Source organism: Lepidochelys olivacea (genome assembly GCF_965140295.1).
Source record: "Lepidochelys olivacea isolate rLepOli2 genome assembly, chromosome: 1".
Lineage (NCBI taxonomy): Eukaryota > Metazoa > Chordata > Testudines > Cheloniidae > Lepidochelys > Lepidochelys olivacea.
In genome coordinates, this window is record NC_140411.1 from 61,537,262 (window position 1) to 61,681,440 (window position 144,179).

Genomic DNA, 144,179 nt, shown 5'->3' on the forward strand with positions numbered 1-144,179 from the left:
CAAGGTAGCCTGGGTGGGGTGTGGGAGGAGGGTAGGAGGGAAGGAAAAGGCCACTTTAAAACTTGTTGAATGACAGCCTTCATCAGCCACTGTCCTGTACTCTGCTATTGTGTCCCTCCACACAGCTCTGGCAGTGCCGGACGACTGCATGAGCTCAGAGAACATTTCACCGCACTTGTGGTTTTTTTTTTCACCGCCCTATCTGAGAAAGCCTTTGGGACAGAGGAGGGAGGCTTGAAATATTTGCAGCTGCTGGAGGGAAAAAAAGAGAGTGAAGTATTTAAAAAGATACATTTTACAGAACAATGGCTATAATCTTTCATGATGAACAACACTATTCACATTACATAGCACATGTGATTTGGTACAAGGTCGCATTTTGCATCTTATATTGAGTGCCTGCGGCTTTGGTGTTAGAGATCACACATGCAGTGCCGGGCAACAGAATTCGACTTGCAGGCAACCATGGTAAGCCATAGTCCTTTGGCTTCTGCAACCTGCATAACAGCAGCGCCCTTCTTTCCCATACCAAGCAAAGCCCATTGAGTTAGCCATTTAGTGCTGCGGTTTTCCTGTTAATATGCAGCAGCAGAAAGCAAACTAACCCCCTCCCCCCATCCAATTCTCTGGGATGATCACTTTTCCCATCCCCCCCCACTGCCTGGCTGGTATCAGGGAAGATACCTGCTAGTCAAATGCAAACAGCTCAGCACCAATGCCCCCACCACCACGTGGCTAACTGCGGGGAGGATTTCTTTTCAGCCACAGGCAAACAGCCCAGTAGGAACGGGCACCTCTGAATGTCCGCTTAATTAAATTCCCCTATTTAAACCAGGTTACCATGAATGATATCACTCTCCTGAGGATAACACAGAGATAAAGAACAGATGTTACTTTAATGCCAGCAAACACCGGGACCATACGCTGCCAGGTTTTGTCATGCAATGATACCAGATTACTTGCTACTAGCATGGCGTGGTAAAGTGTCCTACCATGGAGGACGGAATAAGGTTGCTCTCCCCAGAAACCTTCTGCAAAGGCTTTTAGAGTACCTCCAGGAAAGCTTCATGGAGATGTCACTGGAGGATTTCTGCTCCATCCCCAGATATGTTAACAGACTTTTCCAGTAGCAGTACTGGCCATGAATGCATCCCAAGTCCTCAGGGCTACTTAATCATTAAACACTTGCTTTTATAACATGTATTATATTTAAGAACGTACCCTCACCAGAGGTCCCTTCTCTGGCTTTGTTGGGTTGGGAGGGTATTTCAGTCAGGGTGATAAAAAGATCCTGGCTGCTGGTGAGAACAGTGTGCTGTGTGCTCTCCCCAAGCTCGTCCTCCTCCCACTCATCTTTCCCATCCTTGGCAAAATCCTCAGGCATGGCGGATAGTACCCCATCATCGGAGTCCACAGACAGTGGGGTAGTGGTGGCAGCTCCCCTAGAATTGTATGCAGCTCAGCGTAGAAGCAGCATGTCTGGGGCTCTGTCCCAGAGCGTCCGTTTGATTCTTTGGTTTTCTGGTATGCGTGTCTGAGCTCCTTAAGTTTCACGCGGCACTGTGTTGCGTCCCTGATGTAGCCTCTGTCCCTCACGGTCTCTGAGATTTTTTGAAATGTTTTGGCATTTCGTCTTTTGGATCATAGTTCTGATAGCACAGATTCCTCTCCCCATACAGCGATCAGATCCAGTACCTCCCATTCGGTCCATGCTGGAGCTCTTTTTTGATTCTGGGACTGCATGGTTACCTGTGCCGATGAGCTCGCCTGGCCAAACAGGAAATGAGATTCAAAAGTTCCTGGGGCTTTTCTTGTATACATAGGCCAGTGCATCCAAGTTCAGAGTGCTGTCCAGAGCAGTCACAAAGGTGCACTGTGGGACAGCTCCTGGAGGCCAATACCTTCAAATTGCGTCCACACTAACCCTAATTTGAAATGGCGATGTCGATTTCAGTGCTAATCCCCTCGTTGGGGAGGAATACAGAAATCGATTTTAAGAGCCCTTTATGTCGAAAAAATGGCTTCATTGTGTGGACAGGTGCAGGGTTAATTCAGATTTAATACTGCTAAATCTGACATACACTCGTAGTGTAGACCAGGCCTCAGTGTGTGTAAAGTTCATTGAGATCCTTAGACAAAAAGCTGCTATGTAAATATCCCATTAGTATTATTAGATTGAAACTGGGGTAAGAGAGATTTATTTGCATTCGTTAGGATGTCACTTTCCAGGTGGAAACAGAGTATAGCCATAAATCATCTTATTATTTAGCTAACAAAATGGAAAATGCTGGCAATTAATGGGTTACGAGAGTAAGGGGGACTAAGTATTTATAAATTGATGTGGTACCCTGAGGGCACCACTATTTGTAATAAAGTGTGTCTCATAAACAGATCTGTGCTACAGTCCTGCAAAGCAAAGTGGAGTTGATCTTTCCCAAATTAACCGTAAATGAGACTGACACCCTCTAACACAAATAGAGAGACCCTCAGGGCTGCACTTATATTAATGATAGAGCATTGGGAAGTGATGTGGAAATGCAAGAATAAAGGATGCTTTCTGATCCACAGTGTATTTTAAAGAGGGACCTGCAGATTGAGGGAAACTTTCTTGTACAGGAGAGGAAAACCATAAAACTCTCATTTGCTAATTAGCAATCAATTTGTGTGGAAAGAAGGTTTGCTCCATCCCAGCTCTCTTCCTTTCCTGCAGCAAATTCAAAAGTCTGATTTTTCCTGACATGCATAGCTTCCAGCGGGAGCCATCATGAAGCGCAGCATTACAACGTCATGTCAGGACCCAGAAAAAAATGAAACTGGGCTGGAAGTGGAAAAAGGGTTTTATCAAAACACATAGTGCCTGTGTTGTATCTAGTGTCTCCTACAGGAGAGCAGGTGCTTGGATCCTCTTGAGATGACTGCATGTTGGTGTTTTGGGGATAGTGGGAAGCCACCAAAGAAAGGCAGAGGATGGTGGAGAGGCAGCAGAAGAAAGTCTTTGGAAGCATAGAGTCACATGATGGAAATGGTGACAGAGAACTGGGATTGTTTAGTATGCGAAGAGAAGAATGAGGGGGGATTTGATAGCTGCTTTCAACTACCCGAGAGGTGGTTCCAAAGAGGATGGATCTAGACTGTTTTCAGTGGTAGCTGATGACAGAACAGGGAGTAATGGTCTCAAGTTGCAGTGTGGGAGCTCTAGGTTGGATATTAGGAAAAACTTTTTCACTAGAAGGGTAGTGAAACACTGGAATGAGTTACCTAGGGAGGTGGTGGAATCTCCTTCCTTACAAGTTTTTAAGGTCAGGCTTGACAAAGCCCTGGCTGGGATGATTTAGTTGGGAATTGGTCCTGCTTTGAGCAGGGGGTTGGACTAGATGACCTCCTGAGGTCCCTTCCAACCCTGATCATAGAATAACAGAGTTGGAAGGGACCTCTGGAGGCCATCTAGTCCAACCCCCTGCCCAGAGCAGGACCAATCCCAACTAAATCATCCCAGCCAGGGCTTTGTCAAGCCTGACCTTAAAAACTTGTAAGGAAGGAGATTCCACCACCTCCCTAGGTAATGCATTCCAGTGTTTCACTACCCTCCTAGTGGAAAAAGTTTTTCCTAATATCCAACCTAAACCTCCCCCACTGCAACTTGAGACCATTACTCCTTGTCCTGTCCTCTTCCACCACTGAGAATAGTCTAGATCCATCCTCTTTGGATCCACCTTTCAGGTAGTTAAAAGCAGCTATCAAATCCCCCCTCATTCTTCTCTTCTGTAGACTAAACAATCCCAGTTCCCTCAGCCTCTCCTCATAAGTCATGTGTTCCAGTCCCCTAATCATTTTTGTTGCCCTTCGCTGGACTCTCTCCAATTTCTCCACATCCTTCTTGTAATGTGGGGCCCAAAACTGGACACAGTACTCCAGATGAGGCCTCACCAATGTTGAATAGAGGGGAACGATCACGTCCCTTGATCTGCTGGCAATGCCCCTACTTATACACCCCAAAATGCCATTGGCCTTCTTGGCAAAAATGGCACACTTTTGACTCATATCCAGCTTCTCGTCCACTGTCACCCCTAGGTCCTTCTCTGAAGAACTGCTGCCTAGCCATTTGGTCCCTAGTCTGTAGCGGTGCATTGGATTCTTCCGTCCTAAGTGCAGGACTCTGCACTTGTCCTTGTTGAACCTCATCAGATTTCTTTTGGCCCAATCCTCCAATTTGTCTAGGTCCCTCTGTATCCTATCCCTACCCTCCAGCATATCTACCACTCCTCCCAGTTTAGTGTCATCCGCAAACTTGCTGAGAGTGCAATCCACACCATCCTCCAGATCATTTATGAAGATATTGAACAAAACTGGCCCCAGGACCGACCCCTGGGGCACTCCACTTGATACCGGCTGCCAACTAGACATGGAGCCATTGATCACTACCCTTTGAGCCTGACAATCTAGCCAACTTTCTACCCACCTTGTAGTGCATCCATCCAGCCCATACTTCTTTAACTTGCTGACAAGAATACTGTGGGAGACCATGTCAAAAGCTTTGCTAAAGTCGAGGAATAACACATCCACTGCTTTCCCTTCATCCACAGAACCAGTTATCTCATCATAGAAGGCAATTAGATTAGTCAGGCATGACTTTCCTTTGTTGAATCCATGCTGACTGTTCCTGATCACTTTCTTCTCCTCTAAGTGCTTCAGAATTGATTCCTTGAGGACATGCTCCATGATTTTTCCGGGTACTGAGGTGAGGCTGACCAGCCTGTAGTTCTCATGATCATCCTTCTTCCCTTTTTTAAAGATGGGCACTACATTAGCCTTTTTCCAATCTTCCAGGACTTCCCCCGATTGCCATGAGTTTTCAATGCTAATGGCCAATTTCTCTGCAATCACATCTGCCAATTCCTGTAGCACTCTCAGATGCAAGCATCCGGCCCCATGGACTTGTGCATGTCCAGTTTTTCTAAATAGTCCCGAACCACTTCTTCCTTCACAGAGGGCTGGCCACTTCCTTCCCATGCTGTGCTGCCCAGTGCAGTAGTCTGGGAGCTGACCTTGTTCGTGAAGACAGAGGCAAAAAAAGCATTGAGTACATTAGCTTTTTCCACATCCTCTGTCACTAGGTTGCCTCCCTCATTTAGTAAGGGGCCCACACTTTCCTTGGCTTTCTTCTTATTGCCAACATACCTGAAGAAACCCTTCTTGTTACTCTTAACATCCCTCGCTAGCTGCAACTCCAGGTGTGATTTAGCCTTCCTGATTCCATTCCGACATGCCCAAGCAATATTTATATACTCATCCCTGGTCATTTGTCCAATCTTCCACTTCTTGTAAGCATCTTTTTTGTGTTTTAAGATCAGCAAGGATTTCACTGTTAAGATTTCACTGATATTCTATGATTCTACAATTCTGTGATTCAACCTTCCAAACTTGATGCCTCCTCCCCATCCTGGAATCTCAGAACTGCTTCCCACCAGTAAGGCATGGAAAGAGACAAGAACTGTCACCTCCCTGTGACCCATCAGCTGCAAGGAAACAGCAGAGCTGACATTTAAATGCCACTCTTGTTCCAGCTTGCACAGCCCCAAAAGTGTTTTGCATGATTGTTTTCCTCATAAAAATCCTGTTCTGTGATCACATGTGCCTGCATAAAAAGCCCAGGAACAGAGTTCAATACATGCTTCATTTTATGACATACAGCCATGAATGCCAGACGTCAAGTGCTGGGGCTCACAGTGAGTTGAGGAAAAAGCCCAGCCTCAGCATCCCATATGTTCTCCCAACTTTCCCGAACAACAGGGAGCACAAGGCAAGCAGCCATGACTGTAGGGATATACTCCAAGTCTGTGCCATTTCGCTTCAGTAGGAATTGCCATTTCCCCTTCAGTCTCCCAAACACTTGCTGCCTGTGTCACATCACCAAAGTGGTACTAATGACTCTTTGTTGACATCCTGCTGATGTGACTATGGCTGCATTAGCCAGAGTAGGCTGGTTTGCCAAGAATCACAGCTGGAGCAGATGTGTTGGGGGAACAGAATCCCTGGTTGTCTTTTCCTTCACAGGATGGAATTTTTTAATGTCCTGGCATTATGAACCCTGCCAGGTCAGCCAACGTTTGCATCCGTAGAGCACCATCTGTGATCCACCAGAGCAGAGTAAGAATTTTGGTTGTAGAGCTCCATGGCCTAATTGTGAGGGCAAAGAATTGGGAAGGGTGTTCTGCCAATAGCCCCTGCACAATTTGGGAAATCCCAGCATTGTTCAGAACCCTCCATTATTTCAGGAACATGGCTCACAAGGGTCAGGAGCATTTGCTTCATGTTATGCCCACAGCCAATACATCTCTGGATGCTGCTACAATCTCCGCTTTGTTTTTAGACATCACCATCCAGAAAATGGAAGATGCAGCCACCTGAAGGCCCAGTAACGTCTCAGTGATGCAAAATGGCCACTATGGCCCTTAATCATTGTTATTATTTATTTGACATTCATATTGTGGTAACACCTAGAGACTTCATCCGGGGGAGGAAGGGGGTGGGAGAGGTTGTACAAGTACACAGCAAATGACCGATTTTGCAGGCAGAAGATTATAAATTTTGCCAGAGAAATCCCACTTGAGGAGGGAGATGCAAAAATACCCATAGTCCTTTTGTAACACCAACACTAACAGTTTTGTAACCGGTCATCAGTAGACGGGATTGAACCTGGGAACCTCTGGAGCTAAATGCATGAGCCTCTACTGCATGAGCTAAAAGCCACATGGCCCTTAGCTAAGACTGTAGCAGGCTCATTAATCTCTCTCTCTAAGTGGCCTCGGTGACACTAGGGAAGACAGAACACCACACCCAGGAGGTATGTGGGTTTCACTTGCATTGGCAGCTGCTGCTGGGCCACAATCGGATATCTGCCCAGCATGTATTCTTAAAAAGGTGATTAGCCAAAGAGCCAGGTGTGGATGCAAAAACACATTTATGATGGCATAGAAGCTGGTGTGTTGACACAAATGGAACCCTGTAACTTGTGGCTGTAAAACTGGCCATATTCCTAACTGGTTATAAAAACTTGGCTCTTTCTGTCATATGACTTGGGATTTATGCCCATATTATAATCACACAAAATCAAAAGGCCTGGCTATGTTTAAAAACCCATGAACAGGATTACCCCGAACTAGCCATTGAACCCTCAGGGGTAAGTCTAGAGACTATTTTCATTTAATTTTGCTTTTGTTCCATGCCGTGGTGTGTGTCTATTTAAGGCTCTTAAACTGCAAACTCAAGCACTGCTGGAAGAATCAATCAGTAGGGCTTTTACAGAGTCTGAAGCAGGCTGCTGGAGTTCTGCTAATAAAACATTCTTGCACTTGTGCCTTTGTGTAGGTGTTTGTGTGTGGATTTACTTCCCACAAGACTATACATTATGTAACTATTCAGCAAAGGAACGCCAGCTGGATGTTTTAATTTACACACAGTACCAACTGTGTTGCCAAATAATATCACCACGTGACCATGACTCTAATAATACTGAGTGCTTTACTCATTCACTCCCTGTACCAATATTAATTTATCTTCATCTCACCTCTGCTGGGTACTAAACTATTACTATCCTTGTTTTACATTTGGCTACACTAAAGCACCGAGAGGTGCTGCATAACAAGTCAGGGGCAAAACTTGGATTAGAACCGAAAAACTCCTAACTCCAGACCTTGTGCTTTTTCCTCTAAAGCCTGCTGCCTGACATTTCAGATATGCACATATTGTTTGAATTTGTTCCTCTCTTTAAATCAAAGAGGGCCTTTATTTTAATGCTTTACTAACCAGCCCATTAAGTTTTTTATTGTTCCTATAACCTACTTTGTATTTTTTCATTACCAACAGTAATGCACTGAATACATCAAATGAAAAACAGCGTCTAGTTATTTGGTTTGTTTTTAGTTAAAATCGAATGTGCCATATATATCCTAGGTGTACAGAGTCAAGTATGTATACTACATTTATAAAAGCAATGAAAGGAATAATTAAACTAAATACATCATAGCCACCTTTTCAAACCACTTGAACTGGGATGTTATGCACATAAAATGCTGATAGTCCTTCTGGCAAACTTTTAATACAATCATTTGGTTTGCACTTTAAATGCCTGGCATATTTCAACCCTGGAGGTAAATTAATCTCAGTGGGATTGCTGAGTAATTAAGAAAAAAGTGTCTCTAATGGCCTTGCTTCATGGAGGGGGTGAAATAACACCAGGTTATTCAGCTGATGATTCAACATCCTTGCATTTTTAAAAAAAAATGGTAACCCCCGCCAAGGCATGTCATTGTTATACTACATGGCATGCACTGCATTTCAAATAACTCAGTATTTCAGTGTTACCTGTATCATGATTTTTACATTTTAAATGGAATTTTATAAATAGTATAAATTCTCAGATTGACTTTCTTGCTATCCACAGAGCCCAAGTATGATGGCTACAGAATGTAGGTCAAATCTCATCTGTTTGATTCGGTTTTTGTGAATTGAGGTCAATAGCTTAATGGGGATATCTCCATGGCAGTGGGTAACAGTGATGAGCTGTTTGTCCTGTAGCCGGTTGCTTCCAATAGATACTGATGGCTTTAATTTTTTTAACATGGGCCCAGATATTATCATGATGGGCTTGATATAAATTATTGAAGTATTTTATAAAACTGTCTATAAATTCTGGTTTACTGGATACAGGGCGCTCAAATACTCTGGAGATAAGTATGGTATAAAAACCTAGATAGATAACCAGGAAAAAACAAACAATCCCATATGAATTACTGTATAACTATGTGATGTGGTAATGCTAGTTTCTATGCAGTGTTAAACCTAGTGCTATCTCTTACAAAGGACATTGTAGACTGTGGCTAAGGGCAGGTCTACATTGCAATTAGAGGGTGGAACAGCAGTTCAAGCTGACATCCTCAAGCTAGCTTTAATCTAGCTAACTTGTGGCCCTGATCAGTGAAGCCATGGCAGTGTGAGCTTCACTGCATGTCCACCTGGAACCCTGGGTAACTACTCACAGGACAAGTCTGTATTGAAGCATGCACGGATGTGGCTTCACTGCTCCGGGACGGGACCCAAACTAGTGAGATTAAAGCTAGCTTGGGTTTGTCATCTGAAGATGCAGTCACACCCTGTGACTGAGGTATAGGCATACACCTCTTTTAGCAGTGAAGATTAGGGTATTTGTACACCAAGATAGCTATCTCAAGTTGACTCTCTTGATTTAAAACCCTAGTGAAGACAAGGTAATTTTTACCTCATAGTAGCTAGTGGAGATAAATCCCACATAGAGGGCATAGCATTGACCTTGACTAGCTACATCAAGACCAAAACTACTGTACCTTGTCTCCTTTAGGATTTCAATTCAAGATAGCTATCTTGATGTAAAAATATACCTCTTTTAGCAGTGACGATATCACCTGTAGCAATGTAATGCCACAGCATTGAATAAAGGTCTGAATATTCCAGGACCAACATGGTCATATCACAGAGACAAAATTGGTTACACTTTCAAGAGCAGTCAGTCAGTTTCTGGGACACAGACCTTTGATTAAGAGATTCACAGCAAATTAGAACTATCTTCCCTTTAAATGACTATTTTAAACTACTCCAACTATTGTTGGGTAAGGGATGATTGAAGGAGTGGTTCATTTTTGTATTTAAAAAATTGTAGAGAGCTAGAGACAGAAGCTCCTTCTTACTGGTGATGTATCTCAAAGTAAATGAGTTGTATGTCAAAAGAGAGAAGGAAAAGCAATAGGGTGTTTCCAATAGCCCTTCTCCAAATAAAGGCTGTATCATGTCATCCACATTAAACTGACCTCTTCACTGAAATCCAGGCCATAATATGGCCTTTAGTGATTATTCTTGTGATATCACCTGGAACACACTATATTTTTAATGTATTAGGGCTAGCTTGAGCAAGCCTTATATTGGTGAGCAGATACCTGCATGAATAGTTCCAGTGAGGTACATGCTCAACAAGGTGAGTAAAGATTGTACAGTCTAGCCTTTAGGAAGTAATGCGTGAGTGAAAATGTAAACCCAGGTTTGTAACCCAGGCTTGCAGCATTGAATATACTCTTTGCTACCAATCAAAGAACTGAAAGTATTTGCAGACAGGGCAGGATGGGATCTGTTGTATTAATGCAGATGGGATAAATGGGCCGAAGGTGCTAACATTAAACAGTTACACAAGGTCTAGGGTTGGTATACAGAGACCTCAGCCTGCTTACCACTGCAAACACACTGTTAAAAATCCTTTTAACCTTTTATTAAAGAGTCAGAAAAGAAAAAAACAAAACTGGCTAAGGCGTTTGAAATGTGAAGTATTAAGTAAGGCTTTCGTTTTAACAACATCCATCGTTCCCTTTCCCTGTGGCTGGAAAGAGTTTTAGAAGGAAAAACCTTCTTGTTTGACAGTCTCTTAGATGGTATCAAAGATGACGCTGACCGTCCTGTTGTTGTTGCTGCTGATGTTAAAGGTCCAATCACATTTCATCTCAGGTGGTGGTTGGGATTCAGCTGGAGCTGGTGGGATGTAGTCATCATCTGGATCCCTCTTTCGGCTTGATCTGGTCAGGACATCTGCCAATATTAAAAGACCTATTGTCCCAGGAGATGGTCGGGGTGGCAACCATGACGGTGAAGCTCACTTCAGTAGCCTCCATCTGCTCTTCTGTATTTTCCCCCCAAAGTTTCTTTCTTTAAGGACCCACAAAGGGACTGGTGAGTGGCATAGCCCATCCCCTCATTATTTTGTGCACCAATTAGGCCAAACATCCAACTCATCAATTTTGGTTCATTAATTTCCAGTTCCACTGCTTCTGTTTTTAACTACCATGATTTTAACATAGTCCTTGAGTTACACCAGGAGGCTTTTTTGTTTAGATAATTCAGTTTTTCTGTCTCCCTTTCCTACCTTTTCCCATCAATATTTGTTATTATAGATTACTGTGACATTTTATGAATTTTTATATGCATTTTACAGTTGAGCTCACAGTGAGGGTACGTTTGTAGGCCCAGTTTTTACAACAGATCTTATGGATGCCACAGAGAACTGATGAGATGACCTTTGCAGAAATCTTTGATTTCGCTCTCTCCCTTACTTCATACATCCAGACCATAGCCTCACACTTTCTCCTCTATAGCATATCTGAAAGCCAGTCTTTTCCGTCTGCCCACACAGCTAATACTCTCAGTCAGACCCTCCTCATCTCCTCTGTTGATTACTACATCCTCCTTCTCCTCTCTGGCATCCCTATTACCTACATCATTCCCACCATTCAAGTCCATACAACACTCAGCTGCTAAGATCAGCTGCTGCTATGATCATATCTTAAGCATTATTTTTCCACTTAAAATGCAAAGACACCATAAACAGATTGGAACAGCAATGCTACTAAGATAACTTTCTGTAGATTGTCCAACCTTGACATTTGTGCAGTAAGTCGGTTGTGGCAAAATATCTAAAAGTGCATCCTAAACATCATGACCTATTTCTAGGACATGAGGAACCTGCTGTTGAGAGACTAGTTTTCATGTGTAGTTAAGAAAGCAGGGTAGCTGCAGGGCATAACCCTGCATAAGCTAGATATCCTTCACTAAAATTGGCTGGCCTATGAGTGCAGTATCAATCAGTTTCCTCCACTAACATCAACATAATTGAAAAAAGAAAAGGAGGACTTGTGGCACCTTAGAGACTAACCAATTTATTTATTAGTAAATGCTCAAATAAATGTGTTAGTCTCTAAGGTGCCACAAGTCCTCCTTTTCTTTTTGTGAATACAGACAAACACGGCTGCTACTCTGAAACCTGTCATAATTGAAAAAGTAGATTAGACTAAAGCATAGCTCATGAATTCATTTCACAATGTACTAGTCATCTCTCGTCTCCTTTCATGACCCTGAACAGGTGAAATAAGTGCATTAGTGTCAAACTCTGGCACCAGAAACCTGCGTTCAAATTCTGCTGACTTAAAGGGACACTGCACATGTGTGTCTGAGAGAACAATCTGGCCCTTTGAGCAATGGGGTCTATTCTGTTTTCTGTGTGGAAAAAAGGGCCAGGCCACATGGGTAAGGCAGAAATGCAGCTAGCATCATTACAAATGAGAAGAGATGAGGAAAAAGTAATTGAGAAATTTGGGGTAATAATAATACCACCTTGCGCTTAATTAGCCTCAGTCTGATTTAATCTACACCATGTTTATGCCAGTGTAACTCCATTGACTTCAGTGGATTGAGTCCTGATTCTTACTGTATAACTGAGATCAGAATCAGGCTCTGTGTGTTCAAAGTGCCGTGGGAACATAAGCTGAGACAGAGGAGCATGAATTTCTTGGAGGAGGAAGGGGATTAGATAGTAAAGTGTGGTTTGATTACAAGTGATCTTTCCTTCTGGACAAGAACCACTTTTGTGTTGTCTCCGGCATAGCTGTGTTTAACCTGAACTTGCTGGAGGATTCATTATCTGAAAAATACCATTGGCAGCCAGTCTGCATTTGGTGCATGTGGATGGGAAGGAGCACAATGCTAGCAAGCAGTCACCTGGTGCAGCTCTGGCAGGCTGGAGGCCTCCGGTAATACAATAAGACATAGTAATTATGATAGCAACACTTGGCACATCAATAATGCCTCCCATCCAAGAGTCTGAGAGCCTAACGGACATTTATTAATTAAGCTTCAACAACACCCCCATGAAGTAGGTATTATTATGTCCATTTTGCTAATGGGTAAACTGAGACACAGCAAGGTTAAATGATTAAGTCAAGGTCAGTGGCAGAGATTAGAACCTAGGAGTCCTGATTGTAATATAACCTGGAGAGTTCTTCATATGCAGAATAAATGCAGAGGGGTGCAAATTTCACCCTCCAGCACTAGTGGGGCAGCTGGAGTCACATGGGGGATTCACCACCAGGACAGGTCAGGCAGTGTTTGCATCAGTGCCCTTTCCCAGGGATTCAGCCAGGGGAGAATAGCTCCCAAGAAGCCTTTCTGGCAGAGGTTCCCTGGGGTTTGTGTTGCATCCGTGCAAGGGCCACTCTAGCTATCCATGGCCACAGCAGTGCATTCGGCAGCTGTGCTAGCTGGTTGCGGGCTCATTGGCAGAACAGGGGTTGCAGGCACCTCGCAGTGCTGGAATCCCCCAACCACCTGGAATTTCTGCCATGCACTGGGATTCACCCACAGAAACAGGTGTAACTCAGGGGTTAGGGTGGGTCAGGGGTTTTGACCCAAGTAAGCTAAGAACAAGGAGGAATGCAGCTGCAGAACTGTGCCATCTTTGCTCAGCAATGTCATTGCGTGCACCCTATACAGCATAAAGCTCCTGGGAGGTATTCCTGTCCGATGGGTACTCCCTTCCTACAGCGACTGGGGACATATAATGACCTTCTAACTACTGTCCTCATGTTTGCTTTAATTTTTCTCAGAGAGGTTCAGGCCCCTCGCACACTAGGGAATTTATAGTTCGCACCAGTGGGATAGACGCAGACCAATTAATGCTCAGCACATCAGTGTGCTTTAGAAATCACACCCCCGGAATGTGCACTGCGGCTCCCTGTAGACAAGCCCTAACTGGGTGTCTCGTCTTTGTGCTGGAGAAAGGAATGACATGGTCGGGTATAGTCCGTGCTTAATTTGTAATGAAAGAGGTGCTGGGGCTCAAGCAATTTTTTTACATTCATAACTGATGCAGCAAGCCCAGAGGTGCCGGGGCTCAGCCCTGGCATAAATTAAGCACTGGGAATAGTGCTGATTTTCTGAAGCTGCTTATGCTTTGCTATCATAGTGAACATTTTCCCTTTCTAGGACTCTCTTTCTTCTTAACGTCATGCATTGACCCTCAAGGGGTTATGGTTCCCTGCCCCTGCATAAACTTGGTAACAAAAACCCTACAGTCAATTTGGAATGGTCTTAATGCTCAGTGAGAGAACCAAAATTCTGACTACAAGTCAGCTCTGGGGATAAGAGCATAGTAACAAAATGATATGGTGACACCAGTGCTGTCTCCAATCTGCGATGCTGGCTGCTGTTTGCTCAGGTTAAGTATAGCACTCAGTACCAAATGCCAGAGCATGAACAAAAGGAGAGGCAGTCTTTCAAAATGAGGCATGCTGTCAATTGAAATAACTCAGCCCCTAAAACCTGTTAAAAATTAGAGGGACGCCTCGTTGCACGAGCTACAGCTCATGCAGAAACTACCTGTTTCTGGGCACTTTCTTTTCCTCTGACACCAGGTGATATGTGCTATTAGGTTACTTTAGCTTTCTGAGCTGATGTAGCCCAATGCAGCATGACTCTCATGTAGGCACTATATTATACTGACAATTTAACCAGGCAGTTACCACAAAGAGGAAATCATGGCAGTTACTTTACCTAATAACAGCACGAAAGTCTGATGTGTCTTTATTAAGTTGTCGTGTTGCTCCTGTGCATTAAAGGAGACTCTCACTCTCTCTGGTGTAACATTCACAGATAGAAGTGGCATGAGATATTGCCATAAACTGTCCTGTTAATAAACCAGCAGAGGGTCATAAAAATGTAGCAGTTTGATGGGAACAAATTAAGAAGATGGAGGCAACCTCTTTCCCTGGGCACCAGACATCCCTCAAGGAGAAATGCAGAATTCCCCTCTTGACCCAGTGGCTAGAATACTTCTTACTAATAATAATCACATTGGAGAGGTGTCTTTTTTAATCCCTCATAGCATTAATGTCCTTCTGTGCCAGAGGGAGATGTAAGGCTGAATGAAGGTTAACAAGAAAAGTCCTGCTCAGCAGGTCTGTACTGAGTCAATTGTGCAGGCAGCCCCTTTGACTTTCCCCATGTGGCTGAGGAGAAAGCCATGGGCCAAGTTAATAGATGGTATATAAGGAGGGGTTAGTCACACGTTGAATGGTTTAGAGGACAGTGAAGAAAGCCTGCACTGGTACAAACTGCCTACAATGAAGGTAACTAAGCAGACTTACATAGCCAATCAGGGGAGGAGGCATTCTTTATTATTTGTCTGATCATAGTGCCTAGGAACCCACGCCTGCACCAGGACCCCATTGTGCTAAGTGCTGTCCAAGTACACTGGGTATTTGGCCCAAACCATCACCCTCACCCCAAAGAGCTCACAATCTAAGTACAAGACAAGACACAACGGATACAGATAGACCGATTGAGGAGTACAAGGAAACAACTGTACAATATGGTCAGCACGGTAGACTGTGGTCTTAGCACACTGGCAGCCTGGCCGTTGTCAATGTTTGTTTCGGTGTCTGAGCAAAGGAAAGTTCTAAAGAGGGTTTTGAAGGAGTAGATGACAGTGGGGGTGGTTGGGGAGCATCGCCTAGTGGTCAGGGGCTTTGGCCCTGTGAATGGCAGGCAGATTGTTGGTACAGGAGCCTGGGCCCTCCCACTCTACTGGGCTCCAATCCTGTTGAGGGATATCAGTGATCTGACAACCAGGGGCGCTTAAGGCTGTCCTCCCTTGGCCACTTCCTGCCACCTCCCTGCAATTGTCCCAAAGTTACCATCTGGGTTAAGTCAGCGTGAAGGGTGTCCATTCACCACGAGGCACCTCCTGGTGGTGGTGGATAGTGTGGTTGCTCCCTTTCTCTTGGGGTAGCAACTTCCCCCTGCTGTGGCATGGCCCTGCCCCAGACCAGGTCAGTGCTAAGCACAGGTGCCAACTTTCTTCTTTCCAAGTGGGTGCTCCACCCCCGCTCTGCCCCGAGGCTATACCCTCACTCCACCCCTTTCTCCAAGGCCCCACCCTCGCTCCACCTCTTCCCAACCCTGCTCCACTCCTAACTCTCAGCACCTCCTGCAGGCTGCTAAAAAGCTGATTGGCAGGGCCCACCGAGCTGACTGGTGGGTAGCTGGTGGGTGCTGAGCATCCACTATTTTTTCCATGGGTGCTCCGGGGCTGGAGCACCCATGAAGTCATCACGTATGGTACTAAGACTTTTCCCTGCTGGGGTAGTTGAAACAAAACAAAGGGGATTAACAAAACCCAACGTTCATATGAGAGGGAGAGAGGAATGCTTCCCTCTCAGGCTATGTGTGTGGCAGGTCCTCCCTTCCCCCAGGGAGGGACCTTTGGGCAATGTTTTAGGGAAAGATTCTGCCTTTCCTTCAGTTCTTCTTCGCTGGAGCTGCAGGATTCAGGTCTGCTCTCTTCCCTGGTCTGCCAGCAAGTCAGCTGCTCCCCTGCCTTTTAACGCCTCCTCCAGTTGGTGCATTTACTGCAGGTGGTAGCAAGGCAGGGCTAGCTTAACCCCTGGTTGTCCAGTATGGGGTTTGTACACCCCATCACAGAGGAGAATGAGCTAGTTTTGCAGATGTTTACAGGGAGCTTTCTACCAACACAAGAGGCAGCACGGGAGAAAGCATGAAGGTCTTGTTTGAAAATTTAATAAGTGGGTGATGGAGGCTGGCATGATGGGTTGACTGGAGGTAGGAGTCAACCTTTTGATAGCGAATAAGAGAGAGGCTGTGAAGAGCCTTGAAAATGAAAGCAAGTAGCTTATATTTGATATGCTAAAGAAGAGAGACCCAGTGGAGGGATGCAAAGAGAGGAGTGACATGGTTAAAGTCACAGGCTAGGAAAAAGATCTTTGCGGCAGCATTCTGAACGGATGTGAGTGGGACAAGACTGCATTTGTCAAGGCCAGAGAAAAGGATGATACAATAATTGAGATGCAAGATGAGAACCTGGATGAGAGTTTTAGCTGTGTGGAGGGATAGGAAAGGACGTATCTTACAGTTATGCAGAAAGAATTAGCAAGACTTAGACATAGCCTTGACGTGAGGAGAAACAACTGAGTAGAATATGACATCTAGTGGCAGGTAGACTGGTCCAGTCCTGTGTAGGTGCTGTTACAGGAATTGGCCACTAGACTGCTCTAGGTTGCAACCAGAAGCCTCATCAAGACAGGAGCAAACAGAGCGCAGTTGGCAAAGACAATAGGTAGATCCAAGAAGAGAATGGAATATTTCATTAAAATGACATCACCATGGTAGCTTAATTCATGTTTGTTGTGGGGGGGCTCAGGGATGGTCCTCTATGAATGCTCATTTGATTACACAATCCCTGAGAAACAGGAGCCAGGGACCAAGAAAATATTTGCTGAGTCTGGTATGGCCATACCATACCATAGAAAGCCAGGAAGGAGATGTCCAGAGGCCCAGCTAAGCTGTTACCCCACAAGATGAATGACAAGAAGACAAGCGCAGAGACGCACACAGAATATGGACTATCACACAGCCACAGCAGTTTTGAATTCCCATCAACACAAGCACAGCTAGTTCGAAGCCTGTCAGCCAGCAACATTGCAGTCTCCCATTGGCAGCCCACGACTCCAGTTCTCTAAGAACCCACTTCATACAGTAGAAACAGTGACATCAGCGGAGTTACCTGGGCATAAAACTGGAGTAAGAGAGTGGGGAACCAGGCCCCATGTTTTCAGAGATCGACAGCGAAAGCCGATTTTAACAGCAGATCGTACTCTGGTACAATATTGTTCCTTCCAAAGCGCTCTTCAAACTCTCCAATGCAGCATCACTGAAATGCAGCCACCTCGGGCACTCGGGCAGACCCCAGGGGTTTACTTCTGTTTCCATGAAGTCAGGGGACTCATTCTTCTCTCCCTTTCACAGGTACATAGTTAAACTGTCAGGTGTTTGACTTAGCAACTGCACAATATTCTAATTGCAACATTAGCATGATAGAAATTTAATAGGGCACATACTGAATGGATGTACACTGGCTAACTGATAGCTCTCCAAATGTAATTATTAATGGGGAATAATCAAGTGGAGATGGTTCTCAGCAACTGGCTCTCAGCACAGTGCTTTTCAGTATCATCATCAATGAGCCGAAAGAAAATATAAAACCACTGCTGGTAAAGTTTGAAGAGATAAATATTGGAATGGTAAATAATGGTGCGGACAGGTCACTGATACAGAGCGATCTGAATTACTTGATAAACTGGGTCAATCAAACAACACATATTTGAATACAACCAACAAGCGCATACAGATGGGAACAAAGCATTTAGATCATATTTAAAGGCTGGAGGACTATATCGTGGAAAGCAGTGACTCTGAAAAGAGCTTGGGTCAAGGCTGCACCCAGCTGAAAAATGGATAAACAACTGCATGGAAAATTTCAGAATTTTTCCCCATTTCAGAGTTAAAATTTTTCCCATGTTTCTAAAATTTTCCATGACATTTTCACTTGATACTTTTACTGACCTTTTTAGCTAAATCATTTTCCAAATTTTTACTGACATTTTTTTTGTTTGCTGAAAACTGGGTATTTTGGAAATGAAAAATCCTGAGTTATTTAACAAAATTTGGATAAACATTTCAGTAAATGTTCAATAAAATATGGGTTGAAATGTGGAGAATTTAATGAAATAATGGAACATTTTGAAAACATTAATTTTTCACAATAAGTATAATTTTTTGAAAACCCCATTTTTGGAGAAAAATAGGTTCTGTGTGGAAAAATGTTGACTAGCTCTTGTTATGATAGACAGTCAAATGAATATGATCTCCCAGTGTGATGCTATGGCCAAAACAGGTAACCTGCTGTGTGTACATACATAATCGGGGAAATGTCAGCTAGTAGGCAGATGATATTATCTCTGCATGCAGCACTGGTGAGACCACTACTGCAGTCTTGTATCCCTTTCTGGTGTCCACATTTTAAAAAAAATGTTGGAGAACTGAAGAGGGTACACAGAGGAGCTACTAGTATATTTTCAAGGTCTGAAAATATGCTTCACAATGAGTTTCTAAAGGAGTTCCGTGTATTTAGTTCATTGAACAGAATGGTAGTATATGACTCAACCACGGTCTATAACTACCTACATGAGAAGAAACTATCTGATACTACAGGGTTCTTTAATCTAGTTGACAAAAGCATAATGAGATCTACTGGCTGGAAGCTGAAGCTAGGCAAGTACCTGGAAACTAGAAATAAGGTGCACATTTTTACCAGTGAGAGTAAATAACCATTGGGACAATTTAGCAAGAGATGTGGTAGATGGTCTATCATTTCAAGTCTTTAAGCCAAGATTTTCTAAAAATATATGCTCTAATTCAGTGGTTCTCAACCAGAGGTATGTGTACCCCTAGAGGTACACAGAAGTCTTTCAGGGGGTACATCAATTTACCTAGGTATTTGCCTAGTTTTACAATAGGCTACATAAAAAGCACTAGCGAAGTCAGTATAAACTACATTTCATAAGACAATGACTTGTTTATTTTGCTCTGTATACTAGACACTGAAATGTAAGTACAATATTCATATTCCAATTGATGTATTTTATAATGATGTAGTAAAGATGAAAGTCAGCAATTTTCAGTAATAGTGGGCTGTGACACTTTTGTATTTTTATGTCTGATTTTATAAGCAAGTAGTTTTTAAGTGAGGTGAAACTTGGGGGTACACAAGAGAAATCAGACTCCTGCAAGGGGTACAGTCATCTGGAAAGGTTGAGAGCCACTGCTCTAATTGGGCCATAAATTATTGGGACTGAGGCAGTAATTACTGAGTGCTAATAAATTACTATGTTATGCAGGAGATCAGAATATATGGCCATAATAGTCCATCTGGATTTTATATCTATGGGCCTGATTCTCCTCTTCCTTACGCTACTTTTACACTTCATTGACTTCAGTGGCATTACTTCTGATTTACTGCTGAAAGTGAGCGGAAAGATCCGGCCTTGTGGATGCTTTGCCCGGACATCAATGAGAACAGAAACAGGTTCCAGGTGTACAGTCTGATGCACCATAAATGGGGAGAGGGAAATTTTTGACTAAGGGCATAGGTACAAACCCGCCTACTCATAAAAACTGCCAGGAAATCTTTAAACTCCAGAGACAACAGACAGGGCTACAGTTTTTAAGGTTGCATTCCAAAGACACAGGAATGAAATCTATCCTTGGGAAGAGCTAGGGCTGAGTAAAACCTGCCAGGTTTAGGCATTTGAAACCTGCCTTCTCCTCCCTTTCTAGTTTATTGTTACTTTTTGCAGGCTGTACTGCTTGAAAAGTGACCATTCCTGTAGCAGGTATCTTCCAAATGACCTAGTGAATGGACACATGAAGTCTCTTGCCAGGTACAAAATGGATGTGCAGGTTGCTCAGGTAGTGATGTTGCAATGCATTAGAACTAGTGTCAGGTTAGAGAACAAGTTAGTAGCTCTAAAGATCAGTATAGAACAGAGGTAGGCAACCTATGGCATGCGTGCCAAAGGCGGCAGGCGAGCTGATTTTCAGCAGCACTCACACTGCCCGGGCCCTGGACAGCGGTCCGGGGGGGCTCTGCATTTTAATTTAATTTTAAATGAAGCTTCTTAAACATTTTGAAAACTTTGTTTACTTTACGTCCAACAATAGTTTAGTTGTATATTATGGACTTACAGAAAGAGACCTTCTAAAAACGTGAACATGTATTACTGGCAGGCAAAACCTTAAATTAGAGTGGATAAATGAAGACTTGGCACACCACTTCTGAAAGGTTGCCGACCCCTGGTATAGAATATGTACAAGGGGTCATTCACCAAAGCAGAAGGCAGTATACTCTAATCTAGGCTGTACTTGCAAGAGGGCATCAGTATAGCTGCTTGACCTGTGTGGTCCAAGGCACTATAAATCTATAATACCTGGGCCATATGTATATGGGGATGTCCTGTGTCAGACAGCCTTGCCTGAAGTCTTACAGGGAGTCAGTAATGGGGTCATGCAAACAAGCTAATAACCTGCCTGAGTAGATACTCATAAAGCACTGCATCCTGCAGGCAGTGTCTGCCTCATCCTTCCTTGGAATCCAGGCTCTCACAAATGCTGTCTGAAAAACATTACATTTCCTTCTGCTGGAGCATAATGGGACAGATTCCAATATCAGTTATACAGGAGTAAATCTAGAGTAGTTTATTTGATTTCAATGGAGTTAATGCAGATTTACACAGGTGTAAGTGAGAACAGAATTTAGTCCAATATACTGACAGCCTGTCACTTGTCAGAAGTGACCCAGAGAGAGTAAGGATGTTGAAAGGAGGAAGAGAAGGCAGAATTTTAAAAGATCACCCCAAAAGGTGTCTAGTAAAAAAAAAAATCAGACTGAAACCTTTCAATTTAGCATTTTGCAATCTTTTTTCCTCATGCCTGGACACCTGCAGTTCCTAACTAGAGTCTCAATTTCACTTCAGCAACTCCCGCTAAAAACAAAGCAGGCAAAATGGATATCTAGCCTCAGGAGCTCAGCCACCACAGTGAGGAGTGTGTCAGTAGTAACTAGATAGTTCCAGGGTCCTAGTCTCCTTGCAGCCTCACCTCATGGTTGGCAAAAGCTCTGACTTCTCACCCACTTTGTTCTTTGCCTCGTTTATACATAATTTATATGGACACTTTGCCTCCGCAAAAATGTGGTACCTGGGGGAGAGTTTAAAAATATTAATGCAGCAATAGTCTCTCTAGGAACTTAGGTCTCATGCTGGTACAAGCAAGTCTAGGAAGTTATATGACTGTGGCTCCCTGCTGGAAGGTCCAACGTTCAGAGTGTGACCTCACAAATATCCTGAAACTTCTATGCCATACGAATTGGGGATGGTGTGGAATTCCCTGGGGAAACAAGTCTTGGACTTGACTCACCTCTGCCTTGCACCTTGCACAGTTAAACGTGCACAGTGATGGCATTTGGCACCACCCGCATTCACTGTGCACAGGTGTAAGTGACTACAGCGTGGACTACAGCAGTGGAGAAACAGGTCTCCTAACTCCCCAGGAGGCTCAATCTCTCCACAGAGCTCTCAGTCAGCATGTACCCCACACTACTCAACACTGGAACACGAGCAGCAAAACCTCACAATAGCGTTTCCATCTGTCTTCGACGGCATCAGACTTCGAGACTTGGGGGACCCCTGCAGCTGCAGCATCTGAACCATCCCAGTCAAGTTCTACAGTGTAGCCACTTGTTTTCTTCTTCAGACAATGGGTAGGGAATGTTGACAAATTAACAAGTGTTTTCAGCTTGCATGTGAATTTTAGAAGGAGCAAATCACAGGGGGAAATAAAGGTCCTATGAACGCACCAGAAACATTTTAACCCTTACATTACAGATCCGCTGTGCTTTTTTTGTACGGTTGACCCTATAATCACATTAGGACCAAGCAGTAACAGCATCATGTGAAGTATTATGCAATTATAATGTCTGATGTCACTGGAGCTGTGCTCGTTTATCAGATCCAGATTCTACTGAGGATCTAGCCCACTGTCAGATTATGTGGAATTAAATTACCTTTGGATATAGTAGTAGTGAGCTATAGAAATGAGGGATTCTTAATTAAATTGTATTCATCAAGTAAATCCAGTGTCTGGGCTGGATTCTCCTCTCACTCACACTGGTGTGAATTGAATGAATGGAGTTACACCAGTGTAAAACTCATGTCAGTGAGAGGAGAATTAGGCCCTATATTCTTAAAATAGAAATAGAGAGTATCTAGGTCTAATTCTGAAAAAGACTATTGATGAACATGAATACAAATAATGACCACAAGATACATTCAGTTGTATTCACACTCTTGCAAGTCATTTTCTGCAAACAACACATAGCAGCGAATAGCTATTTGGAAGATTACTTGTGGAATGTGAAAGACTCATGAAAATGTCAGTATATTGCCCTTTTGAAATACAGTATCTTTGATAGACCATTTAGAGCCAAAGTTAGTCACCAAGGCACTTTTGAAAATCCCACTATGCACCTATCTGCAACTTTAGGCACCTAAATACATTTAAAAATCTGGTCCTTACCGTTTATAAACGCTTCAGCCATCCAATCACGATAACAGAAATAATTCCATGTCATTTAAGTGATAAATCACACATCATAAGTAATGAACAACATTCATTAGTGCAAGACATTATTTGCAAAATATCTGCTTCGACAACTTCTAGGTTGAAATATGTTCACATAAAGTGTGTGAACAATTTCAAATAACAAATAAATTTTAAAAACTGATAGTCTGTAGATAAGTCATGAAGAGAAAAAGGCTAAATTTAATCAAATAAATTCATTATAATGTTTGCTCAGTTCTTCTTCAAATATTCTCAGTACATACTCCCAGAACTGCAAGGAATATCTTATGTTCTAATTTTGAAGCAAATTTTTCTGTTCCCCATTTTTTCTCTATTCATCACCTACTGTACCAGAATTTCACAATATCCCACACATTTATCTATTCAAGGTTTTTGCAAAGATCCTCGGCAGTCTGGCAGAGACAGTATTGATTTAGGAACTAGCAGTTGTGACAATTCAGTCACAGATTGGAGCTGGCTCGGTATGTGGGCTTGTCTGTCATGAGCAGAATTCTGATCCAAGCTGGTCTCATGTTTAAAAAAACAACAACAAAGAGCTACTTTTATCTGTTATGCTCTGAAGGGAAAAGGATTACAGAGGCTGAATAAGCCATCTGAGTACTTAGCTAGCAATCCTAAATAGCACCCTGATAGGAAGTACAGGCAGAGAGCTAATTAAATTAGCCCTCTTTGATTTATTAACAAGCAGAGCAACAGATCACACAGAATTCTCCCACAAAATGAATAAGCATTTTGAGCCACACGTTTGCTATGGAACTTCCACCCCAGTAAAGCCCCGTCATGGGACTCAAGTTTAACAAGTCGTGATGGTTTAGGGCAATGTCCCTTACTCACCAAAGCAGAGATATATTAGTAATAATATAGCAAAGCATATTATTTTGCATGCATGATCTTAATCCCATTTTTAATGTCTAGGACAATCTAGTGGTTAATTAGCAATTTGCTGCCCACCTCTATGCAAATGAATGACAAGTAAAAGCCTTCTGCATCTGTCATTATTCCATTGATTTACAAGCCACTTTTCCTTCAGTGTTAGTTTCTCTGTGTGGGTGCATTCATGCATCATGTATTTCATTATTTTTAGAAGCATGCTCTGTGCCTTTTTGTGCTCTCCTAGTTCCAGCATCCAGCAATTACTACTTTTTGGATACCATGGACCTGATCCTCAGCTAGTGTAAATCAGAATAGCTCCACTGACTTTAATGGAACAATGCCAATTTACGCCAGCTGAAGAGCTGGTCTTATCTTGTTAAGAAAGCTGTATTAGGGCACTTGGAATTTCTTTGCTGAAAAATAATAGAGAATAAGGTTCAGAAAACATCAGAGTGCTATAAATCCTAATTGCAGCTTGCAAACACACATACACACACATATAGATTTATTTATATATACAGATCTGCTTCTGCTTAATCCCTAGAAGAAATTGTAATACTCTCCTAGTATTTGATTTTTCTCCTGAGCTGCTTTTGTAAGTAAAACAGAGTATACTTAATCCATTTGGCTACTTTCTCACAGTTTTACTGGTGGGTTTTTTTTAATGTTTTATATTTAGCCTTGGTATTAGAGAGCTCTTATGTTAAATTAAGTCAATTAATAAATGGAGACATTAAACAATCAATTTTGTCTGCATATCTCCACAGCATTATGTATGGCTGGCTGTAATCACAAGATAAATGCAATGTGCTGATGTATGGTAATGTTCAATAATGCATTCTCCACCAGGCTCAATTCATCAGGGAGTTTTTGTAGGGGGGTGCAGCATTTGTTATTGGCTGTCTCTGGACCTCAAGGATAACATTCCGGTCCTTTTGATTGGCTGACCCACTGCTGCAAGATTCTAACCGTCTTATTTTGACGATGAATATGAAGGCACACTAAGCTATGCAGGAGTGTAGTTCTCACAGGCTGCACTCCTTCCCCAGTCTCAAGGACTGACAGTCTCCTTCATTGCTTTCCTCACCAAACAACAACAACAAAAGTTGTGATGCTTTTCTTCACCCAGTGCTTTGGGGCTGTATTAGATCTTATTCACCTTAGGTTTCAACATTACAAGGCTAAGAGGGTTTTTTCAGCGGCTGGGCAACTTGTCTGTGTTGTAAACCCAACACACAGCCTAAAGGTGAGTTAAAAATATGTTTCTATTCCAGTGTTTTTTGCTACTCATTTGTTTCTCCATAGGGAGTGAAATGATGTTCTAGCACAATAGGCAGATTGTTGTGAACACATTACTAGCAAAGAGACTGTTTCATATGGTCTTTCTGTTTGGTTTACTTTAGAGCTAAAGGCAAGCAATCAGTGGCTACAGGGAATACTGTGAAGTTGGTGCTTCTCCCGCTAGTAGCCCATCCCTCCTCCCCCTTCGTCTGTGTATCAAATATTCAAGAGGCAAATGTTTGGAAAAAATTATTGGAAAAGTTAGTTTATTGAAAATGTGTTTCCTTTTGTGAAACATTGCGAACACAGATCCTGGAAATCCTTCTGAACTGTCTGATACCAAAGGGTAAAGTGCTGCTGACTAGCAAGCTGGAGAGGGGGAGAGAAAGGTTTTCTTTGAGTGTTTGTCTATTTCTTCTAAAGGGAATTTGAACAATTTTAACTGGCATATAAAGTGCCCCTAGTCGTTTGCAAGGTGAACATATTTTAGTCATGAGTTTAAATTAGCCTTAATAAAGCAAAACCATTTATAGTCCCCATACAATAACCCTCTTGCTATATGCTCTTAGTAAGTTTCTAGATTTCCATTGACATAGCTGAGCCTATGCCCAAACCCAATGATTGTGATCTCATCTAGAGAGGAACCAAGCAACTAGTGAGGCAAACAGACTACTGGGAGTCTTTAATGTGTTTATTATGGTAACAAATTAGCAGTTTTATCAATGCCCATCTTGGCTTGCTGGAGGTCCTCACTGACCTCTCTTGAACAGAAAGTCCTGTCCTGCCATGCACTAGCCTCATCTAAAACCACAGATGGATTCTTTAGGCAGACTCTTCTTTGGCTGTCCCAAAGTCCTTGTCAGGACCTCAAAGGGAACCTCTTCCCAGCATAGGGTGTTAAGGGATCCTTTGAGAGAACAGGTCTCGCCTCAGAACTCGGGGCCAATGGCAGGTAGGCACCTAAATGTCTTTAAAATGCCATTGGTTATTGCCACCACAATCTTGTTTTTCATTATTCCAGAAAGTAGCTCTCACAAAATGCAGGCTGCTAGGAATGCTATTTACAGTATCGGACAACACTAACTTGGGGAGTCACACTGTTGAGATGAGGTCATTTCTAGAAGTACAGCCACTCCTGGAGGGTATGTTTCTAAGCATGCTAAGAGCACGTTGGGAGCCCCCAGCAGTGTGGATGAGGTAGGGCAGGCATTGCAGGGCTGCAAAGGGAACATATAGAGACTAGCTCACTTCTCGTCTCATCTCTTCCAAAGTGGTTCCCTCCCTCCCCCACCAATACAACCTATTTAAAAAAACTGTTATCTTAAGGTATAATGTGTCTGTTCAGAATAGGTAGGAACTATGTAGAAAGAAATATACAGACTCTGTATGTGGAGGGAAGATATTTTAACAAAATGGATAATTCTATTTTAACCCCTTTGATATATCACGGTAGCAGGAGACCATCAAATCATTCTGCTTAAAACAACAACAACAAGCAGGAAACGAGTGTCCTAGGTTATTGCCAGTTGAGATACAGTGGAGCCGAGACAGGTGCCAGTCCAGCCGGATGTAGAGTGCCCATGGAAGGCAGTGGAAGTTTAGGGTGCTCAGCACTTTGGCAGATTGGGCTTGCAGTTAATCAGAGCATTCTTAATTTCTCTCAAGTTGGAGCTGCAGTCTGTACATTCCAAGGTTTTGAAACAATTTGGTGCTTCTCTTCTTTATCCCCAGAAATAAATAGTGTCTCACTATCTGAGTTCATAATGGCTGAGCCCTTCAGGGGCCTGATCCAGAGCCCACTGCCGTCAGGAGTCTTTCCATTGACTTCACTGGGCTTTGCCTCAGGCATTACATGCAGAAGTCCCACTGAAGCAAATGGGAGTTTCAGATGTGGTGGAATGGCAGGATTGAACCCACAACAAAAACGCCCCTTTCCTTCAATGGGAGTGGCTCATGAGGTGGGTTTGCAGGATCAGGGTCCAGCGAGCATGTTTCACTGCATACGTTATAACACTAGGGGACATGAGTGTGGTGAAGAAATCATTTCAATATGAAAAAAAACAATGACTTCTAAAGTGAAGTGTGCTGCAAAGTTATTAATGTATAAATGATCTATTACTTGAAACTTGTCATAGAACACTATAATAGTGAAATAGTTTCAAAGATTTCTATATTTGGTCATTAGAAAAATGATAACTGTTATTTAACTGTCATAGCATTAGCATCTAAAGACTACAAACAGGTTGGGCCTCATAGTGCTAGGCACTGTACAAATATGTAATAAATTACATACATTATGAACTTTAGAAATAAAATACAAGTGATGTATTACTTTAAAATAAAAAGGCAAATATACTCCTTAGGTGACTTATAGTATTATGACAAACTTTGATGTCCCATATTTTATTATCCATGATTTGGTCATTTTAACCATAATTTTTTATTTATTTATTTATTTTTGGACAATCCTAAAATGTAAAACAAGTAAAAACAGCGATTAACTCTCCAAGCTGTAACAAATCTGACCGAGAACAAGGGCCATGAGCGCAAGTACTTTCCTCACCCAAAATGATGAGCATTTGTGCTCACACTAAAATTATCATCTCTTTGGGCAGGGATTGCTCTTACGGTAGCAACCAGATCTGTGGTACGCCTAGCACAATGGAGCACTGATGTGATTGCTACTGTATTACGAATAATAAATGAAAGGCTTTTCGCATTTCTTTATATGATCAATTATCTTGACACACCCCTTATGGGCAGATCTTCAATTGGTGTACACTGGCATAGCTCCACTGAAGTCAGTTTGCACCAGGGCCCTCATCCTGCACCATTAAAGTCAATGGGGGCTTTCAATGCATGTAGGATCAAGCCCAATCTGAGGCTCTGTGGTTACACATCATGTACATTTTACATGATTACGTGATCCTGTATTTACCAAGATGTTTACTGACCAGTGCAATGCAGGGAAATGCTAATATTCTGCAGCACAAGATTGTGCGAAGTTCCAGTCTTCCTAACACTGTGGTAAATCCAGAGGAATTCCAGTGCTCCAGATTCATTCCAGTGTACTGTAACTGCGATCAGAATTCAGCCCCATGACTGTAAAGAGAGTGCCACTTTACCAATTCCTTTAGTGCTGGTCTGTATGTTGGCAGTAAAATACACACTTACAACACGTATTCTTCCTCAGGCAGAAAAGACTTAACTAGGGTGGCTTATGCTCCATTTAGTGGTATTTAAAAAAAAAGTTAAAATATCAGTGCAGATAGCTGTATTGATCTGCTGTTGTTTTCTCTTCGTATGACAGACTAACACAGGCAGCTGTAAACAAGGACAGACAAGATTACAACCATTGCCCTCAATTTTCTTTATTTGATGTGGGTATAAATAGGTTTTTTGAAGCCTATTTCTCTTTCTTGCAGCTTTTTGTACTTTCTCCTTACATGAGCTTTCACAAGAATGCCACAAGCATCTTAAAACCAGAGGCATGTGCTGAGCTGTAATCAAAATTCACTTGCTGAGCAGAGAAAATCATGTATTTACTATGCTTCTATAGGTCACCTTCATTCTCAATCATATTATATCCATTACTTAGCAACCTGGGATTCCTTCAAGCATACAGACAATGTGATGCCTCCCTTTTGAAATAAAAGGCAAAAGCATTATTATGTAGCTAGACACTAGCTAAATGGTTACGCTCTTTAAGACCAAGATAATTAAAGGGGGTTGCTTAAAGAAGCAATGCTCATTTCGCCTGGATAAAGGCCATTTAGCTTACTGTGAAAGTTTTAAGTACTTTCTCTGTGTGGAAAGAACAGGAATGTACACTGGTTCATGTGTAAAGAAGGGTCAGTGTGTTTCTTTTCTTTTCTTTTTCCCATTAATGATAACTCCACTGTACAGGTTCCTCTTCCTTCCAGATCCTGCTAATCTGACCACAAGAGAGGTGGTGAAGCTATCAGCTCTTTCATGTCCTATATTTCAGTTCCCAAACAGAACATAGGAAGGCAGGAAATTACGGGGATGGCAGAAGATCAGTGAACTCAAAAGTCTCTGCTTCTTTCCTTTTGCTGCAGCAGTTCAGCCTTACAATGGAGTATGTCCTCCTTAATTATTATTATTAATATTATTATTAATAATAATAATAACAATAACAGTAACAATAATATAATATTTTTATTAATGTTGTGCCTACGGGCCCTAATCAAGATTGAGGCTGTTTTGCGCTAGACACTGTACACACACATAATAAAAAGCCCCCAAAAGTTTACAATTTATGCCCTGGTGACTTTATGTAACTCTATCCACAAGTACTCCTTTTCTTTTTGCGAATACAGACTAACACGGCTGTTATGCTGAAATCTATCTTGTTGTGATTAATGCCACCTTCCTTTGTTTATTACATACGGTCATTCTTTTCTCGAATGTGTTGTGCTTATAAGACCATCCTTCCTCCTTTCTATAGGACCTTTAGGCTCTCATGACATTATCATAACGGACGATATTTAAAGAGGTGCCCAAGCACTGCTTAATCTTGTAGCCGCTCAGAGTATTGCATGGCTCACAGGGCCAAACTGTTGTAACCAGATCTTTAAAAAACCCAAACAAATCTGCTTTAACTGAAGGAGAGAAGGGTTTTTAATCCTGTTATAATACTTTGTCTCCACGCACACTGGTCAGCCAGGCTGCGTTGTAATCCACTTTATCCCCAACAGACTTTGAACCAGGATTAAGTGCCGTGGTGTATTGTACACGCACGTGGGATTTAATTATTTATTTAGTGTAAGGAAAGAGAGAGACAGCTTGAAATGTGCTGCTAACAACCCACTTTGCTATACTTTCCCACTCTCCCCAGCCAGAAGCCCTTCCTTTCTGGTTCAGGATTCTGACTAGTTTAGTTCATCAGGCAATTTCCCATATTTAAGTAGTACTATAGTAACAATAACCACTAGAGGGCATTCAGAATACAATATGTACACACATACTACATTATAAACATGGTTAGTGGGATAGTGCAAATGAGTCCTTATTAGCTTCAGGTTATTCCTCAATTAATATTTGACACAGTGTAATTTGAAGAAGAGGTAAAAGCTTTAGCTAAAGCCTTCGGTGTGAGCATAGTGTCCCTAGAGAAGGCGCCAACCGTAGCTGACTTGCTGCATCCCTTAACCACTGCCTCAGCTGAGCAGGCGTCAAAATGTAAACCTGGAAATCAGCGTAATGACAAATAGCCAAGAAACCTCCGCAGTTTGCTACATCTCTGTGCAAACGCAAACATCGTGATTCATGCACGACCCTTTTCCTGCATCAAAGGCATGTGGGAGCATGCTTCACTGACTCTCCCTTGGGGGAGACCATCTATTAATGCCTCTATCTAGCTAATCCCTGGAGTTCTTCTCTTTTGTAACCCATTAACCCTGAGTTTATAGACACATGCACAAACACACACCCCACAGAGGCTTAGCACAGGGCAACAAGGGCTCCATTTTAAATGTCTAACACAGACATTACAGTTTAAAATTAGGACAGCTCAGAGTTTAAATGTAATCACATAGAACAGCAGTTGCGATCTCTCCTAAGAGAAAATTAAGCAAAAGAAATGGAGGGAAAAATAGTTTCTGACTTAATCGTCTTAAAGTGCCCCCCCCCCTTGAGGGAGATTAACTATTGCTATTGTCCGTCATGATAAATTTTTTTTGGTGTTGAGAGGAATGTGATTTAAAAAAAGTTTTTATTAATGAGAAAAATTTCCTCACAAGAAGTTTCAAGTCAGGCATTTTCAACAGAAGACAGTGCAGTTTTTATAATATTAGAGAAATACCCATCTTCTCAGCAGGGGATTTGACAGCAGGTGTTTATAACTAACTATCTAATAGGGTCCCACATGCTGATCCATCAGCCCCACCCACAACACACAATACCCATTGTCTTTCAATGTAGTCCTTAAATTCTGTTGCACATAATGGGCTAATACGTCTCAGGAGGAATGTAGCCCCATAGGGTGACTATTGCTAACACACTGGGTGCAAATGAAAGAGATGTGTGAATGAAAGGCCTGACAATGTAAAATGAGTTGATAGGTCTCGATCCGGTTCCCAGTGGACATGTGTCACACAAAAAATAATCGCAACTGGCACTAATTGGCATGCTTTGTAGGTTACTCAGCAGAGAAGCCACAGATTAAATGCAGTATTGCCAACCCCATGCATTCAAAATCAGGGGTTTAGACACCCTTAAATCATGAGTTTGGCTCAAAAATCATTTGTCTTTTGGTGTTGGAGACTTTAGGGTCTATGTTTTCAAGCTTTTCTCTGCACCCACGAGGGCTAAAAATGTACTTTTCTTTTCTTAAATGAAAGCTGAGATGCTTCGGTTCCGGCCTGTGGGGTGGGGGCTCATAACACACCTTCAAAATGGCTAGACTCGCAATAAAATTGTCCAAGCTGGCAACATTGTAATGTTCATGGAGACTGAATTACCTTCTCACCCTCCTTACAAGTCAGGGTTAAGACATGTTCCAGGTGGAGGGTGGGGAAGCTTTACATTGACACTGCCTATTCTGAACCTGTTCTGGGACGAAACAGAAGCTGTGATAAATGTATGACACACAGGCATACTGATAAGAGACTGGACTTTATTTTCTGGTTCTACTCATCTGACCTGGGTCAGGGTGACAAAGGTTAATACTCCTGCCGTATGAGAGGGATCAATAACCCGGGGAGTCAGTTTACACAGAGGATTCCAGAACTGTCAATCTGGCACCTCTCATGTGCACAACATTTACACACACAAAGGAAAATAAAAGACCCCTTCATTTGCCTTGAGAGATGTTGCCCTCAGGCCTGTGACTGGGAGGTGGGAAGGGAAGGAATGCAGTTTCCGTTTGATAGGATGAAGCTTTCTTTAGAAAATCAAAAGGGATCTAGGAAATATTTTGCCTCCATTAGGCTCAATTTTTATAATCGATGCTGTAATGCGAGGAGAGATAAGCTGCCAAATTCAGTTGCTCCAGATCCAAACTTTGCCAGTCTGAGAGTGTTCAGAGCTGAGGTTTTTGTCTGGACACAGCTGTAAATGTGAGCAATTTCCTAGCATGCCTTTTTGTCCTGATAGGTGTTTTTATTTGGAAACTGAAAGCCTGACTGTCAAGGCATTAAGCACCTTATCGGATTGTTTCATTTTTATTTCTTTTCATAGCCTGTCTCTTTCTGTTAAGTACCTTCCTCTCCTTTCTGTTGTTCCTCACACTGGTACTTGCCTGCTGTTAGACAATCTGAAGCAAAAGGTTTTCCTGCTTCTTTTTAATAATCTGATTTTGGCCTGCTCCTGTCCCCACTCCACAGACTTCAGTGCAGGATTGGGTTCCTTATTTGCAATTTAAGTAATTGAAACAAAATTGCAATCATTCAATCAACTAATTGTTCCATGCAATCAATTCAGCTATTGTTAGACTACACCAGCAAAACAATCACCAGTCAAGTCAGAAGATATTCAGGAACTGTAAAAGCAGAGAGATTTAGCCCCTTTCCCCTCATTGATCTGAATGGAAACGTGTGGCTAAATCTGAATGCATCATGTACTTTCAGACGTTTGTCAATATCTCTGTTTACTGGAATTAGTTTCTAGAGATATATGACAGGTTTCAGAGTAACAACCGTGTTAGTCTGTATTCGCAAAAAGAAAAGGAGTACTTGTGGCACCTTAGAGACTAACCAATTTATTTGAGTATAAGCTTTGGTGAGCTACAGCTCACTTCATCGGATGCATACTGTGGAAAGTACAGAAGATCTTTTTATACACACAAACCATGTTCGCGCAGGAAGCCGGGACAGGCTGAGAAGCAGGCCGCGGCTTCCCGCTCAGGCCCAGGGAGGCGGAAGTGAGCTGGGGCGGGGGGTGTGAGGAGGGCCACCCGCACCGCAGCAGGTAACCCGGGGAGGGGGTGCACAGGGGAACCGCTCCCCGCCCCAGCTCACCTCCGCCACCCTCTGCCTGAGTGGGAAGCCGCGGCCTGCTTCTCTGCCCTCCCCGGCTTCCCGCCGAACAGCTGAGTCACGGGAAGCCGGGGCAGGGGTGCGGAGAAGCAGAGCGGGGTGGTGCGTTCAGGGGACGAGGTGGAGGTGGAGCGGAGGTGAGCTGGGGCCGGGCACGGGGCGGGGAGCTGCTGGTGGGTGCTCTGCACCCACCAAATTTTCCCCATGGATGTTCCAGCCCCAGAGCACCCAGGGAGTTGGCGCCTAAGGCGCCACTTTTGATGTGATCAGTGGGGGACTGGCAGCTTCCCCTGCTCCCCCGCTAGCTATGCTACCCCACCTCTAGGAGCCAGAGGGACCTGCCGGATGTTTCGTGGGAGCTGCCCCAGGTAAGCACCCCTGGGACTCCCCACCTCGCCCCCCGGCAGGTGCCTCTGGCTCTTAGGGGTGGGGTGGGCACCCACTACAGTGGCGCACGAGACCCTCCTGCCCGGTTCTGGGGGCAGTCAGGGGACAGGGGAGGGGGTGGATGGGGCAGGCGTCTTGGAGGGGGAGTCAAGGAACGTGGGGGTGGGTGGGATGGGGCAGGAGTCCCGGGGGGCGGGGTTGGGCAACAACCCCCTCGTGGGGTGAGAAGGGAACCTGTTGTTAAGATTCTGGCAGCTGACTGACTGAGACCCACCTGAACCTCACTGAGGTTTAGAGGCATTTCTGAGTGTCTGGCAAACAATGGATTTATCCGCACATCATTCCTGTGAAGAAGGAGTGTGTTGTTATCCTTATTTTACTGATGGTGAAACCAAGCTCCAGAGAAGTTAGGTGACTTGCCAAAATCCCACAGGAAATCTGTGGCACAGGTTGGAATAGAATCCAAATCCCCTGACTCCCAAGCCTGGAGCTTACCAAGATTGTCCTTTGTCTGGCACCATCTGTCCATTGAAATGAAAAGCAAAGCACAGAAAAATGGAGCACAAATGAGATAGGTTACTGATTTGATCAGATTTTTTTCCTCTTATTGTGTAGAAAACAAATAAAGGCTACAGATAAACAATGAGGTGGGCTTCAACAGATCAGAGAAGAGCATCACCCCACCAGAAAATGAAAACTTGCTTACAATATTAGAGACTGCCATGTGGAAAATAAGCAAAGTAATAAGTGTGAAAACCTAGTAAATAAACACAAAGGGGGTTCTGTGTCCTGGCTGGGGTAGGCAAAAGGTTACGGTCACCTTCAGGCTTTGCTGAAATGAGAGTTTGAGACGGTAACTGCAGGATGACATTATTGACAGTGTCAGAATATTTAGCATTGCAGACCCACATCCTGCAAACAGATTTGTACTGGACTTTAAGCACAGGAGTAGTACCATGAACTTAAAGGGATTACTCACATGCTTAGAATTTAGTGTATGTGTAGATTTTTTTGTGAGGTTGGGGCCTTAGTCATCTGTCTTCATGCTAAAGGTATCCAAATTTCATTCAGATGGAGACTGTAGTAGGAACTTGCCAGGAGCCTGAGAGCCACACTTAATTTGCATATAACAGAGTAGAATTCAGCCTTCCTCTTCTTTTAATAGGGAGATACATGCTAGAAAAACTACTGGTTCCCATACTGCAATGCATCATCCGCTCCAGTAAAGATGCAGGGTTGCATATTGGGTCCTGTTGTCTCTACTAGCTGCATCCTTCTGATAACGATAAGGACAATTGTAAACTACATTTTAGAGCCATGTGAGCCAGGTTTGGCTTGTGGGCTGCATGTAAGTTTCTTCTTCCGAGAGGTACTAAGAGCTCGAGAGAAGATGTCTCTGATTATGGGTAGCTATCATCTAACAAGTAATAAATCTGGCCAGGCCACTTCCAGGTCTGAGACCACAGCTAACAGAAAATGGTTCCTTTTTTGTCCAAAAGAAAATCCAGCCAAGATTGTCATGCCTCTTTAAGATAAACACAGGTGATATGGATATGAGCACCGCATCCAAACATCATTTGCAATATTATTTTACAAGTGTGTGCAAGTTACCTCAAGGTACAGATAAGGCAACATGCTTCCTGTCCCAAAGGGCATACAATTTAATTTCAGATTATTTCAAAAAGAGGGGTGCCACAAAACAAAAGGGTGAAGGCAGAGGAGAAAGGTATGGACTTAAGATCGTGTGGATACTCAGCGAAGAAGTGGAAGATACCTGGCAATGTGAAACAGATACTTACTTAAAAAAACAGGTCTATACAAAAATAAATACATGTCATTGACTCCTTTCTTGTAGGAGTCATGGAAGATGGCGCTCTTCAGGAGAAGTGGAGAATGGCTTTTTTAGACTAGCTCAGGAAATATGTAAGGAAGGGAGTTGAAGCAGATAAACAGGGCATTGAAGCTGATTAGGAGACGGACACAGTGGGTGGCTGGGATGGATAAGCAGGCAGGGGCAGAGCTGTGCAGGGCCTTTAGTCCAAGTACAGGAAGTTTAAACTGCAGTGGAGAAGGGGAGCCAGTGGAGTAATTTGAAGGCAGTAGGTGTGATGTGGGCAGATCAACAGGCCAGGAATATCATTTTAACAACTATGTTTAATATGTATTGTAAAGGGGGGCTTTGTGGGCTTTGTGTAGGGGAGACCAGAGATGAGGAGAATTATTCCAAAATATGCTTAGCGGTATGTCAGTCACTCATTGATACATACAGGCAATGTGAAATACATTACTAAATGGAGAAGACAGAGTGATCTATATCCAGATGCCTACAGCAAGCCCTGTTTTAAGTAGAGTTGAGTGAATAATTTGCTCAATGAATTTAGCCTCTTTCTCCTTGTGGAATGTCTGCAAGTGGATCGAGGATTCCTAGCTTTTATTAAATTAATGTTATAATTATTTTTTTAACTCTATGGCTTGCTCACAAGCAGTTCTCTAGCAATCACGTTAAGGGCCACACAGACTTGTCTGAGGTGTCATTCCTAAAAATAATTATGCTGTTTATAATACTTATTGGCTGGGATGCAGCGTTTAAATGTCCTCTCATTCCCACAGAGTAATTGTGTATAATTGGTGGGTCACGGTCCTACTTGCAAATGGGGTGGTCAGATCCATGTTTGACTTTAATTTCCTCTGTGCCAGGGCTCTAGTGAGGGCTTTGAGGAACTGCTGTCAGGGTCCTATCCCCTGTAAAATACACCACTTGTGCATGAATGCTTGGCAGTGAACTCTTGACAGTGAACTGTTCACACACACTTTTCAATGTTTGTAGACTGTGAACACAAATAAGGCAGCCAGGTGGCTGAATCAAATTCATTTTAAACTGGAACGACTACTTGCAGGCAGTTTTTTTTTATAGGCTTCACCCAGCTCAAGATTTAAGGTATCTTGTGAAAACAGATATAAGCACTTGTGATAGTTCTAAATCATTTCACCCAATTCCCCCTTGCAGCCTTACTGGAATCTTCCTTCCAATTGTAATTTGTGCCTGGAACCTCAGAAGAGTGTAAATCAGCCAGGAAATAATATAGCTTTAAAACAAATGAAACTTTTACTGGATTTCTTAGTGTAACAGAAAATATTTCAGAAGGAGACTCAAAGCTAAGGTTATGCGAGGTTGTATAAACACAGCCACAGGCTTGTAAATAACGGAAAGTCCTGATTACCAAGCCTGAATTTTTCTTTCAGGCTGTTGGGACAAGATGACGGCACTATCAGAAAACAGATCTGAAACTAGCTGAATCTCTCCAGTGGCCTGGCAGGGCAATTGTTGATAATTTAACATTTCAGTCATACTGGAAACGTTAGTTTAACTTGCAAGGTATCCCTCAATATTTTTCCACCCTTCAATGTATTTTTAATAGTGAGCCAATGATTAGAAAGAGTCTTCCTTGATTCACAGATAAATCCAGCAGCAACAGTATGTCACCAATGGCGGTGTCAAGGCATTATGCCTGATTAGTGCTTAAGCTAAAGTCACTTTGATTTGCCAGAAGCCAACCGACCTCCTTTAGCAAGAGAACTCTGACTAAAGAAGCAGATGTTAGTAAGGAAGGAAAGACCTTTTCTTGACTCACTAGCAGGGAAGAATAATTCATGCTGAAACCTGCCTCTCAGCTCTTTATAAAAGTAACCCTTTTTGTTCTTGACTTTTACAGCTTACATGAAAGTTGCAGATGAAATAACATAATGCACGTAGCTCTTTTCCTTCAGAAGGATGCCAATACACTTCATATACCGTGAGCCAAATTCTGCCCTCAGCTACAGCTCACCTAAAGCCTAACTGATTTACTTATTTATAATTCATGTATCACTGTATCATTTCTGAGCACTTTGATGCTTGCATATAACTGAGAGCAGAAAATAGAAGAAGCAACACGATATAGTGGCTTGAGTATGATACTGGGAGCCAGGAGATCCTAAAGCTGATCCCAGTTTTGCAAGTAACTCACTGCCTGGTCTTGGGAAAGTCCTATAACCTCTCTGTGTCTTGCCTGCTCTCTGTAAAATTTGGTTAATAATCATTTCTGACCTCATGTGGGTGTTTTGAGACTTGAGCCAAAATTTTCAGACGTGGGTGCCTAAAGTTAAGCTCCTAAATCTAAATGAAGGACCTGTAGATAAGGTCCATATGATTTTTCAGAAGTGCTGAGAAACCTGCTGATCACATTGACTTCAGTGAGGTTGGTGGGTGCTCAGCTCAGTTCACAGTCTGGCTACATGTACTTTGGAGTTGGAATATGGAATTTGGAAGTTAATTGTAGGTACCCACATTTCATATTTGTGGCCCTAATTACTTCATGATTAACCTGTACGTTGAAAATATAAAACATTTAAAAAGTGTTAAATAATGTGCGTAGGCATCATTCTTCCACTATTCATATGCAGCCACCAATGGAAAAGAACGAAGCAATCATTCTGCGCCAGCATTACTCAGCACCGTTTATCTGTTTGCTTTTAGGAGGGAAAGTGAAGAAAGTTTTCCCCACCTGAAACTATATGGGGTTGTGAGGTTGCTTAGGTAACAGAAAATTATAATCCGAGGTAGAAGAAGTTAGCTGGGATACTATGGCTGGCCAGGATGAGGGTACTAACAACCTTCCGCTTGTGAAAAGTGCCCTTGTCTCTTTGGGAGCATTCACATTCAGTGTAGCTCACCTTGAATTACACCTTTATTTTTTCCCTAGTGAAGACACAATTTAACACCTTCTACCTGGATGTAGACTTCCACGTGGGGTAGACTTCGACATGCTACATTGAGGTAAAAGGTGCTAACTTGCGTCCTCACTAGAAACAAGGTCAAGGGGTCATGCAAGTTGCCAACCTCAATGTATTTTCCAAGTGAAGACAACCCCTTTAATGATTAGTCATGTCTCCTCTATAAGAAAGACCCACCACAGCAAAGCATTCTGGGGCATTTGTCAGCATTGTACTAACTTAAATGGACAGAGTGGAGCCTACTGAATCAGAACTCTGCTGTACCAACCTTAGTTTTCCTTGGCGGTCTCTCATCCACATACTGACCAGGCCTTGCTGAGTTTGGAACATGACAAGCTCGCAGCCTGAGGGGGTATAGCTGCAGGCAGAATTCTGAATAAAATGAGTTATTCTCAACACAAGCAATTTAGCTTCTGACCTTTAAGGCAGGGGACACATAAATCTCACTTACACCCACCTAATACCCTAATGTTACATGGTAAACTCAAAACCTATCAATTCAATGCCCTTACGGGGGTCTTGACTGGTAGATAACACAAGGGATAACCCAAAATCCTTACGGGTTGGGGTAGAACAGGAACAGAAATGCATATCAGAAGAGCCAGGCATCACCCAATGAAATGAATAGGCAGCAAGTTTGAAACACAACTTCACACAGTCAGCCTGGGGAACTCATTGCCAGAGGATGCTGTGACAGCCAAAACTATGATGGGGTTCAAATAAGAATTAGATAAATTCATGGAGGAGTATAGGTCCATCAATGGCTATTAGCCAAGATGGTTAGGGATGCAACTCCATGCTCTGGGTGTCCCCAGCCTCAGACTGCCAGAAGCTGGGAGGGGACAACAGAGGATAGATTACTTGACGATTGCCTGTTCTGATCATTCCTTCTGAAGCACCTGGCATCGGCCACTTTCAGAAGACAGGATACTGGGCTAGATGAACCATTGGTCTGATCCAGTGTGGCCATTCTTAGTGCTTATGACAGGGAATGGTATCTATACAGGTGCAACGTGGTTCAAGGAGAGCTCTTATTTTGTCCTGTCAATGTGTCTTGTTTTTCAGTTTTGTCTGCAAACATCTTCCAAAGTGTTTGAAATGATGTATGAAATTTGTATTCATGTTATTTCACTACAATCAACTGTTTTCTCATTGTGCCTTTAAAAAAAATTAAAATAAAAACGGGGAGATTTTGAAAAAAGATAAAGGTCTCAATTACCCAAAGAGACATACATCTCCATTAGTGAGAGAAGTACAGATCATACAGCAAATTCCATCCAAACCACTGCCTTGCTTTGCTGTAAAACAAAAACATTACTGGGAGCAGAAATTCAAGTGGAAATTGAGCCTTTCCACTGTCTTGTGAGAATCCTAGAAAGGTAGGGCTGGAAGGGACCTCTGGAGGTAATCTAATCCTTCCCTCCACCCTGAGGCAGGATTAAGTAAACATAGGTCATCCCTGACAGATGTTTGTTTAGTCTGTTCTTAAAACCTCCACTGGTGGGGATTCCACAACCTCCCTAGGTAACCTATTCCAGTATTTAACTACCCTTGTCATTAGGAAGTTTTCTCTATCTCACCTAAAGCTACCCTGCTACAGATTAAGCCAATCACCTCCTGTCCTACTGTGATGCTCTCTTGGGGTGTCCAGAACTCTAAGTCACCCTGTTACCCTCTGCCTCAGTGAAAGTGAGATTTGCTGTTGCTAAACTGTACGTCAGCTTCCTGACACTCCAGCTTGTTAACTAGCCCAGCAAACTCCTCAGGATTCTGCCAGTCCTTTCCTTTCCTCGCAGGGAACTCTCGTTGCCCCCAGTACCTCTACAGCATCCAGCCCCTATCACTGGACACGCACAGAAATTACCAGGTGTGCTGTCTCTAAAGAGATAGAGTACACACCCGTCTGCTGGTTCAGTAGAGGATGCACGCTTCACTTTAATATAACAGCACTGCGATGGATTTATAATAAAACAGCAAGTTTATTAACAAAGAACAGAGATTTAAGTGATACTAAGCAGAGATAATAGAGACAGAAAATGGTAACAAAAGTATGATCATCCTTTCCAGTGACTAAAACGTAGTGGATTGCATTCCCTGTCTAAAATACTTTTCTTACCTAAAGCAACCTTCTAGCATCACCCACACACATGGCAGGAGATCCACAGTTCACACAAAGAGTGCTTCCTCTTTTTCCCTAAGTAATGGATAACTAAGGGGTTCACTCCCCTTCTATTAATAGTCCAGTCAACCTTTGAAATGTGTACTTTTGAAGTGTATCCTCAGATAAAGTTTTTCTCCCCTGCTGTTGATGCTTCAGGAAGCTTCCACCATGTTATTTCCTCATGCTCCTAATAACCTGCTCTTCTGTTGATTTAAAATGCAAATGAAGCATCCTTTGTGCTGGTTTCAGAATACTTGATTCACAATAGATTCCAAGGCTGACAAGTAAATCCATATTCCTTTGTCTAGGAAAACTTGTTTAACAGCTCTACCACCAAGACGTATCTTAGGAACATATTTCCAGCACACATGCATAATTCTTTACCCACCATCTGTACATACATCACACAATGATATTAGTGTCACCAGCTTTCATTTGATGCTTCACACAACAATCTTGGCAGATACATACTGTCGTGAGTTTATCAAGCTTGATATGGGTAGTTGTTACATGGCAATTAACCCTTTGTCAGTGGGCATTAAGGGGCTCTTAGGGTCACCCCATCCTCAGTGGATATAGAGAAAATCGGCCACCATCCTTTTTATAACAACCTCCTGGATATCTGAAGATGATTATCATGTTGTCTCCTCAGCCTTATCTCCTCTAGACTAAACATGCCCAAATCTTTCGCCCTTTCCTCATTGGTCACTTTTTCTAGACTTCATAATTTTTTCTTTTCTTTTGCTCTTCTCCAGACTCTCTCCAGTTTGTCCACATCTTTCTTAAAATGCAGAACCCAACAGTGGACACAATACTCCAGCTGAGGCGGCCCCAGTTCCAAGCAGAGCAGAACAGTTACCTCCCATGTCCTACGTACAACATTCCAGTTAGTACACCCCAGAAATGTGAGACGTATTTCTTACACTCAAAATTTCAAAGAGAAAGAAATGTGTGTGCATAATGGGATAAATCCTTCCCCAGGCAGTGGCCTGAACCACTGGGCTGTGGGTTAGAGAATTCCATAGGGGTGAGACAGAAGGAAATCTCCCCTGGTTGCTGAGCCATGGAAGAGGAGCTCCTGCTCCACTGAGAGCAATGGCTGGAGGATTCATTTAGCAGCGGATCTCTTGTCCTTGCCTTGTCTCTCCTCCAGTCATATTTTATACCTCTGCCTCTGATAGCTCCTACATAGCTCCTCAGCAATCAGGGGTATGCACCCCTTGCAGAGGGTCATCAAAGGCTGCACTGCACATTGGAGCTATTCCTCTGCATCTGGAGGCCTCAGAACTGCTAGAGCCGTCTTTCTTCCAAACACCAAGAAAAAAGTCAGACATTATGGGCCTAACCCTATGGAAGCATGTTTTGCATTGTATAACACAAGTGACCACTGTGAGGGATGCTCCAGCTCTTTATCCCCGTATTTAGTAATAACTTTGAGGTGCAAAGGGCCCTTTTTCATCATATATGGATGGTATGGGTCTGAAGAGTTTGTGGAGAATCTTTACTACACCCTGTTGTGACGCTGGCAGACCTGTGCCAGCTCATGCCAAGGCCCAGGCCTCCCTGAACACCAACTAAGGCATAGCTGGAAACCAGTCTGGCTCACCTATGTGTTAGCATTGTTAAAATGGGTTTTAGAGGTATATGAATGTGTTTACTCTTTATGAAATTATTGTAGGATGCTGCATGTATTAATCTTACTTATAATGTCTCTATCCCATGCTATAAGATAATAGTTAAGTGTTTGCTCTGTAACTATTAAAGTGTTTGCTCTGAAACTGTAAACTCCCACCGCCAGGAGAGAAGCATTACCAACTGTGAAATACCAGTTCACCACAGGAGGTGTTATCTCCTCTCCAACAAAAGAAAGGCTAGAGACACCAGACAAGCCATTGTGGAACATCAGAGGACATAAGACTTTGTTCATTGCTTCCCCCATGTCCATGAAGAGGGGACATGCGCAAAAGCTCCTCCCATGAGCTCGAGCTCTTGGACAAGGGAATAAAAATCCCTGTCAAGAAGAAACAGTTATTACTATGCTGCCTGGAGTTTGGGGAGGGGAATATTTCTAAGTTTAAACATGGGATCCCCAAGCTGCTTGGATTGGGATAGGCCTAAAGGACATATAGAGTTTGCCTATTACAGCACCTTCTATTCCTTTTTGGAAGCTAAGACTGTCACTCGTGTGTGTGTGTATGTTTACATGCTTTACCCTTGTAAATAACTCTTGTTTCCTTTCCTTGGTTAATAAATCTTTAGTTAGTTTATTATTGGACTGACAAGAAGTGTTGTCTTTGGTGTGTGATCTGAGGTGCAATTGGCCTGGGGTAAGTGAGACTGGTCCTGTGGTGGAGTAACCTGAATGTTCTTGTAACTTGTGGTGTAAGGGACCATCCATAACAAAGGCAGACTTGCCTGGGTGACAGGATAGACCGGAGTGCCCACGGGGACTGTCTGTGATGCCCTGTTATGGCTGTTATAGTGCTAGAGGAGTTCACACTTGATACATGATTGGTGAAGCTAATTATAGAAAACAATCAATTTGGGGTTTGTGCCTTGGTTTGTAACAGTCTGCCCGAGGGTGGCACCTAATGTTCATGAGCAAGGCTAAGATTATATCACGGAGGTCATGGAATCTGTGACTTCCAGAGACCTCCATGACATTTTCCACTTCAGCCACTGTGGAAGCCAGGGGCCCACAGCAACTCCCAGCTCATGGGGGGCCCTTGCAGCTCCCAGCGGCCACAGGTGGAGGAGGGACCCTCCAGATCCCAGCCACTGTGGGCAATTCAGGGGGACCCCGGAACTGCAGCATCGGTGGGTGCCAGATCCCCTCCACTTCCCTATTTTGTCACAGTTATTTTTTGTAAAAGCCAGGGACAGGTCACGGCTTCCGTGGATTTTTGTTTGTTGCCCATGACCTGTCTCTGACTTTTACTAAAAATAACCATGACAAAATCTTTAGCCTTATTCACTGGTACTTCACAGGTGTCAGGCAGCCCTCTGGCTCCTGGACCAAAGTGATACGTCAAAAAATGTTTCTGCTGTATATATTGCTATATCACTGTGGTAATGAGGTTATACTGATGTTGCTGGACCTGCAAAGGGACTATCTTCTTGCTGTCAACCAAGTCTATTCTCACTGTATGATTGGTTGGTTGCCAATCTGTAAGTCAGAATTAACCCAGACAGTGACTTTTGTACGGTCTCAGGGCTGACCTACTTACCCAAATGGCCCTTGCTCTCTGGGTGGCCACTAAGGAGGGTACCCTGTTTTCTCTGTATGGTACAATGAGGATTCAAAGACTACCAATAGGGGATTGGTTTCATTAGTTCTGTTTCAATCCCCACCTATATGCAGATGTTACTCATGGGTTGGAACCAATGAGAAGCCTGAGACATGACAGAGGCAACATAATAGTTCTGCAGATCTGTGAGTCTGAAACCACTCTTATCAATGTACAAAAATCTAGGTAAGATATACATCTTAACTGCATTAATTTCACCCCAGAGTCTCAGAGAGACAGTGCCCTCCCACCAACTGGTATTCTCCACTAGCTGTAAAAGGGTGGGTTCTAAATTCATTTTTACTTCATTTTCTAGATCCCTTGGTATTTTTATCCCCAAGTATTTAAGCACCTCTGATTGCCTATGAAATGGCTACTGGGAGAAAACCCTGCTAGAAGGCAGCTGAGAAATCTCAAGCAGTTCTGACTTTTTTCCCAATTAATTCTATAGCCCTAAAAGTTAGCCAAAATCCTGGATTAATGCTTGAAGGGTGTGGGTTGTGGTATCAGGATTAGTATAAACAAAAAGTTATTGTTGGCATATAGCATCAATATATACTCCCATGAGCCAATCTTAGACCCTGAATGTTTGGGTGAAAGTGTAGGATGATTGCCACAGGCTCTGGAACCAGATCAAACAAGAGGCATGACAAAGAACAACCCTATCTGGTGCCTCTCATATTATCGCATTGGTTAATACATAAAATGCAGGGCCATTAATATAGAAGGTTAACCCATGTTGTAAGAACAAGTCCAAAACCAAATCTTTGGAGGGCATGTAGCATATATTCGCAATTCACTTGATCAAAGGCTTTTTTGCGTTCAAGGTCAGAAGCGCTTGAGTGTCAGGGTCATCATGCTATGCCACTATTACATCTACTAACTGTCTTAAATTATCTAAGTCGTGCCGACCTTTAATAAATCCCACCTGGTTTCAATACATGATGCTGGGCACAACTCCCTCCAGACTGGCTGCCAAAATTTTGGCCAGTATAGTCACATCACCATTAATGAAAAAAATTGGTCTATAGTCTGAGCATAACATGAGCTCCCGCCCTACTTTGGGAATAACTGAAATCAAGGCTTCTGGCCAGATTGTGGGGGAGGAGGGAACTACCTTCTTACAGAGATGTGTTGAACAAGGTAGTCACTTTCCCTTCAAAGGATCTGGAAAAATGTTTATAAAAACAGGCAAGCTGTTTGGGCCAGGAGCCTTACCCAATTTCATGGATTTCAGGGTCTTGATAAACATTCATGTTGATAGTAGTTCCGCTGCTAGCCCACAGTGAGGTGGAGTATTTGTATTTTAACAAGGAAAATTTCCAGGATCTCGTGTGAAGGGGCAGAAGTTTTGTCTTAACAGAAAATGTACAAACTCAGCTTGAACTACATACGGATTATTGAGTTTGTACCTGTTTTTGGCAGAGTGCATAGGTATCCTGGAGAAGGATTTTTAGTGTATTCTTGGTCCAGCTCTGACTTTCCGTTCAAGGAGCACTATGCTTTCCTTTTTCTCCCCCTGTTTTTCTTTTAGCTTCAGCAAAGCTAATAATTTTGTCTCTAAGACAGGCTTTTCAAGTTTCTCAAAGAATCTTGCCAGAGGGAGTTGATGGCTCACAGGTACCCAGGAAGAGGTCAATTTCTTTCTTTAAAAGCATTTCAAAATTGGGGCCTAAAAGCAGCGAAGTATTAAACCTCTGTCTATTTTTGTTTCTTGCCAACTGTGTCAGGAGTAAATTGTAGGATAATGGTGCACAGTCAAAGATCACCATTGTACTAATTGAGGGATTGGATATGGCTTGGGCTAGGTGCCTTGAAATTAAGAAAAAATTCTTTCCTGAATATGTATAATGGACAGGGGAGAAAAATATGTAGTCTTTTTCTGTTGGGTGCATGATCCTCCACATAATCTTATATCTTTAATCATGGATTTCAGTGCTCGTCTGGACCAGGTTGGCTTACAATTAGTAGGGGAGGATCTATCTATTATCAGTTATGGTGGGGATGTGTGTATCTTTGTGCAACTCAGCAGAGACTGTGTTAAAGGTCTCAGGCTCATTCATATTGGCTCCATATATGTTCAATAATTTTGAAGAGATCAGGGCTCCACTTTTAGAAACATTCAACTAGGGAATGCCCAAGGGCCCATTGACTGGTCCATAAACTCCTTCACCTCTCCCCTCCTGTTTCCCTGCCGGCATACTTTCCCTCCTTACCTTGTCAGCATTGTCCCCCTATTGGTTGTAAAGTACTGACTGAGTTAATTTTAGAGTTTAATGAAATGGTTTTTGCATATGAATCATCACACTTTGCAGTATATTACTGATAAATAAAAAACACTATAAACTTATAATTATCTTTTTGTATGGTGATGTTTGCACTGAAAAGCAAAAATTAATAAAAATGCTTTAATTAAAAAACCCATTATCAGCCTGATCCTGTTCTTAATAACATGATGCATTTCCTCTCAATGCCAGTGAAAAGTGAAAGGCACAATTTTATTTTTGCATTTGCAAAACACAGACTATGATTCAAAACAATATTTTATTAAACATGGGATTTATGGTGTAATCAGTCTCTGCCCTTTCAAGATTGCAAGCAAGAATAGAAATTTGAAGAGACACCTCTCTCCCGTGAAAAGAAAACCCTACAAGACAGTAGTAGAGACCTTGCTTCCACCTTCCCTTGCCTGCTATTTCTCAATACTGTCAACCCTGAGAAGTCTTAATAACTGTATGAGCTTGAGCCAGCCCAGAAGCAAGGTCTGTAGAGCCAATAAATTCCATCCTGAGAAGTGAGGCTCCTGATCTTCCAAGGTTTGAGTCTAAATATAATCAATTGATGTTATTTAATTACCGTAAAACAATGGTCCTGTTGTAGCTAGAAACAGATCTATTTGCCATTATTTTACAGTGTAGTAATTAAATACCAGTTGCTTATTTAAAAATATTTACAGAGGAAAAGCCACAGAGATGGATCTCTTCTTTGTGCTCAGTAAATATGTCTACAAAAACCAATTGACATTTAATTAGCTTGCTTATGGGTTTGCTGCTGAAAAAAGCAGTTCAGAAGTATGACACTGAAGTAGATCCTCAAATAAAGACAAATCAGCTGCAGATCAGCCACAATCTCTTGCTTTATTACTGTCTGTTTTTACAGTTCACATGGGCTACTGCCTTCGCATATTTTAAGTTCGACTATTAACCATATGAATATATAATAGACCAAGGTGCACTAAATGAACCATAAATCAATCTATTGTTAGATACCGTACAGATCCAAAGACTTCTATAATGTCTATAACAGTCAAGGGAAAACAGCCAAGGGGTGAGGGGACCCACACTCTATTGTTTTCCATTGACTTTATCCTGTCAATTCATCATGTCCGTTGCTGAAAATATACATCTTAAAGAATGAACAAAGCTGCTGGTGGCAGTGCGGGGTTGGTAATGGGTCCTGCTTCCTTGCTCAGGCTAGAAGAGGTAACAGCAGTGTGGAGTTTGGGCAGGAATGTGGGATGATTTACTTGCCTCCCTGAGTATGGTTAAACAATCCCAGCCATGAATGCAAAAATGGCTAAATGGATTTTAAGGCCAGAAGGCAACCTTCGGATCATCTTGTCTGACCTACTGCATCACATTGGTCGCAGACTCTCACCTAGTAACTCCTGCACCAAGCCCATAACTTCTGCTTCAGCTATAGCATCTCTTTTAAAAAGACAGATGACCTCAATTTAAAGACTTCAAGTGATGGCAAATCCACAACAGTCTTTGGTATTTTTTCAACGATTTATTATCCTCACTGTTAAACTGGAAATAAAGGCACAAATGCTTAATTTAATATCTAGTTTCAATGTCCAGTGACGGGATCTGTTATGCTTTATTCTGCTAGATTTCAGCATCTTGTATGATCAGTTTAGGTATTTAGGCCCAGATCCTCAAAGGTATTTAGATACCTAATGTCCTTTGAAATCATAGGGAGTTAAGAGCATAAATACCTTTGAGGATCTGGGCCTAAAAGACTGTAATCAAGTAATCTCTTACCTTTCTTTGATGATGATTTTACCCTTCCCTTTGATATTGTATCCCTGACTCAGAAGAATTGCTCTGAAGAACTTAAATTTTTGCCTTTGCCAAATAGCCAGGTTTTTAGAAGAAGGTTCCTAGAAAGGAAATCCCCCAGGCTACTTGCACTTACTCTTGTCTCCATTTTAGAGATCGAGAAGCTGCACCCAGAGAGATCAAATGGCGTGTTGAAGTTCACACAGTAAGGCCTTGTCTACATTGCCACTTTACAGCGCTGCAACTTGCTCGCTCAGGGGTGTGAAAAAACACCCCACTGAGCGCTACAAGTTTCAGCATTGTAAAGTGGCAGTATAGAGAGTGCACCAGTGCTGGGAGCTTCTCACCTTGTGGAGGTGGGTTTTTTTATAGCGCTGGAAGAGCTGTCTCCCAGCACTGGGGCTGCCGGGGCAGCGCTTTAACGTTGCTAGTGAAGACATGCCCTAAATCTGTGATGCAAACAGTAATAGAATCCCAATCTCCTGACTCCTAGTCCTACGCTCTACTCTTAAAACAATCTATCTATTATTGAGGAAGCCTAAACAGTATCGTAGAAGATTAGATTAAACCCCTTTTGAGCTAAGTAGAAGTTGAGAGTGTTCAGCACCTTGCAGGATGGAGCCCCAAGTGAGCCTAGTTACTGTTGCTGCTGGCTGTGCTTTTTACAAGGAAAAATTAAAATGACAAAGTGTACTGATGAAACTATCTTTGATACTGAAGCAGGGAAATACACTAAGTATGCTGTTTTTTTGGGGGGGGCGGGGGTTAATCAGTCTATGCTCCTGTTATGGGTAATGAAATCAGGACAAGAGGAAATGACAAGTCAATGGGAATTGTGATGATAGACAATGACTCAAAAGCTACACATAGGAGTGTGGACAAACAGAGTTTATACAACACTGGCAACATCCCCCTCCCCACCCCCCAGAGTAAAATAGTAATCCCCTTTGAGAAGATGTTTGTTTCAGATGGGGCCTTAACTCTCTGTAGCTTTAATCCCAGAGTCCAGAATATGATTAGAAGGCTAGTTTGAACTGTATATTGTATGGCCTCAAGATTACATTTGATTTACTGTCCAAATTAAGCAAGAGCCTGAGATTTTATTGACTCTCCAGAGGCAGTGTGCACATCTCCTGCAATAGGGATATTATATTTCCCTATAGCCACCCAAGTATTTGCCTGTGGAAGGCTACTTTTCAATTATGCCTCCACTGATGACCATCACCGGGGGAAGAATTAAGAAGAAAGACCTCTGGTGATTATTTGAGGTGGACTAGAGAAGTTTTGTTCAGTTCTAGATTAGGTTAAATATTAATCTGGAGTTTGGCTTGAGGCCAAAGCAATTTGAGTTTAGATTTGATAGTGGGGATATACTCATGAGTTTGTTTTCATGAGATTTCAGCCACAGCTGAAACAAAACTGGAGAACCAGGCTCTTTCTGGTTTTGGATCCAAACCAAAAATCAAAGACAATGGGGGGATCTGGGATCTGGCTTCAAAGGGTTGGTTCGAAGACTTGTTTATGGCCCACCTCTTTTGATTATAGGAGAACTTCCTGGGTTTTCACGGAGCAAATTATGCCCTTTTTAAATACATTTTCCTCCTAACCTTCAAAGTTGGTTTACAAATGAATTCCTCTATCAACTGAACATGCACAGAATGGTTAGAGAGAGAGCAAGATTCTCTCCCCACTCCACAAAAATGAGACCACCAGCTCATTACACATAGGGCTCCAGCTAACATCCTTCCAGAAGTAATGACTTTGCGTATGCAGTGACCGTGAGTGGCACTGACATACTAGGTAGTATAATCCAGGCCTGCTTGGTGTGGTGCTTTGTCCCCCGTCTAGTGGCACCTAGCCCAGTTAGAGATCGATGAGTCTGTTACAGCCTTAGCTAAGAGCCATATGGCTTTTTGCTCACATAGTAGAGGCTTCTACACTAAGATTCAGAGGTCCCAGGTTTGATCCCAGGTATTGGACCGGCAGCTGCTGGCATTACAATAGTAAATTGGGATGATAGGATCATGGACAGAAAAAACATATAATTTTGGGCCTGATGTAATTCCACTGAAGTGAATGAGATTATACCTGGGATGAATTTGGCCCCTCTGGTCCTTCCCTGCATGGCAGGATACATCCTCAGAGAAGTATATTTGATACCAACGTGATGGCCACAGGTCCAAAGATCATTAGTGTCCCTCAGTTACTTTGTAAACTGTTCATTCTGAAAAATTATGCAATAACTTTGCCACAACAAGGGGTCAAATCTGCATTTCTTGGGCAGCCTAAACCTACAGTGAAGCCAATGACTGCTCAGGGGGTACACTTCTGTCTGCATCCATTGTCTATAATCTTCCATTTTGTTCTCATGCTATGGCAAAATGTTTATGTTCTGATTGCTAATGAGCACACTACAAGCTCTGTGTGTGTGTGTGTGTGTGTGTGTGTGTGTGTGTGTGTGTGTGTGTGTGTGTGTGTGTGTAAAAGTAAGGAGTAGAGGTTACTTCTTTTTTCTCTTCAGGAAATCCATCATTGTGCAAGAAAGGGATGTTTTTATAACTGTGATACAGCTTAAAATAGACATGGACCAGAAAAGAAACTTCAGACTCAAACATTCCTGGATGCTAGAAAACATCTACATCTGGATCTTAACCTATTTTTTGGGACCACCTCTACTTAAAACCCAAGGTGGGCAAATTGGTTTGGAAAAATAGAAATCTTCTCTTCCTGCCCAATCCCACTTGCTTGCTATTCCTCAAGACCTATTGCCCATTACCACGGCTGACCAAACCTTTGTGAAGATTCTGAAATGTTCAATTCAACTCCTCCCCCTCCAACCTCCATAATTTTTTCACCTCGGCCTGCCACAGCACTTGTGAAATCCAGCCAGAAGCAAAAGTGCCAAAAACCATGAGGAAGACCATTTTCTGCACTGAAAGAATAAAGAAGAGCTTGTGATGAAGCCACTGCAAGGGGATTTGGGACATATGAGATCAGTTCCTGGCTCGGCCACAGAATTTGTGTGAGATCTGATGCATATCTAACAGGGGATAAGATTTCCCTACCTCACAGGGGTGCTGTGAGGATACTTCCATCAATACTGGTGGGGTGCTCAGACACCATGATGTTGGGGGCCCATATTAGATGCGTTGTATGCCTGGAAGCAACTAATGCAGGAAATTTCTTGAAAGAGCCTGTTGGAAATGCAAAATTTCTAGCTGGGTTTTACAGACTGAGGTGGTTTTAATGTGTGCACAATAACCACCCAAACATTTGGGTCATCATCTGGAAAGGGCTAGGCAAATGGCAAATCACGATTAATACTCAGTGTGCTAAGACATGTTTGTTTAGCTCTTACCTAATCATCCTCTTCTCTTTCCCCCCACCCCCCGTTTCATTCTTCTTCACTTCTTCTTTGTTCTCAACTGTGAAGAGAAGGAAAATAAAAATACTTTTTAGATCCAAACCTAAACAAAGTGTTTGGAACACAGAGTAAAAATAGGTTGTTGAAGAAAATCCTGATTTGATATGGGCAGATTTCAGGACATTTCATTTGAGGAAAACTATTGTAGTCATGGACCTTGCTACTGTTACTCCTTTTGTCCCAAATGTTTAGCCAATATTTGGGGTCTTGCCTGGCTCTCTCCATTAGGAGGAGGAATTAATTATATGAGTCCGGTATTTCTTAGATGCAATCCTGTTTATTTACAAAGAATGTACAGAAAGTCCTGTTTCCCTGAACAAAGTATGAATCAAACAGCTGGAAACAGTTTCTTTGCTCTCAGTTCTAAGCCTCTTTCCAGCCAACACTCTGACCCAAAGTGCTCTCAGTTTTTTCTCAGGAACATGCTACAAGTGCTTTTCTCTGGTATTTCCCTGCTGCTTTCTCTGTCTGCTTCTGCTGCTGCTTCTCTCACTTACACACACACACACACACACACAGCTGGTCTACATTAGAAAATTAGATCACCCCAATGATGTTACTCAGGGATGTGAAAAATCCACACCTCCAAGCAGCATAGTTAAGCCAACCTAAGTGTTCATGTAGACAATGAGAAGTCAATGGAAGACTTTTCCTGTCAGCCTAGCTACTGCCTCAGAGAGAGGTGGATTAACTATGTCAACAGGAGAACCCCTCCTGTTGGTGTGGTTAGCATCTACATTTAGCGTGACCAGACGGAAAGTGTGAAAAATCGGGACTGGGGTAGGGGCTAATAGGTGCCTATATAAGAAAAAGCCCCAAATATCAGGACTGTCCCTATAAAATCGGGAAACTTCAAGAGCTAACAGCAGCGTTTCAAGTATAGACAAGCCCCCCATGAGTATATACACATACACACACAAACACAGAGTTCCCTCAACCAATATCCCCCCTTCATGTATTTGCATTCAGCCCCCAGTCAAACCCTCCACCTACATAGCTCAGATTTCTGACCAGCCTTATATGTAACCTGTGTTTTGGATGGTGGCTTCTATTGATTCAGCTATCTATTCCATATTTGACTTGTTTTTTTAGATTTCTCCTGAATGAAGGGTGGCTGTTATGCCCACCAGCTTCAGTGAGGTTTCGCCCAATTCCCAGCATAATGCTATGTATAAGCCTGTTTTGCTGTAGCCTGAATATATTCCTGTGTTCTGATGGATTCATTCCAGTTTTTATAGTGTTTACACATCTCTTGGAGTACAATGACCATATCAGTTTAGTTATTGCCTGGCATAGTAAGGGGATCAGACACGCTCCCTGGCTCCTGTATACAACTTATCAGCTGTAGTGATGTAAAATATTAGAATAAATTCTTGCAACAAATAAGATGCCGACATCTGAATTTAAAAACACTGCCATTACACACATACACAATGTGAAATTACAGACATGTCTACCTGACTAACTATATGTACGTGTGTTACGTGGTTTATGAGTCCAGGAAAAGATAGAAGGGATTGAAAATAATTTTCATGGACAAAAAATGAATCACAAGATAATCATCCTGGAGTAATTCTTTGTGTCTGTGTAACCCCTGATGGCTTTCCCTCAGCCACGGGTCAGCTTTCCTTTATTTATTTTGTTACTTAAAGCTGTAACGAGATCAGGAGAAACCCTTCTCTCTCCTTTGCAGTCTAGTTTCCCCTGTATCATGCAGATGTTTGTGGAGAAGGGATAATGATTTAAAAGCTCTAATTTTGTTATGGCCTGAAGCCTCTCTGTGATCTAAGCTGATTGTAATGTGATTTGGGAAAGACTTTCTTACTTACACAGGGTCAATTTATCTTGGGGAGAGGGAGTGGTAGGAAGCATTGGCCTTGATGTTTAGCACTTAGAGTAGAGACCTGTTAACGCAACGCTCCTCACCATGTCAAAAATCTGTTTTACAACTACCTATCTTATTTATTCCTGCCTTCTTTATATTTATCATGAGTGGGACTGCTAAGATCCTTTGCAATGTGCCTTATATAAGAGGGCACTCCCATGGCTGGAGGTTGAAACTGAGATTGCTCCAGACTGGATAGGGTTATGGGGAAGAAAAGGCACCCTAATGTTGGTGCTGTGGGTAGCATTAGGCAAGTTACATGGTAACATGGCACACTTCTCTGTCGGGTGATAGCAGAACCACACAACGCCCGATGTGTCCCGATACAACTGAGTGATTAGATGCTTATGTTGTTTCATAGATTCCAAGGCCAGAAAGGACCACTGTGATCTAGTCGGACATCCTGTGAAACACAGGCCACAGCACTTCTACTCCTGGGGGAATTTGGCACCAAAAATTAAAAATCCCATGCACAATATTTTAAAACTCTGCATATTTTGTCAACACAACACTATATAAACATACCCTAGTTTCAAATTTTGGTAATTTATTTCAAAAATATCTGTCAGCAACTATGTCTGTAACAATACTGACAAAAAAATTCCCCCAGGAATAGAGAGTTAAAGAAACCTCTATGACAGCCCAGTTCCGGTTTCTCTCCCTCTCTCCCTTGGAGCCCAGCTGCAGCATGCCCCACCGCCCCCCAGCCCAGACAGTCACAGCTCCTCTCCCCCCGGAGATCCAGAGGGAAAAACAGCCTGATGCTGGGTCTTGGGCTTGCATGGAGTTTCCAGCATGCTGCCTCCTTCCTTCATGGCATTCTAGGAACTGTAGCTGCCTGGAACCCTCCAGCTCCTCTCCCTCCCAGCAGCAGTGTCTATTTGCAAGCTAGGGAACTGGGCTCTGCTGGGTCCAGTGGCTCCCAGTGGAGGCCAGCAGCTCTGCAGCCCATTTCTGCTAGGGGGGAAAGGAATTTCTGCACAGAACATTAATTGTGCACAAATTCTGTATTGAGCCGTGGTGCAGAAGTCCCCCAGGAGTAAACTTCCACAAAATACTTCCTAGAAAATATATTTTAGAAAACATCCAGTCTTGATTTAAAAGTTGCCTGCAATGGCGAATTCACCCTGAATTGTTCCAATAGTCAATTATTTCACTGTTAAAAAAATTACACATTTCCAATTGGAATATATTTTGCTTCAACTTCCAGCCATTGGATTGTATTTACTTTCCTCTGCTAAACTGAAGATCCCATTATTAAATATTTGTTCTCAATGTAATCACCCTTTAACCTGCTCTGTTAAGTTATAGATGGAACTCCTTGCGTCTATCACTATAAAGCATGTATCCTGATTAGTTAATCATTCTTGTGGCTCTTCTCTGAACCCTTTTCAGTTTGTCAACGTCCTTCTTGAATTGTTTATTCTAGCAGTGATTGCACCATGCCAAAGGCAAATGTAAAATAAACTTTATTCCTACTTGAGATTCACTGTTTGTAGGCCATATATGTATACATTTAGCTATATTAAAATGCTTATTGTTTGCTAGTGCTCATGTTAGCAAGTGATCCAGATTGGTCACAGTACAGAGCAATCCTCTTCATTATTCGCCAGTCCCCCAATTTTTGGGTCATCTGTAAACTTTCAGTGATTATTTTGATCAATAACCTGGAAGAAAACAACGTTCACTAGCATAGGGCAGCAAACAAATCCCTGCAGGACCCTCCTAGAAACATACCTGCTCAGTTATGATTTCCCCATTTACAGTCATATTTGGAATTTTATCAGTTAGCCAACTTTTAATCCATTTAAAGTGTACCATGTTAGCTTTATCTCATTCTAATTTTTTTTAAATCAAAATGTTGTGCAGTACCAAATCAAATGACTTACAGAAATCTAAGTATTTCATCAACACTATTACCTTTCTCAAACTTGTAATCTCAAAAATATATCAAGTTAGACAGGATCTATTTTCCACAAACCTATGCTGATTAGTATTACTTATTACCCTCCTGTAATTCTCTATCAAGTCCTTTATCAGCCATTCCATTATCTCGCCTGGGATTGATGTCAGATTGACAGGTCTATAATTACGTGGGTCATCCTGTTTGCTCTTTTTAAAATACTGGTACAAGATTAGCTTTCTTCCAGGCTTCTGGAGCTGCCCTAGTGTTTCAATACATTGCGGGGGGTGGGGTGGGGAATCAATATTAATGGTCCAGCAAGCTCCTCAGCCAGCTCTCAAAACTCTTGGAGTAAAGTTATCTGGACCTGCTGATTTAGAAAATGTCTATCTTTAGTTGCTGCTGTTTAACATTCTCCTGACATATTAATGGAATGGAAAGAGCGTTGCTATCATCATGTGATAGGATCACATCATTTTTCTTAAACACAGAACAGAAATATTACTGATAATTCTAACATTTCAATCTAGTAATAGACCAATCGTGTTATTGGGATTCTTTTATTCTTAATGTACTTGAACTCCTTATTGTCCTTCACTCTGATGGCCATAGGTTTCCTTTTGTGTCCCTTTGATTCTTATTAATTTTCTATACTTCCTAGCTTTGATTAATATTAATTACTAGCAACTTCCTTTCTTACCTTTTTTTTATAGCTGTTTATGCTTCCCCTGTATACCTGGTCAGTTTAACCAGTACAACCCTCTCGAGTGTGGCTTTTGGGGCAACTAGTTCACATTTTTCTTTCCAGCTGATTTGACTTGTAATTGTTTACAGGTTTGTGAATTTTGGTTCTTTTAAGGTACTATGTACGTATATATTAAAACATTAGTAGTTTTGACTTCGTTCTGGTTGCACATTATAAATGTGATCAACTCATGATCACAACTGCCTAATCTACCATTAATTTTTAGTTCTGTGAGGTTGTATTAATTTAGATAGAATAAATGGGCTAAAGGTATGGACATAACCCAGTCACTGTCCAATATTAAACACTGCTGAACAAGATTTGGTGTTTGGTATACAGAGACCTCAGTCTGCTTAGTACCATGGCAAATACACCATTAAAAATCCTGTTGACTTTTATTAAAGATACAGAAAGGGAAACGCAATTAAAGCATTTGAAATATGAAGTATTAAATAAGGCTTCAATTTATCAGCCCTTGCTCCCTTTTGCTTGAGAGAGGTTTTAGAAGGACCCCCTTGCTTGACAGTCTTACATGGTAAAAAAAGATATTAGGGGGAAAAGAGAAAATGTTGAAATAACCTGGAGCTGTTAAAATCTGATCCTGTTTCATTCCAGGTGGTGTTTGAGGTTCAGGTGAAGCCAGTACAGGTGGGGATGCTAGTTGGGTCCCTCTCTCTGGCCCACTCAGGACATCTCTCAGGATAAGGATGACAAAGGTCCAGGGTCCCAGTAGATGTTGGCAATGGCAGTCATGATTGTGAAGATCACTCCAGTAGCCAGTTTTTCTCCCCAAGTCTTTAAGGACCTGAAAAAGGAGTGATGGGCAGATGTGACATTACCCAAGGTACAATCTGGACTGTTGACCAGCTGTACCCCCTCAGTTTTCTAACCTGGGGTGTCTTTTACAGTGCTTTGCTGTGAGAGCTGCCACTCCTGGCCTGCTCACACACAGCCTCTAGCATATAAATTGCTCTGCTATATAATTCATTTAAGAGTAACACCAACAAATTCTGTAACCTGATCTAGAGATTATGAATAAGAATTCCCATTTATCACTTTAAGGGTAGACAGGTTCTTATCCCAAGAGCAGGCCCCGTATTATTAAAATTACGGTGCTGGGAACCCCGATGTGCATAGGTGCAAAATTAACATTAGGAACTCTTATATTTACAAATAATGTATTAATACATTTAGCACAGTCACACAGACTAACTCAGTAAGGTAGATAGAGTTAATACAGAAAGTACATCTGAACATCCATACTCACACCATTGCTTGCAGAACCACCTGAAAATGTGAGCCAATCACCTTCCTCATCTTCACCAGTGGCCCTCATTCTGGCCCCTCCCAAGGACTACATCTCTCTCCTACTGCCCTGGGATGCCACCTTTATAAAGTGTTACACTGATGTTGCCATGTCTAATGCATATTCAGTAGGGGTTTCTCCCTCTTCCTTATTTGTATTTCCTCCCCTTACCAATGTTAAGGTGTCCTTCTATAGGTTAGTATATTTATATTTCATCCCATTATCACATATATAAATTCATTCCCATGGCCCTCTTGCGGTCAGATGTTCCATCCAAAACCTTCCAGAAGCTGGCGTTAGTCTGTCATTTCACTAACAGAAAATGATGTGCACAAACCCTGTTATCTCAAATGGAGTTTCCCAAGCACTTGTATCCTAACACACTGTACTGCCCAGCTCAAGCAATAAAACAAGTTTATTAACTACAGAAAGATTGTAAGCAATTACAAGTAATGAGGCATAAAAGTCAGAATTTGTAACAAAGAAATAAAAGGTAAAACCAAAACACCTAACTTAACAAGCTTAGTGAACTCAAAACAAAAGGATCTCTATCACCTCATGTTCTAGTCACAATGATGCTTCCTTCCCCAGTCCAATGATGCTTCCTTTCTCTTTCAAGTGTTGTTGATGCCATGAATAGAGATGAAAGGAGAGAGAATCTGGGGAGTTTGCTCAGTTTCTTATAGCAATTCTCTTCTTTGAGAATCATCTCCAGCTGGGGTTCAGGCTGGAAAGTCTATGGGATGGGAACTTCCAGCTGTTTTTGCCAACATGTACATCTCTCACACCCTTTTTCCTGCCAAAGAATGGCAGCTTAACCAGATGCTAGTCCATTTGATTTTTGTTGACACTTGCCTGAGGCATCAGTTTGCCTTTTGCCTAGGAACTGGTTTGTGCTTGCTTTTTTAAATTTGGAATCTGTCTCACCAATGTAAAAGTCTACAGTATGACAACTTTACATACAATGTTGCCACACGTTTTACCAGGATAATAAAGATCAGCACATTATGAGTTTTCAAATGATCCCTCACAAGGCATGGATTTTGTACAAAATCAGTTATAGTTTTATAAAAAGGGTGAACATAGGGATACAGACTCTCACAGTAGAATAGCCTATCTCTCATCATTTTGTTCACCAACTAGGCCTGGTTTCTAACACACCAATTTTGGTTCACTGATTTCTGGATCCATGCTTACCAACCATGATTTTAACAGTCCTGTAGTTATATCGAGAGGCTTTTTTGTTTGGACTAATTCAGTCTGTCTTCCTTTTTTACCTTTTCTCATCCATGTTCGTGATTTTAGGTTACTGTGATACCCTAATTGTAAATTCATAAGCTAGATTTGTAGGCACAGTTTTGACAGTAGTGATCAATTCCTCTTTTCCTGTCAAGATGAGCTCTAATATAGAATTCCCCCATGTTGGAAGCAATACTCTGAGTTAGGAAATTGTCATCTATAATAGGAAATTCTGGTGTTTTAGTACTGGCCACATGAGATCTCCAGCATGTCACTCAAATTGAAGTGCCCCATGATCACAGCTCCTCCTCCCCCCACTATAGCTAAGTGCTTAAGGTGATTAACAAAGAGCCTGACACTTCAGCTTCACAGTCTTGAAACAAACAAGCTCTAAGACTTTGCAGAGTTCCAGGGAGCTGCTGTAAAATAATAATTTAGACAAAAAAGAATCCTCAAAGAAGGTTTAGCAAAAAGGCTGTGATTTAATTACTGACACCACTGGACAGGGACATGGTGAGACAAATGTAAAAAATGAGTGGTAGGAGAAGAAGGGGGAGTGGAGGGGAGGAAAAAGGAATAATGCTTAAGGGCTAGATTCTGCCAACCTACACTGAGTAATACCTTACTCCAGAAGTATTTGTTGATTTCAGAGCACTACTTGCATGGTGAGGGTATACTCAGAGTATGTCTACACTACGAAATCAGGTCGAATTTATAGAAGTCGGTTTTTTAGAAATCGGTTTTATATATTCGAGTGTGTGTGTCCCCACAGAAAATGCTCTAAGTGCATTAAGTGCATTAACTCGGCGGAGTGCTTCCACAGTACCGAGGCAAATGTCGACTTCCGGAGCGCTGTACTGTGGGTAGCTATCCCACAGTTCCCACAGTCTCCGCTGCCCATTGGAATTCTGGGTTGAGATCCCAATGCCTGATGGGGTTAAACATTGTCGCGGGTGGTTCTGGGTACATATCATCAGGCCCCCGTTCCCTCCCTCCCTCCGTGAAAGCAAGGGCAGACAATCGTTTCGCACCTTTTTTCCTGAGTTACCTGTGCAGACACCATACCACGGCAAGCATGGAGCCCGCTCAAGTAACCGTCACCGTATGTCTCCTGTGTGCTGGCAGACGTGGTACTGCATTGCTACACAGCAGCATCAACCCCTTGCCTTGTGGCAGCAGACGGTACAGTAGGACTGGTAGCCATCATCGTCATGTCCGAGGTGCTCCTGGCCACATCGGCCAGGAGCACCTGCGCAGACATGGGCGCAGGGACTAAATTTGGAGTGACTCGACCAGGTCATTCTCTTTAGTCCTGCAGTCAGTCCTATTGAACAGTCTTATGGTGAGTGGGCAGGCGATACGGATTGCTAGCAGTCCTATTGCATCATCTTCTGCCGGGCAGCCATGAGATGTGGATGGCATGCAGTCCTTCTGCACCGTCTGCTGCCAGCCAAAGATGTAAAAGATAGATGGAGTGGATCAAAACAAGAAATAGACCAGATTTGTTTTGTACTCATTTGCTTCAACCCCCCCCCCCCCCCGTCTAGGGGACTCATTCCTCTAGGTCACACTGCAGTCACTCACAGAGAAGGTGCAGCAAGGTAAATCTAGCCATGTATCAATCAGAGGCCAGACAAACCTCATTGTTCCAATAAGAACAATAACTTAGGTGCACCATTTCTTATTGGAACCCTCTGTGAAGTCCTGCCTGAAATACTCCTTGATGTAAAGCCACCCTCTTTGTTTATTTTAGCTCCCTGAAGCCAACCCTGTAAGCCATGTCGTCACTCGCCCCTCCCTCCGTCAGAGCAACGGCAGACAATCGTTCCGCGCCTTTTTTCTGTGCGGACGCCATACCAAGGCAAGCATGGAGGCCGCTCAGCTCACTTTGGCAATTAGGAGCACATTAAACACCACACGCATTATCCAGCAGTATATGCAGCACCAGAACCTGGCAGAGCGATACCAGACAAGGAGGCGACATCAGCGCGGTCACGTGAGTGATCAGGACATGGACACAGATTTCTCTGAAAGCATGGGCCCTGCCAATGCATGCATCATGGTGCTAATGGGGCAAGTTCATGCTGTGGAACGCCGATTCTGGGCTTGGGAAACAAGCACAGACTGGTGGGACCGCATAGTGTTGCAGGTCTGGGACGATTCCCAGTGGCTGCGAAACTTTCGCATGCGTAGGGCACTTTCATGGAACTTTGTGACTTGCTTTCCCCTGCCCTGAAGCTCATGAATACCAAGATGAGAGCAGCCCTCACAGTTGAAAAGCGAGTGGCAATAGCCCTGTGGAACCTTGCAACGCCAGACAGCTACCGGTCAGTTGGGAATCAATTTGGAGTGGGCAAATCTACTGTGGGGGCTGCTGTGATGCAAGTAGCTCACGCAATCAAAGATCTGCTGATATCAAGGGTAGTGACCCTGGGAAATGTGCAGGTCATTAGTGGATGGCTTTGCTGCAATGGGATTCCCTAACTGTGGTGGGGCCATGACGGAACCCATATCCCTATCTTGGCACCGGAGCACCAAGCCGGCGAGTACATAAACCGCAAGGGGTACTTTTCAATAGTGCTGCAAGCTCTGGTGGATCACAAGGGACGTTTCACCAACATCAACGTGGGATGGCCGGGAAAGGTGCATGACGCTCGCATCTTCAGGAACTCTGGTCTGTTTCAAAAGCTGCAGGAAGGGACTTTATTCCCAGACCAGAAAATAACTGTTGGGGACGTTGAAATGCCTATATGTATCCTTGGGGACCCAGCCTACCCCTTAATGCCATGGCTCATGAAGCCGTACACAGGCAGCCTGGACAGTAGTCAGGAGCTGTTCAACTACGGGCTGAGCAAGTGCAGAATGGTGGTGGAATGTGCATTTGGACGTTTAAAGGCGCGCTGGCGCAATTTACTGACTCGCTTAGACCTCAGCGAAACCAATATTCCCACTGTTATTACTGCTTGCTGTGTGCTCCACAGTATCTGTGAGAGTAAGGGGGAGATGTTTATGGCGGGGTGGGAGGTTGAGGCAAATCGCCTGGCTGCTGGTTATGTGCAGCCAGACACCAGGGCTGTTAGAAGAGCTCAGGAGGGCGCGGTACGCATCAGAGAAGCTTTGAAAACCAGTTTCATGACTGGCCAGGCTACGGTGTGAAAGTTCTGTTTGTTTCTCCTTGATGAAACCCCCCGCCCCTTGGTTCACTCTATTTCCCTGTAAGCTAACCACCCTTCCCTCCTCCCTTTAATCATTGCTTGCAGAGGCAATAAAGTCATTGTTGCTTCACATTCATGCATTCTTTATTCATTCATCACACAAATAGGGGGATGACTACCAAGGTAGCCCAGGAGGGGTGGTGGAGGAGGGAAGGAAAATGCCACACAGCACTTTAAAAGTTTACAACTTTAAAATTTATTGAATGACAGCCTTCTTTTTTTTGGGCAATCCTCTGTGGCGGAGTGGCTGGTTGGCCGGTGGCCCCCCCACCGCGTTCTTGGGCATCTGGGTGTGGAGGCTATGGAACTTGGGGAGGAGGGTGGTTGGTTACTCAGGGGCTGCAGTGGCAGTCTGTGCTCCAGCTGTCTTTGCTGCAGCTCAACCATACACTGGAGCATACTGGTTTGGTCCTCAGCAGCCTCAGCATTGAATCCTGCCTCCTCTCATCACGCTGCTGCCACATTTGAGCTTCAGCCCTGTCTTCAGCCCTCCACTTACTCTCTTCAGCCCGCCACCTCTCCTCCCCGTCATTTTGTGCTTTCCTGCACTCTGACATTATTTGCCTCCACGCATTCGTCTGTGCTCTGTCAGTGTGGGAGGACAGCATGAGCTGAGAGAACATTTCATCATGAGTGCGTTTTTTTCTCTTTCTAATCTTCACTAGCCTCTGGGAAGGAGAAGATCCTGTGATCATTGAAACACATGCAGCTGGTGGAGAAAAAAAAGGAGACAGCAGTATTTAAAAAGACACATTTTATAAAACAGTGGCTACACTCTTTCAGGGTAAACCTTGCTGTTAACATTACATACATAGCACATGTGCTTTCGTTACAAGGTCGCATTTTGCCTCCCCGCACCATGTGGCTACCCCCTCAACCCTTCCTCCTCCCCGTGGCTAACAGCAGGGAACATTTCTGTTTAGCCACAGGCAAACAGCCCAGCAGGAACGGGCTCCTCTGAGTGTCCCCTGAAGAAAAGCACCCTATTTCAACCAGGTGACCATGAATGATATCTCACTCTCCTAAGGATAACACAGAGAGATAAAGAACGGATGTTGTTTGAACGCCAGCAAACATACACTGCAATGCTTTGATGTACAATGATTCCCGAGTACGTGTTACTGGCCTGGAGTGGTAAAGTGTCCTACCATGGAGGATGCAATAAGGCTGCCCTCCCCAGAAACCTTTTGCAAAGGCTTTGGGAGTACATCCAGGAGAGCCGCGAATACCAGGGCAAAGTAATCCTTTCACATGCTTGCTTTTAAACCATGTATAGTATTTTAAAAGGTACACTCACCGGAGGTCCCTTCTCCGCCTGCTGGGTCCAGGAAGCAGCCTTGGGTGGGTTCGGGGGGGTACTGGCTCCAGGTCCAGGGTGAGAAACAGTTCCTGGCTGTCTGGAAAACCGGTTTCTCCGCTTGCTTGCTGTGAGCTATCTTCAACCTCATCATCATCATCATCTTCTTCGTCCCCAAAACCTGCTTCCGTGTTGCCTCCATCTCCGTTGAAGGAGTCAAACAACACGGCTGGGATAGTGGTGGCTGAATGCCCTAAAATGGCATGCAGCTCATCATAGAAGCGGCATGTTTGGGGCTCTGACCCGGAGCAGCCGTTCGCCTCTCTGGTTTTCTGGTAGGCTTGCCTCAGCTCCTTAAGTTTCACGTGGCACTGCTTCGGGTCCCTGTTATGGCCTCTGTCCTTCATGCCCTGGGAGATTTTGACAAAGGTTTTGGCATTTTGAAAACTGGAACGGAGTTCTGATAGCACGGATTCCTCTCCCCATACAGCGATCAGATCCCATACCTCCCGTTCAGTCCATGCTGGAGCTCTTTTGCGATTCTGGGACTCCATCATGGTCACCTCTGCTGATGAGCTCTGCATGGTCACCTGCAGCTTGCCACGCTGGCCAAACAGGAAATGAGATTCAAAAGTTCGCAGTTCTTTTCCGGTCTACCTGGCCAGTGCATCTGAGTTGAGAGTGCTGTCCAGAGCGGTCACAATGGAGCACTCTGGGATAGCTCCCGGAGGCCAATACCGTCGAATTGTGTCCACAGTACCCCAAATTCGACCCGGAAAGGCCGACTTAAACGCTAATCCACTTGTCAGGGGTGGAGTAAGGAAATCGATTTGAAGAGCCCTTTAAGTCGAAATAAAGGGCTTCATCGTGTGGACGGGTGCAGGTTTACATCGATTTAACGCTGCTAAATTCGACCTAAAGTCCTAGTGTAGACCAGGGCTCAGCATGAGTAAGGGCAGCAAAAGCTGAGCCCACCTAATGGTTGTAAAGAGCTTTGAGACCCCTAGCTAAAGGGTGTTCTCTAAGTGTAAAGAAAAAAAATCAGCTCATCTGAATCTGAACTCACAACAAGCTTGCTCTGATGGAAACGCATTGGCCTGCGTCTGTTGTGGGCATTTGCACCTGTGAAAAATGGGTATAAAACACAGCTGTTTTGGCCTAGCAGCTTGTTACACCTGCTATGCAGCCACTCACCTCTGTGCAAAATGGATGCAAACGTCTGATGAATTGCAGCCCATTGACTAATGCACTCTCTGTATTTTTGCACCTGCATGACTGAGATTAGACTCTGGGCTAAGATACGTGGAGTCTGGTAGAGTACACGCTAGAGGCATTTCCCTCTCAACACTTAATTGGGTTATTAACTTTGTTTCCCAGCCAGAACAGCTGGAACACTACAGAAAATTCCAAGGATCACTTAGAGTTTTACTTCTAATACATATTTTAGAAGTAAGATATTACAGCAATATTTGAGTAACAACCTAACAGTGGGCCCGATTCTGCAACTCACATGGAGTCGTACCTTTCTCAGTGAGTAATCCCAGTGAACTCAGTTGATTTCAGTGGGACTATCACAGAGTAAGGTGCTGCACAGCCTGAGTAAGGGTAGCAGAAACTAGGTGTGTATTAATAGGATGAAAAGTGTGTACCAGTTCAGTCCGGTGTTTCCAAAGCCATATTTGTTGTACTCTTTATTTCGTGGCAAATGTTCTATGACCCTGCCTGGCCAAAACACAGTGACAGTGCCTCATCTTCACTGCCTGGGACAGGGACAGGCAATGGAGAACTGGAACAAGGGGACTCGAGGGCTATGCTGGCCTTCCATAATGCAGGGAGCAGTCGGAGTGGGTATGATGCCTTGGACTAAAAGACAGGAGAAGATAGAGGCCATGTCTAGTTCTCCACTCCCACACCGCTCATGATCTGTAAGAGCAGCCATAGCCTGGCTGCACGCTAATTACCGCAAGCTGTGGATTCCATCCCACCTTTTGAATCAATGTTTCTAGTCTCTTTACTTGACCTGTGGATGATTTCCCATTTGTCCCTCCGAGCGTTAATCATTTCACACTTCAGTTCAGTGTCAAGAGGACAGTACCTGTTCTATGATTTATAGAGGGAGAGGATTGGATAAGAATGTTCTGAGTGGTCTCAGACTTCGTAGGAGACAGATAGCTGCATCCCAAAATGTGACAGATGGTGCTGTGCTCAGTTTATGGGGTGATGGTGTGAACTCCTTTACATTTCTAGGTATCTGACCTAGTGGAGAGTGAAGGACAGGTTTTTAAAGGTATATGGGCACCTGAAGATGCTGATAGCCGCCTAGTAGGATTTTCAAAAGTGCCTGGGTACCTAGCTTCCATTGATTTCAATGTGAATCAGGCACTTAGATGCCTAAGTGGGATTATCAAAAGCACCTATCTGTATCTTCAGATGCCTGAGGTCCTTTTAAAATTTGGTCCAGTGTGCCTATCAAATCCAGTTTCCATTTGCCCTAGTGTGGAAGAGGACTTCCAAAATCAGGTACTTCAAAAATGAAGCTTGTTATTACTCTAAAGTCAGTACATCCCTTAAAACTAGACTGGAAGAGTTATGTAAGATCAGAAGGGACATTCACCAAGGGATTGGTTAGTGGAGAATGCAGCAGAAAGATTGGTCACAAAAAAACCCTGGCTTTCTATCTGTTTATCTTCTTACAACACTACCCATTCTCGTGGTGTCTGACACTTGCCAAGGGCACACAGTGTTATGAGGCACCACTCCACCTGCCTGAGCTTGGGGAAATCTTGTGCCTCTGCTGTGGATCAGTTCCCTGAAACCGCCAGCCTCTGGCAACACAATCACTATTGTCTAAGCCTCTGTACACTATGAAATTAGGTCGAATTTATAGAAGTCGATTTTTTTGAAATCATAGAATCATAGAATATCAGGGTTGGAAGGGACCTCAGGAGGTCATCTAGTCCAATCCCCTGCTCAAAGCAGGATCAATCCCCAACTAAATCATCCCAGCCAGGGCTCCGTCAAGCCTGACCTTAAAAACTTCTAAGGAAGGAGATTTCAGCACCTCCCTAGGTAACGCATTCCAGTGTTTCAATTGATTTTATACAGTCGATTGTGTGTGTCCCCACTTAAGACCATTAAGTCGGCAGGGTGCATCCACAGTACCAAGGCTAGCGTTGACTTCTGGAACGTTGCACTGTGGGTAGCTATCCCACAGTTCCCGCACTCTCTGCTGCCCACTGGAATTCTGGGTTGAGATCTCAAAGCCTCATGGGGCAAAAACATTGTCGCGGGTGGTTCTGAGTACATGTTGTCATGCATAAGGGCACTTTCATGGAACTTTGTGACTTGCTTTCCCCTGCCCTGAAGCGCAAGAATACCAAGATGAGAGCTACCCTCACAGTTCACAAGCCAGTGGCGATAGCCCTGTGGAAGCTTGCAATGCCAGACAGCTACCAGTCAGTCAGTAGTCAATTTGGAGTGAGCAAATCTACTGTGCGGGCTGCTGTGATGCAAGTAGCCCACACAATCAAAGATCTGCTGATATCCAGGGTGTTGACCCTGGGAAATGTGCAGGTCATAGTGGATGGCTTTGCTGCAATGGGATTCCCTAACTGTGGTGGGGCCATAGACGGAACCCATATCCCTATCTTGGCACCGGAGCACCAAGCCGGCGAGTACATAAACTGCAAGGGGTACTTTTCAATGGTGCTGCATCCACTGGTGGATCACAAGGGACGTTTCACCAACATCAACATGGGATGGCCGGGAAAGGTACATGACACTCGCGTCTTCAGGAACTCTGGTCTGTTTCAAAAGCTGCAGGAAGGGACTTTATTCCCAGACCAGAAAATAACTGTTGGGGACATTGAAATGCCTATATGTATCCTTGGGGACCCAGCCTACCCCTTAATGCCCTGGCTCATGAAGCTGTACACAGGCAGCCTGGACAGTAGTCACAAGCTGTTCACTACAGGCAGAGCAAGTGCAGAATGGTGGTAGAATGTGCATTTGGACGTTTAAAAGCACGCTGGTACAGTTTATTGGCTCGGTTAGACCTCAGCGAAACCAATATTCCCACTGTTATTACTGCTTGCTGTGCGCTCCACAATATCTGTGAGAGTAAGGGGGAGACGTTTATGGCAGGGTGGGAGGTTGAGGCAAATCGCCTGGCCGCTGATTACGCACAGCCGGACACCAGGGCGGTTAGAAAAGTACAGAAGGGCACAGTGCGATTCAGAGAAGCTTTGAAAACCAGTTTCATGACTGGCCAGGCTATGGTTTGAAAGATCTGTTTGTTTCTCCTTGATGAAAACCCACCCCGTTGGTTCACTCTACTTCCCTGTAAGCCAACCGCCCTCCCCTCCCCCCTTCGATCACCACTTGCAGAGGTAATAAAGTCATTGTTGTTTCAAATTCATGCATTCTTTATTAATTCATCACACAAATAGGGGGATAACTGCCAAGGTAGCCCGGGAGGGGTGGGGGAGTAGGGAAGCACTGGGTGGGGTGGGGGAGGAGGGAAGAACAAGGCCACACTGCACTTTAAAACTTATTGAACGCCAGCTTTCTGTTGCTTGGGCAGTCCTCTGGGGTGGAGTGCTTGGGTGCTTAGAGGCCCCCCTCCGCATTCTTGGGCGTCTGGGTGAGGAGGCTATGGAACTTGGGGAGGAGGGCAGTTGATTACACAGGGGCTGTAGCGGCGATCTGTGCTCCTGCCTTTCCTGCAGCTCAACCATACACTGGAGCATATCAGTTTGATCCTCCAGTAGTCTCAGCATTGCCTCCTGCCTTCTGTCAGCAAGCTGACGCCACCTATCATCTTCAACCCGCCACCTGTCCTCACGTTCATATTGTGCTTTCCTGGACTCTGACATTGCTTGCCTCCATGCATTCTGCTGGGATCTTTCAGTGTGGGAGGACTGCATGAGCTCAGAGAACATTTCATCAGGAGTGAGGTTTTTTTCGCCTTCTAATCTTCGCTAGCCTCTGGGACGGAGATGATAGGGGGAGCGTTGAAACATTTGCTTCTGTGGGAGTGGGAAAAAAGGGAGAGTGGTAGTTAAAAAGACACATTTTAGAGAACAATGGGTAGACTCTTTCAAGGTGAACCTTGCTGTTAACATTACATAGCACGTGTGCTTTCGGTACAAGGTTGCATTTTGTCTCTTATATGGAGGGTCTGCTGGTTTGGTGTGAGAGATCACACACACAGGGCAAGGCAACAGAATTCGGCTTGCAGGCAGCCATGATAAGCCACAGTCTTTTGGCTTCTTTAACCTTCATAACATGTGGGAATGGTTTCAAACAACAGCGCCCTCATTTCCCATACCAAGCAGCCTTTGGGTTGGCCATTAAAAATGGGTTGGCAATTTAAAAGGAGGGGCTGCGGTTTTTGGGTTAACGTGCAGCACAAACCCAACTAAACCCCCCCACACACCCCCAGTTCTCTGGGACGATCGCTTAACCCCTCCCCCCACCACGTGGCTAACAGTGGGGAAGATTTCTGTTCAGCCACAGGCACACAGCCCGGCAGGAACAGGCACTTCTGAATGTCCCCTTAATAAAATTACCCTATTTCAACCAGGTAAGGGTGGGAGGACTAACACCCCACATCTTGCTGGATATACACATACTAGTCTTGGGTTATATGCAAATACAGTGTCATAGACAGGATGTAGGGGACATCCACTCCTCACACGGAGGTGAACAAAGGACTCAGAGTGCAGAACTTTGCAGCATGAGGCTGTGGCCCACCCAGTGACATTTAATCTGAGTCACGTTTAATGATTTTTCAATTGTTTTCCTTAACAAGTTCGCTTTTATTTAAGGTGCCCCAAATTTGGAATTATTGACTGTCGTGTTTCTGGCTTTTTACTCGCGGGCACCATAGAAGAGGCTAGGAGGTAAAATCTTAAACACCGTGTGTGATGGGGCTCTATTCACCACAGGTATGGTACCTCCTCCTGGTCATTCTGAGGGAACAGCTCACAAGGTCAAGACACCCCTTCCTATGATAGCACACTCTCTCTCCATGTCTCTCAGTGGGTCTGCAGCACCTCTCTGGCACCACAAGCTGCTGCTGCCACCACTTCCTTGTGACTTGGACCTCCAGCCAGGTCACAATACATGTTTTCCCCTTCTAGAGTACCCAAGTTTTCCCTCAGCAGTCCTAGGCAGTCTTCCCATTGACTGCCTTGCAGTGCCACTCCTTCAGTAGCTGGCAAGGGAACCCAGGACCACCCTCTACTCCAGGTTCCAGCTCAGGGACCCTCTAACCAGCAGTCAAGGTCTGTTCCCTTCTAGACCTTACTGCTTTTCCCTGAGCCCTGTCCTACCTCCCTGGCTTCCCCAACCTGTCAGTTTGCCAGTCAAAACACACCACCCTTCTCCTATAGAATGACTACAGACTTTTCCTAGAACCCCCTTCTAGTGCCAATTTCCTGCCTTTATAGTCCCTGCCCAGCTCCTTCCGCTGCAGCTGGGCTTCCTCATTCAATTAGGGGGTTGCTTAGCCACCTGATTCCTCTCAGCTGTGGCCTGTTGGGTTAATTAGCCCTCTTCTTAGTCTGCATTAACCCTATCAGGGCAAGTATGGAGTGAACACTCTATCACACCATGTCAAAAGTGAGGTGCAAAAGGGTCTCCTCCCTAAGAAATGCTGTGATGGTGCTGACTGTGGTCAGGCTGAGAACTTTGAAGGTGGTAGGATTCAGTTACAATTATATGAAACAAAAAGGTTACAGGCTAGACCCTTTCCTGCTGTAAACTGGTTGTATTCACTTCAGTGGAGTTATGCTAACTTTCATCAGCTGAGACTCTGGCTCTGCATTCGTTCATATTTCAGTCCATTTTCAAGCTATCTGCTATGTCTATAATTGGATTTTTTTATATTTTTTTTTACAATGACATGGTCACAGAGGGAATATACAGCTCCAGCAAATCATTGTGGTTCTTGCCTTCTAGCTTCAGATCTTTTTCATAGAACCAGTGGTTTTTCGTTCGTTCGTTTGTTTGTTTGTATAAGAAATTGGAGATAAGACTCTATTAAAATATTATGTCACATAAGCCCAGATGGGTGTATTTACTTCTGCTGAATCTGAACCTTCATGCATCTGTATTTGTGCTGTTCAGATTTGGACATATAACTAGAAGCCACATTTACTAGAGATACCCCTGCTCAATAGTGCCACTTGGTATCAGGGGACAAATGACATAAAAGAAAAGTAATTCAGTCCAACACCAGATTAATTCCCTGTAACTAAAACTGATTGTTCACATAAATCTCACCCTGCTTTTAAGATAGGACATAACCTCAAAGTAATTGATATTTCGTGCTTGAAGTAAAGACAAAGAAATCAATTTGGCACATATAAAGACCCTCTAGGTTTTTCACAATGGAATTTTTTTGTTTTAGTACATGAGCTTTTTTTTTTTAAACTCTTGCCCTGGCCAATCATATCTCTCTGTCCTTTTTTTTTTCTTTTTTTTTTTTAAGTTTTGGTGCCAGTAGCTGTAATGTTTTAGGAATTCTCTCTTCCAGACAGGTGCCAGGCTATGCTGAGTTCACTTGCTTTATCTCCCCAAATGCAAGAAATTGCATCACTGTTTCAAAGTATGCAGTGGTAGGACTCTGCCCAGTTTCTGTGTGACATTGGTGCAGACTCTCCTCACCAATTTCAAATGGAGGCATGTATGGAAAGAGGCTGGAGAGCAGCAGGAAGGTGCCCATATGTGGGGCCAACATCACATAGTTTTGTGAGATGGGCTGTGAGCTTGCTTTTGGACATGAACTCCTTTCAGATCCATCCCTCTTATGGCCCTCTTGGCCCTCAGACAACATGGAGATGAAAGCAATATAAAACCGCACATAATTACCATTCTCTTTTCCTTGCTGTGGTGCGTCACCACTTAAGATCAAGACTTGTGACTGGTGAGCTCCTCCACTCCTGTTTTGATCTTTAACCACTGCCTACAGTGGTGGGCTCTTACGGCTGGAGTTGGGGCACCTAGGTTGGGAGGGGAAGCTTACTCTGCCACTGGATCTCAACTGGAGGTACATCAGCATGAAACTATATAATGTAGTGCAGCACTAGGCCCTGGTTTGGATTTAAGTCCCTAGAATTTTCAACTGAGAGCTCTCACAAATACTACAATTGCTAAAAATTCTGAACTATCTATGAGAGAGAGGGAGAGGTTCGTGTTGAGGTTTGAAATGTGGTTGCACTGCAGGTTTAGCATCCACTTAACATGCTTTATGAGACACATTGACTCTTCTTTCTACAATTTATGTGCATAGTATTTCTAATAGGAGAATCACATTGATTTCAAGGGTGCTTTGCACAGTATTATAACTGTTCCATTGATAGTGAAGTCAAATCCCCAATGGCCTTTTATGTCAACAGAAGGGCTACAATACAATTTGTGAATTGAAATGGTTCCAGAAAAGCTGCCAACACAATGCACAATCGACAGAAGAAAGGTTTTTTTTAATAAAGAAGACAAATAAAACAATATATCTGAACGTAACCCACCAGAAGAAAAGGCTTTCATAGGTAAGGCTTATTATTTTCCCTCCCACATTAACTTAATGTTTAGGAAAAGTGCCAGAATGGCAGCCCTAGAGTCTGAAGGAATTTACCCACTGAACATGTATGATATGGACAGCAAAAGTCAAGCTACACTGTTTCACCCATGTGTCTCAGTCCTGACCTGTATGGAACCACACAAAATGTGAGAAGGTAGTGTAGTGTCCATGCAGACTTGGTCCTCTCGAGACTATCAGCAAGAGTATGAATTGGGATGGTTGTTTTTGTCATGTAAACTCCCCTGCACTGGCAATGGATGTGGGACTACCAGATTTATGACACATAGGCCAGTCAGATGGGAACAACCTGTGGCCACTACTGGCCCCGGGTGGATTTGCACTGATAACCTAGAGGTGAAAGGCTGCATGTCTGGTGTTACCAACCCCTGATACCTCCAGGTCCCCCACGCAAGGCTTATTTGTAATTCACCCCATGGTGTTTCAGTACCCTAATGTGTAATATGTAACAACCATCTGTTGCTGAGAGACCACTACAATAATGCCAGAAGCATGAGAATGACAGAATGGTTTACGAAGGAAGTTGCTATGGCTTTATCTTTAGCTCTGGATCATTTAAGTTGCCCCGGATGTTGTTCTGCCATAATATTCTGATGTACAGCCCCAAATCTTTGCATCCCATATTCCTGTAACTAACCTCACCTGTCTAATGCCAACACCCATGATCTCAAGCAGAAAGGTCTCTGTAAGTCAAAACGTGTATAGCAAATAAGACTACTTTGAGAGATATTGGTGTGTACGGATACTTTTTCATGTCCTAATATTAGGGGGAGGTTGTGGTCCTTGTACTCACACTACCCAATACTCCGTCTTATATATCATAGAATCATAGAATATCAGGGTTGGAAGGGACCTCAGGAGGTCATCTAGTCCAACCCCCTGCTCAAAAGCAGGACCCATACCCAATTAAATCATCCCAGCCAGGGCTTTGTCAAGCCTGACCTTAAAAACTTCTAAGGAAGGAGATTCCACCACCTCCCTAGGCAACGCATTCCAGTGTTTCACCACCCTCCTAGTGAAAAAGTTTTTCCTAATATCCAACCTAAACCTCCCCCACTGCAACTTGAGACCATTACTCCTTGTCCTGTCCTCTTCCACCACTGAGAATAGTCTAGAACCATCCTCTCTGGAACTACCTCTCAGGTAGTTGAAAGCAGCTATCAAATCCCCCTTCATTCTTCTCTTCTGTAGACTAAACAATCCCAGTTCCCTCAGCCTCTCCTCATAAGTCATGTGTTCCAGACCCCTAATCATTTTTGTTGCCCTTCGCTGGACTCTCTCCAATTTATCCACATCCTTCTTGAAGTGTGGGGCCCAAAACTGGACACAGTACTCCAGATGAGGCCTCACCAATGTCGAATAGAGGGGGACGATCACGTCCCTCGATCTGCTCACTATGCCCCTACTTATACATCCCAAAATGCCATTGGCCTTCTTGGCAACAAGGGCACACTGCTGGCTCATATCCAGCTTCTCGTCCACTGTCACCCCTAGGTCCTTTTCCGCAGAACTGCTGCCTAGCCATTCGGTCCCTAGTCTGTAGCTGTGCATTGGGTTCTTCCGTCCTAAGTGCAGGACCCTGCACTTATCCTTATTGAACCTCATCAGATTTCTTTTGGCCCAATCCTCCAATTTGTCTAGGTCCCTCTGTATCCTATCCCTGCCCTCCAGTGTATCTACCACTCCTCCCAGTTTAGTATCATCCGCAAATTTGCTGAGAGTGCAATCCACACCATCCTCCAGATCATTTATGAAGATATTGAACAAAACTGGCCCCAGGACCGAACCCTGGGGCACTCCACTTGACACCGGCTGCCAACTAGACATGGAGCCATTGATCACTACCCGTTGAGCCCGACAATCTAGCCAACTTTCTACCCACCTTATAGTGCATTCATCCAGCCCATACTTCCTTAACTTGCTGACAAGAATACTGTGGGAGACAGTGTCAAAAGCTTTGCTAAAGTCAAGATACAATACATCCACTGCTTTCCCTTCATCCACAGAACCAGTAATCTCATCATAGAAGGCGATTAGATTAGTCAGGCATGACCTTCCCTTGGTGAATCCATGCTGACTGTTCCTGATCACTTTCCTCTCATGTAAGTGCTTCAGGATTGATTCTTTGAGGACCTGCTCCATGATTTTTCCGGGGACTGAAGTGAGGCTTACTGGCCTGTAGTTCCCAGGATCCTCCTTCTTCCCTTTTTTAAAGATTGGCACTACATTAGCCTTTTTCCAGTCATCCGGGACTTCCCCCGTTCGCCACGAGTTTTCAAAGATAATGGCCAATGGCTCTGCAATCACAGCCGCCAGTTCCTTTAGCACTCTCGGATGCAACTCATCCGGCCCCATGGACTTGTGCACGTCCAGTTTTTCTAAATAGTCCCTAACCACCTCTTTCTCCACAGAAGGCTGGCCATCTATTCCCCATGTTGTGATGCCCAGCACAGCAGTCTGGGAGCTGACCTTGTTCGTGAAGACAGAGGCAAAAAAAGCATTGAGTACATTAGCTTTTTCCACATCCTCCGTCACTAGGTTGCCTCCCTCATTCATTAAGGGGCCCACACTTTCCTTGGCTTTCTTCTTGTTGCCAACATACCTGAAGAAACCCTTCTTGTTACTCTTAACATCTCTCGCTAGCTGCAGCTCCAGGTGCGATTTGGCCCTCCTAATTTCATTCCTACATGCCCGAGCAATATTTTTATACTCTTCCCTGGTCATATGTCCAACCTTCCACTTCTTGTAAGCTTCTTTTTTATGCTTAAAATCTGCTAGGATTTCACCGTTAAGCCAAGCTGGTCGCCTGCCATACTTACTATTCTTTCGACACATCGGGATGGTTTGTCCCTGTAACCTCAACAGGGATTCCTTGAAATACAGCCAGCTCTCCTGGACTCCTTTCCCCTTCATGTTAGTCCCCCAGGGGATCCTACCCATCCGTTCCCTGAGGGAGTTGAAGTCTGCTTTCCTGAAGTCCAGGGTCCGTATCCTGCTGCTTACCTTTCTTCCCTGTGTCAGGATCCTGAACTCAACCAACTCATGGTCACTGCCTCCCAGATTCCCATCCACTTTTGCTTCCCCTACTAATTCTTCCCGGTTTGTGAGCAGCAGGTCAAGAAAAGCTCCCCCCCCCCCCCAGTTGGCTCCTCTAGCACTTGCACCAGGAAATTGTCCCCTACACTTTCCAAAAACTTCCTGGATTGTCTATGCACCGCTGTACTGCTCACCCAGCAGATATCAGGAAAATTAAAGTCACCCATGAGGTGACTTTAATATTACTGTAACATTTAATATTACTGTAACATTGTTTCTTGAAAGTCCTATCATGCCTTTTGGGCTTTGATTTTTCAGCCTGAAGCATTCACTGTCCCTTAGTCTTCTGCCAATGCCATTTCAGTTTCCAGGAATGGGAGGATTCTAAAATACTGATTTCCCCCCCAACCCCTTTACTGGCCTTTCTATTTTATCATCCTAGTGACATTATATTTATTAATTATTATGATTATGATGATGATGATGATTTTGCCTGGCACCCGGCTATCGCAGTAATGGGTGTTTATATTAGAGATAGAAACATATTTCTCCTGCTTGGTGTTTGACATTGCATCCCTGTGAGCATAGAAGAAACCAATACCTGGAGAAAGATGCAGTGTGATATGACCTGCATCTTCAAAATGCAGAGACCCGAAATTTTACTGATGCCTGTTATTCCTGACTTGCCCCAGCGTAACTGAGGTCGTTATCACACCCATAAGTATTTAATGTAACATCAGAGCTCCACTGAAAGCTATTACTTTGAATTATCTCTGGCCACTTTAAACCATGGCTGATTCAGCTCCTGCACATCTTTTTCTGCTGCTCACAGATGTTGTTATGATAAATGGCCCTGAAGTGAAAGGAAGGGGGAGATGCGGGCCTGGTTTTTCCAATTACTTAATGTATTCTCAGTATCAGTGCCTATGTAATATCTGTTACTGATCAATACTGGGAAAAATCTCAGCAAATTGGAGTAAGACCAAAGGCTTCAGTGTGGCTCCCCTTTGCAGGCTTCCATGTAACTAGGAACCTGAAACAAATGACAAGTAGCCTCACAAAAGATGCAAAATGGAAATACAAGTCTTTTGTGACCTGCATGTCCAGCTTTGCAAAGCTGCTTTCACAGCCTCGGGTCAGGAGAGGTCAAATCCCATAAAAGAAACAAAGAGAGGAAACCTTTAAAGAACTGAAAGACAGCCTGTGTGATGAAGGGATAAGATGGGAAATGGGGGGAGGGGAGAGGTGTCATCTCCACAACTGCATTAACAACAGCTACAAAAGCGCCAGGACCCGACTGTGCCCTTCCCTCTTGCAAAAGGGGTGCAAAGCAGGTGTACAACTCTCCTGGGCCAGATCCTAAACTGGAGTAAATCAGTGTCAATGGAGATACACCAATTTACACTGGCTAAGGATCTGGCCCTACCATTCTGATTTGGTACCATTTTATAACCCCGTTGCACTCCCTTTGCATAGGTGTAAATGGCCACCCAAGGAGCAAGGCAAACGTAGGTCCCTGTGTTCATAGATACCTCTCGGCCTGAAGGCTCTAAATCCAAAGCAGATTACATACTGGTGCCGACACTGTAGCTAGCCTCGTATGGATGTAAATTCCCACCTTGCATAACCGTACTTGCGCAGAGGCCATCATGCTGGTCTTTGGGCTCCTCTGAGCACAAAGGAGAGGTAATGCTGCTAATGGTGGAACACATTGCAGAAGAGACAAAGCCATGGCTCTACCATCCTTCCACACCATCAGGGTACGTGGAGGGGGGGGTACAATACAGCTCCAAGAAGGCGGCGTAGAAGCCAACTGAGTGTAGCCAGGGCATCCTGCCCACATATGTGCGGCACATGCAGGCAGGTTGAATGTCTCAAGGAACTGCTGGTGGTGTGGTGGGCTTCTGGACCCCTCCCCGTCACTTGAAAGAAAGATACTAACTTTTTGCAGTCAATTCTGTCTTAAAATATAAGGGCCAGATTCTGCCATCTTAGATGTGTGTTGTACCTTAGTTTGTGAGTGGTCCCAGAGCTGCTGGCAGAGTAAAGTACTACTCAACCTAAGTAAAGAGCAGCAGAATCTAGCTCTTAGTGATTTGTGGTCCATGGGTGGATTAGCCATAGAGTGCTTCAATCATTTTAAAGTTGTAAGAAATGTTTCTTTTTAGCACCAAGGATGCTTTTTAAAGAGCAATTTTGTCACTTGGCAGCAGAGACCTGGTTTGCAATCAGACTCAGGCAATGTGCACAGGAGTCCAACTAGACTGCTGTTGTTGGAAATGAATTGGCCTATCAGTTTAACTTCTTTTGATTCAAAAACACCTCAATGTGCAATTTAGCTGTGTGTAGTGATGTAGGCGAAGGCTGAAGCAAAAGACAAGAGCACTTATCTGTATATATGAAGACTAATTTTAGTACTGAAATGCATCACTGCTATATTACACTTCCAGGTAGTAATGCAAGGACACCAGAGTGAGAGGTAAGTCCTGCCAGGTTTATGTAACTAAGGCCTAAGGTTCAAGGTCTTGTTCTTAGTTCGTTTTCCTGTGTGTTGTGCTAGAATAAGTCTCTCATAAAAACAATGTTCTCTCATTATCAATTCAAGTCTTGTGACAGCCATGCTAGGGCCCTTCATTTCTTGTGTTAAACCAACAAATGAGATGACCCAAGTGTAATCTCTAATAGGTATCATGGGTCAGTAATCATTCATTTGTTCTAGTGCTTTTCACATGAAGGACTGAGATGAGAATTTGTCCTGATAATGGCAAGAGCGGCAAATTAGTTTTATTTCACAATTAAATCTGGAGGTTTGAGAATTGGTATGACCGGCCCAATGCCTAAGCTGGTTACACAGTGTCCTACCCCAGTGCCAGCTCATGAAATTTTGTGCCATAGGCATATTGGCAATAGCTGCCTTTTCCAACCCATAGTCTCACACGAAACAGTTATTAAGGGCTCGATTCTGCTTCCTATAGTTATACTGAGTTGTGCCTTAGTCCACAAGCAGCTCCACTGTATTCAGTGGGACTACTCAAGGAGTAAGGTACTACTCAGCCTGGGTAGGGGTATCAAAACTATTTCTATAATGTACCTCATTGTTTGTTGGCCAGTTCTTCTGCTTGGTTAGCAGAGCTGTCTCTGGGACATCAGGACTCTGCCAGCTGAAGCTCGGTGTGTCTGGATGTGGCCACGTGCCATTCCTGTGACTTCAGAAGCTGCAGGCTAAGCCACTCTTGCACATGAGAAACAGGAGAGCCTTGGAAGGCTTTTATAAGAGACAGAAGCTGCTTAACAGGAAACAGGAAGAGTTCTCCCTTTTTCCACAAATGCTAATCCCCGGCAAAATGCGGTCACCCACCCATTAGAGACAGAGTTGGATAACGTGTGTCAGATTTTCAAAAATAGCTCAGGGGGCTGAGTGCCTAACTCTCAGTGAAAGGCAGTGGGAGTTAGGAGCTCAGTTCTCTTAGGCTCTTTTGAAAATCTCACCCTTCAAACATAAATGCTCCTTTATAGAACTTTCCTCTGCGTCTCCCAGTGCATCCTATGTTGTCCATCTATTTAGGTGGTAAACTCCTCTGGGTAGAAGCTGTGCTTCCTTTGTGTGTCTGACATACTGTCGGATCTTCACAAGAAATTAAGCACAGTAGTAGGAAAATTTCATTCAAACAGAGAGGTTCCAAGACTCCATTATTCTCATAAGTCTGAAGCAGCGGATCCTGTACACTGATTACTTGCACTTTGCTTTCAGCAAGAGAAGTTTATATATCTGAATATAAAAAACTAACACCATAGAAACCTACTGATGTGAAAGGCTCTCACGATAAGGGTAATGGGATATGGATGGAGCCTTTCACCTTTGGGTTACCAGTTGAAATCCAGCCTGGGCTGGCAATGATCAAACATTGCCACCATTTGAGGACAGATTGCCCACTGCCAGATGTAAATCACTAGACATGGGAGAGCAGTAAGCTGAGCCCAGAGGACACACCCCGTATTCCAATATGAAATGCCAAATTCCAGTTCCTGGTGGAAAATCCTCATCACAAAAATGCCCTTGTCAGTTGGCACATTTGCTGACAAGCTGGCCCGGGGTTCCCCCAGTTTAGGCTTGAGGCAACTTGGCTGGGCAGTGTGGAAAAAACAAACATCAAGGCTGCTTGTGCTGTACTTCTGCAGACAGAGCTCCTCAGTCTGCAGAGCTGTCAATCTGGTACCTTTCATAATTGTATTGCTTAATGTAAAAAGTTTTTTTTTTTTAATAAAAGCTCTTAAACCTTCCCTCTATTCATAGACATAATTTGCTTGGTGTAGGTGGAACATTGTCTTCTCTGACTAAATTCAGCCTCCTTTTTTCCCCTCTACTTGCTCTTCTCTACCTGGGAACAAGCCGACTTCTGGAAGATAAATACACAGAATTCAAGGGGGAGGTGGAAAGAGGAGCAGATTAATATTTTGAATCTAACAAAAATATTAGTGGCTTAAGTCACTACTGTTCCCATGGAAATTCCCTCTTCCCCACTACAAAGGATTTACTAATGATGCAGCAACATAATTTACATGGAGTGAGTGAAATTTCCATGAACTCTTGTTTTTTGTTTCTAGAACCTAAAGATATTGATAGGGAGGAGTGTTTTTTTCTCTTAAAACCTTGAATACTTAAATTCAAGTCACACTTTCAGAAGACAACGAAGTAATGATAAATTATGGTCATTCTTGTATTATAGAGACTGACTATGGTCAATCAAGTACTATAGAGACTCAAAACTGACCCCTCGCTAAAAAATGTAAATATCACGTAAAGAAAAAAACACCCAAATAGCTGAATAGGAGGCGATTTCATTATTATTTGTGCTTCTACGGACCTCAACTGAGCATGAAGCCTATTGTGTGAGGTGTTATACATACACATAACAAGGGACAGTCTGTCCCCTGAAAAACATCTAAATAGATACCCTAGACAAAGGGTGAGGGGAAGAAATATTATCCCTCAATTTACAGACAGGGAATTGAGAAAGACTAAATCACACAAGGTTTGTGGCAAATCTAGGAATTGACATCAGCTCTCCTGAGTCCCAGACGATGGTTTTAACCATAAGACCACCCTTTCTTTTACAATTGTTATTTATTTTTATAGTGCTCAAAATCATGTTAGCATACTAGGAACTTAGGCCCAGACCCCGAATGGGAGTTGGGTGCCTAAATACCTTTGAGGATCTGGGGCTTAGGGCTTGCTCCCGTTCCCATAGACATCATGGAAGTTTTTCTAATGTCATCAGTGGGATTTTGATCAGGCTCTAATAGAACAAATAGAAAATTTTATTCCCCTAAGAGCTTACATTTTACACTTCAAGCATGAAACAACTAGTGAGGGCAGCAAAGAAGGAGGGCATTGGTTCGAGCAAAGAAAGGCTTCCAGCAATAAGATTTCACACACACACTTATTCGGTTTAGGTATATGTACATCTTGATAACTCAATCAAGATTTTTTTTAAAGATAATTATGTTTGATTCACTTCTTATGGTCATCCTGAAAAAGGTGAGTCTTAACATGGGATTTGAATCAAGAGACCAGAATTGAGAGGTTCTTTCCATGTACAAGAGGTTGGACAGGAAAAAAAAAAACAGCTCCTTGTTGGACTAGTTGTACAAACAGGAAGTTCAGGCTGGTGTCATTAGTGGAGTACAGGCAGTTCAGGGAGTAGACGTAAGATTCTGTGCAATTATTTAGGACCCTGAAGGTTTTTCCTCTGTTCTTTTTCTAATGATCTTTAACACCGTGGTTTCTGCCCATGTGGCTGGACAGCTGGACCAGATTAGCAGACTAATACCTCAGCTTTACCAACCGGTTGTGCACACTCTAACCTATGTTTCTCCAAACCATGGGCCAGATTCACAGCTGTGCTAGAGCTTTGCTTGCTGCAGTTGAGAAGATAGTGAGCGGAGATGGTTTAAGCCACTCTTCACTCTCAAATCCCCAGGCTACAGCCCCTGGCATAGACGGAGCAACCTCAAAGCTGGTTACACTAGGCTCACCGGAGAGCAGTATGCTCCAACTAGGGGACACTGACACCTAGCCAAGTTCCCTCACTGTGGGTGACAAGGTAGGGAGCTAGTGGCATCACCTCTACTCCCTCAGGGATTTCCTCTTGATGGAGGCATCCTCAGCTGCCCCATTAGGGTAGATTTCTGCCCCCTTTGCACTGGTAGAACAGGACAAAGGGGCTGGAGCAGGGACCAGGTTTTGGCCTTATGACTTCAAATTGTGACTGGAGATGGACCTGAACCTCATTTTAAAAAAACAAACAAACACACCCCCTCCTCCCTGAATGTTGGAGAAGTGCAGATTTCAATATGGAATTCACAGCTCAGGCCTGTCATTACAATGAACTGAAACAATACTAACCCCCACCCCCCTCCCCCAAGCTTCTCCTCCCAAACACTGAGATAGTTTGGGCCCAGATCTGGATCCGAACACAACAGCTTAGCTTTACCAGCCTGAATTTAATGTGCTGAACTGGAATACCGAATCTAGACTTTAGTGGATTAGGAATTAAATCCCAGTTCAGATGTGCACTTCATGGCAGGGGCTCAGCTGCTCATGACTGCAGGACAGTTGCAAAACTGGAGTTTGGAGCAGCCCATGCTGCGCTGTGGCCCATTCAAATCCAGCATGTTTCTGTGATTCAGAAGGGGAACCTAGGACACCAGTTAAAGAAGCCTGACATTCAATAAAATCTCTACCAGTGAGGGGGTTTGGAAACCCATGGTTTGGGGTTTCTTTTCTCCTAGTAAAAACGAATGTTTTATGTCACAGCCCTGCACTTTCAGGACATGTTATTGAAAGAGTTTTATATTACACTTAAATCGCCTTATTGGGAAAGCTGGAAATTGTCTCATTTAAGGAAAGAATTTCTATTGTCTCTGAGTGGATTTGGTCTGATAAGCTCAGCTGACACCAATGAATCTGCTCTCCTCTCAGACATGCTGTTACTGTAGTAACTTGTAAATGAATATTGGATGATGAGTTATTAGAGCCAGTCTGAACTGGTAAGTTTAAAAGCACAGCAGGAAACCAGTTCCTCCTTTTCTTTTCCTTTCCATATTAATGTTTTCCCTGTGTGACTGTAACCCAGAAAGCCATCAGATCAGATCCAGGGCCCCCCTGAGCCATTCACGTCCCTTTCAAACCGAGCATATGCAGCCCAGAACTACTTTATCTCTTTGCTTTCAATTTTTAAAGCCCTAATAGCTTTGCACTTTGTAACAAGGTTTGTATGAAATGCAGACCGAATAAAGGGTGAAACAAATTGTCTGCTACATCCTAATTTTTGTACTGGCAGTCTTCTGATGTGTAGCCCACGTCAGAGGCAGCACGTGGCTGCACCACCAAGAAGCAGAGCAAGGGCCATATTGTGACTCAGAAGTTATCGGCTGCTGGTTAAGGGCACCAGCAAATTATTTCCCTTCTGGAGCAAGAAGGGAAATCAGAGCAGGAATTGTGACTCTGAGTCACAATTCTTTCCTTGCACTGCTGCTGGGACAGGCTAGCTATACGTCACCTCTTACCCGGGACGAGACATAAAATCTCAATCGAGTCCAAAGGGAAGAGGATAAATAAAGGATATCTTAATGCGTAAAATAAACCAGACTAAAGGTTATATTCACTCCACTGTCCTATGCCCAATCCATCATCATTATGAAAACGTGCATAGAATACTTCTAATTTGTGCAGTACATTGACTGCAGATTGCACTAATCATTTCAGGTGAAACCACTGTCCAGCTGTGCCTAGGTTGATGTCAGCCAGGCTGCCTTGGCACTCCATGGAACATTTCTACTTTGCTTTCATACATGTTATGCAGTCAGTGATGCCTGTTGCCTTCACTATCTTGCTTTCAAGCTCCTGAATGCGCATTCTAACACCATCCTGCACCTACTGAGTGCATAGCTGAACCTGCATCTCTGCACATTTGTGTAGTCAGTTATGAAAAGACGTCATTGGCCGGGGGAAAGGAAGGTATGCACAGTCACCCAGAATTACCATGGGGATGAAAACAACAACAGTGCCCCCTCCAGCCTAGAAGGGAAAGAAGGGGAACCCTCTGCAACTCCACTCCAGCATCTTGGGCCTGGGAGGGGGGTAGGTGAAGAGCTCCAGGAACTGCAGGAGGGGCAGAGGTGGGGCTGGAAGAGGTGATGTGGGGGAAGAATGGATGGAGAGCTGGGGGACAAGATTGAACTAAGGTTTGGGGAGCAGAATTAATTGCCGTGAAGGGGATGGGCAGATGTGGGGATGAGAACAGCTCCAGTGGTGGCCAAAAAATGTCACCGTAATAAATTTGGGATCATTGGCAACACACTGTCACACACACACACACACACACACACTAGGGATGGGCAAGGGAGAATTCAAAAATCAAAAGACTGGCCCAAACCCCACAATATAATTGACTCGTGGAAATAAAGCAGTATATATGGTTGGTAGATTCATAGACTCAAAGACGATAAGGCTAGAAGGCCATTGTCATAATCTAGTCTGACCTCCTGCACATCATAGGCCATAGAACCTTGCTAACCCACTCCTGCAATAGGCCCATAACCTCTGGCCTCAAATCTTGATTTAAAAAGACTTCCAGTTAAGGAGAATCCACCATTTATTCCAGTTTAAACTAGCAAGTGACCCGTGTCCCATGCTGCAGAGGAAGGCAAAAAAAACCCAGGGTCTATACCACTCTGACTTTGGGGCAATTCCTTCCTTACCCCAAACATGGTGATCATTTAGACACCAAACATGTGGTCGAACCCCATCAATCACACATCTGGGAAATAATTCTGTGTAGTAACTCAGAGTCCTCCACTGCTAGTGTTCCATCTTCAGCTGTTGGAGATATTTGCTAATAGCAGATGCAGAAAAGCCATTTACAACACACACTTTGCTTCTCTACAAAAGAAAAAGGACACTAAACTTTCTAAACTACTACATGCCACAAGGGGCCACAGCAATGGTTCCCTCAACCCACCCAGCAATATTGTTAACCTAATCCAACTATACTCTTAGCCCAGCAGAAGCAGCTGTCCTATCTCGGGGCCTCTCCTTCTGCCCCTCCACCCACACGAACATGATACAGTTCTGTGGTGACCTAGAATCCTATTTTCGACGTCTCCGACTCAAGGAATATTTCCAACATACCTCTGAACAACATACTAATCCACAGAGACCTCTCTACCAACACTACAAAAAGAAGGATTCTAGGTGGACTCCTCCTGAAGGTCGAGACAGCAGACTGGACTTCTACATAGAGTGCTTCCGCCGATGTGCACGGGCTGAAATTGTGGAAAAGCAGCATCACTTGCCCCATAACCTCAGCCGTGCGGAACACAACGCCATCCACAGCTTCAGAAACAACTCCGACATTCGTAATCAAAAAGGCTGACAAAGGAGGTGCTGTTGTCATCATGAATAGGTCGGAATATGAGCAAGAGGCTGCTAGGCAGCTCTCCAACACCAGATTCTACAGGCCATTACCCTCTGATCCCACTGAGAGTTACCAAAAGAAACTACAGCATTTGCTCAAGAAACTCCCTGAAAAAGCTCAAGATCAAATCCGCACAGACACACCCTTGGAACCCTGATCTGGGATATTCTATCTACTACCCAAGATCCATAAGCCTGGAAATCCTGGGCGCCCTATCATCTCAGGCATTGGCACCCTGACAGCAAGATTGTCTGGCTATGTAGACTCCCTCCTCAGGCCCTACGCTACCAGCACTCTCAGCTATCTTCGAGACACCACTGACTTCCTGAGGAAACTACAATCCATCGGTGATCTTCCTGATAACACCATCCTGGCCACTATGGATGTAGAAGCCCTCTACACCAACATTCCACACAAAGATGGACTACAAGCCATCAAGAACACTATCCCCGATAATGTCACAGCTAACCTGGTGGCTGAACTTTGTGACTTTCTCCTTACCCATAACTATTTTACATTTGGGGACAATGTATACCTTCAAATCAGCGGCACTGCTATGGGTACCCACATGGCCCCACAGTATGCCAACATTTTTATGGCTGACTTAGAACAACTCTTCCTCAGCTCTCGTCCCCTAACGCCCCTACTCTACTTGCGCTACATTGATGACATCTTCATCATCTGGACCCATGGAAAAGAAGCCCTTGAGGAATTCCACCATGATTTCAACAATTTCCATCCCACCATCAACCTCAGCCTGGTCCAGTCCACACAAGAGATCCACTTCCTGGACACTACAGTGCTAATAAACGATGGTCACATAAACACCACCCTATACCGGAAACCTACTGACCGCTATTCCTACCTACATGCCTCCAGCTTTCACCCTGACCACACCACACAATCCATTGTCTACAGCCAAGCTCTGCGATACAACCGCATTTGCTCCAACCCCTCAGACAGAGACAAACACCTACAAGATCTCTATCAAGCATTCTTACAACTACAATACCCACCTGCGGAAGTGAAGAAACAGATTGATAGAGCCAGAAGAGTTCCCAGAAATCACCTACTACAGGACAGGCCTAACAAAGAAAATAACAGAACGCCACTAGCCGTCACCTTCAGCCCCCAACTAAAACTCCTCCAACGCATTACTAAGGATCTACAACCTATCCTGAAGGATGACCCAACACTCTCACAAATCTTGGGAGACAAGCCAGTCCTTGCCTACAGACAGCCCCCCAACCTGAAGCAAATACTCACCAGCAACCACATACCACACAACAGAACCACTAACCCAGGAACCTATCCTTGCAACAAAGCCCGTTGCCAACTGTGCCCACATATCTATTCAGGGGACACCATCACAGGGCCTAATAACATCAGCCACACTATCAGAGGCTCGTTCACCTGGACATCCACCAATGTGATATATGCCATCATGTGCCAGCAATGCCCCTCTGCCATGTACATTGGTCAAACTGGACAATCTCTACGTAAAAGAATAAATGGACACAAATCAGATGTCAAGAATTATAACATTCATAAACCAGTCGGAGAACACTTCAATCTCTCTGGTCACGCGATTACAGACATGAAAGTTGCGATATTACAACAAAAAAACTTCAAATCTGGACTCCAGCGAGAGACTGCTGAATTGGAATTCATTTGAAAATTGGATACAATTAACTTAGGCTTGAATAGAGAGTGGGAGTGGCTAAGTCATTATGCAAGGTAACCTATTTCCCCTTGTTTTTTCCTACCCCCCCCCCAGACGTTCTTGTTAAACCCTGGATTTGTGCTGGAAATGGCCCACCTGGATTATCATACACATTGTAAGGAGAGTGATCACTTTAGATAAGCTATTACCAGCAGGAGAGTGGGGTGGGGGGAGGTATTTTTTCATGCTTTGTGTGTATAAAAAGATCTTCTACACTTTCCACAGTATGCATCCGATGAAGTGAGCTGTAGCTCACGAAAGCTTAAGCTCAAATAAATTGGTTAGTCTCTAAGGTGCCACAAGTACTCCTTTTCTTTTTGCGAATACAGACTAACACGGCTGTTACTCTGAAAGCAGATGCAGAGGGGCCATACACTGTTGTGCCATATCCAGATGGGCCATCATACCATTTACTCCATACATTTATTAAGTTCAGTCTTGAACTTAGTTAGGTTTTCTGCCCCCAGTGCTTTCCTTTTGCCCCCACTGCTTCCCCACCTGCTTCCCTGTCAGCAATCACTTTGAAAACTATTTGGGTTGTACCATTATTAGTAGCTTTTGTCCTCTAATCGATATATGGGAATTAAAATCTCCCATAATCACACAATTTTCAGTCGTATTTATTTCATTAGAAATATTAATGAAGAGGATTCTATTCACATCCAAACTGGATCTTGGGGGTCTGTAGCAGACCCCAAGCACCATACCAGTGGAGCCTCTGTTACCATTCTTCCCCAAAGTGAAATTGACCCAAAACAGATTCTGATTTATCCATTCCATCTCTTTTCATTTCTTTACAGTCTACTCATTAAAATACAATGCTACTCCACCACCTTTACTTTGTCTTTCCTGACCAGCACATACCCTTCAACTCCAGCCATGACTACTATTCCACCATATTTCTATTATCCCTGTAATATCTGGTTTCATTTTCAGGATCAGTAGTTCTAGTTCCTCCATTTTGTTACACAGGCTCCTTGCACTGGTGTACAGACATCTTTTAGTTGTTTCCAATTGGCCTCTAGGGATAGTCATTTTCTGCCAGTATCATCTCGCTGACTGTTATTGTTATTGGTCTTGGCACTATCTTTCCTTTTGTTGTCTGTTCTCCTACTGTATGTTGTTCCTGTCTCCATTGCTGTATCCTCTTTCACTGGATTTTCCTCCGGCTCAATATTGGAAACAGGCGTGGAGATTATATGAGCATCTCCTAACAGTCTTCCCCCTAATTCCTAGTTTAAAGCTCTTTTAATCAGTTGTGTCAATCTGTATCCCAGAAATCTCTTCCCCACCCCTCTCAGATGGAGTGCATCTCATGAGAACTGTCCTCTGACCACTGGGAGACATTCACGGGAAACATCCCAAATCCTCCTTATAGCACCATTACTTAAGTCCTCTGCTGACCATCATTTTTATATAAAAAACCCCCACCTTCATGATTTTTTGGAGTTGGCAATATTGCAGCCCTAAGTACATGCCCATGAACCTTCCACAGTGATCCGTGAAGGCATGCCTGATCACTGAATGGTACCCTTTTCTGTTCGTGTGGATGCATCAGTGCCTCCTTCAGGTCAGGAACCTCCGCTATTTACATCCCTTTGATCTCTGACACAATGGCCACACGGATCACATAACTCCTGCAAAACAAAATGCAAATTTTCCACAGCAGGTACTGTTTTGGCCACAGCCACAAACTGGTACCCAACTGATCTATTGCTATCTGGGGCAACCAGATTCTACAGGGATGGTCATCTCTCTTAATTTTCATTAGCTGTCTACATTTAGGGGAGCTCCTCCTCACGGTCTGGCACTGTAGAGTCAGGGCTAGCTCACCACAGAGGCACAGAATAGTCTCTTTCCATACCCTGATGTCACACAGTCACTGCAGCTCATCCCAGGTCTTGAGAAGGACTGCCTGTGGTTGTAGTGCACACCCAAAAGCCACACTTTGCCCACTGAAGAGCAATTGCCGGTACAGCACGGAGCTGTCTACTCAGGCAGTGGTAGGTGAATGAACATTGCTCTATCATGAGTCAGATGGGTGCCGACAGAAAATCCTTCATCTGCATTCCCCCTGCCTCTTCAGCTGCCTCACTAATGCTTTTCAAAAGCTCCAGCAAACATCCTTCTTGCTGGGGAAGGACAGAGCAGAACATTCACTCTGGCGTCCATTTTGAGAAAAGGATGAGGAAATGGTAAAAGTCATCAGGGGACTTACATGATTGTCACTGAGGAACAATGAGAGTTTAACCTCTTCCACCACAGCTCCCCATAGCTCCCAGAAGACATGCTGAAATTTCCCAGAAGCCCCCACTTCAGCAAAGTGGGTTAGGAACTGAGGGATAGGTACCTGGAAGGCAATATGGTACAGTGCTAGCATGGACACAGAACAAAACTACTGCCAACCTGCATCAAAACCAGCATGAGTAGTGAGGACATACAGCACAGTTGGGGAATACCGCTGTGTGATCCTACTGGTTCAGTTATTAATGGTGCAAAACTCTAGCGTCGACAAGGCTTAAAACAGCAATTTCTCTCCTTATACAGTGGTGCCTCATTAGAAACGTTAACACATTCCAGCAGCACAGTGTCACCATCTCATGCCTGATTACGTTGCAAACTGAGATGAGTAAAATGAGCTTGAAATTGTCCTCTCAGCACCATTTGATAGTGGTGAATATAACGCCTTCCACTACCAAACCCCTGACTAATATACAGTACTTAAGATAGTCTGCTGATGCATTCATAAATTAATAGGATTTCATGTAATTAAAATTTTAAATACATCTCTAACATGGGCTCTGGTTTTGGATTTTTTAATTTCAGCTACGGAAATTTGGCTTTTGACATCATGGGTTCCCCTCCACCCCTTTTCTTTCATCCAACAGGTTTATAAAATCTCATTAGCATACTAAAAAGAAAAGAAATTAATTGAAGCCCAGAATTAAAAGGCTTGCTAGTTTCTTCATGTTATCTTTAGAACTTTACTCCCTACGTGGTAGGTGTAAATAACATGTGGGTGTGTAACAGTGGGTGGCAAATCGGTCAAATGGGAGCTAAGAATTAGAGAACTAGTGGAGATAGTTTTTATATAGCTGGGGAGATAGGGTGGGGCCCATATAAGCAGAGAAAACGAGGATGTCAGGAAGAACTTAGGATAAGTAGCACATTTCACAAACTATGGCACAAGTTAATAGATCCGGTCCCTTTAAGGAACATTTATACAATTTTTGATAGAAAATCATAACCTCTCTATAGAAGATGCGGAGCTCTGTCCCTTAAGCAGCCTGCATCAGCTAAGGAAAGAAGGGCTCATTTGGGACATTCCAACCCTACCCTTCTCCCCACTGCACCCGGGGGCTTCCTGGGCACCAGGCCTTGTTCCACCCTTTTGTTTAGGGTTGCCAACTTTCTGACTGCAGAAAACCGAATATCCCTGCTCTGCTCCCCTGCCCCGCCCCTTTCCTGAGGCCCCACCCTGACCCTTCTCCAAGGCCCCGCCCCCACTCACTCCATCCCCCCACCCTCCGTTGCTCACTCTCCCCCACCCTTCCTCATTTTCACCAGGCTGGGCAGGGAGTTGGGTGTGGGAGGGGGTGAGGGCTCTTGTGTGGGTCAATAAATGAGGGGTTCAGAGTATGAGAGGGGGCTCTGGGCTGGAGCAGGGTGATAGGGTGTGGAAGGGGGTACAGGCTCTGGGCTGGGGCCAGAAATGAGGGGTTCAGGGTATGGGGGGGGGCTCCAGGCTGCAGCAGGGGGTTGAGATGTAGGAGGAGGTGAGGGCTCTTGCAGGGGGTGCAGACTCTGGTGTGGCTCTGGGGATGAGGGGTCTGGGGTGCAGGAGGGGGCTCAGGGTTGGAGGGGAAATGAGGTTCGGGCTCTGAGAGTGAGTTTGGGTATGGGAGGGGGAATGGGGTGCAGGAGGGGGTTCAGGGTGCAAACTCCAGGCAGCATTTACCTCAGGCAGGTCACAGAAGCAGCCAGCATTTCCCTCTGGCTCCTAGGTGGAGGTGCGGCCACAGGGTCTCTGCACACTGCCCCCACCCTGAACACCAGCTCCGCAGCTCCGGGCCTCCCCCACAGGATTCTAACCTGCTCCCTGTGGACCCTACCTGACTACTTCCCTATTTAAAGTCTATCTCAGGGCTTCCCCCCATCCGAGGGCCTATCCTGTTTCCTGTAGGATTTCTCTTGTAGAAAGAAACCCTATCTCCTCCTCACTGAGTTCCCTTTGGTTCCATATAAGGCCCAGGTACTTAAAGATCCTTACCTAGCTCTGCCCCCTCTGGCTAGGAGACAATCAATCAATCACAGGTGCACTAATTGTCTCTTAATCCTCTTGTCTAACAGTTGATGAGCGTAAACCCCATCGTATGCATCATATATACAGCCTAGATCAGGGGCCGGCAACCTTTCAGAATTTAAGGTTTGGCGGGCCAGTAATACATTTTAACGTTTTTAGAAGGTCTCTTTCTATAAGTCTTTAATATATAACTAAACTATTGTTGTATGTAAAGTAAATAAGGTTTTTAAAATGTTTAAGAAGCTTCATTTAAAATTAAATGAAAATGCAGAGCCCCCCGGACCGGTGGCCAGGACCCGGGCAGTGTGAGCGCCACTGAAAATCAACTCGCCTGCCGCCTTTGGCATAGGTTGCCTACCCCGGCCTAGAATTACATGTCATAATATTTTTTGTGCAGGACCCCTAATTCATTCAGTGCACAAGAGGGACATGCCTTGGGGGGAAGAATCATGTGTGTGTACTGAAGAAGGCTGTTTTCTTTGTAGGATCGCTGCTTCATTTGTTGTAGAAGGTGGTGAATGAGGCAGGGGACTGCAGAAAGAGAATGAGTAATCTCATGGTTAAGTCAGTTGAATGTTGACCTGGAGGACTGGATTCTGTCCTTGCCTCTGCCACAGAGTCTATGTGATGCTGGGCAAGTTACTTGAATGCACAAGTGGGAAAAGTTTAATTTATTTTCTGAGTGCCTGACTGGAGACCTTGGAGTCAGATTTGCAGAAGTGCTGAGCGCTTACAGCTGCAACTGAAGTCAATGGGAACTGTATGTTGAACATATGAAAAATCAGGATACTTTGATCTTAACTGATCACTGTCTCAGTTCCATATCTGTAAAATGGGGAAAATATACACTCATCTCACAGGGGTGAAGGTAAATTCATGAATATTTGTGAAGCTTTCAGCTACTATAGTGATGAGCACCACAGAAAAGTCCATGAGGAAATTAATAATTCTGTCTTCAGAGCAGGTTTTGAATAGAATACAGCAAATAAGGCATAAAGCCACACAAAAAACAAGAAGAAAACAGAATTAAGTGAGCACCAACCAATCTGTGCACTGAATGATGTGGGAGTCCTCTGGAAAAATGTGATCCTGTAACTGAAGGCTGTTATCTCATATTGCATATGCACAGGGAGTTCAAATAAAGGTTGCATGGGGAATGCTCAGCTGAGGAACTCCTCCCCGAATCACAGTGTGGCTTCAGGCCATCCCAAGGCACAACTGAAATGATCTTTGTGGCACAACAGATTCAGGAGAAGTTCAGAAAGCAACACCAGGAACTGTTCATGGCATTCATTGACCTAACCCAGGTCTCTGACTCTATCAATCGTGATGCCCTATGGAAAGTGCTGTGTAGTTTTGGCTGTCCACAGAAATTCATTTCCATCATCAGACTACTCCATGATGGGTTGACTGCCACCATTCTGTGCAATGGCTCAGAGACCGAACCATTCATCATTTGCACTGTTGTCAAGCAGGACTGTGTCATTGTGCCAACCTTCTCCATTTACCTTGCCATGACCCTGATTCTCATTCATGACTGCGTTCTTGATGGAATCAGGATTGAGTATAGTATGGATGGTCAACTCCTCAATCTCCGACGTCTCCAAACAAAATCTAAGATCACGAGAACTGGCATCACTGATTCAGTATGCAGATGACTGCGTCATTCTCACACACACAGAGGCTGACCTGCAAAGTACCCTAAACCTTTTTGCAGATACCTATCACAGCCTGGGTCTCTCTCTCAACATCGTGAAAATCAAGGTACTCTACCAGCCCTCACCTGCATAAACTATTCTTCGTATTCCACAAATCACCATCAGTGGAGAACCCCTGCAAAATGTGGGCCATTTTCCATACCTTGATAGCCACCTCTCCCAAACAGTGAGCACTGACACAGAAATTGAAGACAGGATCCACTGTGCCAGCACATCCTTTGAAAGACTACTCAAACGAGTCTTCAATGATAGGGATCTGCGAACAGGCACCAAAATCTTGGTTTACAATGCAATTGTCATCCTCACCTTTCTCTATGGGTGAGACCTGGGTAAACTATAGACGGCATCTCAAGTGGATGGAATGGTTCCAGCAGCGCTGCTTCAGGAGGATTCTTAGGATCAGCTGGGAAGACCGATGCACTAACATTAGCATTCTCTCTGCAGTCAATATCAGCAGTATAGAAGGGCAGGTCATGAAACACCAACTCCTCTGGGCTGGCCACTGTGTATGTAGGCCTGTATGTAGGCCTGACACTTGCCTCCTGAAGCAAGTACTCTATTCTCAGTTAAGTCAGGGAAGAATGTTGGCATACTGTGGGGCCATGCGGGTACCCATAACAGTGCCGCTGACTTGAAGGTATAAATCATCCCCAAATCTGAAATAGTTGTGGGTGAGGGGACAATTTATACCTTCAAGTCAGTGGCACTGCTATGGGTACCCACATGGCCCCACAGTATGCCAACATTTTTATGGCTGATTTAGAACAACACTTCCTCAGCTCTCCTCTCCTAATGCCCCTACTCTACTTGCGCTACATTGATGACATCTTCATCATCTGGACCCATGTACATTGGCCAAACTGGACAGTCTCTACGCAAAAGAATAAGTAGACACAAATCAGACATCAAGAATTGTCACATTCAAATCAGTAGAACACTTCAATCTCCCTGGACACTCAATAACAGACTTAAAAGTCGCCATTCTTCAACAAAAAAACCTTCAAAAACAGACTTCAACGAGAAACTGCAGAACTGGAATTAATTTTCAAACTTGACACCATCAAATTAGGTCTGAATAAAGACTGGGAGTGACTGGGTCACTACAAAAAGTAATTTTGCCTCTGTTGATATTCACCCCTTCTTGTCAACTGTTGGGAATGGGCCACATCCACCCTAATTGAATTGGCCTCATTAGCACTGACCCCCTTTCCCGCCTTACCACACTTGGTAAGGCAACTCCAATCTTTTCATGTGCTGTGTATTTATACCTGCCTACTGTATTTTTCACTCCATGCATCTGATGAAGTGGGTTTTAGCCCAAAAAAGCTTATGCCCAAATAAATGTGTTAGTCTCTAAGGTGCCACAAGGACTCCTCATTGTTTTTGCTGCTACAGGCTAACACGGCTACCACTCTGAAACCTTAAAAAGGGAGGCATCAGCCCAACAAACTGGGAGGACTCAGTGCAGAACACACTGGTGCCATATCATACACCAAGCCAGAGCTCACTCTGTTTCCTTCCCTTCTTGTCCCATACCCCTATGCCAGGGATCCTCAGTTTTCTAAGGTTCCACTCCCAGTATTCCTCTTAGCATTAGGGGCTGGAGGGCCTTGAATACTAGCCCACAGAGCTCTTAGGCGCTAGTAACTTCTGACTGGTCACCTAGTGACCCCCTTGGTTGCTAGAACTAGAAGCTGAACTCTGTCCGATGACTCTGGGATCTGATTGGCAGAACTCTAGGGGGTCCCGATTGGCTCCCTGCTTGTATTTAAACTGAGTGGAGGAACAGGAATTTGTCCATGCACTGGATTTTCCCTGTTTAGAACTGCTTTCTTTACACTACCTGCTCCTGCTGCATGACTCTGATCTCCTGGTAACCTGATCCTGCCTGCCTCATGACACCTGACTCCTCATATGCCCTCTGGCCTCTTTCAGACTCTGACCTTCTGGTACTGGACCCAACCTGACGCTCAACACGCACTCTGACCACTAAGTCAGATTGTTCTCATCCCAGTCATGACACCTATTCAGTCCCAGTTTCCCCCAAATTCCAGTCCAATCCTCTCCCATGACTCCTTGTTCCATTCTACACTCCCCGCCTCCCCCCTCAAGTCAGGATCTTGTCCACTCTGCACTCAAATCAGGCAGCTTGCTCCTTAAACTGCCTGGTCTCAACTGGTGGTGGAGGGGATGGGAGCATACAAGGGACAGGCTCCCTGTTCTTAGTACTGGTGCCTAGTCTCAATCCAGCCCACAGCAGCATAGAGAAAGTCCTATTATGCCTTGGGCTGGTGCATGCTCAGTGTGATGGAATCTCTGGGGAAATTTATCTATTCAAGTCTCTTCTGAGGATATGCAAATTTGATTTTCAGATGCTTATAACTTAGTAAAACTTGGTCAGAATGTCACAGGAACAGCAAAAGGCACATCTCCAATGCAAAGGGTGCTCCCCTACCAAATTTCAAGTTCCTGCTCCAAAACAAGGAGAGGGGTGGACATTATGTTGTTCTGGTGGGCTCCACCCACCATCTCAAGATTTAAATAGGCTTATACCTTTTACCAGAGCTACATTCACTTAAAAACATTTGTGGAAAGTATATTTATTATGGAAGTTTCATAACTCTGTGACAAATATTTGTTGAAGTTTAAGAACTGTTAGAGGTCTGTCCTTTTTATATTGTAACTATTGAACCTCAATAAATATGGTTTTAATAATTAAATGGCATTTAATTAAACACTATAAGTGATTTTTTAATTCTTTGACTGCTGCTGAATGTCCCAAGTTCCATATTTGATGCAGAATGCACATTCTGAGCTCTGCTGGGATGTACCAAGAACCACCTGATGTTTCATTGATTTTAAATGGAACATCAATAGGATTCTACAGCACAGCGAATAGAGAGGAGGACAAGCAGCAAATTGGTTACATTTAATCAATTCCTTATCTGAGATACTTCATTTAAAGTGTGGCTCTCAGATTATATGAATGAACATCAAAACTCCATGAGGGAGACAATTCAGACATTGTGGACTTTAGAACTAGAATTAATTCATTAAGTGTGAAGAAATATATCACTAATATGTGATTTGTGTCATAGATGAGGTGTGCAGGAGCTGGGGAGGGCATGGAAGTCTAATTCAAAGAGAACTCTGTCTGCCTTAACTGACAGGTAGAAATATGGGAGTGAGGGTCTACCAAGCCTGTTGTAATTCAGCACAAAAGTTCAAGCATCAGAGGAAGCAAGTCATTTGTGTCCATAAAAGGAACAGTGTCTGTTTCTCACCTGCACTATTTGTAAAATTCCATCTTATCAAGGTGCACTGGGCTGTCACTCAATCCGAATTTTCACAAAAAATAAGAAATGTAGGGCTGCAAGTGACTTTGAGAAGTCATCAAGTCCAGCTTCCTGCACTGGGGTTGGAGCAAATAAACTTACATGTCCCTGGCAGGTGTTTGCCTAACCTGTTCTTAAAAGCCTCTAGTGACAGTGATTCCACAACCTTCCTTGGTAACCTATTCCAGTACTTAACTATCCTTGTAGTTAGCAAGATCTTCCTAATATCTAACCTAAATCTGCCTTGCTGCAGATTAAGCCTATTATTTCTTGTCCTATCGTTAGTGACATGGTGAGCAATTGATCAGCGTCCTCTTTATAACAGCCCAGCCCATATTTAAACATATAAGGTCCCCCCTCAGTCTACTCTTCTCAAAACTAAACATGCTCAGGTTTTGTTTAACATTTCCTCATAGGTGAGGTTTTCTAAACAATTTATCATTTTTGTTGCTCTCCTCTAGACACTCTCCAATTTGTCCACATCTTTCTTAAAGTGCAGTGTCCCAAACTGGACACAATACTCCAGCTGAGACCTCACCAGTGCTGAGGAGAGTGGGACAGTTACTTCCCATGTCTTACATACATCTCTCTTGTTAATGGGCCCCAGATTGATATTACCCTTTCTGGCAACCGCATCACATTTTGGCTCTTGTTCAGTTTGTGATCAGCTATGACTCCAGATCCTTTTCAGTGGTACTTCTGCCTGGCCAATTATTTCCCATTTTATATTTGTGTATATTGCACTTGTCTTTACTGAATTTCATCTTGTTAGTTTTGGACAAATTCTCCAATTTGTCAAAGTCATTTTGAATTCTAGTCCTGTCCTCCCAAGTGCTTGCAACCTCTCCCAGCTTGGTGTCATTTGCATATTTTTTCCACTTCATTATACAAGTTATTATTGAATAGTACCAGAGCTAGGAAAGACCCCTGTGGGACCCCACTAGATACATCCTCCCAGTCTGGCAGTGTACCATGATAACTACTCTTTGAGTACAGTCCTTCAACCAGTTGAGCACCCACCTTATAGTAATTTAATCTAGACCACATTTCTCTAGAATGTCATATGGGACTATGTCAAAAGCATTACTAAAACTTAAGAAAAATCACATCTACTGCCAAAATGGCAGTATAGAGAGAGTGCAGTCTTCTGGGAAGAGCAGGGTGTTGGGACTCCTGTGTTTTATCTTCCGCTCTGCCACTGATTTGTTGAGTGACCCTGTGCAAAGACTCCCATTGACTTTGACTTTGGATCAGGCCCATGACCGGTCTGAGCAAATAAGCAAGGATTTTGAGAGAATTAATTAATGTTTCTAAAGCACTCTGTGATCACTGGATAAAACCCAGTTATACAAGTATCCAGAGAGAGCTGACTATTAACAACAGTTGCTTGTCAGTCAGCAAATCCTTATTGGCCAGGTTCAGAGAGAGTCATCCCTGTTCACTGAGCGTGATGTTCTCATTTTCCTGTCAGCTAACAGAAACGAATAACACTACAGTTCTCAGTCATTACTAAACCAGAAGCCAAATTCTTCTCTCACATACAGTAGTGTAAATCTAAAATAGTCCGATTATTTATATCTCAGTAGTGCTAACAGGCCCTAATGAAGATGGCCACCCCATTGTTCTAGGTGCTGTATGTGCACTTGTGGTGACACTCTCTGCTTCAAAGAACTTACAGTCTATAGAGTCCAGACAGACAAATGGTGGAAGAAAGGAAAGATTATTATCCCTGTTTTACAGCTGGAGAACGGAGTCATAGAGAGATTACAGTTCAAACAGAAAATGTGTGGAAGAGCCAGTCACTGAACCTGGATCTTCTTCATCCTAACAACAAGCCCAAACTTCCTCTCTCTCGTTTTGTGATTCAGCTGAGTTTGCCATGTATTTATAAATATGCCTTTTGGCAAATGGATCAGTTAGGCATTACACTTGATTGTTTGTTTTTAAAGAGAACCACAGTCCAATAAGCCATACCTTCAAAAAACCATGACAGGAGGAAGCTGTTTGAGTGGGTCAAACATGGAAAAAAGTTCATAAGTATTCATTTGAACACTTAAACTAATTCACTATTGTTATATTCATGCCCCTTTTTGTGTGTGTTTATGGGTGCAACTCATACCTGTGCAGAAAACCAGCAAAAGGCCTATATACCACTTAAATCTCAAGGGTTTTAGGAGATATTCTAGCAAATGAGTTTTCTGGCAGGAATGTTCATTGAGACTACGGATTTTAAACAAATCTTGCAAAATATGAAGTGAATTTTGAATTAATACGTGTAAATATTCATACCAGAAACTCAAAGCCAAAGGTTGCTGTTATCCAGTCAGACAATAGAAGAAAACCACGTGACCTTCATGTAATCAACCTATCTTGAAGTTTCATACTAATCTGACCTGAAACAAGATACCAACCTGGCATTCTTCACTGAAATGATTCAACAAATCCTTTCCAATACTGAATACATATGAGAAATTCACAATTTGTTTGTGGAAACTTCACAAAGCTAGGAAGAGGTAAAATTCAGTGAATAAAATTATTCATTACAAATTATTTACCCAGCTCCTGAGCCACTAAAGAATGATTGTCATAGCATGATATTTGCAGAGACATGTCTTTTTTTTACTACGATTCAGATGGCTGAGCTACCATTATACACCATGCTAGTGTAACTTATCAAATTAGGAGAATACATTTTTAAATTCAATTACACCCTCAATGGAAATGGTTTCTCTGACTCTGGTAATCTTTGGAGAGGAATTATACACAGTTAATAAAGCTTTACATTTCAAAACCTAATTTTGAATGTTATTCCAAAGGTTAATTTAAGATCCCTCTTCCAAAAGGGAAGTTAAATAAAACTGATAGACGGTTGGAGTTTGTTGAGTGGTTGAGAGGTTTATCAGCATGTGAGTAAGAGTTCATTAGTTTTAATTAGTATAATCACTAATGTTGCATTAACAGTTTGCTGAGTGAAAGTAATTGCTCACACCCATTGTATTAGATGGGGAGATCAGAATTCATTTTATGAAGCAATTAGCATTTCAGCAATTTAAAAAAGGGCCTTTTATGATCTGCTGTCGCAATAACCTCCTTCACCAAGAGATTATTTAAATTAACTATAACTTTCATCCAAACAGGAAGAAGGAAGAAATGCAGGATAAAGTGTGAACCTGTCATCTCCGATGGTCCCTCTATGATAAGCAAGCCACTAAAGGCAGACACCTTGATTAGTTTATAATGACCTACTTTATTTTCCAGGCAATGCTGGTTATTTATCAGTCTTTAGTCCAGAATCTTGTTGGAAATTTTAAATTCTTGGATTTTAACACAACAAAGTACATAAAAAAAGAATGAAAAAAGAACACAGCATAATAATTTGGAGTAATAATTCTCCAAAGCAAGTACTAGATGGTTCAGTACATGTTTAAATGATCCATTACTCTTTGCATCAAATATCGAAGAAAGTAGATGTACAGGGTCTCAGTGAGAACCACCTATTATGCAGCAGCACATTTAACATTGCCCTCTGCCCACTGTAGCTTTAGAGGTTACATATCAAAATTCAACTGCCTGAAAAGCCTGGACTCTACAATCATGCCTTTCGAGTGAATATTGACCATTTACATAGTGGGGCAATTTACGAGTGGATACCCCCCAGGATGTCTGGGGTGACAAAGTCCAAGTGCTGTGGAAATAATAATGGAAGGAGACTTCAGTCCAGAACGTGGGACAGGGTGGGATAGTTAGGCCTCAGCAACTTGACATTCACAAGCGAACGCCAAATGACCTGATAAATTCCCAGTTCTACTAGAGACATAATCAGGAGAGGGACGGATGATAGATGTTCTGATACATACTGTTGTTTCCTACTTCAGGTGAAATGTGTTAAAATGAATAGGATTGCTGGACAAAGTGTCAAAACATTATATCAACACATTCATTTCAGCACATGGCTTGTTCTGCAGCAGCATGCTCATTGTCTCTCATTGCTTTTGCTGGTGCATGAGCACCTCCCATGGCTGAAAATGGGGGAAAGAGACTTGGGTTTCTAGTAGTAAACTGCCACTAGTGTCGAGTGAACTTTGAAGGGTTGAATATCCCCTGCATTCTTCTCCCTCTGTCACTCACAAAATCCTGTGCTGAGGAGGTGTTGGCAGGGCCCCTCAGAGCAGTGGAGCTTGGAGTTAGCTCCCCATTGAGATGTATGAGACAGTTCCCATCACTCAGAGCTATTGTTTCAGGATGCCCACAGACTGAGGCAGAGGTCACTGCATCAATTAAACTCAAAAACATAAACTGAGTGTTTCTTCACAACCATGAGGATAGAAATTTGTATTTTTTTGTAATGCAAGCTGAAATGTTGACACAATCACAGGACTCCAAGAGCTGGTGTCTCTGTGCATGGGCTATTGTGCCACTGCCTTCATCTGTCATGTGTCCACCTTTAATATACATGGATTAAAAAAGCAAGATTTAGGCACAAAGTATTTTTATTCATAAAGAAAAATACTGAGGGCACCCTACACAATAAAAATTGAATTTGGTTCACAAATGATGTGTTATACAACATGTTATTTCAGATAAAAAAAAGTTTGCCAGAGTGTCTTCTTAAAGGGTAATAAAGCCATAAATATTGCATTTCCCTGTTAGGAGCTCTAAGAGCCATAAGTGCATAAAATGCCCCATGCTCTCCTTGTTTTTTACAAAATACAGATTTGTTTCCCTTGAACTAATGCAGTTGCTTTTTAAAACACATGCATCACTTTCATTTAAGACGATTTATTGCAGTCCTGCTGGTTTATCTTTTCCCCTGCAGAACGAGACAGCTATTGGCACCTTTTGCTGTCTGTACAAGTCCACATCTTGCTCACAGTGGGTCTGTCTGATCTCAAAGGTGCTGAGTTCCTTCAGCTTCCATTGATGTCAACAGGATTTGCAGGTGCTCAGCACCTCTCAGGACCAGGACCTGTAAGTATGTTCCAAGTCAGTGCCTGGTATGGTATCCTCAGCTTTCATCTTGTTTTTTTCTCTTCTTCTTGCAGTATGTATCAAACAGGCATGCAGTCGGTCAGACCTCCACGGAGCAAGGCAGCCTTCATTCCCACCATCCCCTCGAGACAGTGCACGACCCGCAACTGATTCCTTGCATGTGCCCTCTGTTTTCTTGTCAATGGGAAGGCCATGTAGAAGTGGTGGTATCACATCTGAGACAGACGCACCGGATCAACATCCTTCATGGGGCAGAGATTGTTTTCCTGGCCACAGACATGCACCTCCCTGCACCAACAGATTGGATAATAATGCATTCTTGCCTGGGCCACCATTTTTTGCTTGTGCTCAGGAAGCAGGAGAAATACGAAGGCCATCCCCAGTTCTTTGCCACCATGATGCTGATTGGCACCCCCACACAAGCCGATAACTTCACCTACAGGCTTGAGCTCAACAGGAATCAGAGGCGCCTGAAGTGGGAAGCTACCCCGAGATCGGTACTGGAGTGCGTGGACTCTGTCATATCAGACGGCGATTGCCTTGTCCTTAACACCTCACTGGCCCAGCTCTTCTCTGATAATGGAAGCCTGGCTATAGGAATTGCAATAACTGCGAGCAAAGTTCACGCTGCTGAAGCAGAAATGTAAAGAAGAAGACACTGTGCTTCAGCAGCTTGAGAAAGCCAGAACTCATGGACTTTTTGGGGGGTCTCAGGTCTTTTGTGGTCTTTCGTACTTGTCCACAGTGGGCATTATGTAAACATCCAGTGATTAAGGCCTTTGTGTAATGTATTCGCTGTTTTGTTAATACAATTTTACGACACATTTCAACGGTGATAATCAAGTTGTTGTCTCCATCAAAATAGCCACTGAATCTCTTGAGCAGAAACTGCCAGCGTGGAAAGAACCAGCAGGGTGACTTGTAGAATCCTTGGTTTGGATACACTATACAGATACTTTTCCTTCAGTGTCTGCTTAAAATCCAAGTACGAATGAAGCTCTCTGTTCCTGGTAGTAAGGTGAAATATTTCCTATGGGACAGAGGCTCCTGCTTGGCCCATTTGTGGGTGTCACTCATTAGCAACTCCGTAGGAACTGGGGGGACTGCAATTAGTTTGCTTAAAATGGAGCAAGTTGCAGCTGTCCAAAGCTTTAAGGCACTATGCAAGAAGATGGCAATACTCCATCAGACCTCAGCAGACGGTCTGCATAGAACATTGCATCATATGACCCACCACCTCTAGGAGCCACTATCACTATTTAAAGGCAAGGGGAAATCACAGACCCAATATCAAATGGCAGATCATATTTATCCCACAGTTACTGTTTATTAACAACAATAACAGCCATTATCATTTAACATGGATAATGAGGTGGAGACTAAAGCCCACTAACAAGCTGGGCCACATTGTGCTAGGCACTATACAGACATATAATAAATGGTAGCCCTTTCCCCCAAAAGCCCATAGTCTAAGGCATGTCGACACTGCAGTTGGGAGCTTGCCCCCCAGCCTGGATAAACAGACACACGCTATGATAGCTCAAGCTAGCACACTAAAAATAGTAGTGTGGACATTGTGGCAAAGGTGGTGATGTGTGTTAGCCACCTGAGTACAGACCCAGTGGGTTGGGTGGGCTTATACTAGGGCAGCTCCACACTGCTATTTCTAGACATACCCTAGAGGACACGCTTTGGCCTCTCATTATATAGAACAGGCACAGATGATCCATTCATCCCTTAGATTACTCCGTCCATGGAAGAAGAACCCACTACCTCTAAAGAGTATTCACTCCTCACTGATCTAGGGCCTGGAAATCCTAACGCTTTAAATCAGATCCCACCACCCAGCTGACGTCATTTTGAATCAAATTAAGTTATATTCTCGTATCGCTCTTGAGAGGGACTGGCTTGCTAGGGGAAAACCAATCTGTCTCTAAAATCAAGGTATCCATAATCTATCATGAGGGTTTTCATTGTTTAACATTTATTTTCTCAAATATTCAAAGGGCATTTTTCAGAAAAGAAATCTAAAGCCCGCAAAGGTTTCCAGGATAAGTCTTGCAGCTTGATTGTGCTGTTGTATTTCTGGCCCTCAGCCTCTTAGCTTTCACTCATTAATACAGATTTTAAAGTGACAGCTGGAATATCTACCTGCAATATGACTCTTTTTTCCTCCAACTTTACATTTCCCCCTCTTCTTCTATACATCCCCCTGCTCAAAAGTGTTCATAGGACACCAAGTGAGAGTAGTGTCATGAAAATTTGTGGGTTTTTCATATGAGCTATTCTTCTGTGATAGCTTTTGATTCTGACCGATTTCTGGTATTGAATCAGCTCCAATACCCTGGATCTGAATATCCCCAAATTTAAGGTAAGTTCAGATCCAGATGTGGAGTTGAACTTTGTGTCTGACCACTGTTTATAGAAGGATAAACTAAAGGTGCAGCTTCACTTGGAAAAAAGGTGTGTTCTTAGCTTGAGTTCACTAAGATTTTACCTCATGTTAGTTAAGACAAGGTACCGTATATACTCGTTCATAAGCCAAATTTTTTTAGTAAAAAAGGGAAGCACCAGAGAAGGGGGTCGGCTTATGAACGGGTATAGAGGGAGAGGTGGGACACAGCCTCTCCCCTCAACAGAGGGGGCAAGGAGAGGCAGCACAGCCAGCAGAGCCCGAAGGGAAGAGGTGGGGCCAGAGTCTCTCCATTTCTGGCCACGCTCCTCTCCCCCCAGCCTCCGAAGCAGCTGCAGCTCCAGGGCTGGCAGGCTGTGGCCGCGCCGCCTGGCCCGCTGGACCACACTGCGGCCATGCTGCTCCGTCTGGCCCACTGGAGCAGGCTGCAGCTGCGCCGCCTAGCCTGCTGGAGCAGCTCCGGCCAGGCCAGAGACATCCTCCCCTGGCTCTCCCCAGCTAAGGTGGGAAGGGATGGGATGGGGAGAGTGTGGGGGTCCTGGGCTAGGGGTGGGGGGGTCACGTGGGGGGATGGGCACATAGGTTACTCCCCTGACCCCGAGCTTCTCCCCCCAAATTTCCCCACCAGTTGCTGTCCCGGCCCATCAGGGTAAGCAGCTGGCACGCTGGGACACTTTGTTTACTTAGGTTTACCTCCGTGCCTGCGGACCCTCAAGGTAAAGAAACAGTCTCGGCCCACCAGCGGCTTATCCTGATGGCCCCGGAGCCAAAGTTTGCCAACCCCTGAATTATAGGGTCGGCTTATGAATGGGTCATAAAAATTTTCCATTTTTACTTATCAATCTTGGGGGGGATCGGCTTATAAACGAACTGGCTTATGATCGAGTATATATGGTAGTTTGTAATTTTCACATGTATTAGCAGGTTGAGTGGGAGAACCTAGGGTTCACTTTGACCTACTAAGTCACATGAAAACTACAAACTGCCTTGTCATCACTAGCTGTTTACTCATGTTAATTACCCTGTGTCAGCTAACTCAAATTAAGAACACACCTTGTTTCCTAGTAAAAACAATCTCCAGGTCCAAGTGCCCCTCTACCAATGGAAAAGTCTGGATCTGAACACTGTGGCTCAGGCTCCACTCTACTCATCAGTAAAAATCAGTGGTGGAACCCTGCCTTTAATATTTTCCTGATTCTGAGGTGAATACCAGGAAGATAATACTGAGCTCCAGACATTCATTGACTCTTTACCTAGCATTTCATCCCAGCTGGTGGCACTGAAAATCAAAGAGAAGCCAAGATTTCCTCAACAGGCTCGGGCCTGCCATTCATAAGTGGACAGAAATGAAGTATGACTTCTAAAAAGGAAGTGTCAGTCTCAATAATGGGATCACAGTGCTACAGTGTAAGCTGTAGCGTAGTTCTCTGCTCTAAGTGAATTCTGGTTGGAATGTGCTGGTTATATTAATGCACTAAAATGAAAGGGATTTCAGGGCAGCTAATTTTTCCTATGCACAGTTAAATATTCAGAACTGGAAACTGCTGCACATTTTCTTACATAGCAGTAATAAATAAATCACTGGCATATTGTGGACTTAAACCGGAGTCTCTCAGCTCCTCAGGCAAATGTTCTTTTACTGAACTTAAAAAAAAAAATACAGCTCCACTTGCTTAAAGCAGCCCAGGCCTTTGTATGCTAAGGTAAAAGCATATGAAACTGATAGTGAAATAATTTTCTACTCTGGAGATGCCAGAACGCAGGACACTAGAGGTATAGCTGCTCCCCAAATGAATCATGGTCAAGCTAAGTGGCTCCCTTCACGTGGTTTCTTTTGGAGTATCCTGCAAAATAGAAAATATTCTGCTGCTCTTGCAGGGATAGCTCAGCAACCCCTCTAAGCACCCCAATGTGAAACGCAAACGTTTTCAAATTTGTATAGTATCTCCTGACATAGAAGGCATTATAATTGATTCATTGTTCAAAATGCATGGCCAATTCTTTGCTGCCATAAAATGAAGGTGAAGTGGACTATTTCAGTGGGGAAACAATGCTACAGAATTCAGAAAATGTTGGCAAATAGAATCAGTGAAATTTGGTTTGCTTGCATCCTTGAAATGGCCTTACTGTAGGTTTTTATACCTCTCCTGTCACGGCTGAAAGGCAAGCAGGCCTTGGTTTAACAAATGAGAACCTGGATTTTTCACTCCTGGAACTAATGTTCTACTAGAACACTCAGTGCTCCTAGCATACATTCCATCCAAGGATCTCAAAGCCCTTTGGAAGCGTTGATGAATTAAGCCTTACATATCTGCAAGGTAGATAACTATTGAGGCTGAGCTAAATCAGCCTTATAAAATTATATTTCCCCAGTTGCCTAGGGTGAGAATATTTTTCTGACAGATGAGAAAAACAGCATTAGTTTTTTCCCCATTATCATCAGCCTTCATAGTGAGGGGACCATTTAGGGATTGGGGGCAAAAATTGGGGATTGGTCCTGCTTTGAGCAGGGGGTTGGACTAGATGATCTCCTGAGGTCCCTTCCAACCCTGATATGCTATGATTCGAAGGGTACATGAGTAGATTTTGGACCTAGGCTAATAAATTTTCATAAAACTCCTGTAAGGCTGGGCCATGTGAATTGCCCACAGTCAGATTAGAAAATCTGACTTCCTTTCCCTGCTCTAACCAACAGAATTCTACCTTAGGGTCTTCAGTAAGAGAACACTAGTCCTTTTAGCCCACCCCCTATCCAGAATTAAATCCACACCATATATATTTATATATATATATATATATATATATATATATATATATATATATATATATATATATATATATATATATATATATATATATATGACTGTTTATAAGTCAATTAGATCTCATCAGCCACTCATCTTGCTTTCAGAATAATGGGGAAGCCTGCTCTGGGTGGCAAGATGGAGGGTAGTTTTCTTCGTGTTGGAACATTACTTCATAACATTACATCCCCTCCAATATAAACACACACAGAGCAATAAATAAACCAACAAAACCAGGAGAGAATATGAACTAATTCAGTCTGTCTCCCTTTTGCACATTTTCCCATCAACATTTATTGTTAAAGGTTATTGTAACATTTTATAACTTTCACTGACTTGTCCTGCTTGAGAGCTTACAAGTAGGGTAAATTTTTAGGTTCACTTACTACAACAGCACCTTGCAATACAAGTCATTGAAAGCTTTGAATGTAGTGAACCTTTAGGGAGCAGATCTTTGGTGTAAGGACATGTAATTTTTATATAAATACTTTTCGGAGTAAGACTGCATTTTAATATGTGCTATCAGGGTCCCTCTAATGATATGAGTATTAAGAGGAGTGGTCTTGGCACAAATACTGAGATTCTGCATGGATATCCTTTGGATTCAATATTATTGCACTGAGGGTATGAAAGCCCTGCCCCTGTCTCGCCCTTCCTCTCTACTCCAAACATTTCTTTTAACTCTCTGAGGCAGAGGAATGGTCAGTGGATTCCTATCTAAGGTTTTTATGTGGTGTCCATTACCATATGAAATGTCTCACTATCTTTAATATATGGAGCCTCACAATACCCCTGTGAGGTAGGGAAGTATTTGCCTAAGGTCACACAGGAAGTCTGTGGCAGAGCAGGAAATTAAACTCATGTCTCCCAAGTCCCAGGTTAGCATGCTAACCATTAGTCCACCCTTTGGGTCTTTGCAAAGCTTATACATTAAGAGTACAAAGTTACTGATAAGAACTTTTCTTTCTCCTTTATGGCATTGTCTCTCCAGAACCTCAGTGTAAGGGCATGTCTACACTTACCGGTAGATCGACACTGCTGCAATCGATGAAGTGAGTGTTGATTTAGTGGGTCTGGTGAAGACACACTAAATCGATGGGAGAGCACTCTCCCATCGATTTGCGTACTCCACGTCCCTGAGAAGCATAAGGGAAGTCAACAGGAGACGCTCTCCCATCGACACAGCACAGTGTAGCCACTGCGGTAAGTGGATCTAACTACATCAACTTCAATTATGTTATTCATGTAACTGAAGATGCGAAAATTAGATCGATTTACCATGGTAGTGTAGACCAGGCCTAAGAGACTAACACAAACAGTGACAATCTTCAGGAAGAGGGCTGAGTCCTGCCACTCACTGTTCTCTCCAACTGGGCATCCAACAAGGACTCAATACTGAGAGAATAGTGCTATGTGAAAGTTTTAAGGCTCCAGACAGCAGCCTTACAAATCTTAGCAATAGACACATATGAAATACAAGTTGCAGTTGCTGCTATCCCTCTCCAAGAATGAGCTTTAAGTCCTTCAGGTACTGAACTCCTCCTAAAATATAACATATCTGAATACATAATTTAATCCATTTAGATAGCCCCAGAATTTGGGTATCCTGGCTTTTAGATATTTATTTATTTTATCAAAAAAACCTTGTGGACTTCCAAAACTGCTTTTTCCTATCAAGGGAATAATGAACAGCTCCTTTAACATCCATGTAATGCAGCTTGGTAAATACAAAGGCTTTCAGGGGGAAAATATACTGACAAAGAAATTGATTCAAATGAAAATGCAAGACTAACCTAGTCAAGAATTTTGCCTGTGGTCTCAAAACCACCATCGTTATGCACCATTCCCATGCTTCTAGTTATGGCAGGAGACACTGATTTCTGTTCAAATAATACACTTGCACTGCACTGGCTGACCAATCCCTATTGCTCTTACTACTACGGGTATGACTACATTTCAAGATGGAGGTGTAAATTCCAGCTCGAGGATATCTACCCATGCAAACTCTAGAGTCTGAGATGGTACGTACTTGGAGAGGCTAGAGTCTCCTGCCATTCATGCTGCTGTGGCTATACTCTATTTTTAGCACGCTAGCTGGATTAGAGCTAGCATGGGTCTGTCTCCTTCAGCTGGAATTTACACCTCCAGCTCAAAGTACCCTAAGAGCTTTATGTGAAGTCTAAGTACCCTGGTCTTCTCAAGAACCCCCAGCTAATCCAAAAGAGATCCACCTGAAATGTAAAGCAACTGTGGCTTTCACCATGCATGGAATGGGGGGGGAGACAGGGTCATTCCCTTTAGAATGAGGTGTCTGGAACGGCTGACTGTAAAAGGGTAAAATCCACCTCTCGCAATCACCCGCTGCCCAGGTGTGCATCTGCACCTCTCTCAGTCTGTGGTGACCCCGGTCGGTGGTTTCTCAGGCAGTTTCAGTGACTCAGCGCTCCGGCCAAGTCACACACGCAGGCTGTGTGCTTTCAACAAAACAAAACCCCTTCCAGGATAAATAGTTCAAAGGTAAAGTCTCAGTCTGTAGTCTTTAAACAGTCCCAACCCTGGTGAGGGGTTGTGCCCCCAGGGCTCCCTCCCTTCCTCTGTCTCTGAGCCTGTCTCATCCCAGCTCAGCCACTAAGTTCAGTTCCCCTTCCAGTTCAGTTCAGTTCCCCTTCCAGGGTACGTAACATTTCAACAGTCAGGCCACTGCCCCTGTAGCTAATGGGGTGGGACGACTCAGGTCCATCCACTACTCTGGGTCCCAGCCCAGGGACTCTGTGAATAGCAGCCACATGCTGCTGTGTCCCCTTTAACTCTTCACTACACTGCTTCAGTTCCCTTTGTCACTTCCCCGTAGCTCTAGCACCTTCACAAATGCTTCATCCTTACCGTAGGGCTGAAGTCTTGTATTCAGTCCCAGCAGCCAGCCAAGAGCTCCTTCTTGCTCCCGTGGTCCCTGCCAGCACCTGCTCTGTCCGTGGTCCTGTAGCTCCCTCAGCCAGCCAGGAACACCATTCACGCTCCTTCAGCTCCAGGCAGAAACTGACTGTCTCTAGCTCTGCAGCTCCTTGTATATGTCTCCCTTCAGCCTCTCTGATTGGCTGCTTCCCCCCACAGCCACTCCAGGCAGCCTGAAGGACTTCTTTACTGCTCTTTTCTGGCATGGTAGGACCACGAGGTCTCCAGCAGGGTCTCAAAACTACCATCGTTATTCACCATTCCCCACAGACTCAAGAGTTCTAGAGCATTAGCCACCCTTCATGTGAGCCAGTTGCCTAGATATGGTTGTGCTTGTGAGCTCTGATGATGAAGGTGGGCTGCCACCCTTGCCAATTATTTGTACAGCACTTAACTTAATGGGGCCCTGAGCCACGAATGAGGTCTCTGGACACTAGTGCAATAGAAGTAAATAAAATAACAACAATAATTAATAATAATTAATAATAATAAAGTATACTTTCAATGCTGCAGCCATCCCAAAAAATAGAACCTTGCACTGGTAGTGATCATTGCTCAGCTCTGAACCCAAATTATTGCCCATGACTTTGCCTTTTTGAGATGTGGAAGAGAAATCCTGAAGATTGAGGGTCTCAGACCTATTCTGAATATATAGGGAAGCACTGATGTTCCCCTGACAAGCCAGACACACTGTATTTTTTCTAAAATACTTGTTCATCTTATGAAAACTTAAAATTGGACACAGACCTCCTTTTTTCATTGGACTAAGAATTCATGGACTTTTTAAAATGTCCTAATTATGGCTCTGGCATAAATTCTATAGATCATACCTTGAAATAAATGCTTTCTACCATAGTATCTTCAGACACATGTCCTTAAAAAACATGGAATGGGGGTTAAGCTTTGGAATGTCCTCAAACTTGAGGGTGTACCAACTATTCAGTCATCACTAGAACCTATTTGTCCCCAGAGATATTTAGTCAGGACAATAAAAATTAGGCTAAATAGTCTCCAAAAGGAGTAACAAGAATTGGGGCTGCTGACGAGCCTGATCCAACATAGTTTGGCAAATCCTCAAAGTTGCTTCTCTCCTGGATCTAGAGTACAGGATGATGTCCTCAGGGCTGAGGAAGATTATGTAGATTTCTGACCATCTTTAAATTATTATTATTTAACAACAGGAATATTGGTTTGTCATCTAGAAGTCAACCCCATTGGGGCCCCATTGTGCTGCTGTACAATTAGATAGTAATTGACAGATCTGAATTCCCAGACTGATCCTTCTAAAGATGAAAAAGGATGATGGGACTGGCTCCTTTGATACCAGAAAGAAGACTGTCTTTTCCTAAGTGAAGTCTGACTCTGCCCCAGAGACCAAACTGTTCATCTGGCTGCCTGTAACTCTTCTACGGGTCAATTAGTGTTTGAGTGGAAATGCTCAGTCTCCTCAATGTGTTTCACGTACACCTTGTCCAGAAGACCAGAATTTCACAGCCAAAAGTACATGTAACTGGTGACAGCTGTAGCCAAGGAGCCAGGTCCAGTATATCATGGGAAGCCCTTAAGAAGGATCTTGCTATGTTCCGCCTCGGGACCGCTGACCTCTTTTTTTCCTGACTTTTTATACCTAAGCCAAGAAGAATCCTCAGTCCATAAAGAACTATTGTGTCTCAGAACAAGTTGTTAGTCTTCCATACTCGTAGTAAAAGCCACTGAGCAATATGTCTTCCTCCCAAATATGCCAAAGTTTTCTGGACATATTTGGACAAATTATACCCTACATCCAAGCTCCACTTCACACAGAATGGGAAGCTATGGAGTGAATTAGAGCAGCCATAGCTGCTCTAACTTATGCCAGCTGAGGCATCCCTCACATGCTCTTCCCAACTCACTCCCTATGCATACAGGATGGCTGGCACATGAGCTGTTTCTGCCAACTTTGCCCTCCACAGGGGGAATTCTTAGCTCCCTTTCCACAGGGGAAATTTTCAGCAGGCCATGTACAGCTGGAATCTGGCTCATGGGGCACAAAAGGGCTGGAGTGTATTTGTGAATCTGGTCCTTTTGGGGCAGGGGCAGATGAAAAATTCTTCCTTCAGCAAGACACTTAGCGGAGCCATCATCATTCCCATATTGCCAATTCTTTTTCTTTTCAATGGAACATTTAAATAGATGTGAGGAACATTCTAACCCTCTAGAGCAGGTCTTCTCCAATTCATTCACAATACTGGGAACCATGTCTTAATAAAAGGATTGTATCAGGCAGACTCATATCCTCTGTCAGTTGGATGCAGAGGAAGATGCATAACACACACTGACCATTTATGCATTAACTGTCTTTAGTGTAGTAAGTGCAAACAGTTGATCTCAGTGCTCACTTTTGTATTACATGTCATCTTCCCCTCCTTCTTGTTCTGTGTCTCTCAGATGGAGGCAAGGAGAGGTATGTCTACACTGTAATTAGACACCCATGGTGGCCCATGCCAGTGGACTTGAGCTGGTAGGGCTCCAGTTAAGGGGCTGTTTAACTGCGTTATAGACATTTGAGCTTGGGCTGGGGTCTAAGTCTACACCACTATTGAACAGCACCTAGCCTGAGCCCAGTAAGCACAAGTCAGTGGGCTCGGGCCCACCGCAGGTGTCTAATTGTGGAGTAGACATACTCGAGGGAGCCAGCACCATGTGACCAGTTCTGCAAGCATCACCAGTAAGCACCCAGCTCACCATGAGTGATCCAGACTCCACAGAGAACAGTTTGGGGACCTCTACTCTAGAGCTTACCTCAAAGGAGAATGATTGAAAAACTCAGAACCTCAGACTTAGGAGCCCTTGAACCCATGCCTCCATGATCCTTCCTTCCTTCCCTGACAGATCAAATTACTTGTTTACAGACAAAGGGCTTCTCTTCACTGCCAAGTTAACTTGAGTTATAACTTTGATGTTACCCCTATCTTGAGTCCTGTTCATACATAAAAATCCTTAAATTGTGTGTGATGGTCCTTTTAACTCAATTTAGTTAGTACAATTCGTCAACTAATGTGACCACTCTGGAGTGTGGATGCAGACTAGTGCCACTAGTCAGCCAGTGCCTTCTCACCATTCCCGTTGTATGTCCAGAAGGGACAGACAAATTATCTCACAATTCACTGAGGAAGAATTCATTGAGTGGCTCAGCTTAGTGCAGTGCAAAAAATCCTGGAATGTGCCCCCAAATGTCATAGTGCAACTCACAAGTGAGTGCAGTGCCAGTGTGAACATAGCAGCTCGGGTGTGCCAATCTCGATTAAACTAGGCTAACTCGAAAGAATTAACTTGAGCATGGATAACTTGATGCAGTGAAGACATATTCATAGAAAAATTTAAGCACTGGTTCTAAGTAACTTGAATCCTGGATATATGCCAGGGAAATGCTCCATTTGCATCTTGGATTCTCCAAACCTCTTCTTTATTAATGGGTGTGAGTCTCAGACTCCTTTCTTTGGTCCTGGATATAAAAGCACAACCACTGATGAAGTAAGTGCCCTTTAACCAAGCACTTTAAGCACTGGGGATGTTAGTCTGAAATGCACATTAGAGTGGGATAAGAGGAACACTTATTAAACCTCTTACATTTATGCTCTTTCTCAACCATGTTATGGGTTTGATGCTTGAATCGCTTGGTGAAATTCTGTGGCCTATGTTATGCACAAAGTCAGACGAGATAAACATAATGGTCCCGTCTTGCCTTGAAATCTATGAAACTAAAACTACATAAACCCTGTTTTCTTCTCCACGTCCTCCAAAATAAATAAAATAATAAACTCTAAAAACACAAACACTGTACACCTTAATAATGACATTAAGGACTATACAACACGTTGCAAAAGGCAACATATTTTAGCAGAAAAGGCTAAAAAACCAACTCACCTAACCTTAACTGATGCAGGGAGAGATTTGGTTGTGTGGCTGCACAGGCTAGCAGAAAGAGAGGAAATGAAGATATTGAGATGCAAGAGGCTCCTTACGCCCTCATTTCCAGAATGTGGTATCCCAAGGAGATGCGTGCACACACACCATTATCTATTTACAACTTTCAATGTGTTCTGTGGTCACACAGCAGGACGATAGACTCCTATAGTGGGGATCAGGAAAGGCAACATCTTCAAGCAAATTCTTCATTACTGGTGATAATGCACAAACAGGAACAGACACAGCCTGACGTTCAGATCCCAGTTTGAGTTTGCAGGGCTGGCAGTTGGCAAATTATCTTTTTACTATTCGTCAACTGAGCAAATTGACTAATGAAGAACGTCAATAAACATGGAACCCCACAGAGTCATTTTTAAGTGTCACCTTTCACTTTAAATGATACAGCATGATAGTGTCTGATGAGAGACTCACAGACTGAGCCAGCTCTGATATTTAATTGTTCTGAAGCAGGAATGCTTCCGAAAAACATCTTGGAGGCTTCCATTTACATCACAGCTGGCCTGTAGATAAATACTCAACTGCACAAACATTTGTCCAAAACTCCTCTCAGAAAAGACAGAATTCATAGTGGTGAACGAAGCATGTGATCATTTTCATTGCCACTAACATGTCTATTACTTGTTGCCCTACTGTGTGTTGATATAGTTAGGACTGTGTTATTAGTCCTTCATTGAGGCATCAATTTTGTTTCTATTTTTATTGTGGCAGGTTGGGATCTGAAAAGTGTCCTGGTGCTTCAGCCGTTCTAACCTATCCCAGAGCAGTTTTATTTTAAGTACCTTCTGATTATTAGGTCCCCAATCCTAGCTCAGAACAGGTTTCCTTTTCTATATTATAATCACAGATGGATTAAGTCTATTGAAGAACCAGCACCAAATGTTCCCCATTCCCTCAACATCTGGCTCATGTTCAAATCTGAGCATAGGTGTTCCCTCTTTAGCGCCTCTCTGTGACCACGCCTTGACTCCTATGTCCACTCCTTAGCATCCAATCCCTGGCCCACTCCCCAGCTGTCAAGACCCTCTTTGGATCTCATCCTTAAAATACCAGCATGCCCTAGTACAACCCCTTACCAGGTGTCAACAATCTCCTCATTGTTTCATGACAAGCAACTCTGGCCCCCAGCCCAAGTCTCTCCCAGTTGCCAACCCAAACTTTTCTAATTTCTCTATGAAAAGCACCCGACTGGTCCTCCCTGACAAGCACTCCCAGCCTCCTTTCTTCTCCCAGTGGCTGAAACCCACTTGATTCAATTGCTCTAAAAAATGGACAGTCTGGTGTCCTCTCAGCTGCCAAAGCCCTTTTCATGTCAAGGTGAGTGCGCAATGAGTCTCCAGTAATGAGGAAGCCTCAAAGGGCTTTTGTCTACCATGGGAAATGACATTGTGTTGTAACACATGGTAACTAACATGATATTAAACACATGTTACCACCTGCTGTAGACAAGGACTGATGAATTTATAATCAGCTGGTCATGGTTAACCCTAGGCTCCGATTTAGAAACAACCCTTGTCTACATTGAGTGCTAATATATATTTAACATAATCTCATTTCCCACTGGAAACACTAGTGCAGGGAATTTGAAAGCATGTGGCAATCTGAAAATCTGCAAAGTGGCCGTGAGGTATGCTAGGATCTTCTCCTAATTCTTCAAAGGTAGAAAGAAAAGAGTATTAATAACAGTAACAAAGGGTGTTTGGGCCTGGATCTCCAAAGGGCATTGGCAGTAATGGATCGAAGGGGAATGGTTTGTAGAACAGGAACAAAGGATTCTGCAATTTGCTTATGGTTCAGATAATAATTCAAATGCTTCGTTTGACCTCCAGATCTTTTGAAGTTTATCCATTGCTAAACATAATGAAGATAAGTTCTGCACTCCACATTTTTTTTCCTTTCCAAGAATCATAAAATCATAGACGATTAGGGTTGGAAGAGATCTCAGGAGGTCATCTAGTCCAACCCCCTGCTCAAAGCTGGACCAACCCCAACTAAATCATCCCAGCCAGGGATTTGTCAAGCCGGGCCTTAAAAACCTCTAAGGATGGAGGTTCCACCACCTCCCTAGGTAACCCATTCCAGTGCTTCACCACCCTTCTGGTGAAATACTTTTTCCTAATATCCAACCTAGACCTCCCTCACTGCAACTTAAGACCATTGCTCCTTGTTCGGTCATCTGCCACCACTGACAACAGCCTAACACCATCCTCTTTGGAACCTCCTTGAGGTAGTTGAAGGCTGGTATCAAATCCCCCTTCACTCTTCTCTTCTGCAGACTAAATAAGCCCAGTTCCTTCAGTCTCTCCTCATAAGTCATGTGCCCCAGCCCCCTAATCATTTTTGTTGTCTTCTGCTGGACTCTCTCCAATGTGTCCATATCCTTTCTGTAGTGGGGGGCCCAAAACTGGGGGGGATGCAATACTCCAGATGTGGCCTCACCACTGTCAAATAGAGGGGAATAATCACTTCCCTCGATCTGCTGGTAATGCTCCTACTAATGCAGCCCAATATGCCGTTAGCCTTGTTGGCAACAAGGGCACACTGTTGACTCATATCCAGCTTCTCGTCCACTGTAATCCCCAGGTCCTTTTCTGAAGAACTTCCACTTAGCCAGTCGGTGCCCAGCATGTAGCAGTGCATGGGATTCTTCCTTCCTAAGTGCAGGACTCTGCACTTGTCCTTGTTGAAACTCATCAGATATCTTTTGGCCCAATCCTCCAATTTGTGTAGGTCACTCTGGACCCTATCCCTACCCTCCAGGGTATCTACCTCTCCCTCCAGCTTAATGTCATCCGTGAACTTGCTGAGGGTGCAATCCATCCCATCATCCAGATCATTAATGAAGATGTTGAACAAAACCAGCTCCAGGATTGACCCCGCGTATTCCGCTTAATACCAGCTGCCAGCTAGACATAGAACTGTTGATCACTACCCATTGAGCCAGACGATGTAGCCTACTTTCCATCCACCTTGTGGTCCATTCATCCAATCCATACTTTTTTAACTTTTTGGCAAGAATACTGTGGGAGACCATATCAAAAGCTTTGCTAAAGTGAATGTATATCACATCCACTGCTTTCCCCATATCCACAGAGTCAGTTATCTCATCATAGAAGGAAATCAGGTTGGTCAGGCATGACTTGTCCTTGGTGAACCCATGTTAACTGTTCCTGATCATCTTCCTCTCCTTCAAGTGCTTCAAAATGGATTCCTTGAGGACCTGCTCCATGATTTTTCCGGGGACTGAGGTGGGGCTGACCAGTCTGTAGTTCCCCATATTCTCCTTCTTCCCTTTTTTAAAGATGGGCATTATATTTGCCTTTTTCCAATCATCTTGGACTTCCCCCAATCGCCACGAGTCTTCAAAGATAATGGCCAATGGCTCTGCAATCACATCAGCCAATTCCCTCAGCACCCTCGGATGCATTCGATCTGGACCCATGTGCATATCCAGCTTTTCTAAATAGTCCTTAACCTGTTCTTTCACCACTGAGGGCTGCTCAGCTCCTCCCCATACTGTTCTGCCCAGTGCAGCAGTCTGGGAGCTGACCTTGCTGTGAAGACCGAGACAAAAAAAGCATTGAGTGTTTCAGCTTTTTGCACATCATCGGTCACTAGGCTGCCTCCCCCATTCAGTAAGGGTCCCACACTTTCCCTGACCTTCTTCTTGTTGCTAACATACCTGTAGAAACCCTTCTTGTTACCCTTCACATCCTTTGCTAGCCGCAACTCCAATTGTGCTTTGGACTTCCTGATTACACCCCTGCATGCTTGAGCAATATTTTTATATGCCTCCCTAGTCATCTGTCCAAGTTTCCATTTCCTGTAAGTTTCCTTTTTGTCTTTAAGCTCACTGAAGATTTCTCTGTTAAGCCAAGCTGGTTGCCTGCCATATTTGTTATTCTTTCTGCACATCAGGATGGTTTGTTCCTGCGCCCTCAATAAGGCTTCTTTAAAATACAGCCAGCTTTCCTGGACTCCTTTACCCCTCTTATTAGCCTCTGAGGGGATCCTGCCCATCAGTTCCCTGAGGGAGTCAAAGTCTGCTTTTCTAAAGTCCAGGGTACGTATTATGCTGTTCTTCTTTCTTCCTTTTGTCAGGATCCTGAACTCGACCATCTCATGGTCACTGCTGCCCAGGTTGCCACCCACTTCTACTGAAATTATGAAATTACTTCCCCTACCAATTCTTCCCTGGTTGTGAGCAGCAGGTCAAGAAGAACATGGCCCCTAGTTGGTTCCTCCAGTACTTGCACCAGGAAGTTGTCCCCAATACTGTCCAAAAACTTCCTGGATTGTCTGTGCACTGCTGTATTGCTCTCCCAGCAGATGTCAGCTTGATTGAAGTCCCCTATGAGAACCAGGGACTGTGATCTGGAAACTTCTGTTAGATATCCAAAGAAAGCCTCATCTACTACATCCTCCTGGTCTGGTGATCTATAGCAGATGCCCACCATGACATTAGCCTTGTAGCTCTTGCTTCTAAACTTAACTCAAGTGATGCCTTTATTGCTATGGCATAGGAAAATAGTCAGTTAAGGACCTTAATCCTTTACACTGCCTATAAATGGGCATGTTGACAAAGGCCCTTATACAGCAAAGCACTTAAGCACCTTAAGATATGCTTAATAGTTATTGATTTCAGTGGCATTTTAATGGGATTTAAGCAGGTGCTTAAGCACTTTGCTAAATAGATACAGACTTAAGCACATGCTTATCAAGGATCTACAACCAATCCTGAAGGACAACCCATCACTCTCACAGATCTTGGGAAACAGGCCTGTCCTTGCTTACAGACAGCCCCCCAACCTGAAGCAAATACTCACCAGCAACCACACACCACACAACAAAAACACTAACCGAGGAACCTATCCTTGCAACAAAGCCCGTTGCCAACTGCGTCCACATATCTATTCAGGGGACACCATCATAGGGCCTAATCACATCAGCCACACTATCAGAGGCTTGTTCACCTGCACATCTACCAGTGTGATATATGCCAGCATGTGCCAGCAATGCCCCTCTGCCATGTACATTGGCCAAACCAGACAGTCTCTACATAAAAGAATAAATGGACACAAATCAGACATCGAGAATTATAACATTCAAAAACCAGTCGGAGAACACTTCAATCTCTCTGGTCACTCGACTACAGACCTAAAAGTGGCAATTCTTCAACAAAAAAACTTCAGAAACAGACTCCAATGAGAGACTGCTGAATTGGAATTAATTTGCAAACTGGACACCATTACATTAGGCTTGAATAAAGACTGGGAGTGGATGTGTCATTACACAAAGTGAAACTATTTTCCCATGTTTATTTCCCCCCTGCCCTACTGTTCCTGACATGTTCTTGTCAACTGCTGGAAATGGCCCACCTAGATTATCACTACAAAAGGTTTTTTTTTTACCTCTCCTGCTGGTAATAGCTCACCTTACCTGATCACTCTTTTTACAGTGTGTATGGTAACACCCATTGTTTCATGTTCTCTGTGTATATAAAACCCCCCTACTGTATTTTCCACTGCATGCATCCGATGAAGTGAGCTGCAGCTCACAAAAGCTTATGCGCAAATAAATTTTTTAGTCTCTAAGGTGCCACAAGTCGTCCTTTTCTTTTTATTGTATCTACATGAGTCCTAATAGGTAGCAGGTTTAAAACAAACAAAAGGAAGTCTTTTTTCACACAACACACAGTCAACCTGTGGAACTACTTGCTAGAGGACGTTGTGAAGGCCAAAACTATAACAGGGTTCAAAACAGAACTCAATAAATTCATGGAGGATAGGTCCATCAATGGCTATTAGCTAGGATGGGCAGGGATGGTGTCCCTAGCCTCTGTTTGCCAGAACCTGGGAATGGGCGACAGGGGATGGATCACTTGATGATTGCCTGTTCCGTTCATTCCCTCTGGGACACCTGGCATTGGCCATTGTCGGAAGACAGGATACTGGGCTAGATGGACCTTTGGTCTGACCCAGTATGGCCGTTCTTATGTTCTTACGTACTGTTTTCTCTCAAGCAATGTCTGGAATATGCTTGTATTTGTTCAATTTTCTACAATCATCTTAAAATATTTTGTATTATCCTAATGTATTGTATTGTGAAAAACACTTTTTTTTAGGATGCTATGATATTTCAGAGAGAGACTTGCTTAATCTGAACTGGTGTATATAATTTTCTAGAAATCCTTATGATGATGTATTTACATGTAAGAGCAGTAATAAGCCTTTCTATCTGTATCTGTAAAACATTTCATAATATCTGCCATGAAAAATGGCATTAAACCCTATTTGGTACTCTTTCCTTGTAACACCAGCTTGCATTGGAGGGTTATTTTTATGACCAGGGCATGCATCATGAGATGGTGGGAATGAAATACTACGACAGAAAGAACAATTGCAACAGTGCACTCACTGGCTGCAGAGCTTGACTTATTGTTCATTGTCCCCCACCTTTAACCTTCCCCTCATTTATGATCACAATTGGATCTAAGAGAAAAAGGTCACCATCACCACCACAATAGATACAACCAAACCCCAGGTCCACACACCCCCGAACTTTGGCTGATCCCTGTCGCGTTCTCTCTCAGGCTGAACCAAAGCCTCTGATCCAACACTACATTCTCCACTTTTGGTGGAGGGGATTTCAAATTCCAGATAGGGACCTCAGTTTTGCAGCTTGGGCCCTTTGGTAGCCAGAGGCTAATTATGGCTCCATGTGTGGAAACCAAGAGCAAGGCAATACAATTTCGTAATATTACGGAGCTTTTCCACATTTGATTATGAGGAAAGAAAAGGGAGCTGGTCACCACAGCTTGCTTGGTGTTCGTTCTGTCTCCCCGGGACTGACAGGAGAATGCCCCCAGAACAGACCTTCTGGAGCAATCAGACCAGTCGTCAAGAAAACCTTCTTGGTTTAATTCTTTAATTCCAGGCTACTGTTAGTTATTTGCAAGATCAGGAGTTCTAATCCTATTGCCTGTCAATTCACTTTAACCTCAATCTTTTTCTTTACTTTCTTATTCCCAGAACCTGTTTCCTGCTTTCATGATGCCTGATAGAAAATTGCCTTGAGTAGCCCTGAATGATCAAAACTGACCGGATGTGCAGAGTGAATATTCATGATTTAGTGGCGTAGCATCGGCTCACTCTTTAATGCAGGATCCATGCTATAGTCCCATCCACCACATGAATTACCAGGTCATCACTACTTAATCCTACTAGAACCTATCTTGGAGATGCTCTGTTTTACATAAAACAAAGAAAGAAAATGTATTTGTTCTGGACTCGAGACACCTTTAATTCACTCACACACATACCCATGAAAATGGCACTAAAAGAGCATGAAGGGCCAAATTCTCTCCTTGAACATGTACATGAAGCGCACACACTTGAGGATGGAACTTATTGATTGCCACAGAACACAATAAAACAGGTGCCAATCTTTAAGATACTGAGGGTTACTTAGGCAACATGCTGAGTGTTTGATGGCCAGATCTAATTTGTACATATATATATTTACATACAGGTTTTAATCAAAAATAAACACATGCACAACCATAATGTTTGCTTTGCACTTATATCGTCTTTGGTAGACAAATAGCAATTGTCTGTTGGTTCAGTTATTCCATAATTAAACAAAACCAAATGAAACAAAGCTATTACAGACTATTAGCTGACTTGGGCTGTGGCCGGTTAGAATCCTTAGACTTCATAGGCCATACCTCTATATGCAGGGCTTCCGATTTTTGTTGTAACCAATAAACATTTTGGTTGTTTACCCAATAAACATCAGCAAAACACCAGAAAAGGTTACTTATATCTCAGGGCTTGTCTACATGGAGCAGTAATGCAGACTATGTGAGTGTGATTTCTGAAGCTCACTAATGTGTTGTAAAATAATTGTTCCATGTAGCTCCTGCTGGCATGCACTAAAGGTTCCCTAGTGCGCTTTAACAGAGTGCTGGTTCAAGCAGTACCACATTAATAGGCACTAGGGAATGTTAAAAAGAGATTACTCATTACAGTACATACTAGTGTAATGAGTAATATATATATATATATATATATTATAGATATAATTCATTACAGTATATACAAAAAGACAGCCCTGAAAAAAAAAAGATTTTTCGACATCTACATAAAAGTCAAAAATTGCTAAAAACACCTCCCCCCATAACATTAATAAACCCTGAAAGACAAAAGCCCTCTCTGTATTTTAACTAATTAGTGGCTGCCAAGAACTTCATAGGTGTCACTATGCTACACAGCATGGCTACCCAGACTTCAGAGTGATAACAGGGAGGGAACTGAGAACCTCCCACTTATATAGCACAGTCTTCTGTCACTTCAGATGCTCTGTTAGTTGTGGAACCCCCATCATTGGAGGTTTTTAAGAACAGGTCAGACAAACACCTGTTAGGGATGGTCTAGGTTTACTTGGCCTTGACCCAGTGCAGGGGGCTGGAGTTGGTGACCTATTGAGGTACCTTCCAGCCCTACATTTCTGTGATTTCTATGATTAATAGTACAAGGTATATGATGCACAGTTGAGCAGGTCTGCTTCTGTCCAACAGAGGGCAGTGGTGTACATACACACTAGACAGTTTCTGCCCATACTATCTAAGATACAGCATGATAGAGGATGGTTGTCGGTTGCATTAGTGGATGCCATGAACCTTTTGGTCGCTGTTCCATAATGCGGGGAGTTAAGAGTTAAACTCATGAGCTGTCCTGGTAGATGAATGGGAGCATCATAACTGGAATGGAGGCTAACGTGGGGTGTGTAAAGAAATGTGATGAACCTCACTTCTCTGATAGGGATGCAAATCTCAAGGAAAAACAGAGCATAAAACTTGAACCCCAACATATCAACCATGAAGTTGCTATCTCCTTGTGTCTACAAGTTTCAGGTAAGTTTCATGCTAAGGGGACTAACCTCTCAGTGAACCAGGGGATTCATGCCTGTAACAGCTGACATTGATGGAGGAGTTACCATGTGAACTCCCTGTGCAGCATTGGGGGGAGTTAGTGTAACCCTCCCATGAAACACTGGGTGGAGGATTTCACATGAAGGCCCTTGCTTTAGGTTTTCTAGCATAACCTTAGGCCCAGTCCAGCAAGGTTGCACCTTGCAGGATTGATCAAGTAATGGCAAGTGGGAGGAATGAATTGATTTTCATTGGTTGGTTGGCTGGTTTTCCCCCACTTCCCCCTCTAATTAATACACAGATGGCTGCGGAGCAGTTGTCAGTTTGCAAATGAAAATGTAGTGCCATAGAACGCTGAGGCAGTACTAAAAATGTACTTTGTGGATTGAAACGCTGCCAGGGGATTAAAAGGCAGCATGCACTTACTATAATACAGTCTCTCCGCATGCACGGTGAGACCATGGGCTAAAAATAATCACGGAAGCTAATGAAAGTAGCTACAAAGGCGCTGTGTGGACCACTTTTAGAACCATCTTTTTTAAAAAAATGTGATGGTTTAAAAGGTTGTTTCATTTTATTTTTTCTACTGTTTAACGTGTCCAGCAACTTGATAGGGTTTTTTAGGAAAAAAAAATGTTAATGGAGGGAGGAAAGTATCTACAAACAGGAAGGTTTTTTATTATTACTACTTTAATGAGATTAGTAGAATCTGGGCCTAGTTTGTTTGCTAATGATACTGGGATAGCACATTATAAATATTAAGGGTGAGATTTCGACACTGCCAAAGACTAGAGCTCTGGACAGCCGTTTCTCATTCAGAATGAATGGGATGAGTTTTACCACCCAACTTATCCCCAAAAACCTGTGAGGTAGGTTTTGTTATCTCTGTTTTACAGATGTGGATACTGAGGCTATGTGTAGATTATGGGGGTTCTTCCGTTTCTTTAGGCTAATCCACCCTTTGACCTAGCACTGCCTATACTGGGGGTTAGGTCAGTATAGCTATGTCTGTCAAGGATGTGGGTTTTTTCACACCCGTGAGAGACGTAGGTAGGCCGATGTAAGTTTTCAGTGTAGACAAGCCCTGAGATGTTACGGGCTGATATTTGCAAGCTAGGATTACTAAAGTTAGGGGCTTGTGCAACCGGGATCAGGTTCTGGCCCACTGTTTTAACAGCTATGTAAAAAATAAATTAAAATAAAAATGGTCTTCTTGGCTGAGGTCTTGTAAGGCATATTTCAGCCAGGAGAGAAGTTTGCTCCGGATCCCATTTACATAGAAGTCAGTGGCAAAACTCCCATTGGCTTCAGTGGTACAGGATGAGGCCTTTCCAGTGACAATGATGAAATGGGTGGGTTCTACTGGAATAGGACTGGCACAACCTTAGCTATAAATTATAGATGTCAGTGTCTGCAATCAAGATTTTTCTCTCCGCTCTAAACAAAAAGGCTACATTTTGGCATATATAAAAAATAGCATTTCTCCTTTAAGCCAACTAACCTACCTATTAGCAGCCTCTAGCTATGGACCTTAAAGTATACAACAAATCAGTTCTCACACACATACTTGTGTCCTGGAAATACTGCTCAAGGATGTAATGAATCAGGTATTGTCTCCTAATGCTCCCATAAACAGAGCCACAAAAATGGTAATTAATTCATCAGATCATGCCATGACTAACTTGTAAAAAGAAAGCACTAAAACAGTAGCAGAAATCAGATTTGTGTTCACTTTGAGATCAACTTTTTTTGTTTTGTTTTTTGTTGCCCTAAGAACTGGAGACGAACTATTCCACATTACGAAAGATTGATTTGCCTCCTTTCCTGAGTTTCAGGTCATAATGGAGCTTTGTTATCTTTAATAGATTCATGTAGTCCTTCCCTAGTGCCTTGTCAAATAATAATACATACAAAGCAATAAAAGGGAAAAGAGAAAAAAAAAACCAAATATCTCATAAGTCCAGATTGGAGTGGATGTGTGGAGGGGGAAAGTGTTTATTGAGCTGTCCTGAGCAGAATGAAATAATTTATGTACCATCTACATGCAAATGCATTTTTCATTTATGTAATAAACTGCATCCTTGTATAATTTAGCCAAACAATGGAGCTGGAAGGACAACACTGCTAATCTTCAAAAATCAACCGTGCCTTTTCAAAAGGGATTTTGTCTTTCTACAAATTGATCAAACTTGACAAGTAATTTCAACCTAATGTTCACGGCCACCCTCCTCCCTCCTCGCCATCTGTAGGTGAGAAATCCTATTTTCTGGTAGTGACAAGGTAATAGGGGAGGCTTCAGACATCTGTAAAAGAGGGAAGAAGTGTTTTTTCCGTAGCTACAGACAAAAATAAAATGTATTCAGAAGGAAATGAGTGGGTTTCTTTTAAAAGGAATGATAAATCCCTGTGTCTGTCCATTTGGTCTCTGACTTCTGAAGCTGTCAGGCTAATGAAAAGTAGTAAGAAATTAAAATGTCTCTGGCTTTAAAATACAATGGTGGAAATGCTCCTCCAGTGGCATTTCCTTGTTCTCATTAACAAATACTGTAAAGGCCTTCAGAATACATCCATTCTACCAACTTACTGCATCAATGAAAACTAAATTACAGGCAAAGAGACTGAAGTTAAACTGAATTTGATCCAAGATTTATTATAAAAACAGCTTTAACTGAATGTGATTCAGTCCTATACCAAACAATGGCAGAGAAATTGGAAAAAGGTGAGTTATCACCTTTCATCCACGTCACAAACATGAGTGAGATTAAGCCAAAGCAATTGCACAGTTGCAAGGCTGTCTAGTGAATTCTGTTTTCCTTGAGAAAGTATAATGCTAACATTTTAGGGCCCACAGACACCCCCTGCTCTCAGGCTGCTGTGAATTGTCCTAGTGCTGCAAAGCAGCCAATGAATCGGGTCCCTAACATCCACTGGCTGGGGTTATGCAGTATTCAATGTGTACAATCAATATAAACAACCAAATCCAGAGGTCTTTACTCCCTCTTCACTTGAAATCCCTAAATGTGGATGCTGTGCCCACCCCTACCTTCGCCTTCCAGAGATCTGGCACAAGAATTTTTTCCATGGAAACTAGGGATTGCACTGACAGACTAGCAGGCCCACCAGGGGTGAAAGACTAGTTTAGTCTCCTATGTCCATTCTGTGTATGGAGTGTGGAGGGACTGAAATCTGGGCTGCTGGTCAGGATCCAGGGGGCTGAGAGTTTGCTTCTCTGTATAGCTTTAGCCCTTTTTGATTTTGCAATCTCATTACTTATTATTGTTTAAGCAAAAGGTGCTAATGGATTGCACATCAAGTCACCTGATGAAATGCATCCTAGAACACTCAAGGAACTGACTGAGGAGATATCTGAGCCATTAGCGATTATCTTTGAAAAGTCATGGAAGAGAGGAGAGATTCCAGAGGACTGGAAAATGGCAACTGTAGGGCTAATCTAGAAAAAGAAAATAAGGACAACCCGGGGAATTGCAGACCAGTCAGCTTAACTTCAGTCCCTGGAAAAATAATGGAGCAAATAATCAAGCAATCAGTTGGCATTAACCTAGAAGATAATAAGGTGATAAGAACAGTCAACATGGATTTGTCAAGAACAAATCATGTCAAACCATCCTAATAGGAACCTGCCTGGTTCCAAAATCTGCTACTGCTCGGCAAAGGGGCAACAATGCATAGACTACAGTAGCTCCCGGGGCTATCCTCGGGCTAAATGTCCCACAGCGTTAGGTGCAGTACAAACACACAGGAAAACACAGTCCCTTCAGGTTAGGTCACAGCTTTCAATGCATTTCTACATAACCTCAGGTGTGTATCAGGGATGCGTTCTTGCCCTGGCACTATTCTGTCAAGCTATTAACTGGATATTAGGATTTGTCGCTCCACACATTGGAATCAAGGTTGGTGAACAAGTGTTTACCAAACAAGACTACACTGATGATGATGCCCTGTTTGCAGAGAAGTCAGAGAAATTCAGCCCCCCTCTCCAAGGTCTCCAAGACACTGGGGTTGAATGTCTCATGGCAGAAGTCCAAGGTCCAGAACCTCAGAGCTGGGCCACCAGAACTCTCACTGCAGGTGGGGTCCTGTACCGTGAAGAGCAGTGACAAGTTCATCTACCTAGGCTGCAAGCACAGTTCAAGTGGTCACAGCAAACTGGACACTTTTCAATGAACAGGTCTCATCACCTCCTGCATGAAGTCCATGTCTTGCTAAGGGATGCAAAAATGTCTTTGTGCTGAGACAAAGTTCAGGCTCTATCAAACCTCCATACCACCTGCATTGCGATAAGGATCAGAAACCTGGACTCTCTGATAGGCAGGCTTGGAGCAGCTAGAGTCATTCCATATGTGCTGTCAGCACCAAATCCTGAGCACAAAGTGGTTTGACTTTGTAAGATATGTCACAGTCTTAGAGAGATGTGGCTTTCTTTCAGTTGCTCACTGTGTTCAAAATCAGCATTGCAGGCTCTTCAGCCACGTTGCCAGGATGGACAAGACACGCCAGTACATTGTGCTCTCAAACCCTCCATCAATGCGTGAAGGGGTGCAAGCCTTGACCCCTACCTCCCACAAGGTCACCCCAGAGATTCGTGGAGTTCGGGGATTGAGCCAGATCTGGGACCTTAACTGCACAATGCCTGTGGCAACACCATTAACCATAGTCACTCTTGCTGGTGCAACAGTCCCCAGTAGACCATGCATGGTTGATGATGATGATGTTCCAAACAGCTTATAATCAGAGGCCCTGATTCTCAAATGTACAACATTTGGGTACAGCCTGCACGTGCACAGAGCCTCATCGACATGGGGGCTGACCACACATTGTAAATTGCAGGATTAGGACCTAAGAAATGAATGGCAAGTCCACCTTTTGGGGTTTGATCCTGCCAAGTGGTGAGCATGCACAATTCTCACTGAGGTGACTGGGAGTACTCTGTTATGAAGCAAAATAAAGGGGCAAGAGAAATTACTAGAAATGCATTTCTACCTTCTGATCTACCCCCTTTTCCTCTTTAATCAGAGTGAGGCAGGATTGAAGCAGCACATATTTTATGATGCTCCAGTCTTATGGGGGTTTTATAGCTAGAAATTGGCTTCTGCTGTTACATGAGGACATCTGGTTTCAGCGGAAACTTGTTCAGGCTTGGAGCTGAGGCTTGGCCCGACATGAATAATTAACGCATGGAGGGAGGCCTCATTTTTTGGAAGATAGAATTAGGGATGTAAATGAATCATCAGGGTTGAGAACAGAATGTTTGTGCTAAATAAGATAAGTAAATAGGTCAGTAGGCTAAGAAGACAGAATGTCTGAGCCAACTAAGACAAGAGGCAGAACACGCAGGGAACTATTTACTATGAACTAGATAACAAGGAACAAAATATGTTAGGAATGTAGAGCTGAGGTAAAGAGGAAGTCGAACCATGGACAGGGCACGCTGCATAGGGACTGGTTCCTGCAAAGTAACCAAACCAATCCAAAAATGTGTGATGCAATGTGTAACTTTAGCGCCCTTGTGGCCAAGATGGAGTCTGCTCCTGCAGGCAGCTCTGGCCAAGAGAAGGGGCGTGCAGGAATACAGCAGGAAAAATCCCTTCCACCCCAGGGGCACCTGTTCCAAGTACCCAGAGTGAACACACACACACACACACACACCGGAAAAGTACAATGGATATAAGAAAGGGAAATATTTATTTACAAAGGGATGAGAGGAGAAAAACAACAAGGGGAAATATAGGGGGAGCAGTAGAACAGGGCTGCATCCAAACCAAGGCCCTGCAGGCCCAGTGGTAGCACACTCTGAAAGGGCAGACACTGAGCAATGTGTCTGCACACAGAGTTCAGAAGGCCTGAGCAAAATTCCAGTCTAGTGCTGAGTCTTGGGTGCTCCTCGTCATCTTCACCACCAGTAAACTTTCTCCAATAAACCCCTCCGGTGCCCTCTTCCGCTGCTCTCTGCAAAGCCACAGAGAGCGACCACCTCCCCACTTAACTAGCTAGCAGCCTCCCTCCTTATTCCCAGTGCAGAGTCACAAGCCCCAGTACTCACAACCCCATGCAGCTCTGGGCAGCAGTGATATTGGGTCCAGCTCCGGCCTGTCCTTCTCGGGCAATTCCCCCCGGCACAGTGCTCCTCCTGGCTCCGGTCCTGGCGTGTCCTCAGTTGGCCACCCTGTCCTTCCCAGGCTTCAGGCAGGTTCTCTGCTGCTTCACTTTGGGAGGGCCTGCTTGCTGCAGCCCTCCTCTGTCACTCCAGCTCCAGCACCCCACCTGGAGTTTCCCTCCTTTCTCTCACTCTCCCCCTTCCCGCTTAGGAAAAAGATTTAAAGGGGCCATACTCTCTAAACCCCAAGGGGTTACAAATGTACAGTAAAAGCAATGAGATGTTTAATGTATATAAAGGGAGAGGGCTTCTGTGTAACTTTGGAGCCATGATGTACCCTGCAGCCATCTCCACTGCATTTGAGTCTGATCAACTCGGCGTAGCACTGCCATATGCCAAATAAAGATACCTAAGTGACAAAGTCTGGAGTCGAACTGAGTTCTTGGAAAGCTGAATGAAAAGAGGTCTCAGAGGAAATCCCAACAAGACTTTCATCCTTGGACCAGATGGACTGAAATTTCTTTGATACTGTAGTGTCTAGGACAAGACCATTCCATGCCGTTTGCTGGTCACTCAGAACAGGAATTGAACCAGGAGTTCAATCTTTATTATTTGGAGCAGATTAGACTGGAACAGTCATCCCAATGGTCTACAGAAAATGTTCCTTAATTAAATCCCCAAATCTTCTGGAAAATTGTGAGGGGAAACTTTATTATTTTCTGAGCTGAGAGACAGCAGCTGAAATTACTGCAAATTTTCATAAAGTCATAAAAGCCTGGAGGTATCAGTGAGATGGGATTCAATCAAATGCTCATCATTATTCTGAGGGATAGGGGTACATGGAGTGGCCAGAATAATCCAAAATAGATGATGAAATTTCCTTTGGCTCCTCTGATTAAAACTGCAAATTCATAACTCTAACCCTAATCCCTCTGTGCAAAGTGAAGATTAGATGGGGTCCTCAGCATAGATAACTCTGTCTTCCTCTTAGGTTACATGTTAAATTTCCGTCTCCTCCCAGGAGACAGAACACATGGATATTGCTTTTTCCCTCACACTATTTAGAAAGGTATAGGAAAGTAAACATTACTGATCGCATAATAATTTGAATAATAGAGCAGGCTTCCTTTGTGTTCCTGGATTACTGTATTAGTTTACTGGATGCACCTACACATCCTGAAACGATGGATGAATGAGGCTATTTCAAGTCCTCAGGGTCACTATATTTTTCATTATGTTAAGGCAGTGGGTGAAATCCTGCTTTCATTTATACCAATGTAAGTCTCCATGTAATTCCACTGACCACACTAGATTAGCTCCAGATTTACATCTGTGTTGGTGCAAATGGACTTTGGCACAATAACTCCCTGCATTTTGCAACATTTCTCCACCCTCCCACCAATCTTTGATAATTGGGAGCATCTTTAAAGTGGAATTGCTTCTTTCATGAGCTAAATGCGTTGGGCCTGATTCTGATGCTGTTCCAGCCCTGATGTAGCAAGACACTTAAGCATGTGAGAAGCTCCATTGATTTCAGAGTGAGTACTGCCATGCTTAAAGTTCAGTACATGCTTAAATTCCTTGCTTGAGTGGAGTCTTACAGTGGTTTTCCACTGGTGTAACTCCATTAACCCCTAATGAAATTACTCCTGGTTTGCACTGGACTGAGATCAGAATCAGGCCTGTCTGTTAGGTTTCTTTAGGCAACCAACAATGTAATTAAATAATTAAATTAACAAAAAACAAACCGAAAAAAGAGTTTTCCCATTGACTTTAACAGGAGTTGGATCATACCCTTTCAGGCGTGTACTGAGGGTACATTCCCCCTGTTTAACATTTCAAACTGTTTAATTCGGAGGAAGGGGCTGTTATTATGAAGAGAGAGACTGAGTTTCAGAGGAGTAAACTGGGATTTGGGAGGGAGCCTGCTCATCAAGCAGAGGATTGCATGTCACAGAGTTGATGTAATCAATGTCTAGGGGCAAAGGGTCTTTGCTGCATTGCCCTTGTAGAAACCTCTTCCGACAGGTCTACCAAGCAAGTTCCAAAGAGAGTCATTCGCATGAATGCCTGTCCTACCAGCTGATGAAAGGGTACTGCAATGGGGCAGCTCCCAGTGGAACTGAGAGAAGAAGAGAAAAGAAAACAAAGAATAGAGAAAGAAATGGCCACTTGACTGCATCCACTTAACACATTTTTTTGTCAGCCAGATACTGGTTGTGCTCAGTAATAATATCTCAGTGCCATTTTGTTTCTAAACAAGTGAGAACTTTGAAAACAGGCCGGAACCCTGCTGATGTCTTTACAGTACATTCCTGGGAAGAATACAAAGCATAATAACGATTATTTATTTTGCACAGCATAGCTGTGTTTCTGGATTTTTTTTTTCCTCATTAAGAGCACAGACACACTAGTGCATATTTCAAAGCTATTAATATGATGGGTAATGTTAATGGAAATATAATAGAGTGAGATGCTTTTAAAAATACCAGATTTCACAGAGTCAGAAAAAGGCATTAATGAAATTTTAATGAGAAAGTCAGCTTGCAGGAATCTTACAAGTAATGATTATTCTCATTCCATATCCAGTCTGAATAACTCTGTCACTAGTGTCTTGTGTTTGCCAGGTGTTTATTAATCGGACGAACTAGAGGCACTTGGACAATACACTAGAGGCTGGAGGGTGATTTTTCTGAAAGAGAAACAAAAATTGTGGGCTCTTGACTAAGATATTACACACGCATGCATGCATGGGCACACAAATACCCGTACACACATTCAGAAGGTTTCTCGCTTGCTATTAAATGATCTATGCCTTTTCTATTAAATCTCTGGCATGCTGACACAAGCAAGGGGCATTTTCATAGCTTTTAAAAAGTAAGGAGTTGAACTATAATGATAAAACTTACCTGGAGTTTTTTCAAAGTGCTTTACAGACACTAACTAATGAATTCTCACAACATCCCTGTGAGGTAGGCAAGTATTGTAATGAACCAGCTCTCTGTGTGTACATATCACTTCTCTCAACTGGACAGAGGTCCTGTGCTTTCAAGCTCTCCTTTAACTCGACTGATAAAGGGGTATGGTTTTAGAATAGAACGATCTGAGTTCTATCCCTACAGCTGCTGTGAAGGTCTCAGTGTCCAGGCCGTACAGCGTAATGAAAAGCTATGCTATCATATTATCACCCCCATGTTATACTGGGGGAAACTGAGGCAGAGAGGTTTCACTGACCCAAGGCCAAAGAGGGAGCCAGTGTCACTGTGTGGAATTTCAGTTCAAAAGTTCTAGTCTGCCAGTCCTCTGTCAGACCAGACCTCCCTCTAGCCCACTATACTACTTTTTTAATTGATAATGAATTGGTCAAAAAACTGCATTACAATAGTTTACAGTACTGAAAACAATTGAAATCTTATAAGAGTCAGCTTGAAAAGAGACAGATTTCTAGATATTCTTTGAGCACAATGCCCAGAAGATCTTCCCACACGGCCCCAGTCCTGCAGCCCTTATACCAATGTAATTTCTACTGAAGTCAATAAGGGCCAGGTTCTCTGGTCTGCTAATGGTACTTTGCACCACTGGAGAAGGCCCGTGGAGAATTCCCCCTGGAGAGGAGAACTCTCTGCTGACATAAAGCCTCCTGCACCAGCCACCCTGTCACCCCTGTATTGGATTAATAGATTAGTAGCGTTTAAGGCCAGAAGGGACCGAATAATCATCTAGTCTGAGCTTCGGGGGGAGGAGGAAGGTGGGAAGGGCCATGCAATTTCACCCAGTAATTCTTGCATCAGGCCCCAAATTCGTTGCTGAGCTGGAGCATATCTTTCAGAAAGATATTCAATCACTCAGAGTTTTGCCGGCGAGGTGATGAAGTACTCAGGTGTAGTGTTGCTATGGGGATCTGCTTTCGGCATAGGTCATTCTTGCTAGTATTCATAAGCGCTGTCAAACTTTAATGTGTTAATTTCATGCTCAGTATTCTCCCACATTGTTACTGTTTATTCAGAGAAATGATACAGGTTTAGGTATATTTTGTTTGTGTACTTGGCGGGCCAGAGCCCAGACAATATGCTTACATTTTACATCTGTTATTACTTGACTTTTTCTTTTTTATGTTTTTCCATTTGGGATTTCAAAAGGTTAATGTGAAAACTGGAAGCCAGCCTTCATGCCTCAACTGCAATGAGTATAATACACCAAGGTAGGTCTGGCCACACTGAGACTGTAACACACACGAAAACAAGTGGACACCTCTGACATGTGGAAGTCGGGACAGTGACTGTCTGTCATTTTATTTCCCCGCCCCTGATTACTTTAGTCACTTGTTTTTGTTTGTTTTCCAACATACTGTGAAATTTAAAATTAAAGTTCCATTCTGACGGGAAAGGGAGAGTTGCTATAATGTAGCCAAGCTGCTGGGGCAGCAGGGAAACCCATAGCAAGCATATTGTTTGGCATCTGCCCTTTAAGCTAGACTATATTATTCCAAAAGGTGTACAGTATTGTAAGTAACCTCTAGTGCCATTTGTAGCTGTCAAGGTTCCTCCCCCACTCTGAACTCTAGGGTGCAGATGTGGGGACCTGCATGAAAAACCTCCTAAGCTTATCTTTACCAGCTTAGGTCAAAACTTCCCCAAGGTACAAAATATTACCCCTTGGACAGGCCGCTACCACCACCAAACTAATACTGGTTACTGGGGAAGAGCTGTTTGGACGCGTCCTTCCCCCCAAAATACTTCCCAAAACCTTGCACCCCACTTCCTGGACAAGGTTTGGTAAAAAGCCTCACCAATTTGCCTAGGTGACTACAGACCCAGACCCTTGGATCTTAAGAACAATGAACAATCCTCCCAACACTTGCACCCCCCCTTTCCTGGGAAATGTTGGATAAAAAGCCTCACCAATTTGCATAGGTGACCACAAACCCAAACCCTTGGATCTGAGAACAATGAAAAAGCATTCAGTGTTTTACAAGAAGACTTTTAATAAAAAATAGAAGTAAATAGAAATAAAGAAATCCCCCCTGTAAAATCAGGATGGTATATATCTTACAGGGTAATTAGATTCAAAAACATAGAGAACCCCTCTAGGCAAAACCTTAAGTTACAAAAAAGATACACAGACAGAAATAGTTATTCTATTCAGCACAATTCTTTTCTCAGCCATTTAAAGAAATCATAATCTAACACATACCTAGCTAGATTACTTACTAAAAGTTCTAAGACTCCATTCCTGTTCTGTCCCCGGCCAAGAGGACTACAGACAGACACACAAACCCTTTGTTTCTCTCCCTCCTCCCAGCTTTTGAAAGTATCTTGTCTCCTCATTGGTCATTTTGGTCAGGTGCCAGCGAGGTTACCTTTAGCTTCTTAACCCTTTACAGGTGAGAGGAGCTTTCCCCTGGCCAGGAGGGATTTCAAAGGGGTTTACCCTTCCCTTTATATTTATGACACGCCCCCCAAATCTCAGCTAGGGTGAAACACTGGCTGGGATTTCTTCCTGGAGCTCTAGGAAAACAGAGTTAATAAGACACATGCATCTCTAAATATACTACCAAGTACATAAAGACTAACAATATTTTCCACATCTCAAGGACGATTTTAACCAGTTGATTCTGGGAAACTTTCACGGGAGAGTGCATCAGCCACTTTGTTAGAAGCTCCTGAGATGTGTTGGATGTCGAAATCAAAATCTTGGAGAGCTAAACTCCACCGAAGAAGTTTTCTGTTAGTTTCTTTGACGGTGTGAAGCCACTTTAGTGCAGCATGGTCGGTTTGCAGGTGGAAACGCCGTCCCCAAACATATGGGCGTAGCTTTTCCAGAGCGTAGACAATGGCATAACATTCTTTTTCAGTGACTGACCAGTTGCTTTCCCTCTCAGACAGTTTTTTGCTGAGAAACACTACAGGGTGGAATTCTTGATCAGGTCCTTTCTGCATTAAAACTGCTCCCACACCACGCTCGGATGCATCTGTGGTTACTAGGAACGGTTTGTCAAAGTCTGGGGCCCTTAGTACAGGGTCAGACATGAGTGTCGCTTTAAGCTTGTTAAAGGCCTTCTGACACTTTCCGGTCCACTGAACAGCATTTGGCTGTTTCTTTTTGGTTAGGTCTGTCAGTGGGGCAGCGATTTGGCTGTAGTGCGGTACAAATCGTCTGTAATAACCGGCCAAGCCTAAGAAGGATTGAACCTGTTTCTTTGACTTTGGGACAGGCCACTTTTGGATAGCATCCACTTTGGCCTGTAGGGGGCTGATAGTTCCTTGACCCACCTGGTGTCCAAGGTAAGTCACTCTGTTTAGGCCTATTTGACACTTCTTAGCCTTAACAGTTAGTCCTGCCTCCCTTATGCGCTCAAGGACTTTTTGTAGATGTTCCAGGTGGTCTGCCCAGGAATCCGAAAATATGGCCACATCGTCAAGGTAGGCGACTGCATATTCTCCTAATCCCGCTAGGAGCCCATCTACAAGTCTTTGGAAAGTGGCGGGTGCATTTCGCAGCCCGAAAGGGAGTACATTAAATTCATACAGCCCGAGATGTGTGATGAAGGCTGACCTTTCCTTGGCAGATTCATCTAGCGGTACCTGCCAGTACCCCTTGGTTAAGTCCAAGGTAGAGATGAACTGGGCCCTTCCCAGTTTCTCTAATAGTTCATCTGTGCGTGGCATGGGATAGTTGTCTGGGCGAGTTACAGCATTTAGCTTACGGTAGTCCACGCAAAAACGTATTTCCCCATCTGGTTTGGGAACTAGAACCACTGGAGATGCCCATGCACTTTCAGAGGGGCGGATTACACCCATCTGTAACATATCCTGGATCTCCCGTTCTATAGCAGTTTTAGCTTGAGGAGACACCCGGTAAGGTTGGACCCTAATTGGGTGAGCATTACCTGTGTCAATGGAGTGGTATGCCCGTTCAGTCAGTCCTGGGGTGGCTGAGAACGTTGGCGCGTAGCTAGTGCACAGCTCCTGGATCTGCTGTCGCTGCATACGCCCAAGGGTCATGGAGAGGTTCACCTCTTCCACACCACCAGCACATTTCCCTTCGTAGTAGACACCTTCAGGCCACTCAGCGTCGTCTCCTCCCTGGGCTGTAAACTGACAAACCTTTAATTCTCTGGAATAAAAGGGCTTTAGAGAATTAATATGATACACCTTAGGCTTTCGGTTGGAGGTGGGGAATGCTATGAGATAATTAACAGCTCCCAGGCGCTCCTGGACCACGAATGGCCCTTCCCACGATGCTTCCATTTTATGGGCCTGGAGCGCCTTTAAGACCATGACCTGGTCTCCTACTTTGAAGGAACGCTCTCTGGCATGTTTATCATACCAGGCTTTTTGCTCTTTTTGAGCATCCTGTAAGTTTTCTCTAGCAAGGGCTAAAGAGGTTCGGAGGGTGGTTTGTAGGTTGGTTACAAAGTCCAGAATGTTAGTTCCTGGAGAAGGTGTAAATCCCTCCCATTGCTGCTTCACCAACTGCAATGGCCCCTTAACCTCACGGCCATATACAAGTTCAAATGGGGAAAACCCTAAACTGGGATGTGGTACAGCTCTGTAGGCAAAGAGCAACTGCTGCAATACTAGGTCCCAATCATTGGAGTGCTCATTTACGAATTTACGTATCATGGCCCCCAAAGTTCCATTAAACTTCTCCACCATGCCATTTGTTTGATGATGGTAAGGAGTGGCAACCAAGTGATTTACCCCATGAGCTTCCCAAAGGTTTTTCATAGTTCCTGCCAGGAAATTAGTCCCTGCATCTGTGAGGATGTCGGAGGGCCAACCTACCCTGGCAAAAATGTCTGCTAGTGCCTGGCACACACTTTTAGCCCTGGTGTTGCTTAGAGCTACTGCTTCCGGCCATCGGGTGGCAAAATCCATGAAAGTCAGTATGTACTGCTTTCCTCTGGGTGTCTTTTTCGGAAAAGGACCCAGAATATCCACAGCTACTCGCTGAAATGGAACTTCAATGATGGGGAGTGGCTGGAGAGGAGCTTTGACCTGGTCTTGGGGTTTTCCCACTCTTTGGCACACCTCACAAGACTGGACATAGGTAGAAACATCCTTGCCCATTCCCTCCCAGTGGAATGACCCCCCCAAACGGTCTTTGGTCCTGTTCACCCCAGCATGGCCACTAGGGTGATCATGGGCTAAGCTCAAGAGCTTGGCCCGGTATTTAGTTGGAACTACCAACTGTCTCTGAGGATGCCAGTCTTCCTGGTGTCCCCCAGAAAGAGTTTCCTTGTATAAAAGTCCTCTTTCTACAACAAACCTGGATCGATTAGAAGAGCTGAGAGGCGGTGGGTTGCTCCGTGCCGCCGTCCACGCTCTCTGGAGGCTTTCATCTGCTTCCTGTTCGGTTTGGAACTGTTCCCTTGATGCTGGAGACATCAGTTCCTCATGGGATTGTGGACCTAGGCTTGGTCCCTCTGGAAGCGATATAGGGGATGGAGCTGTTTCTGTTGACTGTGAACCGCTCTCCGCTGGTGCACTATGTTGGGATTCAGGCTCCGGCTGAGCCTCTTGTGTAGGGTTATCGGCTGCTGCCAGTTCAGGTTCGGTGGGGCCCTCTGGTGTTGAGGTTGCAAGTACTGGATTCAGTGCTGACACGGGGTCTGGTGTTGGTTGTTCGGCTGGTTCCGGTTCTGAGACTGGTTCCGTCTGGGTCTCTGGGACTGGATCCACTACTGCTGTTGCAGACATTGGCCTGGGGTCCAGGTCCATCACCTCTGACTGGGTCCTGATAGAAGTTTCCGGAACAGAGCTAGGCCTCACGGCTTGTTTAGCCTGGTTGCGGGTGACCATTCCCACCCTCTTGGCCTGCTTCACATGATTGGCCAAGTCTTCCCCCAACAGCATGGGGATGGGATAATCATCATAGACTGCAAAAGTCCACATTCCTGACCAGCCCTTGTACTGGACAGGCAACTTGGCTGTAGGCAAATTAAAAGAGTTGGACTTGAAGGGTTGAATCGTCACTTGGATCTCTGGGTTGATTAAATTGGGGTCCACTAAGGAAGCATGGATAGCTGACACTTGTGCTCCGGTGTCCCTCCACGCGGTGACCTTCTTCCCACCCACACTCACAGTTTCCCTCCGCTCCAAGGGTATCTGGGAGGTATCTGGGCCTGTGGACCTCTGGTGTGATTCCGGTGCAATGAACTGTAATCTGTTGGGGTTCTTGGGGCAGTTGGCCTTTACATGCCCCAGCTCGTTACACTTAAAACATCGTCCAGCTGACGGGTCACTGGGGCGAGGAGGGTTGCTGGAGAACGGGGTGGTGGGACGATAAGGGGTCTGGAGGGTTCTTTGGGAGGTAGGTGGGGCTTTGGGTGGCCCCCGGTAATAGGGTGTGGTCTGGGGTGGTCCCTTCTGGTCTCCGCTCCAACTGCGACCAGTTTTCTTCTTCTCTGCCACCTCCACCCATCTGGCTCCAATCTCTCCTGCCTCAATTACAGTTTTGGGTTTCCCATCTAGGATGTATCTTTCTATTTCCTCAGGAACACCCTCTAAGAATTGTTCCATTTGCATTAGGAAGGGCAAATTTACTGGAGATTCAACACTTGCTCCTGATGTCCAGGCATCCCAATGTTTTACAATGTGGTAGGCATGTCGGGTAAATGACATGTCTGGTTTCCACCTTAGGGCTCTGAACCTCCGACGAGACTGCTCGGGTGTTATCCCCATTCTGACTCTCGCCTTGGATTTAAACAGTTCATACTTGTTCATGTGTTCTTTAGGCATTTCAGCTGCCACCTCAGCTAAGGGTCCACTGAGCTGCGGCCTCAGCTCTACCATGTATTGGTCAGTAGAGATGTTGTACCCAAGGCAGGCCCTTTCGAAGTTTTCTAAGAAGGCCTCAGTATCATCACCTGCCTTGTAGGTGGGGAACTTTCTGGGATGGGAAGTGGTACCTGGAGAAGGATTGCTAGGGTTTGTTGGTATATTCTGCTGGGCCTTTATCCTCTCCATCTCCTCCACATGCTTCCTCTCTTTTTCCTTCTCCTCCTCCTTCAGCCGCATGAGTTCTATCTGTCTTTCATGTTCCCTTTGTTTTTCCTCAGCCTGAAATTTGGCTAATTCCAGCTGTAGTCGAGCTGAGGATTTGCCCATTCTAACCTCTCTGTTTTTAACTAACTTTACACCCGAGGTTCAGAAATAAACAAACAAAACTTGGCTGTAAAATTTTGCTGTGCTGGAATAGAATACCTATTCTCTGATAGTGATTGTCAGCCTACAGAAAAAGACAATTCCCTTGTCTCTGCTCTGGGCCCAAATTAAAGCAAAAAACCTCCAACTACTTGGAAACCTGCTTACCCAGCCCAAAGAAGAAAAAAAAATTTCTTTTCAAACCTGTGCTCCTTGTAAAACAAAAAAAAAATCAAAATCCTAAAAAAAAACCCTGCCACTTTTGTCTCCAGGCAAATGGGTAGAGCACACACCCCCTATTTACTTTTAGGAAGAAAAGAAAAAAAAAACAAAAACCTCTGGGTTGGAAGACTGTGAATTTCCCTGCAGGAGTTAAGTACCCTGCCTCTAGGCAAAGAAAACCTGCAATTCACAAGATAATCCCCTTTTGTCTCTGCTTGGCCACAAAGCAGAGAGAAACCAAGCTGCTTTCAGTTTCAAAGCTGCTTTCTGGACTTCCTAAAAATTCCTTTTTAAAATCTGTATTTCTAGTTCAAAAAATCTCAACTGGATCTCAAAATGATTTCAGGTTAATCCCACCACTGTGCCACCATGTCAAGGTTCCTCCCCCACTCTGAACTCTAGGGTGCAGATGTGGGGACCTGCATGAAAAACCTCCTAAGCTTATCTTTACCAGCTTAGGTCAAAACTTCCCCAAGGTACAAAATATTACCCCTTGGACAGGCCGCTACCACCACCAAACTAATACTGGTTACTGGGGAAGAGCTGTTTGGACGCGTCCTTCCCCCCAAAATACTTCCCAAAACCTTGCACCCCACTTCCTGGACAAGGTTTGGTAAAAAGCCTCACCAATTTGCCTAGGTGACTACAGACCCAGACCCTTGGATCTTAAGAACAATGAACAATCCTCCCAACACTTGCACTCCCCCTTTCCTGGGAAATGTTGGATAAAAAGCCTCACCAATTTGCATAGGTGACCACAAACCCAAACCCTTGGATCTGAGAACAATGAAAAAGCATTCAGTGTTTTACAAGAAGACTTTTAATAAAAAATAGAAGTAAATAGAAATAAAGAAATCCCCCCTGTAAAATCAGGATGGTATATATCTTACAGGGTAATTAGATTCAAAAACATAGAGAACCCCTCTAGGCAAAACCTTAAGTTACAAAAAAGATACACAGACAGAAATAGTTATTCTATTCAGCACAATTCTTTTCTCAGCCATTTAAAGAAATCATAATCTAACACATACCTAGCTAGATTACTTACTAAAAGTTCTAAGACTCCATTCCTGTTCTGTCCCCGGCCAAGAGGACTACAGACAGACACACAAACCCTTTGTTTCTCTCCCTCCTCCCAGCTTTTGAAAGTATCTTGTCTCCTCATTGGTCATTTTGGTCAGGTGCCAGCGAGGTTACCTTTAGCTTCTTAACCCTTTACAGGTGAGAGGAGCTTTCCCCTGGCCAGGAGGGATTTCAAAGGGGTTTACCCTTCCCTTTATATTTATGACAGTAGCGTTGCTTCAGGCTTGGTTGCTTGCAGCTGAATTTCACCAGCGAACTTCTAGCATTAGGAAATAACACTGCAGACATGGATCACAAAGAAAATATTTTCCTTGTCAGCTGTAGCCTGTCGATTAAAATTGTGGGGTCCTGACAGGCCCCTACTTTTCAATGCATGCAGAATCAAAAGCTGATTAAACACATATCATTGAAACACAGTGATGTTCATGCTGTTTTCCTGTTAGAGTTTTGGTTTTTACTAAATCTCATAGGATTTCATTTTAGCCAAATCATATCATTCTCTTAGGTAACACAGATGAAATGGATTAATTTAAATCCTCATTACATTACATTACATTTCCCTAGCTGAGTTCTCTGTGGTGCTTAGACTGGTTTGTTTTGGGCCCCGATTCAGCAAAGCACTCAAATATTGGATCCTTAGATTTGGAAAAGTACAAAGGGCTGAGCAGAAAACATGGAGCCAGGAAAATGTATGTATTTATATCAGAAGTTACCTGTAACAGTTTTCAACATTATTTTAAGATATTTTCAAGATAGGGCACATTTCGCTGACGTAAAGGCAATTACTCTTTCTGCAGCCTTCTGCAAGGCACAGAACTAGTGATGACTGGAAATTTTCTGACAATTTTGAAACAGAAGATCGGGGTTTTCATCTGAACAAAAAAGCCCAGGAAGGGTCTGCTCCCCTCAAACATTTTCAGTTTTTGAAAAACTGAAAATTTTCATCCAAAACCCAAAATGTTTTCATTTTTTATAATTAAAAGTCAAAATTTTCTTCAGATTAAAAAAATAAACAAATCATTTTCTGACCAGCTGTATATGCAACCTCGTTGCTTCTGTACTCACCTGAAAAAAGAGGATAATAATATTAACTTGGCTATTTCACAGGATTCATTATTGTTTGTAACATGCTGTGCAGATGAAAAGTTCGGTGTCAGTATTATTAAGCACAATTTTTAAAAGACTATTCTTCATCAGAAGCCTAATGGCTGCACTTTGGATAAAAGCAATCACATAAATGAGTCATGGTATATTTCTGTCCTGTGTAACCTCCATGAAAATTGCTCTTTAGAAAGGCATACATTGATCACTCCAAGAGACCTTAAACAAGGAATTTCACGCTGGAATAAATTTGGGGAAAGTTAAACAAAAGCAATTAACTTGAGTATTAATTGTCTCTCTTCCCCTTCCTATTACTTCAGATATCTGTGCTTGAATAAAAACATTTTCATGTACAATTTCTCCACCCTGATCCAACAGTGAAGTCATAAACCCATGTTTGTGGAATTACAATCTGTTACCATGTAAGTGATTTTGATGTCAGAAAGTTAGCATTAAGGTCATTGTCAGGGCAGGGAGGAAAGGGACAACCCCTGATTTTAATCAAATATATGTGTATCGTCATCGTATGGTGATCTTGGAAGGATATGTTAGTGGCCTAAGCATCAGGTGGCTGATCTGTATTGTATCAATACTGTATGTGACCTGGTTATTGGGCTAGTTACTGTATGGTTATATTGCGTTATTGGAATGTTTACTGCATACACATGTTGATTTAGTTATTAGCAGGACTGTTAGGAAACTAGTAGGAAGGCAACACAACAATTCCAGATAAGCAACCTCCTGGTAAACATGGCAAGGGGAGAGGGTCACATAGATCCTGAACTATTAACTGGGAGGATGATACTTCCAGGCTCCAGCCTAAGTTACAGGACTTATTTTACCACGGCTGTGAGCCAGATGCTTAAAAGGATACTAATCAGTGAAAAAGCTACTCTCTAGAGAGAGTGGGGAGAAGCCGTCACCAGGGAGCTGTTTGCAGAGAACAGTCTGACAGGGAGACAGACACCGCCAGTCTGTCTAAAAGCATCTGTTGTCCCTTGTCATATACTTCAAATGTAAGTTCTTTTGGCAGGGACCATCTTTTTGTTCTGTGTTTGTATGGCACCTACTAGAGTGGGGCCCTGGTCCATGAACATTGCGTGCAGTTCTGGTTGCCTGCTCTCAAAAAAGATATATTAGAATTGGAAAAAGTACAGAGAAAGGCAAAAAAATGATTAGGGGTATGGAACAGCTTCAGTATGAGGAGAGATTAAAAAGACTGGATTCATCTTGGAAAAGAAACAAATAAGGCAGAATATGATAGCAGTCAATCATAAATGGTGTGCAGAAAGTGAATGAGGAAGTGTCATTTACCCTTTCACAAAACACATGAACCAGAGGTCACGCAATGAAATTAATAGGCAGCAGGGTTAAAAGCAAACATAAGGAAGTACTTCTTCACAGAGTGCAATTAACCTGTGCAACTGATTGCCAGGGGATGTTGTGAAGGCCAAGAGTATAACAGGGTTCAAAAAAGAGTTAGATAAGTTCATGGAGGATAGGTCCATCACTGGCTATTAGCCAAGATGGTCATGGACGCAACCCCATACTCTGGGTGTCCTAAAACTCTGACTGCAAGAATCTGGGAGTGGACAATAGGGGATGGATCACTTGACAATTGCCCTGTTCTCTTATTTCCCTCTGAACCATCTGGCAGTGGCCACTGTCGGAAGGTCCATTATGGCTATTCTTATGTTCTTGAGAGGGGACAAAGAGACAGCTAGCCCTATAATGGTGTCATTCACATCCTTGCAACCATAGCTTCTCATCATGATTGGATTAACTCAGAAGTTCCCTCTGAAGAAATAGATAACGTGGGTACTGTGTATGAGCCTTCTGTATGTGACCTTAATAAGGGCCTGTCTGCACAATGTGTGATCTCAACAACAGGGGCTCCCGCCATGTCCTTGACCAACACTTTTCCTCCCTGCAGCATCCTGTGACTTGGTTGTTGCTTTTCACTTGAGAGATAGCTGCAGGCCAGTGGTTCCCAATCTTGCTTTCCTTGAGGTCAACAGGTAATCTCGTATAGAACTCAAAAGGTGTAGGATCAGAGTTATGGCATTCTTAACATTCAGAATGAAAGGCACTCTATGTTATATAAAGGATTTATGTTTAAGTGTGATATATTTCAAGGGTTTTCCTATATGAAATTCTTCCTTAAATGGAAAAGTAAGTCTACTACATGTTACAATAGCAAAAATCACGGGTTAAAATTTCTAAAGGGCTGACCTCTGGCCTCTCTTTTTGCAAGTGTAATTTTTGCCTGCAAAATTTGCATTTGCAAAATGAAATGTGGGCAATATATGTCAATGTTTGCACCTCGAACTATGTGATTTACTCTTGCAACTAGTTAGAGGCTTCATTGCTCTGATTTGTACCTGCAATTCAATTCCAGATGCAAAGTGTACGTGCAAAATGAGAGGCTGACCTTCTGAATATTAGGCCCTAAATTACTCCCAGCTTCTCTTGCATTTAATTTCAGATTTATGATAAAATAGATATGGAACTCTGCTCATTACTATAATATATAATCATGGATAACTCACCCCTTTAGATCTCTGAATGAGCTGATGTGTAGTCTTTCTGCATTCCAATGTAATGGCATCTCCATCAAAATACAAGGAGAGGAAGGGAGAGATGAGTGGAGTAGCCAACCAAATCAGGAAAAGCAACCTGCTAAATTGAGTGCTTTCTAATCTAATGCATTTAAGTCATACTCAATAAAGCTTGCCAATGATCCCTGTCCTTGGTGCTGAAAGACCACAGCAGCATCTGATTAGAATAATATGCATCTCCTGAAAGTCTATTTTAGAAAGATGTTCATTCTAAGCAACTAGGATCATGTTATGGCTTCTGAAAGGTGACATGGGATGTCACTGGCCTCACAGCCACTCAAAGGGGGTGGGGGGAGTCTCAGAAAATAATCTATCAGTCTAGAAAACTTACCGAAGCGGCACAGGCCAAAAAAATAAAAAACCTGATAATTCCTTTATTTTGTTTTATTTCTGAGGCATTTTGGAAGCAATCTTTGACTGTGAAACTTCAATGATATGGTGTAAAGAAGGTCCAACTCCTGCAACACATACTCCAGTGTGTAATCCTTATTCACACAAGTAGTTCTACTTGCCTCAACAAGGCTGTTTGCCTGAGTAAGTGTGAACCACTGACTGCAGGTGTTAAATTTTGTTTATTTCCAAGAAGAACCTGGATTTCTTACTGACTTTAGTAGCTAGTGTCTGTGTCAATGAGCAATATTCTGTATTTACAGCTTGGGCAAAGCTAAAATTGCAGAAGCTGTCTGGCAAGATTATGTGAGTGGCTCAGTCTTTTGCTCTGTTTCACCATGGCTCATCAACTCCAATAATGGGGCAAATGAGGTGAGTGGAATCCAGGATAGGGGTTTTGCTCATGTGTTGTATTTTACATATGGTGTGTCATGCTGCTAGAAAGGCCAAGAAACTCAGGTCCTTTCAGTCTACTGGAGAAAGTGAGTGCTGGAGTCTAGGGCCCACCATTGAACAGACCCTGCCCACAGCTCCAGACATGCAAATCTAGGGACAGTCAGCTCAGGCACTCCAGCTGATGACAACTGCTGAGCACAGTCTTCTTTACAGTTGTGTTGTATTAATTTGAATGGACTAAATGGGCCCAGAGAATCAAAGGCATTAACATGACCTTGTCACTGCACAACACTAACGGTTTTAAACAAGATTTGGGGTTCCAAGTGCAGAGACTCAGCCTGCTTAGTACAATAGCAAACACCTTTAAAAATCCTTTTAAGCTTTTATTAAAGATACAGAAAGAGAAGGAAAACCAGTTAAAACATTTGAAATGTAAAGTATTAACTAAGGCTTCCATTTTAACAATATCTCTTGCCTTTAGCTGTACAGCGTTTTTAGAAGCTAAAAGCCCCTTTGACAGGCGTTTAGATGGTATTAAAGATGGTAATAATTCTCCTTTTGTGGTGGGGGCAGAAGAGAAACAGTTAGCTGAGCTGTGCTGGAGCTGTTGTTGTTAAAGTCTGAGCCCGCTTTCCTTAAAGACAGAACAACACACACACAAAAGTGAAGACAAAAAGAACAGCAAAGAGAGAAAATTCAGCTTCTGTCTCTGGTGTTGACTTGGTCTAAACTGCAGAGTTGGTCGATATAAGGCAGCTTACATTGGCCTAACTCTGTAAGTGTCTATATTACAACGTTGCTCTCGCCAATGTAAGTCGCCCACTACAGCGACCTAATAACTCCACCTTCGCAAGAGGCGTAGCAATTAAATCGATGTAGTTAGAGCGATGCAGTGTCTGTGTAGACCCTGTGTTACTCACACTGCCTGTTGGCTATCAGCCCCCGCACATGGCGGGGCTGACAGCTCAGGGCAAGGGGCTCCAGCTGTGAGCTGTGTGTGGCTGACTGCTCAGGGTGCGGGTGGGCTCCCGCTGTGAGCCCTGTGTGTGGCTGACAGCTTGGGGCAGGGGCTCCAGATTTGAGCCCTGTGTGGGGCTGACAGTTCAGGGTGGGGGGGC

At 43.5% G+C, this 144,179-nt stretch overlaps 1 protein-coding gene across 1 annotated transcript; it reads left to right on the plus strand.

Moving 5' to 3' along the window:
• The first annotated feature begins 24,763 nt into the window (after nucleotides 1–24,763).
• SIAH3 (siah E3 ubiquitin protein ligase family member 3) lies at nucleotides 24,764–100,751 on the plus strand. Its single transcript, XM_084614535.1, has 2 exons — nucleotides 24,764–25,021; nucleotides 99,975–100,751. Exons 1-2 carry the CDS (start codon nucleotides 24,887–24,889, stop codon nucleotides 100,566–100,568), a joined length of 729 nt encoding a protein of 242 aa, XP_084470661.1. The 5' UTR covers nucleotides 24,764–24,886; the 3' UTR covers nucleotides 100,569–100,751.
• Nucleotides 100,752–144,179: the final 43,428 nt, after the last annotated feature.

Coding starts and splice junctions, on each gene's coding strand:
- SIAH3 (XM_084614535.1), top strand. CDS start 24,887: ATGCTTTTCTTCACCCAGTGCTTTGGGGCTGTATTAGATCTTATTCAC. Junction 25,022..99,974: donor ACCCAACACACAGCCTAAAG/GTGAGTTAAAAA, acceptor TTCTTCTTGCAG/TATGTATCAAACAGGCATGC.